The 107,981-nt window shown below is 38.7% G+C and overlaps 5 protein-coding genes and 1 pseudogene across 5 annotated transcripts; 3 read left to right on the forward strand and 3 right to left on the reverse strand.

Moving 5' to 3' along the window:
- Positions 1 to 32,290: 32,290 nt before the first annotated feature.
- On the reverse strand, positions 32,291 to 33,033 carry LOC144701481 (oleosin 18 kDa-like). The gene has a single exon (XM_078573292.1). The coding sequence runs from the start codon at positions 32,995 to 32,997 to the stop codon at positions 32,554 to 32,556; it is 444 nt and encodes a 147-aa protein (XP_078429418.1). The 5' UTR covers positions 32,998 to 33,033; the 3' UTR covers positions 32,291 to 32,553.
- A 2,920-nt stretch (positions 33,034 to 35,953) lies between these two features.
- LOC144700729 (anthranilate phosphoribosyltransferase) lies at positions 35,954 to 41,731 on the forward strand. Its single transcript, XM_078572213.1, has 10 exons — positions 35,954 to 36,373; positions 37,105 to 37,578; positions 39,407 to 39,564; positions 39,650 to 39,733; positions 39,806 to 39,858; positions 40,047 to 40,128; positions 40,220 to 40,327; positions 40,633 to 40,756; positions 41,155 to 41,240; positions 41,350 to 41,731. Exons 1-10 carry the CDS (start codon positions 35,974 to 35,976, stop codon positions 41,569 to 41,571), a joined length of 1,791 nt encoding a protein of 596 aa, XP_078428339.1. The 5' UTR covers positions 35,954 to 35,973; the 3' UTR covers positions 41,572 to 41,731.
- A 14,385-nt stretch (positions 41,732 to 56,116) lies between these two features.
- On the reverse strand, positions 56,117 to 57,321 carry LOC144701531 (25S ribosomal RNA; annotated as a pseudogene).
- A 2,733-nt stretch (positions 57,322 to 60,054) lies between these two features.
- LOC144700730 (uncharacterized) lies at positions 60,055 to 60,835 on the forward strand. The gene has a single exon (XM_078572214.1). It carries the CDS (start codon positions 60,158 to 60,160, stop codon positions 60,737 to 60,739), a length of 582 nt encoding a protein of 193 aa, XP_078428340.1. The 5' UTR covers positions 60,055 to 60,157; the 3' UTR covers positions 60,740 to 60,835.
- A 16,060-nt stretch (positions 60,836 to 76,895) lies between these two features.
- Positions 76,896 to 82,310, forward strand: LOC144700732 (proline-rich receptor-like protein kinase PERK15). Its single transcript, XM_078572216.1, has 9 exons — positions 76,896 to 77,133; positions 77,281 to 78,228; positions 78,706 to 79,146; positions 79,756 to 79,842; positions 79,911 to 79,981; positions 80,061 to 80,137; positions 80,494 to 80,641; positions 81,077 to 81,238; positions 81,942 to 82,310. The coding sequence occupies exons 2-9, from the start codon at positions 77,424 to 77,426 to the stop codon at positions 82,212 to 82,214; spliced, it is 2,064 nt and encodes a 687-aa protein (XP_078428342.1). The 5' UTR covers positions 76,896 to 77,133; positions 77,281 to 77,423; the 3' UTR covers positions 82,215 to 82,310.
- A 34-nt stretch (positions 82,311 to 82,344) lies between these two features.
- LOC144700731 (pentatricopeptide repeat-containing protein At1g71420-like) lies at positions 82,345 to 84,637 on the reverse strand. Its single transcript, XM_078572215.1, has 2 exons — positions 83,900 to 84,637; positions 82,345 to 83,836 (listed from the first exon to the last, which is right to left on the reverse strand). The coding sequence occupies exons 1-2, from the start codon at positions 84,571 to 84,573 to the stop codon at positions 82,381 to 82,383; spliced, it is 2,130 nt and encodes a 709-aa protein (XP_078428341.1). The 5' UTR covers positions 84,574 to 84,637; the 3' UTR covers positions 82,345 to 82,380.
- Between the last annotated feature and the right edge of the window lie 23,344 nt (positions 84,638 to 107,981).

The raw sequence follows: 107,981 nt of genomic DNA on the forward strand, positions 1-107,981 counted from the left end.
CATGAGTGCTTACCATAGGTCCTTATATTCCACCTGGACCACTATGACTTTATGACATAAGAAAGCCTCTTATCTTCTCTATTAATATTCTATAAGCACTCAGGGCAGCAAGAGACACTCAGGGCATCAAAACCTCATTCTCTTTCAATAAGCCTTTCAATGGAATGAGCAAATTCAAATATTTATTTATAAGGATAGGGGTCACATTTTATAGATCCAATCTAATGGATGGATAGAGGAGGGAAAGACAAAGTTTCCCTTCGTATTTCATCTTGATCAGCCTTCTCGATCGTTAGATATAAAATATTTCTCTCTCCTCATAACTGTTGATGTCACTTTGCATTTTTTCTCCTTAACCACTCTGAAAATCCTTTCAATATTTGGCCCTGATTTTTAGACCTCATCCTTGATTATATTTTCTTGTCACACTACACATTCATACACCATAAAAGACAAGTCAAATAACCAAAGTCATAAAATAAGTGTGTGGATGTGGCGATGCATCAGTTTGCCCCATGTCCATGGTCTTTTATCACTAACCATGTAGACACATATGTGCCACATGCATATATGACACTGCCATCTCTGTGACACGTATGCAGGCCCAAATGTTGCTCAATAAACATCACAAAAATGAATAACAAATAATTAGTTTAATCACCTCTTATCGGTCCACATGATGGAATTTATCACACAAAATAACCCCTCCTCTTATTTAGGCAACATTACTATCAGCTTTCATCTGATCTTGGAGAGGAGCAGTCATGGAGCTTATTTATCCCTTTGGCTTCTTCTCCACCTTTCCAAACCCTAGCCGCCAGAAGAGAGAGAGAGAGAGAGGATTCAACTAGTAAAAATGAATTACTTTGTTAACTGCGATTACACAGTATTTATAATGGGTTTACACTGACTTGGTCTTTCAGACCTGATACGATGAATCCGATATTGCCAGATCCCATAACGGTAATTATAAAATAATAAGCAGTTTAGGATTTTAGAGAGGAGAGATAATATAATGAAAGAGGGAAAATGGACGTCTGCTGATAGTTACCTCATCACTTAAAAAATAGAATTCTGGAAGTAACTGGTCATTATGGTATCATGATTGGCAATGCCATAATGGTGCTTTCTATGATGATTAGATGTGCTAATCTATGTGGAAAGCAATGATTCATCACCATTTGAGGAATTAAATCACGACACATGAGAGGGAAATTTGATTAAAATATAATACAGTAATTAATTCATTAAAAATCATATATCATCCAGAAAATAGAAACAATTTATATTTTGACTTGGAAAAATAGTATCATTAAGAATTTAATGTTTGGAAATTGGGGAAAATCATATTTTGACTCAAAAAATGTTTTCTTTCATATTATGACATCATAGAAATACCAGAAAATACATGAAACATCATACAATTCAAAATATCCTTCCGAAAATACATTTAATCATTTTAGATTTGATGGCATGTATTTCTAATCATTAAAATGTGATAAAAAATGTGCATATTGTAGTATTAGCCCGATATTTGATGTGTTACATGTCATGATTATTAACATGTCCTTTTTAATTTCTATACTGAATTTTTCCATTTCCTCCTCTTTTCTTCTTGCTTGAGGGTAGGGATGGGGAAAAAAATTTCATTTGTTCGCGAACAAGCGAATGAACACAAAGGAAAACAACCACGAACAGGGAAAATCTGACACAAACATGTTTGCAAACGGTTTGTGAACAGACGAACTAATCAAGAACAGGTGGGATTCCCAAGGAATTGTTTTACAATATAATAATAATCTTTCTCTCTCTTGTCCCTCTGGTCCTTCCCCTGATATCTCTCTCTCCCCATCCCCTCTCCTGTCTCCCGTGCCCCCCTCCCCTCGCCCCCCCCCCCTCTCCTGTCTCTTGTGGCCCCCTCCCCTCTCGCCCCCCTCTCCTGTCTCTCGTGCCCCCCTCCCCTCTCGCCCTCACCTCTCCCCTCCCTCCCTCTGTCTCTCACACTCTCCCCCCGGCCTCCTCTCCCTTGCGGCCGTGCCCCCCCCTCTCTCTCTCTAGTTATGCCCCCCCCTTCTCCTTGCCCCCCTCTCCCTCGCCCCCTCTCTCTCTCTCTCTCTCTCTCTCTCTCTCTCTCTCTCTCTTTATCTATCTATCTCTCTATAGCTCCACCCCCTCTCCCAGCCTGTAAACGAGTCGTCCAACTTGGCCTCTCTAGAAGCTATCAAACCCAACTAATTAGCTTCAACTCAAATCTCAGAAAATCTTGACTGATCACGTACCTTGCCCGATTATAAGGTTTCCCATCCAGACTGGATCTTGTACGGGAAACATTCAACGGCCAGGATTACTTTCTTAATCTAACCGTAGCAATGGCTATATATTTGTACTAATTTCACAACTATAAATAGTAGTGATCACTGTAAACAATATAAGAAAATATACAATACACATTCTCATTGCTCTTTTCCTCTCTTCTTCCCTTCTTCTACTCTGTTCTCTAGCTAGATCAATTTTCTACATGGTATCAGAGCCATGACAAGAACAACTTTCTCTGCTCAGACACTCTCTTCTACTTCAACAGCGCCTCCCCCAGCCTCAACAACAAGGTCTGCATGGCAAGCTTGGGACAAGTCCCAGCTGTGATTTTTGATGGATCTATGGTGTATACGAAGCTCAACAACGAGAACTATAAAACATGGAAGAGCGCAATGTTGCCTCTCCTCAATGATTATGATTTAATACCCTTCATAGAACAATTTCCTCCCCCAATTTCTATTTCAGATGATCAATGCAACAAAAGTGCCAATCTGGAGTACAAGAAATGGTCGAAGACCGATCAGCAGATATTGGGATTTCTTCACCAAGCCATCGTTACTCATATCAGAAAACCAAGGTCTACACGTGAAGCTTGGGAAAAACTGGAGAATGTCTTTGCTGGCTAGAACCAAATTCGTTTAATGGAGCTTCAATGGAAATATCACAATATGAAGAAAGGTTCCATGTGCATTGATGAATTTGTGAAGCACTTCAGATCAAATATTGAAGGTTTGGCGCTCGTTGGACAACCCATAAATGAATCCTCCAATGCATTGACTTTCTTTCTTGCATGAACTTGGTCCTACATACACTCGGTTCTCTGTAAGCATCAACACAAATCTTGTCCATTTAACCTTTGACGAGATCGTGACCAATCTCAAGACCCATGAAGCCTTCCTTATGTTTATGCAAGAGGAAGAGACTCTCTCTTTTCCTCGTATTGCACACGATGACCACGGTCCTCCAATGTCAGCATCATCTCGTCAGCTAACACTTCTCCAGAAGCCACCCTCGACTCAATTTCAATGACGAGACTCCAGTTACACTCGAGGCAGCTCTTTCCAATCTCGAGGACAAGGATGGGGTCGAAATCAACAATTCCAATCCCAATGCCAACTATGCTCTCAATTTGGGCACTCTGCACAGGAATGTCCCGAATTGTAGCAAAAGTATCCTACATGGAGATCTCAACATCGAGATTCGTCGTCTATTGGATTATCGATCTGAGAAGTGTGTCCTTGTGGGCTACAGTTCTCTTCACCTGGGTTATCGCTGCCTCTCACTCGTCTCAGGTAAGATTTTATTTCCAGCCATGTTATTTTTTATGAATATCTGTTTCCTTTTTCCACCATGAATTTGCACGCTCCTGCTCCCGGCCTTCTTTATTCATCCCCAAACTCATCTGTCTTTGTTACTCTACCCACCAACTCTCAATCTTCTCCCGGCCTTCTTGTCCACTGTCTGAGTTCCCCCTCCTTGGCCCTTCTACTTGTTCACTCAATCCCTACTCTTCCCCTTCCCTTGTGGTTGATGTTATGCCCTGTTCCACGCCTCTTTCCTCCTCGTACTCTGATATTTTACCCACCCTTGATCACACCCCGAACCTGGATTTCCTCTTCAAACTAAACCTCTTCATATTCTCTTTGCCTCCACTCACTTATGAATCGCGTTTTACCCCCTCCATCCCTTCGATCTCTCAACGCTTTAATTTCTCCTTGGTCAAATGCCCTTTTCCCCATGCTCTTGTGGCTCAACTCTGTCGTTCCATTGAGCCCACATCTTTTGCCGTTGCCCCTCAAAATCTTCACTGGCTTGCTGCTATGTCTGCTGAGTACCGTGCCTTGATGCTCAACTGCACATGGACGGTTGTCCCTTGAAATCCCAATTTCCATGTAATTGGTTGCAAATGGGTGTATCGACTGAAATATACCTTTACTGGCTCCATTGAGAAGTACAAAGCCCGCTTAGTTGCCATAGGCTACATCCAGCAAGAGGGCTTCGACTTCATTGATACGTTCAACCCCGTCATCAAAGCACACCATGATCCGTCTTCTGCTCTCCATTGCCATTGCCCTTATTTGCCGGATTCACCGATTAGATGTCTCTAACACCTTCCTACACGGGGACTTACATGAAAACATCTACATGGATTAGCCTCAAGGTTTCCACAGTTCAAGTCATCCAACTCATATATGTAAACTTTGAAAATCTATCCATCACCTTAAATAATCTCCCCGCGCTTGTTTTCAAAAACTCACTTCTTCGCTCTTGCATCTCGGCTTTCTTGGCTCCAAGACTGATACTTCCTTATTTTTTCAGCTTGAGCCTGTGCCTACTTTCATTCTGATTTATGTCGATGATATCTTACTTCTTTCCCCCAACACGTCTCCAATTGCAAAATTGGTTCGTCAGTTACATTCTGATGTTGCTCTCAAAGATTTAGGCCCTGCTCATCACTTCCTTGGAATCCAACTCACCCCCCATGCTCATGGGTATACTCTATCTCAATCCACTAACATTGCCTCTCAGCACGTTCTAACATGACAACTTGTACGGCCATGCCGGCTCCTTGTGCTCAATTATCCCTGTCTTCTTCATCCTCTCAATCCTCTCCATTTGTTGATGTCACTCTTTATCCCCAATTAGTTGGTGTGCATCAGTACCTCCTCTAACACTCCCCAATATTGTGTTTGCAGTCAATCAAGCATGGCAGAAAATGCATACTCCTACCACTGCTGACATGCATGCTCTTAAACCCTTGCTCCGTTACCTCAAGGGAAGCATCTCCTCCAGGTTAGTCTTTCACCAAAACTCTGATTTAACTCCCAATGCCTTCAGTGCCTTTCTTGTCTACCTTGGGAACAATCTTGTATCATGGAGCTCTAAAAAGCAACCTACAGTAGCGCACTCCAGAGCTGAAGCTGAGTATAAAGTCGTGACCCATTGCGCTGCCAAAGTGCTCTGGATTCAATCACTACTCAAGGAACTTCATCTTCTTCCACCGTCACCCCTTATTCTTTGGTGTGACAACCTTGGAGTTGCGTACGTGACAGAAAATTTGGTTTTTCACACTTGCACCAAGCACATCGAGATAGATTATCATTTTGTTCATGAGCAAGTCTTGAGCAAGAATCTCTCCATTAAATTTGTGCCCAGTGAAGATCAGCTGGCTAACACACTCACCAAGCCTCTTCCTAAAGCTCGCTTCACTTCATTGCTGACCAAGCTTAGCATCTCTGCTCTGCCCACGCCGTTGTGCCTGCCAGGGGGTGTAAACGAGTCATCCAACTCGGCATCTCCAGAAGCTATCAAACTCCACCAATTATCTCCAACTCAACTCTAAGAAAATCCCGACTGAACACGTACCTTGTCCGATAATAATGTTTCTCGTCCAAACTGGATCTCAAGAAACATTCAACGGTTGGGATTACTTTCTTAATCTTGCCGTTGCAATGACTATATATTTGTATGGATTTCACAACTATAAATAGTATTGATCACTGTAAACAATATAAGAAAATATACGATTAAAATTCTCTTTCCTTTTTCCTCTTCTTCTCTTTCTTCCTCTCTTTTTTCCATTCAGTACCTCCTCTAACACTCCCCAATATTGTGTTTGCAGTCAATCAAGCATGGCAGAAAATGCATACTCCTACCACTGCTGACATGCATGCTCTTAAACCCTTGCTCCGTTACCTCAAGGGAAGCATCTCCTCCAGGTTAGTCTTTCACCAAAACTCTGATTTAACTCCCAATGCCTTCAGTGCCTTTCTTGTCTACCTTGGGAACAATCTTGTATCATGGAGCTCTAAAAGCAACCTCTGAGCGCACTCCAGAGCTGAAGCTGAGTATAAAGTCGTGACCCATTGCGCTGCCAAAGTGCTCTGGATTCAATCACTACTCAAGGAACTTCATCTTCTTCCACCGTCACCCCTTATTCTTTGGTGTGACAACCTTGGAGTTATGTGACGTGACAGAAAATTTGGTTTTTCACACTTGCACCAAGCACATCGAGATAGATTATCATTTTGTTCATGAGCAAGTCTTGAGCAAGAATCTCTCCATTAAATTTGTGCCCAGTGAAGATCAGCTGGCTAACACACTCACCAAGCCTCTTCCTAAAGCTCGCTTCACTTCATTGCTGACCAAGCTTAGCATCTCTGCTCTGCCCACGCTGCAGTGCCTGCGGGGTGTAAACGAGTCATCCAACTCGGCATCTCCAGAAGCTATCAAACTCCACCAATTATCTCCAACTCAACTCTAAGAAAATCCCGACTGAACACGTACCTTGTCCGATAATAATGTTTCTCGTCCAAACTGGATCTCAAGAAACATTCAACGTTGGGATTACTTTCTTAATCTTGCCGTTGCAATGACTATATATTTGTATGGATTTCACAACTATAAATAGTATTGATCACTGTAAACAATATAAGAAAATATACGATTAAAATTCTCTTTCCTTTTTCCTCTCTTCTTCTTCTCTTTCCTCTCTTTTTCCATTCAGTACCTCCTCTAACACTCCCAATATTGTGTTTGCAGTCAATCAAGCATGGCAGAAAATGCATACTCCTACCACTGCTGACATGCATGCTCTTAAACCCTTGCTCCGTTACCTCAAGGGAAGCATCTCCTCCAGGTTAGTCTTTCACCAAAACTCTGATTTAACTCCCAATGCCTTCAGTGCCTTTCTTGTCTACCTTGGGAACAATCTTATATCATGCAGCTCTAAAAGCAACCTCTGATGGCGCACTCCAGAGCTGAAGCTGAGTATAAAGTCGTGACCCATTGCGCTGCCAAAGTGCTCTGGATTCAATCACTACTCAAGGAACTTCATCTTCTTCCACCGTCACCCCTTATTCTTTGGTGTGACAACCTTGGAGTTGCGACGTGACAGAAAATTTGGTTTTTCACACTCGCACCCAGCACATCGAGATAGATTATCATTTTGTTCATGAGCAAGTCTTGAGCAAGAATCTCTCCATTAAATTTGTGCCCAGTGAAGATCAGCTGGCTAACACACTCACCAAGCCCCTTCCTAAAGCTCGCTTCACTTCATTGCTGACCAAGCTTAGCATCTCTGCTCTGCCCACGCGTTGTGCCTGCCAGGGGTGTAAACGAGTCATCCAACTCGGCATCTCCAGAAGCTATCAAACTCCACCAATTATCTCCAACTCAACTCTAAGAAAATCCCGACTGAACACGTATCTTGTCCGATAATAATGTTTCTCGTCCAAACTGGATCTCAAGAAACATTCAACAGTTGGGATTACTTTCTTAATCTTGCCGTTGCAATGACTATATATTTGTATGGATTTCACAACTATAAATAGTATTGATCACTAAACAATATAAGAAAATATACGATTAAAATTCTCTTTCCTTTTTTCCTCTCTTCTTCTTCTCTTTCCTCTCTTTTTTCCATTCAGTACCTCCTCTAACACTCCCCAATATTGTGTTTGCAGTCAATCAAGCATGGCAGAAAATGCATACTCCTACCACTGCTGACATGCATGCTCTTAAACCCTTGCTCCGTTACCTCAAGGGAAGCATCTCCTCCAGGTTAGTCTTTCACCAAAACTCTGATTTAACTCCCAATGCCTTCAGTGCCTTTCTTGTCTACCTTGGGAACAATCTTGTATCATGGAGCTCTAAAAAGCAACCTACAGTAGCGCACTCCAGAGCTGAAGCTGAGTATAAAGTCGTGACCCATTGCGCTGCCAAAGTGCTCTGGATTCAATCACTACTCAAGGAACTTCATCTTCTTCCACCGTCACCCCTTATTCTTTGGTGTGACAACCTTGGAGTTGCGTACGTGACAGAAAATTTGGTTTTTCACACTTGCACCAAGCACATCGAGATAGATTATCATTTTGTTCATGAGCAAGTCTTGAGCAAGAATCTCTCCATTAAATTTGTGCCCAGTGAAGATCAGCTGGCTAACACACTCACCAAGCCTCTTCCTAAAGCTCGCTTCACTTCATTGCTGACCAAGCTTAGCATCTCTGCTCTGCCCACGCCGTTGTGCCTGCCAGGGGGTGTAAACGAGTCATCCAACTCGGCATCTCCAGAAGCTATCAAACTCCACCAATTATCTCCAACTCAACTCTAAGAAAATCCCGACTGAACACGTACCTTGTCCGATAATAATGTTTCTCGTCCAAACTGGATCTCAAGAAACATTCAACGGTTGGGATTACTTTCTTAATCTTGCCGTTGCAATGACTATATATTTGTATGGATTTCACAACTATAAATAGTATTGATCACTGTAAACAATATAAGAAAATATACGATTAAAATTCTCTTTCCTTTTTTCCTCTCTTCTTCTTCTCTTTCCTCTCTTTTTTCCATTCAGTACCTCCTCTAACACTCCCCAATATTGTGTTTGCAGTCAATCAAGCATGGCAGAAAATGCATACTCCTACCACTGCTGACATGCATGCTCTTAAACCCTTGCTCCGTTACCTCAAGGGAAGCATCTCCTCCAGGTTAGTCTTTCACCAAAACTCTGATTTAACTCCCAATGCCTTCAGTGCCTTTCTTGTCTACCTTGGGAACAATCTTGTATCATGGAGCTCTAAAAAGCAACCTACAGTAGCGCACTCCAGAGCTGAAGCTGAGTATAAAGTCGTGACCCATTGCGCTGCCAAAGTGCTCTGGATTCAATCACTACTCAAGGAACTTCATCTTCTTCCACCGTCACCCCTTATTCTTTGGTGTGACAACCTTGGAGTTGCGTACGTGACAGAAAATTTGGTTTTTCACACTTGCACCAAGCACATCGAGATAGATTATCATTTTGTTCATGAGCAAGTCTTGAGCAAGAATCTCTCCATTAAATTTGTGCCCAGTGAAGATCAGCTGGCTAACACACTCACCAAGCCTCTTCCTAAAGCTCGCTTCACTTCATTGCTGACCAAGCTTAGCATCTCTGCTCTGCCCACGCCGTTGTGCCTGCGGGGGTGTAAACGAGTCATCCAACTCGGCATCTCCAGAAGCTATCAAACTCCACCAATTATCTCCAACTCAACTCTAAGAAAATCCCGACTGAACACGTACCTTGTCCGATAATAATGTTTCTCGTCCAAACTGGATCTCAAGAAACATTCAACGTTGGGATTACTTTCTTAATCTTGCCGTTGCAATGACTATATATTTGTATGGATTTCACAACTATAAATAGTATTGATCACTGTAAACAATATAAGAAAATATACGATTAAAATTCTCTTTCCTTTTTCCTCTTCTTCTTCTCTTTCCTCTCTTTTTCCATTCAGTACCTCCTCTAACACTCCCCAATATTGTGTTTGCAGTCAATCAAGCATGGCAGAAAATGCATACTCCTACCACTGCTGACATGCATGCTCTTAAACCCTTGCTCCGTTACCTCAAGGGAAGCATCTCCTCCAGGTTAGTCTTTCACCAAAACTCTGATTTAACTCCCAATGCCTTCAGTGCCTTTCTTGTCTACCTTGGGAACAATCTTGTATCATGGAGCTCTAAAAGCAACCTACAGATGGCGCACTCCAGAGCTGAAGCTGAGTATAAAGTCGTGACCCATTGCGCTGCCAAAGTGCTCTGGATTCAATCACTACTCAAGGAACTTCATCTTCTTCCACACACCCCTTATTCTTTGGTGTGACAACCTTGGAGTTGCGTACGTGACAGAAAATTTGGTTTTTCACACTTGCACCAAGCACATCGAGATAGATTATCATTTTGTTCATGAGCAAGTCTTGAGCAAGAATCTCTCCATTAAATTTGTGCCCAGTGAAGATCAGCTGGCTAACACACTCACCAAGCCTCTTCCTAAAGCTCGCTTCACTTCATTGCTGACCAAGCTTAGCATCTCTGCTCTGCCCACGCCGTTGTGCCTGCCAGGGGGTGTAAACGAGTCATCCAACTCGGCATCTCCAGAAGCTATCAAACTCCACCAATTATCTCCAACTCAACTCTAAGAAAATCCCGACTGAACACGTACCTTGTCCGATAATAATGTTTCTCGTCCAAACTGGATCTCAAGAAACATTCAACGGTTGGGATTACTTTCTTAATCTTGCCGTTGCAATGACTATATATTTGTATGGATTTCACAACTATAAATAGTATTGATCACTGTAAACAATATAAGAAAATATACGATTAAAATTCTCTTTCCTTTTTTCCTCTCTTCTTCTTCTCTTTCCTCTCTTTTTTCCATTCAGTACCTCCTCTAACACTCCCCAATATTGTGTTTGCAGTCAATCAAGCATGGCAGAAAATGCATACTCCTACCACTGCTGACATGCATGCTCTTAAACCCTTGCTCCGTTACCTCAAGGGAAGCATCTCCTCCAGGTTAGTCTTTCACCAAAACTCTGATTTAACTCCCAATGCCTTCAGTGCCTTTCTTGTCTACCTTGGGAACAATCTTGTATCATGGAGCTCTAAAAAGCAACCTACAGTAGCGCACTCCAGAGCTGAAGCTGAGTATAAAGTCGTGACCCATTGCGCTGCCAAAGTGCTCTGGATTCAATCACTACTCAAGGAACTTCATCTTCTTCCACCACACCCTTATTCTTTGGTGTGACAACCTTGGAGTTGACGTGACAGAAAATTTGGTTTTTCACACTTGCACCAAGCACATCGAGATAGATTATCATTTTGTTCATGAGCAAGTCTTGAGCAAGAATCTCTCCATTAAATTTGTGCCCAGTGAAGATCAGCTGGCTAACACACTCACCAAGCCTCTTCCTAAAGCTCGCTTCACTTCATTGCTGACCAAGCTTAGCATCTCTGCTCTGCCCACGCCGTTGTGCCTGCCAGGGGGTGTAAACGAGTCATCCAACTCGGCATCTCCAGAAGCTATCAAACTCCACCAATTATCTCCAACTCAACTCTAAGAAAATCCCGACTGAACACGTACCTTGTCCGATAATAATGTTTCTCGTCCAAACTGGATCTCAAGAAACATTCAACGGTTGGGATTACTTTCTTAATCTTGCCGTGCAATGACTATATATTTGTATGGATTTCACAACTATAAATAGTATTGATCACTGTAAACAATATAAGAAAATATACGATTAAAATTCTCTTTCCTTTTTTCCTCTCTTCTTCTTCTCTTTCCTCTCTTTTTTCCATTCAGTACCTCCTCTAACACTCCCCAATATTGTGTTTGCAGTCAATCAAGCATGGCAGAAAATGCATACTCCTACCACTGCTGACATGCATGCTCTTAAACCCTTGCTCCGTTACCTCAAGGGAAGCATCTCCTCCAGGTTAGTCTTTCACCAAAACTCTGATTTAACTCCCAATGCCTTCAGTGCCTTTCTTGTCTACCTTGGGAACAATCTTGTATCATGGAGCTCTAAAAAGCAACCTACAGTAGCGCACTCCAGAGCTGAAGCTGAGTATAAAGTCGTGACCCATTGCGCTGCCAAAGTGCTCTGGATTCAATCACTACTCAAGGAACTTCATCTTCTTCCACCGTCACCCCTTATTCTTTGGTGTGACAACCTTGGAGTTGCGTACGTGACAGAAAATTTGGTTTTTCACACTTGCACCAAGCACATCGAGATAGATTATCATTTTGTTCATGAGCAAGTCTTGAGCAAGAATCTCTCCATTAAATTTGTGCCCAGTGAAGATCAGCTGGCTAACACACTCACCAAGCCTCTTCCTAAAGCTCGCTTCACTTCATTGCTGACCAAGCTTAGCATCTCTGCTCTGCCCACGCCGTTGTGCCTGCCAGGGGGTGTAAACGAGTCATCCAACTCGGCATCTCCAGAAGCTATCAAACTCCACCAATTATCTCCAACTCAACTCTAAGAAAATCCCGACTGAACACGTACCTTGTCCGATAATAATGTTTCTCGTCCAAACTGGATCTCAAGAAACATTCAACGGTTGGGATTACTTTCTTAATCTTGCCGTTGCAATGACTATATATTTGTATGGATTTCACAACTATAAATAGTATTGATCACTGTAAACAATATAAGAAAATATACGATTAAAATTCTCTTTCCTTTTTCCTCTCTTCTTCTTCTCTTTCCTCTCTTTTTCCATTCAGTACCTCCTCTAACACTCCCAATATTGTGTTTGCAGTCAATCAAGCATGGCAGAAAATGCATACTCCTACCACTGCTGACATGCATGCTCTTAAACCCTTGCTCTGCTACCTCAAGGGAAGCATCTCCTCCAGGTTAGTCTTTCACCAAAACTCTGATTTAACTCCCAATGCCTTCAGTGCCTTTCTTGTCTACCTTGGGAACAATCTTGTATCATGGAGCTCTAAAAGCAACCTACAGAGCGCACTCCAGAGCTGAAGCTGAGTATAAAGTCGTGACCCATTGCGCTGCCAAAGTGCTCTGGATTCAATCACTACTCAAGGAACTTCATCTTCTTCCACCGTCACCCCTTATTCTTTGGTGTGACAACCTTGGAGTTGCGTCGTGACAGAAAATTTGGTTTTTCACACTTGCACCAAGCACATCGAGATAGATTATCATTTTGTTCATGAGCAAGTCTTGAGCAAGAATCTCTCCATTAAATTTGTGCCCAGTGAAGATCAGCTGGCTAACACACTCACCAAGCCTCTTCCTAAAGCTCGCTTCACTTCATTGCTGACCAAGCTTAGCATCTCTGCTCTGCCCACGCCGTTGTGCCTGCCGGGGTGTAAACGAGTCATCCAACTCGGCATCTCCAGAAGCTATCAAACTCCACCAATTATCTCCAACTCAACTCTAAGAAAATCCCGACTGAACACGTACCTTGTCCGATAATAATGTTTCTCGTCCAAACTGGATCTCAAGAAACATTCAACGGTTGGGATTACTTTCTTAATCTTGCCGTTGCAATGACTATATATTTGTATGGATTTCACAACTATAAATAGTATTGATCACTGTAAACAATATAAGAAAATATACGATTAAAATTCTCTTTCCTTTTTTCCTCTCTTCTTCTTCTCTTTCCTCTCTTTTTTCCATTCAGTACCTCCTCTAACACTCCCCAATATTGTGTTTGCAGTCAATCAAGCATGGCAGAAAATGCATACTCCTACCACTGCTGACATGCATGCTCTTAAACCCTTGCTCCGTTACCTCAAGGGAAGCATCTCCTCCAGGTTAGTCTTTCACCAAAACTCTGATTTAACTCCCAATGCCTTCAGTGCCTTTCTTGTCTACCTTGGGAACAATCTTGTATCATGGAGCTCTAAAAAGCAACCTACAGTAGCGCACTCCAGAGCTGAAGCTGAGTATAAAGTCGTGACCCATTGCGCTGCCAAAGTGCTCTGGATTCAATCACTACTCAAGGAACTTCATCTTCTTCCACCGTCACCCCTTATTCTTTGGTGTGACAACCTTGGAGTTGCGTACGTGACAGAAAATTTGGTTTTTCACACTTGCACCAAGCACATCGAGATAGATTATCATTTTGTTCATGAGCAAGTCTTGAGCAAGAATCTCTCCATTAAATTTGTGCCCAGTGAAGATCAGCTGGCTAACACACTCACCAAGCCTCTTCCTAAAGCTCGCTTCACTTCATTGCTGACCAAGCTTAGCATCTCTGCTCTGCCCACGCCGTTGTGCCTGCCAGGGGGTGTAAACGAGTCATCCAACTCGGCATCTCCAGAAGCTATCAAACTCCACCAATTATCTCCAACTCAACTCTAAGAAAATCCCGACTGAACACGTACCTTGTCCGATAATAATGTTTCGCCCAAACTGGATCTCAAGAAACATTCAACGGTTGGGATTACTTTCTTAATCTTGCCTGCAATGACTATATATTTGTATGGATTTCACAACTATAAATAGTATTGATCACTGTAAACAATATAAGAAAATATACGATTAAAATTCTCTTTCCTTTTTTCCTCTCTTCTTCTTCTCTTTCCTCTCTTTTTTCCATTCAGTACCTCCTCTAACACTCCCCAATATTGTGTTTGCAGTCAATCAAGCATGGCAGAAAATGCATACTCCTACCACTGCTGACATGCATGCTCTTAAACCCTTGCTCCGTTACCTCAAGGGAAGCATCTCCTCCAGGTTAGTCTTTCACCAAAACTCTGATTTAACTCCCAATGCCTTCAGTGCCTTTCTTGTCTACCTTGGGAACAATCTTGTATCATGGAGCTCTAAAAAGCAACCTCAGAGCGCACCCCAGAGCTGAAGCTGAGTATAAAGTCGTGACCCATTGCGCTGCCAAAGTGCTCTGGATTCAATCACTACTCAAGGAACTTCATCTTCTTCCACCGTCACCCCTTATTCTTTGGTGTGACAACCTTGGAGTTGCGTACGTGACAGAAAATTTGGTTTTTCACACTTGCACCAAGCACATCGAGATAGATTATCATTTTGTTCATGAGCAAGTCTTGAGCAAGAATCTCTCCATTAAATTTGTGCCCAGTGAAGATCAGCTGGCTAACACACTCACCAAGCCTCTTCCTAAAGCTCGCTTCACTTCATTGCTGACCAAGCTTAGCATCTCTGCTCTGCCCACGCCGTTGTGCCTGCCAGGGTGTAAACGAGTCATCCAACTCGGCATCTCCAGAAGCTATCAAACTCCACCAATTATCTCCAACTCAACTCTAAGAAAATCCCGACTGAACACGCACCTTGTCCGATAATAATGTTTCTCGTCCAAACTGGATCTCAAGAAACATTCAACCGTTGTGATTACTTTCTTAATCTTGCCGTTGCAATGACTATATATTTGTATGGATTTCACAACTATAAATAGTATTGATCACTGTAAACAATATAAGAAAATATACGATTAAAATTCTCTTTCCTTTTTTCCTCTCTTCTTCTTCTCTTTCCTCTCTTTTTTCCATTCAGTACCTCCTCTAACACTCCCCAATATTGTGTTTGCAGTCAATCAAGCATGGCAGAAAATGCATACTCCTACCACTGCTGACATGCATGCTCTTAAACCCTTGCTCCGTTACCTCAAGGGAAGCATCTCCTCCAGGTTAGTCTTTCACCAAAACTCTGATTTAACTCCCAATGCCTTCAGTGCCTTTCTTGTCTACCTTGGGAACAATCTTGTATCATGGAGCTCTAAAAAGCAACCTACAGTAGCGCACTCCAGAGCTGAAGCTGAGTATAAAGTCGTGACCCATTGCGCTGCCAAAGTGCTCTGGATTCAATCACTACTCAAGGAACTTCATCTTCTTCCACCGTCACCCCTTATTCTTTGGTGTGACAACCTTGGAGTTGCGTGACAGAAAATTTGGTTTTTCACACTTGCACCAAGCACATCGAGATAGATTATCATTTTGTTCATGAGCAAGTCTTGAGCAAGAATCTCTCCATTAAATTTGTGCCCAGTGAAGATCAGCTGGCTAACACACTCACCAAGCCTCTTCCTAAAGCTCGCTTCACTTCATTGCTGACCAAGCTTAGCATCTCTGCTCTGCCCACGCCGTTGTGCCTGCCAGGGGGTGTAAACGAGTCATCCAACTCGGCATCTCCAGAAGCTATCAAACTCCACCAATTATCTCCAACTCAACTCTAAGAAAATCCCGACTGAACACGTACCTTGTCCGATAATAATGTTTCTCGTCCAAACTGGATCTCAAGAAACATTCAACGGTTGGGATTACTTTCTTAATCTTGCCGTTGCAATGACTATATATTTGTATGGATTTCACAACTATAAATAGTATTGATCACTGTAAACAATATAAGAAAATATACGATTAAAATTCTCTTTCCGTTTTTCCTCTCTTCTTCTTCTCTTTCCTCTCTTTTTTCCATTCAGTACCTCCTCTAACACTCCCCAATATTGTGTTTGCAGTCAATCAAGCATGGCAGAAAATGCATACTCCTACCACTGCTGACATGCATGCTCTTAAACCCTTGCTCCGTTACCTCAAGGGAAGCATCTCCTCCAGGTTAGTCTTTCACCAAAACTCTGATTTAACTCCCAATGCCTTCAGTGCCTTTCTTGTCTACCTTGGGAACAATCTTGTATCATGGAGCTCTAAAAAGCAACCTACAGTAGCGCACTCCAGAGCTGAAGCTGAGTATAAAGTCGTGACCCATTGCGCTGCCAAAGTGCTCTGGATTCAATCACTACTCAAGGAACTTCATCTTCTTCCACCGTCACCCTTATTCTTTGGTGTGACAACCTTGGAGTTGCGTACGTGACAGAAAATTTGGTTTTTCACACTTGCACCAAGCACATCGAGATAGATTATCATTTTGTTCATGAGCAAGTCTTGAGCAAGAATCTCTCCATTAAATTTGTGCCCAGTGAAGATCAGCTGGCTAACACACTCACCAAGCCTCTTCCTAAAGCTCGCTTCACTTCATTGCTGACCAAGCTTAGCATCTCTGCTCTGCCCACGCGTTGTGCCTGCCAGGGGTGTAAACGAGTCATCCAACTCGGCATCTCCAGAAGCTATCAAACTCCACCAATTATCTCCAACTCAACTCTAAGAAAATCCCGACTGAACACGCATCTTGTCCGATAATAATGTTTCTCGTCCAAACTGGATCTCAAGAAACATTCAACGGTTGGGATTACTTTCTTAATCTTGCCGTTGCAATGACTATATATTTGTATGGATTTCACAACTATAAATAGTATTGATCACTGTAAACAATATAAGAAAATATACGATTAAAATTCTCTTTCCTTTTTTCCTCTCTTCTTCTTCTCTTTCCTCTCTTTTTTCCATTCAGTACCTCCTCTAACACTCCCCAATATTGTGTTTGCAGTCAATCAAGCATGGCAGAAAATGCATACTCCTACCACTGCTGACATGCATGCTCTTAAACCCTTGCTCCGTTACCTCAAGGAAGCATCTCCTCCAGGTTAGTCTTTCACCAAAACTCTGATTTAACTCCCAATGCCTTCAGTGCCTTTCTTGTCTACCTTGGGAACAATCTTGTATCATGGAGCTCTAAAAAGCAACCTACAGTAGCGCACTCCAGAGCTGAAGCTGAGTATAAAGTCGTGACCCATTGCGCTGCCAAAGTGCTCTGGATTCAATCACTACTCAAGGAACTTCATCTTCTTCCACCGTCACCCCTTATTCTTTGGTGTGACAACCTTGGAGTTGCGTACGTGACAGAAAATTTGGTTTTTCACACTTGCACCAAGCACATCGAGATAGATTATCATTTTGTTCATGAGCAAGTCTTGAGCAAGAATCTCTCCATTAAATTTGTGCCCAGTGAAGATCAGCTGGCTAACACACTCACCAAGCCTCTTCCTAAAGCTCGCTTCACTTCATTGCTGACCAAGCTTAGCATCTCTGCTCTGCCCACGCTGTGCCTGCCAGGGTGTAAACGAGTCATCCAACTCGGCATCTCCAGAAGCTATCAAACTCCACCAATTATCTCCAACTCAACTCTAAGAAAATCCCGACTGAACACGCATCTTGTCCGATAATAATGTTTCTCGTCCAAACTGGATCTCAAGAAACATTCAACGGTTGGGATTACTTTCTTAATCTTGCCGTTGCAATGACTATATATTTGTATGGATTTCACAACTATAAATAGTATTGATCACTGTAAACAATATAAGAAAATATACGATTAAAATTCTCTTTCCTTTTTTCCTCTCTTCTTCTTCTCTTTTCTCTCTTTTTTCCATTCAGTACCTCCTCTAACACTCCCCACTATTGTGTTTGCAGTCACTCAAGCATGGCAGAAAATGCATACTCCTACCACTGCTGACATGCTCTTAAACCCTTGCTCCGTTACCTCAAGGGAAGCATCTCCTCCAGGTTAGTCTTTCACCAAAACTCTGATTTAACTCCCAATGCCTTCAGTGCCTTTCTTGTCTACCTTGGGAACAATCTTGTATCATGGAGCTCTAAAGAAACCTACAGTAGCGCACTCCAGAGCTGAAGCTGAGTATAAAGTCGTGACCCATTGCGCTGCCAAAGTGCTCTGGATTCAATCACTACTCAAGGAACTTCATCTTCTTCCACCGTCACCCCTTATTCTTTGGTGTGACAACCTTGGAGTTGCGTACGTGACAGAAAATTTGGTTTTTCACACTTGCACCAAGCACATCGAGATAGATTATCATTTTGTTCATGAGCAAGTCTTGAGCAAGAATCTCTCCATTAAATTTGTGCCCAGTGAAGATCAGCTGGCTAACACACTCACCAAGCCTCTTCCTAAAGCTCGCTTCACTTCATTGCTGACCAAGCTTAGCATCTCTGCTCTGCCCACGCCACAGCCTGCCAGGGGGTGTAAACGAGTCATCCAACTCGGCATCTCCAGAAGCTATCAAACTCCACCAATTATCTCCAACTCAACTCTAAGAAAATCCCGACTGAACACGTACCTTGTCCGATAATAATGTTTCTCGTCCAAACTGGATCTCAAGAAACATTCAACGGTTGGGATTACTTTCTTAATCTTGCCGTTGCAATGACTATATATTTGTATGGATTTCACAACTATAAATAGTATTGATCACTGTAAACAATATAAGAAAATATACGATTAAAATTCTCTTTCCTTTTTCCTCTCTTCTTCTTCTCTTTCCTCTCTTTTTCCATTCAGTACCTCCTCTAACACTCCCCAATATTGTGTTTGCAGTCAATCAAGCATGGCAGAAAATGCATACTCCTACCACTGCTGACATGCATGCTCTTAAACCCTTGCTCCACTACCTCAAGGGAAGCATCTCCTCCAGGTTAGTCTTTCACCAAAACTCTGATTTAACTCCCAATGCCTTCAGTGCCTTTCTTGTCTACCTTGGGAACAATCTTGTATCATGGAGCTCTAAAAGCAACCTACAGTAGCGCACTCCAGAGCTGAAGCTGAGTATAAAGTCGTGACCCATTGCGCTGCCAAAGTGCTCTGGATTCAATCACTACTCAAGGAACTTCATCTTCTTCCACCACACCCTTATTCTTTGGTGTGACAACCTTGGAGTTGCGTGACGTGACAGAAAATTTGGTTTTTCACACTTGCACCAAGCACATCGAGATAGATTATCATTTTGTTCATGAGCAAGTCTTGAGCAAGAATCTCTCCATTAAATTTGTGCCCAGTGAAGATCAGCTGGCTAACACACTCACCAAGCCTCTTCCTAAAGCTCGCTTCACTTCATTGCTGACCAAGCTTAGCATCTCTGCTCTGCCCACGCCGTTGTGCCTGCCAGGTGTAAACGAGTCATCCAACTCGGCATCTCCAGAAGCTATCAAACTCCACCAATTATCTCCAACTCAACTCTAAGAAAATCCCGACTGAACACGCATCTTGTCCGATAATAATGTTTCGCCCAAACTGGATCTCAAGAAACATTCAACGGTTGGGATTACTTTCTTAATCTTGCCGTTGCAATGACTATATATTTGTATGGATTTCACAACTATAAATAGTATTGATCACTGTAAACAATATAAGAAAATATACGATTAAAATTCTCTTTCCTTTTTCCTCTCTTCTTCTTCTCTTTCCTCTCTTTTTCCATTCAGTACCTCCTCTAACACTCCCAATATTGTGTTTGCAGTCAATCAAGCATGGCAGAAAATGCATACTCCTACCACTGCTGACATGCATGCTCTTAAACCCTTGCTCCGCTACCTCAAGGGAAGCATCTCCTCCAGGTTAGTCTTTCACCAAAACTCTGATTTAACTCCCAATGCCTTCAGTGCCTTTCTTGTCTACCTTGGGAACAATCTTGTATCATGGAGCTCTAAAAAGCAACCTCTGATAGCGCACTCCAGAGCTGAAGCTGAGTATAAAGTCGTGACCCATTGCGCTGCCAAAGTGCTCTGGATTCAATCACTACTCAAGGAACTTCATCTTCTTCCACCGTCACCCTTATTCTTTGGTGTGACAACCTTGGAGTTGCGTACGTGACAGAAAATTTGGTTTTTCACACTTGCACCAAGCACATCGAGATAGATTATCATTTTGTTCATGAGCAAGTCTTGAGCAAGAATCTCTCCATTAAATTTGTGCCCAGTGAAGATCAGCTGGCTAACACACTCACCAAGCCTCTTCCTAAAGCTCGCTTCACTTCATTGCTGACCAAGCTTAGCATCTCTGCTCTGCCCACGCCGTTGTGCCTGCCAGGGGGTGTAAACGAGTCATCCAACTCGGCATCTCCAGAAGCTATCAAACTCCACCAATTATCTCCAACTCAACTCTAAGAAAATCCCGACTGAACACGCACCTTGTCCGATAATAATGTTTCGTCCAAACTGGATCTCAAGAAACATTCAACGGTTGGGATTACTTTCTTAATCTTGCCGTTGCAATGACTATATATTTGTATGGATTTCACAACTATAAATAGTATTGATCACTGTAAACAATATAAGAAAATATACGATTAAAATTCTCTTTCCTTTTTCCTCTCTTCTTCTTCTCTTTCCTCTCTTTTTCCATTCAGTACCTCCTCTAACACTCCCCAATATTGTGTTTGCAGTCAATCAAGCATGGCAGAAAATGCATACTCCTACCACTGCTGACATGCATGCTCTTAAACCCTTGCTCTGCTACCTCAAGGGAAGCATCTCCTCCAGGTTAGTCTTTCACCAAAACTCTGATTTAACTCCCAATGCCTTCAGTGCCTTTCTTGTCTACCTTGGGAACAATCTTGTATCATGGAGCTCTAAAAGCAACCTACAGAGCGCACTCCAGAGCTGAAGCTGAGTATAAAGTCGTGACCCATTGCGCTGCCAAAGTGCTCTGGATTCAATCACTACTCAAGGAACTTCATCTTCTTCCACCACCCCTTATTCTTTGGTGTGACAACCTTGGAGTTGCGACGTGACAGAAAATTTGGTTTTTCACACTTGCACCAAGCACATCGAGATAGATTATCATTTTGTTCATGAGCAAGTCTTGAGCAAGAATCTCTCCATTAAATTTGTGCCCAGTGAAGATCAGCTGGCTAACACACTCACCAAGCCTCTTCCTAAAGCTCGCTTCACTTCATTGCTGACCAAGCTTAGCATCTCTGCTCTGCCCACGCCCGTTGTGCCTGCGGGGTGTAAACGAGTCATCCAACTCGGCATCTCCAGAAGCTATCAAACTCCACCAATTATCTCCAACTCAACTCTAAGAAAATCCCGACTGAACACGCACTTGTCCGATAATAATGTTTCTCGTCCAAACTGGATCTCAAGAAACATTCAACGGTTGGGATTACTTTCTTAATCTTGCCGTTGCAATGACTATATATTTGTATGGATTTCACAACTATAAATAGTATTGATCACTGTAAACAATATAAGAAAATATACGATTAAAATTCTCTTTCCTTTTTTCCTCTCTTCTTCTTCTCTTTCCTCTCTTTTTTCCATTCAGTACCTCCTCTAACACTCCCCAATATTGTGTTTGCAGTCAATCAAGCATGGCAGAAAATGCATACTCCTACCACTGCTGACATGCATGCTCTTAAACCCTTGCTCCGTTACCTCAAGGGAAGCATCTCCTCCAGGTTAGTCTTTCACCAAAACTCTGATTTAACTCCCAATGCCTTCAGTGCCTTTCTTGTCTACCTTGGGAACAATCTTGTATCATGGAGCTCTAAAAAGCAACCTCAGAGCGCACTCCAGAGCTGAAGCTGAGTATAAAGTCGTGACCCATTGCGCTGCCAAAGTGCTCTGGATTCAATCACTACTCAAGGAACTTCATCTTCTTCCACCGTCACCCTTATTCTTTGGTGTGACAACCTTGGAGTTGCGTACGTGACAGAAAATTTGGTTTTTCACACTTGCACCAAGCACATCGAGATAGATTATCATTTTGTTCATGAGCAAGTCTTGAGCAAGAATCTCTCCATTAAATTTGTGCCCAGTGAAGATCAGCTGGCTAACACACTCACCAAGCCTCTTCCTAAAGCTCGCTTCACTTCATTGCTGACCAAGCTTAGCATCTCTGCTCTGCCCACGCCGTTGTGCCTGCCAGGGGGTGTAAACGAGTCATCCAACTCGGCATCTCCAGAAGCTATCAAACTCCACCAATTATCTCCAACTCAACTCTAAGAAAATCCCGACTGAACACGCATTTTGTCCGATAATAATGTTTCTCGTCCAAACTGGATCTCAAGAAACATTCAACGGTTGGGATTACTTTCTTAATCTTGCCGTTGCAATGACTATATATTTGTATGGATTTCACAACTATAAATAGTATTGATCACTGTAAACAATATAAGAAAATATACGATTAAAATTCTCTTTCCTTTTTCCTCTCTTCTTCTTCTCTTTCCTCTCTTTTTTCCATTCAGTACCTCCTCTAACACTCCCCAATATTGTGTTTGCAGTCAATCAAGCATGGCAGAAAATGCATACTCCTACCACTGCTGACATGCATGCTCTTAAACCCTTGCTCCGTTACCTCAAGGGAAGCATCTCCTCCAGGTTAGTCTTTCACCAAAACTCTGATTTAACTCCCAATGCCTTCAGTGCCTTTCTTGTCTACCTTGGGAACAATCTTGTATCATGGAGCTCTAAAAGCAACCTCTGATAGCGCACTCCAGAGCTGAAGCTGAGTATAAAGTCGTGACCCATTGCGCTGCCAAAGTGCTCTGGATTCAATCACTACTCAAGGAACTTCATCTTCTTCCACCGTCACCCTTATTCTGTGGTGTGACAACCTTGGAGTTGCGTACGTGACAGAAAATTTGGTTTTTCACACTTGCACCAAGCACATCGAGATAGATTATCATTTTGTTCATGAGCAAGTCTTGAGCAAGAATCTCTCCATTAAATTTGTGCCCAGTGAAGATCAGCTGGCTAACACACTCACCAAGCCTCTTCCTAAAGCTCGCTTCACTTCATTGCTGACCAAGCTTAGCATCTCTGCTCTGCCCACGCCGTTGTGCCTGCCAGGGGGTGTAAACGAGTCATCCAACTCGGCATCTCCAGAAGCTATCAAACTCCACCAATTATCTCCAACTCAACTCTAAGAAAATCCCGACTGAACACGTACCTTGTCCGATAATAATGTTTCTCGTCCAAACTGGATCTCAAGAAACATTCAACGGTTGGGATTACTTTCTTAATCTTGCCGTTGCAATGACTATATATTTGTATGGATTTCACAACTATAAATAGTATTGATCACTGTAAACAATATAAGAAAATATACGATTAAAATTCTCTTTCCTTTTTTCCTCTCTTCTTCTCATCTTCTACTCTCTCTCTCTCCCCCCCCCCCCCCCCCCGCCCCCTCTCCCTGTTGTTGGAGGAGTTTTACTCAAACAAGCCACATCACTAAGAGACGACCAGTAGGACTTTTAATAAGATTAGACTAGTAATAAGTGAACACATACCCTATACTCATTAGAGAGATCTAGCGGTTAGGATTAAATATAGGAAAATATAGATGGATAGGACTATACATAGATAGGACAAAGATAGATGGTTAGGATTAAATATAGATAGGTAAAGATAGACAGTTAGGATCAAATATAGATAGGTAAAGATATGATCTAAAGTATCTGTGATATGTTGTTATAACGTACATGATTAAATGAAACAAACTTACCTATTTTAGTATCAGATTTAAAACTATAAATATGAACCTACATGTATTGATTTGATTTGCGGAATATAACGACCTAAGCTGCCTCATCTCTCGTCTTCTTATGTTTTATCCTTTTCTTCTTCCTCCATTCTTTCTTTGCTTCTTTCTTTCATGTATACAAAGCTTAGCAATCTCAACATGGTATCAGAGCTACCGTTCATCAGGGCTGAAGAAGCTTTTGTTGGAGGATCAACCTCGGCTTCGCCCGTTATTGGAAGATTTACTGTCACTATTGGACAAGTCCCAGTGAAATTTCTGTCAGAACCTCAATGCTAGTCAGGATCAATGATGATAACTATCAAGTTTGGAAGAGCTTGGCCATTCCAATTTTAAATGGGTATGATTTAATTACCTTTGTTCAAGATGACCTACCTCTTTTCTCTATATTAGATTCACAAGGTAATTCAGTGGACAATCCAGAATACAAACATTGGTGGAGGAAAGATCAAAAGGTGCTCGACTTCCTCCTCTCTACCCTGCCTGAATAAGTTGTTCCTTGTATTAGCAGAGCCAGAACCTCCAAAAAAGCTTGGAATTTACTTGAAAGCACGTTCGCTAGAAGAATTAAAGCTAGAGTAATGGATCTTCATTGAAAACTCCACACAATAACAAAAAGGTACAATGACTATAGATGAATATGGAAAACATTTTAGATTTGTTGTGGAGTCACTAGAGCCAGCTAGTGCCAAAACTGATGATGACACAAAGAACTATACGTTTCTTAGAGGATTGAGAACCGAATATAGTCAATTTTTTCTATGTGTTAATGCTAATCTTGATCATATGAAGTTTGAAGAAATTGTAACTAACCTCAAGTCACATGAAGTATATCTTGAATATCAAGACAAGTGAGCTCAAGTGGTTTTTCGTCGATGGTTAATAATAGCCAATTCCAAAAGAACTCTGCTCAAAATCAAGACTTACGAAGGGACAACTGCTACCCAAGAGGATCAAGTTACAATTGTGGAAGAGGAAGAGGCAGGAATAATAGTTTTCAACCCAGGTGCCAAATTTGTTCTCAATTTGGTCACAGAGCCTGAGAATGTCAAGAATTTACAAGAATGCAGAATGGGATCAAAACAAGTCATCAGCCTTCACCTCAAGAATACACTGTAAACCATTCTCAAAACAATTTGTGGTTCCCAGATAGTGGAGCTACCCACCATGTGACAGCTGACCCAAGCCTGATCTCAAACACAACCAACTATTGATAATCATATTCATTTATGAATAATAATATTGATCGAAACAAAATTTCATCAGGTGAAAGAAATAACACTCTTGAAGAGGAAGAAATTTTTAATATTTCAGATATTTCCAACGCACTTGATCATTCACCCGAGCCTGGAGTCCAAATCAGGTAAGGAAACTCAAAGATGTGTATCTTCAAGATGATACACATCAAAGAAGTCATCATTTATCACTCACATCTATAAGACATTCAATTCCCACATGTTTGTCTACAGTTTTGAGTGTTAGAAAACCATCTTCGTACACTGCAGCATCCAAAGATAGAAATTGGATGCAAGCAATGAAAACATAATTTAATGTATTGATTGAAAATAAAATGTGGGACTTAGTCCCTAGAAATCAAAATTTACAAGTTATAAGGCTGCAAACGGGTATACAAGCTAAAGTATAAATCCAATGGAAGTATAGATAGATACAAAGCTCGCTTAGTAGTAAAGGGTTTTAATCAACAAGAAGGCTTTGAATTTACAGAAACTTTTAATCCTGTAATTAACCATACTAAAATTCGATTATTATTTTCAATTGCCATTAGTAACTGTTGGAAGATTCATCAACTTGATGTGTCAAATGCTTTTCTACATGGACACTTAGAAGAAAAGATTTACATGGAGCAATCTCCAGGTTTCAAAAATTCTTCTCATCCTGATTTCGTTTGTTTACTTAAGAAATCAATATATGGTTTAAAAAAATCACCTCGAGCATGGTTTTTTAAATTGACTTCTTCATTACGAAATCTGGGGTTTGCTAGGTCAAAAACAGATACATCCTTATTTTTCAGATTAAGTGATACAAATCCAATTTTTATTTTAATATATGTTGATGACATCTTAATAATGTCTCCACAATCGAAAGATATACATGATGTTATTTATTAGTTACAGAAGCAATTTGCAATTCGTGATCTTCGACCTCCCAAATATTTTCTGGGCATAGAATTGCTACCTCATCCGAAAGGTTTTATTTTAACACAGTCATGATATCTGTTAACCATTCTTCAAAGAGAAAATATGGAAAATTCAAAATTACTGCCTACTCCTATTGCTTTATCCTCAACAAATACAACTGAAAATAAAGCGCTGGATGATACTTTGTACAAAAAAATTGTTGGTGCATTACAATATTTAACACTTACTAGGCCTGATGTAGCTTTCGCAGTGAATAAAGCATGTCAAAAAATGCACTCTCCTAGTTCAAAGGATTGGGTCTCTCTCAAGCATTTGATCCATTATCTGAAGGGAAGTATTTTACATGGTTTACTTATTCACAAAGATTCTAACACATTTATTAGTGCATATAGTGATTTTGATTGGGCAGGTGATCGAGAAGATAGAAGATCAACAGGAGGATATCTCATTTTCATTGGGAAAAATCTTGGTTAATGGAGTTCACAAAAATAATCCACGGTGGCCAGGTCCAACACAGAAGCAGAATATAAAGCACTCACAAATGTAACTGCTGAGATTCTTTGGATTCAATCACTACTCAAAGAAATTCAAGCACTACCCGAAGAAATACCAAAATTGTGGTGTGACAACTTAGGAGCCACATATCTAGCGGCAAATCCAGTATTTCACGCTCAAATGAAGCATATAGAAATCGACTATCACTTCGTCAGAGAACAAGTCACAGCCAAAGCTCTGAAGATTCAATTCATCTACAGCGAAAATCAAATTACGGGTACACTAACAAACCCTCTACCAAAATTTCATTTTTGTTTTCTCAGGGACAAGCTCAACGTCGTCACTGCCGATCATCTTGCAGGGGGTTGTCGAAGGAGGAGTTTTACTCGAACAAGTCACACCACTAAGAGATGATCAATAGGACTTTTAATAAGATTAGACTAGTAATAAGCGAACATGTAACCTATACTTGTTAGGGAGATCTAGCGGCTTGGATTAAATATAGTAAAAGATAGATGGATAGGATTACATATAGATAGGACAAAGATAGACGATTAGGATTAAATATAGATAGGTTTAAAATTGACGGTGAAGATACGATCTTAATACTTCCCTGCCACATCTCTCTCTCTCTCCGGCCCCCCTCTCTCCCCGGCCCCCTCTCTCTCTCTCTCTCTCTCTCTCTCTCTCTCTCTCTCTCTCTCTCTCTCTCTCTCTCAGCCCCCCTCTCCCCTGCCACCTCTTTCTCTATCTATCTCTCTCTCTCCGCTCCCCTCTCCCCTACCACCTCTCTCTCTCTCTCTCTCCGCCCCCCTCTTCCCTGCCACCTCTTTCTCTATCTATCTCTCTCTCCGCTCCCCTCTCCCCTGCCACCTCTCTCTATCTCTCTCCACTCCACTCTCTCCTCTCTCTCTCTCCACTCCTCTCTCTCTCTCTCTGATAATACAGTTTTTTGACAGTTCTTTGAAATGCGTAGTGTTCGCGAAAGGTTTGTGAACGAACATGAATGAACAGAACATGACCATAAACCTTGATTTTGACATATTTGTTCATTGTTGAGCAGCGTTTGTTCAACGCCGAACATAGAATTTCCCATCCCTAGTTGAGGGCTTCTTTACTTCAATTTTGAGCTCCTTTTTGGAGGATAGTTTTTGATGTTACTAAATAGATTCAGGTTGTGTCTCATCACCCCTCTATGTTCTCCTTTGAATCCTGAAACAAAAATATTCCAACCTAGCTTGATAGCCCACATAGTTAATGCTAAAATCTCATTAGGTTTTCTAGACTGTTCAAAATCATTCCATCTAATTCATGTAAAATTTGTACACACAAGGAACTTGGAAATAATCATCAGTAGTAAAAAGGCATTAATATTGATACAATAATATTAAAATGAAAGTAAGAAATATTTAGATAATTTAGTTCACAACATATTAGTTCATAAAGAAAGAAATGCTGAGAGACTCCATAATTAGATGTTTCGAATCATATAAGATGGATGGAATTATGAGAGCATTTATCATGATATCAATGTTCTCCTTGGATATTCTATGAAGAGGAAAATTTGGAATATTTTTTTAAACCTGAATAATCATCATAGCATAATGTCATTATTATTCAATCATCATTGCACTTGGCCTTTAACTTCGTGATAAGCACCACATGCAGATTAATGATCATAAGATATATGATACATTGAATGAGTTACAAATGGTGTGATTGGCTTGTGAGGCACATACTGCTTACACATTCATGCCACGCCACATTCACGTGCACTGAGGCACATACTACTCCCTGTACTTCCTTGTTTACTACCTCTCCACACACAAATTTTAGGACACATGCATGACACCTTCCTCTTAAATACTGCTGAATGTCTGGTACCATTAATTTTCCTATCTGATGTGCCAGATCAGATTCTGGTGCATGCCACCTTCACACTTGTTCATCACCACCCATTCTGCATTTTATGTAGGTTTGCTGTGAGGATGAACACTGATTACCACTCACACTCCTGATAGCATCCTCACTTAATACAGAACACCATACACTTGAGCAATGTCTTCCAGTTGTCCCATTGATGGTACCATGCCCCGGGGCACTGGCATCTAAGTAAAATTGATTCTCTCTTCCATTCTTGTTATAAATATCTACGTATATTATTTTTATAAATATCTATTCATACTAATAAATATATTTCAGATTTATATTTTTAATTACAATCCAATGTCATATTCTCAGTCTAATTACAATTTTTCCTATTACATAATAAATTAATGAATGTATTGAATAGAATTATATTATTACTTATGTAAGTATACCTTAAAATTAGACCCTCTTTCGCTGATCTTCAAGAAATTCTGCTCTCTCAGCACCTTATGTACCTAGAATTTTGATCCTTGGTATTATTCTCATTATTACATTAATATTTATATTTTATAAATTTAATTGCATCAAAATGATCATTCATGTTATCATGGCTGAAAGTCATTAAACTATTTAAGAGTGATTCATTGTATTTTTTGACATTGGATTCCAAAATGAAATAATTTTACAAGTCAGAATAGTTTTTTAGATGTATCCAAAAACTTTAAATACCAATATTTTTTAATATATTTTTTAAAAAATATTGGTATTTAAATATAATAAGCCATGTGTCACAATTGCATTCACAAAACTTTGGTCTGATGAAAGGCTACACCGGTCATGCAAAAGGTCTAATTATGGAATCATTCTGGATGTCTTCATATGTCAATGGTCCAACTAACTTCCCTTTTAAGATTCCAGAGACCTGTAATCAAAATGAGAAAAGTTGACAATTAAAGCTATAATAAATGACTAACAAAATGTGAGATGAGAAAAATATGGGTTAACATTGCAACAAATTCAATTTAAAAGCTGAATTGTATCTGTCTATTGTGGTTAAAGCACACATTTTGTATCTGCCTAAAGATACAAAATTTCACATGAATCACTATTTATTTATGGGATCTTCCTATGGCACATAATTTCAAGCTGATCTGAAGATGCTGATGGGGAGAGATGGAGAAATCAATCACTGAGATAACTCCAGCTTCCAAAGAGAAATATGATGATCTAAAACGTGCTTTGGATTGACATTTTTAGGGAAGATTTGTTGTTCTCCCCTCTAAAAAAAATGCACTGGAATCTACAAGGGGAGAATTAAACCTTTTGAAAAATACATTTCGGATTAACCTCCAACATAGTGGGCCAGAAGAAAATAAGGCATCCATGTATCATCATTTGTGTTTAAACTTTGGTTCATGTGAGTTGCTTCTTACTTTATTTTATTCTTACTTGTTTCATGCAAAACGCCAACTATGCAAATAATTTACAAGCCCTTGTTTTAATATTCCATTCAATGGTAGCATTATATTAGTTTTTTGTCACATAAAAATATCAAGAAAATAAGTACCTTTTGTTTTGGTACTCTCATCATCATTATTTTGCCAATCATCGCCTTCTTAGATCTAGAATATCTTGATCTTAGAGAGGATATTGTGATATTCTAGATCTCACTGCCTTCTGTATATATTCTTCTCACCAATTTCCTTGGTACTTTTCTCGTCCATTTCCGTCGTACTTCCACCTAAATAATTCTCATCTTTTACTGAAATTAAAGTACATCTTGATATAACTTTCTCTCTGTGCTTTAACACCTTAAAGAATAAATGTTTTACAGTGAGTAAGGCGAAATTTTTAAGTATTTTTGGCTAAGGATATTTTACAATGACATAATTTTATGCCTAAAATGGACATATCAACCTATACTTATCCTATACAAAGGGAGGGAAAAGAATTGGTTCAGAAATTTAATTACTCACAAAGAATTTTAGACCCCTAAATTAGTCTTATAACTTGCCCCTGAGATTTAGAGACAATTTATTTTCATATTTCAAGACCATATTGAAATTTTCCAAAACTTCGTGACTTAATTTTAATCCTATAAAAAAATTAATCACAATAATATAATTCAAACAATATTACTTTATCATACCGCCTCATAAATATACATTGTACATCCCATTATGACATAATAATTATTTTCTAATGCTGATGTCAATTGAAAAAGAGTTTTGGTAAATATATAAGTCAATGTTTATTGAAATGATATTTTTACATTGCACGTTCAAACAATTATTCATCATAGTTACACACGAAATATTGAAATGATATGATGAACTTTATTTTATAAATTAATAGCGTTAAATGGTATAAATGATCAGACAGTGGAAATTACATTGATACAAAATTACGTTAATAAAATAATGATTTGAATTGTGATATTTAATATACTGAGGATATTAAGTTGAAGAAATTAGAGGCCCTAAGAGAAGTTTGATTCATATAGGTGTGCCATTAGAAATGCCTAAGTTTTGCATGCTCATACAAGAGCACTCCTAGATCGAGTAAACCCATATATAATCAGTGTCTCACCCCCCAGAAAACCTATATAAACAGTTTCTCCATGGATTCCAAATTTTTACTCCCTAAAGAAAATAAAGGAAATAAACTCAAAAGGGTTTAAACTTGGAATGTTTGAAAAAAATAGAGTGAAAAATTATTAATTATTGAACTTATGATCAGGCTGAATAAATACTTACATTTTAAATGAATGCATAATTGTGATGAAAAATAATTCAATAGCTTCAATATGAATATCTACCATAAGTTACTCAGTTGTATTACCAATACCCACACTCAATCTGTCTATTTCCATTCTCATCTTTTTCAGGATCAAAATTTTCCTATCTTCCATAAATTCAAAAATATTTAGCCCCAGTTGTCTGTACAACAGTCATATGGGATTGTCAGGATAACAATTCTGTTTCCTTGGATTTCATTGCTTTGAAATATTATTGTAATCTGATAGTGGGTATCTAGGTAGATATTTGTGTGGATCATCTTGATGATCCTGAATATATTTCAAGGGCTATTTAAAAAAATCATTTCGTAGTTTTTTATTTGAGAAACATTATGTCCCCTGAAACATTTTAAGTTGTATTTTTATAAACGATTCCAAGATTACCATTAAGCTTAGATCTGGGTTTAGAATATTGTTGAATCCTTTCAATCATTCTTTTTACCTGTAATTCAGCTATTACCATTTACTTTCATGCAAGTTGTGATCATGAGTTCTCAAACAAACGTTCATCTTAGGGTGACAAAACATCTTTGCCAAAATTGCCCTCATATTTACGCAACAATTAAGATATAAATCTGGTGGATATATTATCATATTTATCCATGATCAATTATTCATATTTATGTATCATAAACCATAAATCTAACCATTATCCAAAGGGGGATATGTACGCATGTCCAGTATAACAATTTATTGAATGCTTAGCATGGGGGATCAGATATGATAAAAAGTAGTTTATCATACCACTTAAGTTAGAATCAAAATACACAATGCAGAACAAGATTCCCATCACAAACATTCTTTAAAAACTTTGCATTTCTTGTTCATGAAGAAAGAACACTCTTCTGTGCGAGCACAAAATATATTTGTATTATCATTCAATCAAGCTTGTAAAAACTTGCCTCAAACTTTCTTCTAAAAGTAACGTCATATACAAATCAACTAACAACCAGAAAAATACTACGAGTGATAGCTAATTACCCAAAATATATAATACCCAGAAAACCTCAAGAAAATGTCAATCTTCTCCGAAGTGGAAGATATTAATTTGTACTCCTATATCCCCATTACTAATGGCTCCAGCGGAGGATAATCTTTTTTCTTTTTGCCTTTTTTTATTTTTTACAACGAAATCCCACAAAAAATATTCCAACTGCTTTTTTTAAAGAAATTCTAAGAAAATCCCATTTGAGAATTCAGTACAAAGACGTAAAAACCTCATCCCAATCTCATACAGAAAAAAAACTCAGGAAAGAACAAAGAGAAAAAATTAAACATCGTAGGAGCAAAGATAAACAAAGCTAATCCCCCCATCAGACCATGCGCAAAACGCGCTTATTACGACTTAAACCGAAGATTAAGATAACACCCGAGATTATTAACACGCTAACCAGCGCCGCCGTCAGGTTCACGTCCTGGCGGCGCCGCCTTCCTGGGGGCGGCCCTGGAGCCGTTGGCCGGCCTCCTTGCCACGTGCCTCCACGTGTCCAGCCGCCTCCTGCACGCGCCGCTTGGCGTGCTCCACAAGCTCGGGAGCCCTCTCCTTGGCGCCACGTAGGCAGCTGACGAGCCACGTCAGCGAGGACAGCGCCGTCAGCGAGAAGGCCCCCGCCGCCAGAAACCCCATAACGGCTATTCCGATGACGGCGGCCGCCGGCACCAGCACGGGGCTGAAGATAAGAAAAAGCGGCGCCGCCGCCGCCAGCCCCGCCACCGTGGCAGCAAACGTCACCCCGGAGAGGCCCAGAAGCGTGCCGCCCACGGGCAGCAGCGCCGCCACCGCCGCCACGTGTCCCGCCGTCGGCCCCTTCCCCGCCTCTCCCACGTGCGAGAGCTGCTCCTGCGCCGCCATCTCTAGAGAGAGAGAGAGAGGGGGAGGATAGAGAGAGAGAGATGAGATGAGATGGGGAGAAGGGCTGGCGAGAGGTTTTAAGGAGGGGAGAAGGGGGACACGTGTGGAAATAGGGACACGTGGCAGTCGCAGCGTGTCGAATACCACTGCATGGACTACAGGTACTCCGCCACACTTGGACCGCATGTAAAATGTCGGTGACGGATGACGGACAACGGATGACGAGATGATGAGATGACGAGATGACTGATGACTGGTGACCTGTGACGGTTGACGGGTGATGGCTGACGGATGACCTATGACGGATGGCGAACAATGGAGGATGGAGACCGGAGGCCGGATGATGGATGACCAATGACCGATGATGGATGATCGATGATCGATGACAGATGAGGGATGACGGATGAGGGACGACGGATGAGGATGAGGGATGACGGATGACAGATGACCGATGACCGACGACAGATGACGGATGACCGATGACGAAGACGATGACCGATGATCAATGATGATGATGGATGATCGATGATGATGACGATGATGGATGATGATGATGGATGACGGAGGGACGGGACGGTAAGGCATAATGTATGGGTTGGGCTAATAAATTTTCTGGTTGACTTTGACCATTGGTGTCTGGCTTCTATCTCTGGGAAGTCTTTCAATGATTAAACCGTTGACGGAATGGAACGGGATGGGCTGGAAGGCACAAGGTCTTATGATGGGTCAGGGACGGAATGGAACTGACGAGTATCGTTCGTCCCTAAGTATTGATTATGTGTCTCGATTGGGCCAATAAACCTCCCGTCTAGACGCTGTATCCTTTAGGAAGCTCTACTATAATATCCAATTACCACGAATATGACACCTGATATGCGACCTGTAGAGAACAAGTGTGAGCTGCGGGCACTTGAGGACTGCTCCGGGACCTGCAGCTATATCACCATTGTATCTTTATGCTTTGAGCCATGGGTGTGGGCGAGTCAAGTCTGTGCATCATTATGATATTTATGCATCCCCTATGCTTATAAGCTCGTGCAAACACTTCATCGTAACATGTATATACTCGCCCCTAGGTGGCATCCAGGACACAAATGGATTGGTCAAAGAGCACAACCCCTAGGTTTGTCGTAGCCAGCACCATGTTTTTGCCATAAATAAATATCCCTGTTGACTTTGACCATTGGTGTCTTGCATCTGTATCTGGGAAGTCTTTAGATGATTTCAACCGATGACAGAATGAATGGGATTTGTTGGAAGGCACAAAGTCGTAAGAGGGAGGATTGATGACTTTACGTCATCGGTCACCAAACATTCATTATGTGTCCGGGTTGGGCTAATAAATTTTCTTGTTGACTTTGACCATTAGTGTATTGGTTCTATCTGTTTGGGTTCTTCCAACCATTCCTACCTGGTCGACTTTATACTAACTATAAATGAATAATATCATTCATATTGAGAGTAGGGTAAAAGTCAAATAACTAAATTATTTAAATTTTATTTCAATTAATACGTGGATATCAGAGAAATCCATATCATCATCCAACCCTTGAGACAAAGGCAGATGTCAATATTGGGACAAATAATGATATCAGATATCTAGATATCAGTACTTTATCATCTGATATTATTATTGTAAACACCAATATTGTGACAAATAAATAATATTATGACAAAATATGACGGGACAAGCTGGAAGACATAAAGTCTTTCGTTCGGTTTTCGATGAGGATGTATGACTGATGATGGAAAGGGGGTAGACAGAATGCATGGCATCGGTCCTCTAACGTTAATTATGTATCCCAACTGGACCAATAAATTTCCCAGTTGGCTTTTTTCGTTTGTGACTCACATTTGTCTCGTGTTCTCCAACAAGTTCAACCTGGTCAACTTAATTGAATATTAGTTACATATGTTAACACTAAATATTATTATAGTATTATTCATACAATGGAGAAAATAAAGGTCAAATAGCTTAATTATAGGTTTTATTTTCATACTTAGATAAATTACCTAAATTATTATTCAATTTATACATTGGATATCACAAAAACTGATAATGATATAGGATAATGGTACTGTAGCAACCAATATCAGATATTTACTTCCAATTTATGAGGCAAAGGGGACGCCAATAATCAGGAAAGATAATGATATTCAATAGTGGTACTTTTGCAACCGATATCCAACATCGTCATGCCATGTCTGGCACAACATCCGTCACAAAACCGGCATCAGGACGGGGTGAGCACGACCTCACTCTAATCAAGTTTTTGATAATTATTTTCTAATCATTAGTTTCTAAGAATTAGTTCAGTCTTGTGAATATAGTTCCTGATCGTCCCAGACGTGGACATGGACGATGGATGAAAACCGTCCCGTCCAGTCCTCCGGGAATGAATTTTCATCCCGTTCAGGAAAAAAACTGTCCCGTTCCTCGTCATGGACGAAAAAAAACCCGTTTTATAATTTTAATTTATCGATATAGATTTTTCTAATGGACATATGTACAATTATTTCTGAGAGTCATCAGTTTGCATGCGCGTAAAAATACAAGGACTTTGATGCAAATTGTTGTAGCGAGGCCACGTGGCTACATCTCAATCGTCAGATGTGAATCTGGCGATTTTTCGTCCAGATTCATCCGTCTATCATCCTAGTAGTCCGGACGGACGGTTTTTTCATCCCACGTGACGAAAACCGTTCCGTCCGGTGGTCCCCGGGACGAATTTTCATCCTGAATTTCGTCCAAACCCTTGGACGGGGCGAGTTTTCGTCCGGGACGAAAAATCGTCCCGTCCGCGTCCCTACACTATACTTGGTGACTTGTGAAAGCATAAAATGATTATTTTATGGACAGGACCAGAGGAGGATGGTTAGGTCACGTGGATAAATTATTTTAATTGATTATTTATTCGAATTCGGTATAAATATCCATCTTCAAAGTTGACGAAGAGGGGGGAAGAAGAAGAAGCTATGGCGACCGCGTGGCGGCAGAGTGGGAGCTCAGCCTCAATCAGAGTGAATTCTTCATGGTCTACGGGATCGAGATCGGCGCTTCCGCAGCGAATTTTGAGGTTTGGGAATCGAATCATGTTTCCTGGATCGAAACAAGAAGTTCGTCGCTGGAATCGGAAGGAGACAAGGGCGAAGACGATTTGTGCTTCGGTTGATTTGAAACTGATGGAGGATTTGGGAATTGGGGGTTTGGATCTCCGGAATCCTGCCTTGTCGTCGTCTCACCGCCCGTCGGGGATCCCTGTGCCGAACCAGACGGTGCTGGAGGCCCAGGCTAGGGTCTGTACTGGGCCGACTCAGACGAGACCGCTGAGCGAAGAACAGGCTTACAAAGTTTTCGCCACAATCCTCCGCTCAGGTAGAAATTCTCCTGGAGCTATTTATCTTAAATTTAACCCTTTCTCTCTCAATCATTTCGTTATTTTCGTTCGAATTTTTGTCTAAAACATTTCTTGTAATTTTAAATTAGGATGATTTAATGAGAAACAAAGAGGGGGTTGCTTTTAAAAAATGGAATTCTTTGAATTAATCAATCTCCTTAATTTTTTTCTTAAGAATTTTTATTGAATAAAAAAACTCATTTGTAATTTATATTTTATTAACTTCATCCTAGTTTTATCCATTGTTCTTTTCAGGCTTTCAATGTCACGGAATGTGTCTTCAGGAATTGATGCTAAACCGATGGCCTCTTTATAGTGTTCTTTCTTGTTCTCAGAACTCGATAAATATACATTTTTAAAATCAATTTTCCTCCTGTACTGTCTTTTTGTTGAAAATAATCGACATATAGCTTCTCCTTTCAACTCTGTAAGACTCAACAGCACGGCCGTAAGAAATTAAAAGACACGCATAATTTCCTACATTCAGGCAGGAAGAGAATTTCTCATAATATTTAAGTTCTATCATTGTTCTTAAACTTACCTTTTTTTTTACATCAGCAAGCTATTTGAACAGTTTTCCACTTGGGTTTTAAATCTTGATCTTACCGTATTCTAATTTTCCAATTGGGTTTTAAATCTTGATCTTACCGTATTCTAATTTTCCAATTGGGTTTAAAATCTTGATCTTACGGTATTCTAATTTTGGAAGCTAAGGGAGAACTGAAAGGCGAGGAAGTATCTCCGGCGCAGCTAGGAGCTTTCTTTGCTGCAATGGCGATTCGTGCCAATGCATTTCCTGAAGAAACTCAATGGAGCGAAGGAGAAGCACGGGCTATGAAAGAGTTCTGGCCGCAGTTTCTCAAAGTTCTACCTGCTGAAATTCTATTTATAGCAGACCCAGAAGGCACAATAATGGGAGGCACTTGGGCTGGTCCCCGATTCGTCGGCCGGAGCGCTGCTGAGATGAGATTGGTGGGTGCCCTTAGAGAGGTGCTGGCAGGTGGTCATTTGGGGTATGAGGAAGTTAAAGGTGTTTTAAGGGATGTTCTTCCCCTGGAGCCGGAAGATGGAAACTCAACTATCCGTGAAGCTCTCATTGCGGCTTTTCTGATTGGCCAACGGATGAATCGTGAGACAGACCGGGAATTGAAGGCCTATTGCCTTGCATTTGACGATGAACCAGGTGATGCATTCTATCTTGACTATTTCTTTGGTTGAGGATAGCGACGAGAGCGCTATTGTTATGATCATACATTTTGGTTGGAGATGTATGGTGAGTCATTAATGAGGCGATGACGATTTCGTTTCTAAATGATTCAGATGCATGACGATGACGATGATGAGGGGAAATTTTCATCATCATCGTCCTCTCATCATCACATTTCTTTTGGTTCCTGATGAATAACGTGATGGAATGAAAAGTTAATGAAGAACTTGTCAGTGGATGATTAGGACATAAGTTGATGTTGATAGAATTTGTAATTGTCTGCTCTTCATCGTTTTCGTCTTATATTTATGGTACACGAGGGTTGACGAGACCATGATGATCCTTAGTTTATGTCATTATCCTTATTTACTTATTTATTGATGATCTTTATTTTTATGACAACAAATAAGGACGGTTTTCATATTCCAGTCTTCATCATCAATGTCATTGTCATCTGTTTTTGATGCAAGATGGATGACAAGACGATGCTGAATTCAACATTGGATGATTCGGATGTATGTTGATCAGAATTCACTATCGTTCACTTTTCGTCATCATGGTCGTCCTCTTTGGTATAAGGTAAAGGATCAAACGACGATGACGAAATTGTCATTGGATGATTCAGAGGTACGGCGATGATGATGACAAATTGTCATCATCTCATCATCGCCTTATCATCATCATCGTCCTCTCTTCACCACCACTGTCATCATCGTCCATGTTTGGTACATGCAAACGATGAGATGATGATGAGGCAATGATGAGATAATGACGAGACCATGATGAGATGATGACAAGACTATGACAAATTTGTCATCAGATGATTCAGACGTATGATGATGATATTTTTTCATCGTCCACTCGTCATCATAATGGTCATCCATTTTGGTACGAGAAAAATGACAAGAGATGAGGACGAATTTGTCTTCAAATGATTTATATGTATGAAGACAATGATGACAATTTGTATGTGACGTCTCTAACGATCTTGATGAAGATTCAAGATCTTTATGAGATACACCAATTCAAATCCAAGAAACTTCCAAATGTGGCAATATCATTCTTGAAGAAATTCACCGACAATCTGTAGAATGTGTAGACTCAATACGGAAGGAGAGTAGTGTAGGAACTCCTTGGGAGAGATCTCATTGATGCTCCTCTGGTATCATGAGGGCTGGAGGATCTCCCTTCTCCCTTGGAGTCGGTGGTGCGATTTGAATTCAAGAAATCAGTTGGTCCTATCCCGCGCTGGTCTTATTGATATGATAGGCTGGACTTCAAGCCTTGCGTCTTGGTTAAGTCTTCACGTGCCAGCGTGGCGGCATGTCTGTCTGTAGGCCGGTTTCTCTTCCTCTTATGATAACATTCGAGGCAGAAAGTATCAGAATCACTGCTCGTCATCATCATTATGTTACGATCCCCTTGGAGATCTAACAAAAGCAAGAAATGGAACGAGGGGTAGAGAGGATAATAGGAGATATGGAAGAGGTAAGAGATATAAGAGATAAGAAGAGAGAACGATATGAGAAAACTCTCAAGAACCTCCGAATCGGGAGTTCTTGCCCTCATGAAAGCCGGATACAGCTACTCGTGCCAAGAAACCACAAGGTGATCTTTCATCAAAAGTCCATCTGATGACCTTACACGGGGGTATTTATAACCCTACGATTTCAAGAATCAGTTATCTCATCAGGACTCTAACAATAATTTGAGCTGTGATGCCAAAATTGGACGCCAAACGTTAACTATTTTCATCCATCAGCTTTGCATAACTTTTCTGATAGATTTCTGTCCTGGTCATCAGGATCTGCTCCTGTTGCTGATGTGAGATCCTTGACTCACTATGGTGAGCCTTATGATGGAAACACACGTTTCTTCAGGAGTACATTGTTTGTTGCTGCTGTGAGAGCTTGTTATGGAGAAGCTTGCCTGCTTCATGGTGTTGACTGGATGGCACCTAAAGTAATTTCCTATTAATTTTTGCGATAAGTGATTGTTTTCTTTTATCAAATTTCTCGCGGACGATTAATGTGTCTGTGTTCTTTAGGGGGGTGTAACGGAAGAACAAATGCTAAAATTCATGGGTGCAAATGTGCAGTTGACCCCGCTGCAAGCAAAAAAACTTCTCGAGGTTCATGGAATTTGGAAAATCATCTGGATGGATTTCTTGAACGTGGAAAATAATAATTTTCTCATTTTTTAGGACGAAAATGTTGGCTTGGCATATGTAAGTCTTCGCGAAGCATGCCCGCCTCTGTATGTGTTCTAATCCTCCTTTTGTGATTATCTATTTACACTAAATCAATAATGCAATAAATCTTTTACTTTGACCCATTAAACATAACTTTCATACAATCTGTTGGTGATAAATATTTAAAAAATATTTTTTTTTTAATTTGCATGGCATCCCAATAAATTTCCTCAAGAACGGACTGATTACGCAGATACTCGCTCATCAGCCTCCGAGAACACATCAAGAAACGTCCGCCATTGGCAAGTTCTGAGAAGGTCCAGCAAATAGTGAGGGTCAGTGCATTCAAACCTCTCTCGAACTGTCCGATCCAACTCTTAATCAATGGGCAAAGGTTCTCTGATCCTGACACGTAGAATCTATCAGGCTAAAGGCAGAGAATCCATTATTACTGGGTTCTACCATGAAGGCTATGCTGATCCTTTGCTGATGCTTATGAAAAGAAGAGGCGTCCACTCTGGTTTAGTTGTTAAGGTTGTTCCCTTAAAAAAACTCCACTTTTGTGAATACTTTAATTTGAGTTGAAGAGATTCTTTTTTCTGCAAACTAATTATTCTGTCCTTTGGCACGAGTAAAAGAGTGCCTTTCCAAAATTTATGATTTTTGAATACTTTTCCTGTAACTGATTATATTACTTCTCTGTTTAATGAATCTTTTATTTTGAACTAATTATATTGTTTTCCCGCTTGTGGAGTCGTCTCGGGGTCTGCATTTTCTGGGAAAATAATTATTTGCATTTACGGGATAAAATATTAGATCAGGCTTTGTTTCAAACGCAGGGCGAAGAAGGTGCTCTCTCAATGACAACAAAGGCGAGGTCGGAGAGCGCATCAAAGGGGCTTCCAGTGAACTTTTGTTCAGGCTTCCACCCCCATGATGATGAATCTGCGTCCGAAGTCGATGGTATGTGTCTGCTTTGATTTGATGATGATGATGATAATTTTGTTGTTATTATGACATTGTGATGATGATGATGACACGGATCAACAGTGCATCAAGACTAGCTATGAATGAGATGATAACAAAGATCATCATGGGGGGTTACATCGTCAGAGCATATCAATGCTTAAAAGAATTTTAATAAATTTTGTTTTAATTTATAGTCATCTTCATCACCATACTAAGGGTTTATCATAAGTGCATCAAGTTCTTCATGATTTTCATTTCTTAGGAAGATAATTTTTCGACAAAATTACGTTTTCTTAATTTCTTCCGAGATTAACGATGTTAATTAAATATTTCATTTGTATAGTCATTATGATCGTAATTTATTGTCATAATTTGATCATTTGTGTGTCAAGGAATATCACGTCAGAGTTTCAGCCTAGTTGTTGACGCTAGCGCCTACGGATTCGAACCCTCCGACACACCCAGAACTGATAGATCGGTCTGTTCTCTCTCTCTCTCTCTCTCCCCTTTGAGTATTTACTTTAAATTTTTGGCATATAAATCTCACTCATATCACTTTTTATTTTAAAATGAATATGGTTGTGTAGGTGGTTAGGAATATAGAGCTGGGGCTGGCGGCGCTGGGAGGGGAGAAAGGCCCGGCGTACGACCGAATTGTACTGAATGCAGCGATGGCTGATCATTTACTCGGCTGCCGTGGAGCCCATGACCCTGCGGCTGCCATCGCCCGTGCCAAAGAGGCAATAGACAGTGGCCGGGCTCTCCGGCGCCTCGTCTCCTACATTAAAACATCACACCAATGTGTGTAATGATTATTTGAAATATGAATGTTTTCCTCAAGAGATATTACTTTCAAAAAATCCAAAAAAAATCTTTCAGAATTTTTTCATTTTTCTTCTAAAAAAGAAAGAAAAGAAAACTTTATCTTCTTGTCAGTCCAATCAATACAATACTTGGAGTTTGACCTCATGGCGGTTTCCTCAATGTCCCCTATCTATTTGGGTTTTTTATTGCTGCAGTAGTGCGGCACTCGTGCTGGGCTCAAAACACCTATGGGCACCTGCCTTTGTGATGTTATACACTGCAATAAGGTGCCATCCATGCACACTCTTGATGGCGTCCACACACACTGGTTATCTTGCTTACAGTTCACAACAATGGCAGTTCTACATATGTGTTTGGTAGTGGGTGTGACCAACATTGTGATGCACATGCAACAGATATATGCATGCGCCCAATTCACACCAATGATGTTGGATGCACCACAAATAAAGCTGAGCATGCGAAAATACCTTGTGCACCCTACACTCAAAAATTGAACAACGACACCTGTTTTGGGCCTAGGTGATGACAATCTCAGACTCAATGCAGTCTTGTGCGAAGCATATGTTAACCAGGGGAGATGCTGAAGGGGGTTAGGGATACCCTTTTATTGTGCCGCATCCTCTAAAGATTGCACATATGGCATCAGAACTGGAGGGACAATGGAGTGCATCGTTGGCCAAAGACCCACATGTGTGCTTTGTGGCCAAGGCATCAACGTAGGGCTCATGGGCAGTGCAAGAGCAAAGTGGCAGAATCAACAAAGCTTAGCATGTTGTCAAAGGTTTATCATTGCATTGCCTATGATTAAGGTATTCTCCCAATCCTTAGCACAAAGATCAAGACTGGAGGCATGAGTTCCATTTTTGTATTGTGAGTATTATTGGCACCATATGTGTTAAGTTTTTTGTACTCTAAGGTTTACAGTTGGGGGGTTCTGGAGATTTACGTGTATGGGTGCCATCAAAGATTTACGTTGGCACCATATGTGTTAAGTTTGTAGTACTCTAAGGCTATAGTATCAATTTGTGCTTCTAAAAATTTGACACTTAACAAGATTAGTGGTCCCCAAACTATAAACCTTCCACCTAGAGAATGTACATCTGATATCCATCCGATATCCAGTATCGAACAACCGACATCCAATATCCGGAAAAAATGGGGACGGTTTCTGATACCGGTTATGGGATATCAAACGGATAAGGACTTTCATATGTAAAATGGATATCGGAACGGATATTGAACAGTTAAGGATGAAGCGGATCTCAGATACCGGATACTGGAAACCGATATCCGGAAAACGATATCCGGTATCAAGAGAAAAAATCAATACTGAACATGGTTTTAGATGATTCACGTTAACAACGCCCAAACCTTTTGTTTTCAGTATAATACTACCTTGTTTAAGATATATGCCTCAAACATTTTGTTTAATATTGAACTCCAAATCCTGTCGTCCCATATGGAAGAAAACAAAAATTTTGCGGTGTATAACTCAAACAAGGTTATAAGATAAACTTTTATATAATTAAGTATAAATTAAGTATTTTATCAAAATTTTTATTTTTTTCCATATGGGAGTTACGTAGAATCCTATGATCCCATATGGAAGAAAACAACATTTTAGAGGGGTATATATTAAACGTGGTAATAATACACTTAGAAAATTCTTTGCTTACCTGCTGGCAGACGATTGTCCTCACCAAACCATTGCACGGCAAACAAATTCAACAAATAAATGTATTTTTACAAAGATTCCATGTTGGATTTTGAAATCCGACATCTAACTTCAATATCCGATATCGTCATCCTTTTTGAGAGACGGAGGCGGATGACAATATCAAAACAAATAACAATCGAATATCGGTACTATAGCAACACATATCCGATATCGTGATCCAATATCCAGATATTGATAAAAATATTGGAATAATGATTTCTGATATCCAAGTCAGCACCCGGCCCAATACCATAATCCGATGTCGGTATTGAGACGAGCGAACACTAATTGCACTGCAATGGCCTTGGCACTTGCACAATTCATGGAGCCCCAAATATTGCACAACAAAAGTCTTATCTTCAAGCTCAATCTTGGCTCAATGTCCGATACAAACATGATATTATATATGATACGGACCATTTAAATTTTATTTTGAAAACCAATGTCTCTCACGCCCTACTTATCAGGACTCATTTTTGACCCAATGCAGAATTGTTGCTCCATCTACTCAAGTAGCAACAGTCATCCATATGTCTCAACTGCCACACCTCATAACATATTTCATTTCCACCAAATGTGCTCCATGTGGGTCTCCTGCTTTGTCACCCTATGAACAACACCAAAATGCTCTAATTAAAGATATTGTGCCTTCCCACACAATAGTTGCATCTGACCTGTGAAGGCATTGTTGTGCACAATGTCTAACATCTGTACCTCTAATGTCATTGCTTTGAACAAGGTTGGGCATCATTGTCCCATGTTGCAATTTGTGCATGCATGAACTCAACACATGCATGTGGGTCTTAAGTGGTCTGCCAAACTGACTAGGGTCCTCACACAAGCGATTTGAAGAAGATTTTTCCTAATCAAGTGTCTCAACAACTTTAGGGGGATTGTTCTCCACCTTAATAAAGTAGTAAGAGACCACTCTTATGAGATCAATCTCATGGCGTAAATTGTTCATGAAAGGAAATTCCCCTCTTCCTACGAAAGAGATGTGATATTGTTGAATTCCCAAAGGTACTTGATAATATTTTCAGGCGAATCCCTCAGTAACCAATCCCTCTTTCAATGGCCTCCAATCTCTCTTTTAAGGCTCCATTATCCACCATTATCTAACCTTCCAAGTACAAATGAGTGAATGGTTTCAATACATCCCACACACTTGGATTTGGTTCTCCATCCTTAGAGATTTTCAATTTCTAGCTGCTTGTGGCATTAAACGAGTTAGTCTTCATTTTCTCTATTTTTGGAAACTTCTCATGTCATCCACAATCAACCAAAGTCAGCCGTATGGAATTAACCATCTTGCACCTAGTCTTATATTTTTTTATCAAATAATAAACATAAAAATTATCATCTAGGTGATGTGTTGGCCTTGGACCAAGATAAAGATAAATTTGGTCGAGTGGGACTCCCGGGTGATGTGACCCTATTCTGTATAAGTTTTGAGTCTACTTGAGTGTTGTGGAGGTGACCAATTGTAATTTGGAGGCCCCCAGATAAATGAATGTCAACCAGTAGAAGAGAACATGTAATAATCAAATTAGATTTGGTCTTTTAAAAAAAATAAAAATAAACTAATTAAGAACACTACCAGGCAAATATACAAGTGCCCTCCCCAAAGTGGACCCCATATAAATATAGTCCCTTGCAGCTGATTTTGCATGTCTACATCAAAGAGAGATAAGGAGAAAAAAGCTAGACAAAGGAACTCCAAAAAAGGACAATGAAGAAAATGATAAATGCTTCCATTACGAGACAAAGGGTAATTTCAACATGATTCCAAAGAAGTATCTCAAAGGTATATTTGAAAATAAGCATGCTGATGTTCCAAGTATTTATATGATGTTTAATTACTTGCCTAGTAGATATTCTGAATCGTGCTTACTGGATATTAGGGACAGAGTATCAAATTGAATCACATCATCCAAATGTGATTGAAAGATTTGATCGAACAAAACTCAATTCTATGTGAATGAATTAATGGTTTGACCAATCAATAAGTTGGTTCAAGTTTGATCAAGATATTTGATTGATTTGACTTAATTACTCACCTTCTATTAAGTTATGTACGAAAGTTTATTTTTAATCATAAAATATTGTTATGATTGGAGATGCTTAAAAGATATAAAATTTAAATTGTAAAATGGATGTTTTCAAAATAAATCTGATATCAATAACCCACATGATATGTCCAACCTAACTGACATGACCTAGGTGACTGACATCGCCGACCTGACTAATCAAACTGATGGAGAGAACGTGACCGATATCATTGAGCTGACTGACCATACTTACAAAGACAGTGTGACTGTTGCCACTAAGATGACTGACTGTGACAACATGACCGAGGTCACGGACCTTATTGAGCAAACCAACCAGACCAATTTCAATGACTTATATGATGGGTTCATCCGAAATTGACGTGACCAACTTTAGTGGCCGACTAACTAAACTAACTGAGATGATATGACTGAGGTCACAAACCTGTGTCAGTTGACCAAGATCACCACCTGTATTAGGGGTTTGATTGAATGGACTTGACCAATATCACTTACCCGTATGACGAAATCAACAAAACAGACATGACCGGTCTTAGTAACCCATGGGAGGGGTCCTATGTGGCCAATGGATCCCTAGAAGCCAATTTCACATTAATATAATACAGAGCTGTGACATACACGATACTATTTCACTAAATCATAAAAAAATAATTTACTCTTCAGCCATTAGGTTGATAGCAGCCTCAAGCAAAACACATGATTCTTCTTTCAAGCTCTTACTGTAGTTCTCCAAGAAGAAAAGTTATCGCTCCAAATGGGCGTCCATCAATGTCATTACACTGACAACTGCAATAAATATCAACATCATTGTCCTAACGATGAGTCTATGGCCTTTGCAACTGGCTTCAAAAATTTGACTAACACATTCAACACATCTCATTAATCCTTATTAATGTGTAGGTTTAACGAGTTCCAAAATGTCATGTTGGAAAACTTTCTCTTTCCACCAATGCTTCTAGCATGTGCGTGATGGAATTCCATCTGGTAAGTGTGTCAAGGGGTAGTCTTCCGCAGTAAGGAATGCCAAGAGTTGTTGTCATCTCCCGATGTCTTGTGGCTTTTGAAATCGACCCTCAAATCACAGTTATCAACTCATTGACTTGTGAAATGGCCTGTCTGATAGAGAAGAACAAGATGTTTGTGCCAATTGAGTCCATTGTTGAATCACCATCATGTGTCATCACAAGATCATCACCCTCTAGTGATGCTTGTTCTCGAATGAAAAGTTTTGATCATCCGGTTTGGACTTCTACATTATTGTTTCGGATGAAACATGACGGGCAGGAGTGAAAACGTTACATATATCCACCATAGTGTTTAACAAGATTATTGTTCCACAACGCATAGTTTGTTAGTTGTACTTTCACTGACTTGTGATATGAAAAAACAAAATGTAGGAACCAATATGTTGGATACAGATTAATCCAATATGTACCAATAAATTCTTCACCAACCAACATGACAATACCACTTATTTTCTTCATAGAATGTCTATTCAATAATTCCCAAACGGACAACACCTAGGTTAGTAGCATCCATTCAGCATCAATCCAATGCTTCTTGTTACATAGTAGTTCAATATTGTTCTTTTTTGTCCAGTCATGTACCGCCAGAGAGACATATCAATGTTGGTGAGTTTTTGGGTGAATTGCATTTTGATTTCAGTAAAAGAAGCATCAAATGCCTCTTTTGTTAGTTTGGTTTTTGGAATATGCATCTTAATATGTGCCCAAAGTTAAGACCATTGGATAATTCTATTCCTATGGGAGATCCTCATTGCATATGAGCCATCCAAACTCCATTTGAGTAGCTTTTGGGGTGATCACTATCCTTTGGGAGTCCTTCTCAGCATGGCCCATAACGTATTAGGCTAGATTCTGATTTCTTGTTATTCTTTATCTCCCATGGAATTCATCAAGTAGAACATTGTGAATTTTCTTTAGACTTCTCTAGAAGAAATTTGTGCCGCTCTGATTTTTCCTATTGACAACAGCCTTGCTCCAGGGGATATGTTTGTGCATTAGTTACAAAATACTGTTTAGATTAAGTCTTCATAAAATTTTAGAATACTTTAGACTTCATAAAGCCTACTTACTGTTGTCGAGTCCTAAACTACTGAATATATCGTGTTGCCTGCTTCGCCAACTCTTTTGTTACACGTATTGTAAACATCATGATGCAAACACCTGGGTATGAGATTTTGGATGTCTCCTTGCCCTAATAGACAGTTCACGAGTCCACATGTGTCACTGAAGGAGACGATGGATTCCGTCGCATCGACTAAGTACAGAAAAAGAACCTTCTGTAAGAAAAATTCATATGGCATGATATGATGCATTAATACTATTTCCCGTCAATTTTGTAAGACATTTATGATTTACCCAAGTCAAAATTTCCTCAAATAGTCATTTACATGGAATTATCGTTGACACAATCTTAATCTATCAAGTAATAAAATTTAATTTTTAATATCAAAATATGAACACAACATAGGGGGTTAAAGGAGGGTGAAAAATCAGAGGGAGAGAGAGGGAGACCAAGAAGATAGAGAGAAAGAGACAAAGTGACAGAGACAAACAGAGAGAAATAAAGAGAGATAAAGAGGCCCAGATAGTGAAAGACACAGCCCTAGAGGGTGAGATGAGAGACAGAGGCATAGAGAGAGGGAGGGAGAGACAAAGAGGCAGTGAGAGAGAGTGAGAAAGAAACAGTGAGAGAAAGTGACAAAGAGGCAGTGAGAGAGAGAGAAAGAGACAATGAGGCAGTGTGTGAGAGAGATAAAGAGACAATGAGGCAGTGTGTGAGATAGTGAGAGAGAGAGAGAAAGAGACAGAGCGTGACAGAGAGGTAGAAAGAGATAGTGAGGGAGAGATACAAAGAGACAGTGAGCGAGAGAGAAAGGAAACAAAGGGAGAAATTTGGGGAGGGGTGATGTACGATGGATAAATATAGAGAGGAGGGAGAGAAAGAAGCTCCAGAGATGCATAGAGAGATAGTGAGAGTGTGGAGAGAAATGAGAAAGATAGAAAGGGTGGAGAGAGGAAAAGGGACGGAGAAATTTTTAGAGGGGGAAGAAAGATGGAAGGGATGAGATAAAACATTAAAGGAATATTGATGCACGAGTGTTGTTTTCATTAAAGGAGTGCCTTTCTATTAACTTTTGTATGAATTATTTGGGAGAAAGAACATACATATTGGGAATACTTGTCGATACAATTATATCAAGTAGGTCGTTTGATTCATGCAGATTGAGATAAAACATTAATGATTCATTCAACATATTAAAACTAAAAGAATTTTAATGACAATTCTAAACCAATGATTGGATCAGCTTGGTACAAATCAGATCCACAATTTCTCTTTTCCTCAAATGTGGCATCTTAGTTGTTCATGTTTCCAGCATCTAGACATATCCACACACTGTCCAGCACATAGAATCTCCTCATCTTGGTCATTACACCATTCTGATCAAATTAGAATTTGAAAGGAGCCAAAGGAAGAAGGGAGAAGAATGGTGGGGACCTGAAAAATTCTTTCATAGTGAAATTTTTTCAGAGCATTCTCTTACTTCTACGTGCTGGGAATTTTTGATTGACACTCCTAATCTTTAAATACATCTTCTAGCGTCCAAAAGCCCATTTCCATGTGAACCTCTATGAATTGGTATTAGACTAGTTAATGGCTCTAGTGGTACAATAAACTTTATTGGCCATCCAAATTATTGTCATTATTATCATATAGATTAATTGATCACACATCAATTAAACCCATTTGATAAGTTGAGTTTTCTAAACGTGATGTACCAAGAGACATCTCATGCTCTAAATGGTACAAAAGATTATATTGACTCACTCATGATACTTTCATATCAATTGGTTACTATATACACGTAGTCCTTCACCTAATTTGTCATCATACGATAATTTAAAGGTATGGTTAACTATCAGACCAGAAGTGTGCATCCAAATAAATCATAATGTGTTGAAAAGTCATGAGAGAAATCTTCTGTGATATTCCCCTCCATCTGGGAAAGGAATCCATCAGATTCCCTTGATTATTTACTAATACACAGGGCAATATTGACAAAAGTACAAAATACAGTAGCCAAAATACGTGTTGATTGAGTGGTCATTCTGCACATGGCAGGTAATTATTAAAATACAATGGTCCATGCACATTATATTTTTGGTATCTCAGGTCAAAGAAAAACTTATACATCAGTGACATGAGTTAACCTAATTGATATTATGGTATAATAATTTTCATGGATGGCTATGGGATTTGTCACACACAACATATGGGTCGGACTAGATAGCTCTATTCTGTCCAAATATTTTGGTGTCCCTCTTGAGTATCCTTTGACTAGGAATCTTTAGAATACATGCTTCAAAACTAGTCATCTTTGTGTATTATGATATCATCATAATTCTAAAAGTCAGGTCATTTATTTGTGAACTTCATCATAATCATCACAGATGCATTAAAATGAAGATGGAAATCGGTATAGAATATGTGATTGGCTGGTCCGCCACATATATTTCTGTTACAAGTTCTAGGATTATCACAGTCCTTGTACATGAACACCATTTTCAAGAGGTTTACAATGGAGATGCAGTCTAATTATCTGAGGATTCACCATAGTCTTCTGAAGCCAGATAAATAATGGAGAAAATATCATATGCTTAAATTATGGGATCCAACATTTACATAATGCTATTTACTAACCTGATTTTGCATTTAGTCTAAGTGTTACAAGTATATTTCAGGGAGACCCAAGAGAGGAACACTAGATAACAGTAAAATGTATCCTTAAAGCTTGAGGACTAATCATTTATTTCTAATTTATGGAGTAGAGGAGCTAAAACTTCAGGGTTACACTAACTTAGGTTTCTAGTTAGACCCAGATGATAGGAAATTGACATGTGGATTCTTAAAAAGAGGCCCATTATCTTGGAAGAGTTCTAAGCAGAGCACTAAAGTAGACTAGACACCAAAGGTGAATGTATAACAACATCCAACGCTGTTAAGGAATATTACGGTTGAGAAAATCCATCTCTGAATGTGGCGTTGTTTCTATGATCTTAGAATCTGTACATTTGTTGCGCCTGAACAATGGTCACTAGCATATGCAGAAGAGTGCCTTTATCATCAGAAGTACAATCACATTCTAATGCACTCTCACTTGATTAGAAAGGTTGATAGACATTTAGAAGCAGTCAAGGAAATCATGCTTTTTTATAATGTTTGGGCTCATTGAAATCAAAGTTAATTCATTATTACTTTCATGTGATGTTTATAATGAAGGGCTTCATTACATGCAATGCCTAAAGTGACCCACTTCTGGTCCCACATAATTGTCGTTGTCCTTGCACAACACCATGAATAGGTGATCAAATGTCATCAGCTCTAACAAAAGTTTGATTCTCTCTATTATTTTCTTTAAATAAAAAAATTCCATAAAATAAGGAAAAAATATTCACCATTTCTTAATTTTTCAAAATTTTAAATAAGATAAATTAAATTAGATTTCGGAAAAATATCTTTACTGATATCAATAACTTATCTCCATCTTGAATCAATCATTTCATGAAGCATACTAAGTCGGGAAATATAAGTTTTGGCATGAACTTATTTACTAAAAATGACTAATTGAACCATAAAATTATGTTCATCAATAATGCCAAAATTTTATAAGTTTTTAAGTATTAGATTCAGATTAAGATGATAAATTTGAAAAAAAACATAAGCATCATGACTTAATGTATAGTAAAGGAAGGTTCTGCACTAGTAGTATGGAAGTAGAAATAAAAAGCTTATAGTGGGAGGTTGGTGGAGTTATATGGTCATGAAGCAAATCACACTTTCATGTCAAATTTAAGTACATTGAATAAATCTTTTTCATCATTACTATTCGATGATTTAGTAAATTCATGCAATGACTTAGTGATTTATGATGAAGTCATAATATTGTTTTACTAGACCCTAAATATATACTCAGCATATTCTTATTGAATGAAATATCAGAAGTAATAGCATTATCTGATCTTACTTATATGATAGGTATGGCTGATCCTGTGGGCAGACAATGTCACAGTTGATTCTAAATATATAGTCTAAACATTCCTATTTATATCGAATGGATTCAATAGTGTAGGACACTAAAGAACAAATGGTGGGTTCTCTTTGATGAAATAATTCACTGAATTGATACGTCTGAATGTCTGAATGATATTATAACTAAACATGAATCAAGTTAAAGTGTTCTACAGTGTATACATGGTTTTTTGACATGAGACATCAAACACATCATATCCATGGATACATATGTTTTGACTACAACTTATGAGCCCCCAATTCACAGGATTCGACCTAATCTTAGCTTGGATGTAGCAAGAAGTACTTCTAGGTGATTGAGTAGCTAAAATGTGACATGCCACCCTTGGTATTGGAGGAGATTGAATTAATGAAGAATTCCTAGAGAAGGTTGTGGAGATTTTGGAGAATACATTATGCAATGATCCAATTTACTAATGAGTACTAATTGGAATGACAAATTAGCATTGGCCGTCTCACACAAATAAGATATTTCATATATATGTAATAAATGATGGTAAAGGTTTCATGAAAGAGTTTAGTTACTAATTTATACCTTATATGTCATGAGGTATAGCTGGGGAACCCATGGCCCATATACTTAACATGTTGATTTGGTTAAATGAATCCTTTATTAATTAGTCTATTTGCCAAGATATTTCATTAGTATACCTTCCCAAAAGGTAATATTGGGAAATTTAAGTTGTAAACTGGGTTGATGTGTTGGCTAGAATTTCACACACAAAAGGTCTATGTGCTTTGTCTAGAAGTAATAAGGACTTTTTTGAAAAGTCCTATTTAAGTATACATAGAGGCGCAACTAACAAGCCACAAATTAAGGTCAGAAATTGATGGGGGACCATGTAACTTCGAAGACCTTGTCGACCTGTTCGTCATGCGAACGCACATGCGCGATACCCAGCCTTCAGAGTACCCGGTCTCGTCAATGGCCCATAAAGGTTTGACGTTATCTTTCCTTGCATTTCCTTGTTTTGTAGGCCATGTATGTCGGCCACTTATTTGTTTGTTTTTGTTTATTCGCACGTGTCTGGACCGCTGTACGACTACACATTGCGCTTGTGTTAGCGCATGTGTGGGCGTATTCGTGTGCCTCTCTCTCTCCTATTAGGGGGCCCTAATAACTTTTAATTGGGCCTTTTTATCCTTTATTTGTAAGGGGGAAGGCCCATATTTTTCCCTTATAAAAAGTGGGCCCGCCCATAAGAAGAGAAGAGAAGAAGATTGAAAAAATGTGATTTCCAGCAATTTTTCCTGAGTTTTTAATGTTTTTTTAGTTTTTGTCATATTTACAAAACTACCACTGCGAAGTTAGGAGAGAGAAAGAAAACCCTAGAGTTCGCCGAAAACCGCCGCCGTAGCCGTCTTCACCAGAGTTCCGCCCACCACTCTTAAGGCTGCCCGCCGCATTGCGCCCACAGTGGCCGTCCAGAGGCCACCGCCTTGGTGGCCGATCTCAGGCCAGCCACCCCTACAGCTGATCGAGGCCACCGCGGCCCGCGGCCGTCCAAAAGCCACCGCCCGCCACCACCCAGAGTTCGCCACCACCGCCGACCATAGGCTGCTGCCCCACAACAGACTTAAGGCTGCCCTCCCAAAGGCCGCCCCTTGAGCGTTCTGCCACCACTCTCTCAGTCGTCTCCTGCCAACCCTACGGTTGCCACGGTTTCCCTTTGGACGCCCTCGCTGCCTTCCCCGTGGCCGTGCCTAGGTTGCCCACGTAGCCGCCCTTCGGTCGCCTCCTTCAGTCGCCTCCTTCAGCCGCCTCGCGGCCGCCCTTGAAGTTGCTTCTTCGGCCACCCCTCTGCTGCCCTGTTGCTCTCTTTCCACTGTTGCCGAAGAAGACATCTCCCGAGCCTACCGTTCCTGGTACGCTTCTCGATTCCCCTTTGGCGTTATATTATTACTTTCAGTGCCTCCGAATGTTTAGGATTCACGTTCTGAGGAGGCGGATTTCTTTCGGTACGTCCTTGGTTGAGACCTTCAAAGGCGTGAGAGCTCACACCGTCGGCTTTCAACCCAACGTCTGGATCATCGGGAGCCCAGTGGCATTCCCAGGTCTTGCTTGCCGTAGCCTAGTGGATGTTGGTGTATGTCGACGCCGAATTTATACTTCTCATCGATTTTATGGCCGCACTATCATTAACATGACATCATCATTACTCGCCTCCGCTATATGATATGATTGCACTTGCCCACCGTTTGGTGTAACACCAGCCGTTCGATCCTGAACCCGAGCGTGTTACATCATAAATGTTGCTTATAGATTTTAGTTTGTGCTACAATATTTAAAAATTTCTTTACAAGCATAGGAACAAGGTCTGAAGCCATAGAGAACAAGTAATGAATAAGTGATTTTTAAATTTAATTTTGATTGAAATGAAATATAATTTAATGAAATCAGACCAATGGAAAGTAATTCAAAATATTTGTAGAGAGGTGAGAAGTTATGAATCTTTATTAACCTAATTTATTCAAAATTTATATTATAATTTGAAAATTTATTAAATAGATTTATGATTAAAAATATGTATTAATTGGAATTAAAATACCATAGCCAACACTTTTAGACCATTGAGTGAGGGTCTACTGTGATGTATGTCAGTGGACTAGAATGGATGAAATATGTATTTCACTAACTGCAACATAGATGATGGCAGATACACTCTGACGAGTGACGAAGAGGGGCACGCAATGAAAATTTCATCACTATCTGTGTGATAGAGATAGAAGCCAATATGGACTGATGAGAAAAAGAGTTGAAGGTGGAATGCATGATTGTGAAAACATAGGCTATTGATGAAGATAACCTTAGAAGAAGAACAAAGACATGTGGTAGAAAAATTCAAGTGGTGCTTTCTCTTCATGAGTCTTGATTTTGAATGTGATACCTCCAATTATTTGCTCTTGAAAGCAAGAATAGACTCAAACGAGATTTTGAATGAGCCAATCACTCTTTAAATTGTAATTAAGAACAAAATACAATGGTACATTTTTATGAAGATGGGAGGTTCTATTTATAGATCCAAGATGGCGAATGGATAGAGTAGGTAAATATGGTTTGCCCTCACCATTTCAGCCCAAACACTTTTTTGATCCTTATATATCATCATTTGAATTTGTAGCAATCCAAGCCATGTGGTTTCCCTCTCCTCCATTTTATATGGCAGATTTCCAGTGTGGCAGCCTATTCTAGGAGTCTAAAATTCCAAATTTTCATTAAATAAATTTATAATTATTTTTTATTACTTATAAATTATATTTTGTGAATTTAAGATTTGAAATTTCTATAAACTACCATAAAGGCCATAAAAATCAGAAGATCATTCTCATATTATGATAATCCCTGAAAAATATTTAAAACAACATAAGAAATTAATGTCCAAAATTAGGTAAAAATACCATAAATATAGATAATCATATATCCATCCTAAAAGTTCAATAAATCATTTGAAACTTTCATAACATGCACTAATGATCATTTCAATGAAAATATGCACATAATATGCATGAAATTACCACTCAGAATAGCATGATATTTATGATTATCTGGCATCCATTTTCGTGCCCAAGTAAGTCAGACTGAAGCAGCCCTCTTTTCTTCTTTTATTCTCAATACTCTCACTCTGATGATGAGACTTGATGGTGAGTAGACCTACTAGATATTTAAGAAAATCTGTAGAAGCATAAGAGGGGATCCATTGTTGTATCGACCTTGTGGATACATTTAAAGGCTAGACACCTGAATTTCTTGAACACAATGTTTTACCGATAAATTCAAGTGTGGAATTAGTTCCCTACAAGTTGGTGTCATCATACATGGTTTTATAAATCAATATGAATTTTTTTTATATGTGCTGCATGAAACTTGATTTCAAGTGATCCATTAAAGCCCTAGTGCCCAACAAAAATTAGCTCCATCATATTAGATACCCAAGAAATAACTAAATATATGTTAGATGTGTCTAACTAAAAAATGGTGCTATAAGTGGCTAATTACAAATAGCCCAAATTTCAATCTTGAACTACTTTCTTGCATTTATTGTGGACATTTGAGACTAGAGTCAAGCTCAACAGGGTCTTCTTTCCCCGCTGATTCCGCCAAGCCCGTTCCCTTGGCTGTGGTTTCCCCGGATAGTAGACAGGGGAAAGTGGGAATCTCGTTAATCCATTCATGCGCCTCACTAATTAGATGACGAGGCATTTGGCTACCTTAAGAGAGTCATAGTTACTCCCGCCGTTTACCCGCGCTTGGTTGAATCTCTTCACTTTGACATTCAGAGCACTGGGCAGAAATCACATTGCGTGAGCATCCGCAGGGACCGTCGCAATGCTTTGTTTTAATTAAACAGTCAGATTCCCCTTGTCCGTACCAGTTCTGAGCCGACTGTTCGACGCACAGGGAAGGCCCCCGCTCCGGCCGCCCGCCGCGCCCGAAGCGCGGCGGCGCTGCGACGGAGGCCGCTCGGCCCATCCCCGGCCGGCGCGGCGACCGCTCGCCGTGCGAGCAGCTCGAGCAGTCCGCCGGCAGCCGACGGGTTCGGGACCGGGACCCCGGACCCAGTCCTCGAGCCAATCCTTCTCCAGAGGTTACGGATCCATTTTGCCGACTTCCCTTGCCTACATTCTTCCGTTGGCCAGAGGCTGTTCACCTCGGAGACCTGATGCGGTTATGAGTATGACTGGGCGTGGCGGCACTCGGTCCTCCGGATTTTCAAGGGCGCGAAGCGCGCGGATGCGCGCGGCGTGCAGCGCTCTTCCGGCGCTGGACCCTACCTCGGCGGAGCCGTTTCCAGGGTGGGCGGGCGTTAAACAGAAAAGATAACTCTTCCGGGGCCCCGCCGGCGTCTCCGGACTCCCGACGCCGCCATCAGCCGCCACGTCCGGTTCGGGAATTTTAACCCGATCCCCTTTGGCGCATGCGCGTATCACGCTGTCTGTCGGGCTTCCCGACCCTTAGGATCGACTAATCCATGTGCAAGTGCGTTCACATGGAACCTTTCCCCTCTTCGGCCTTCAAAGTTCTCATTTGAATATTTGCTACTACCACCGAGATCTGCACCGACGGCCGCTCTGCCCGGGCTCGTGTCCCAAGCTTCACGGCGGCCGCCGTGCCCTCCTACTCATCGGGGCCTGCCCGTCGCCCCGACAGCCGGGTGTGGGTCGCACGCTTCAGCGCCATCCATTTTCGGGGCTAGTCGATTCGGCAGGTGAGTTGTTACACACTCCTTAGCGAATTTCGACTTCCATGACCACCGTCCTGCTGTCTTAATCAACCAACACCCTTTGTGGGTTCTGGGTTAGCGCGCAGTTGGGCACCGTAACCCAGCTTCCGGTTCATCCCACATCGCCAGTTCTGCTTACCAAAAATGGCCCACTTGGAGCTCTCGATTCCGCGGCGCGGCTCACCGGAGCAGCTGCGCCGGTCCTACCTATTTAAAGTTTGAGAATAGGTCGAGGGCGTTGCGCCCCCGAGGCCTCTAATCATTGGCTTTACCCGATAGAACTCGAGCCCGAGCTCCAGCTATCCTGAGGGAAACTTCGGAGGGAACCAGCTACTAGATGGTTCGATTAGTCTTTCGCCCCTATACCCACGTCAGACGAACAATTTGCACGTCAGTATCGCCTCCACCAGAGTTTCCTCTGGCTTCGCCCCGCTCAGGCATAGTTCACCATCTTTCGGGTCCGGACGTCCGTGCTCCACTCGAACCCTTCTCAGAAGATCGGGGTCGGCCGGCGGTGCACCCCTTCCCCGAAGATCGGGGATCCCACCGGTCAGTTTCCTTGCGCCTACTGGGTTTCCGCGCCCGTCGACTTGCATGCACGTCGGACTCCTCGGTCCGTGTTTCAAGACGGGTCGGATGGGGAGCCCGCCGGCCGTCGCCTGGAGCGCACAGTGCCCCGAAGGGCACGCCGTGGGCGCGCGCTGCGTCCCCCGGTCGCCGCCGACGCCATCTCCGCGGGCGAACGATTCGCCCGGGCTTACTTATAATTGTAATTTTACATGGCCCCCAAATCCCTAGATGATATTTTTATCATTGGAATATGACTACTTCACAATAAATTCAAGTTTCTTGAATTTATTGTGAAGTATACAGGACAGGGACAAGGTGATGTTGTTGAGAAGGCTAATTTTCAGTAAGGGAGGCAGTGAAAGGAGACAGGACAGGGACCATCAAGGGAGATGGTTCCAATAAGATTGCCCAGAAAATGTATGATATGGTCCATAGAGGTATGGAAGAGAGAACAAATAACAGAACCATGAGGAGGATTTTCTACCAAATTATTAACATAATAATTGAGTAGAGAAAAATCAATTGACTTGCAATAAACTAATCCTAAGGGAAAAAAATTGACAGGATATTAAGTGAGTTACAATTTTTACTAGTGCAGGATAGTGCAAGAACGAACCTAGCGACCGACAAGTTTATGGAGTGGAAAATTGTAGGTTTAGTGGACATCTAATTCGTGATGGCATGTGGCATGCGCACACATGTTGATAAATATTATGATGGGTGTGTGAAGGGCACGCGGCTGGCATAAGGTGCCATGTGTTGTGTGCGGAAAATTAACTCTAGTGTACGGAGGGCAGGGATGAGTAGTGACACTATGTTAGACATGCAACTTCAGGGGCAACCAGGACTAATAAGACATGATGAGCTCATTTCATTAGATCACCAAGCATTTCATAAAATTGATCATAAGACATTTCATAAAATTTGGAAGAAAACTGAAGATGTCAGAAAAGGATCAATCTCATGGTTGAGAAAAAGTAATGAAATTTGATAATAGAGGAAATCAGGATATTTCTAGGTTTGTGGTATGGATGGGGGTGGACCTGGTTTTCAGTTGGCACTTTCAAGGATGAGGGATGTGCTGTCGGTTTCATGTCCTATAGACAACCCACTCCAATTTTTGTATACATCATAACTACTCTTCATGTATTTACCATCTTCATGCAAATCTAATCCCTTATCTACAGCTTAGACTTGAACATACTTCATATCTATTACTAAAGACTCTCTAAACAACTATTACTAAAAGTTTGATTAAATCAAGGAAATTATTTCAAATGATAATGTTTATAATTGAACTGTAAAAACTAATATGTACCTACCTAAATTGTCCATTGATGGTTTATATAGTCTTCTCTAAATGTTAAAAAATATGTTAACAGGTTGAAGTATTCAGAATAGCAACTCTAGAAAAAATTCGAATATTCGGAATAGCCAAGACCAAATTTTACTGTTGTTTTGGAAGAGCACATGTGATGGTAGTAATTATACTCTTTCAGTGTCAGAATGAATGCCTTGCTTGTTATTGTCAAGAAATTGCATGATATTTCAAATATATTTCTGTTATTATTTTATGAATTTGCCATGAATTTTCTTGTTTGAGTAAGACACAATATGCTTTTCCACTAAATTGATAAATTTCTTTGTAATATATGATTATTTTCCCTATTGGAGACAACATTGCAAGATAGATTATCACAGAAGATAGTCGTATTTAGTGTTGATGTCATGGTTTTTTTCTCTTGAACTTGTACATATTTATCAGCTCTTTTCTTTATGTGACATGATTAAATGCCATTATAAATTTCGAATTTTTTAATGTTTTTTATGTTTTACACCTCCTATTTTAGAATGATCTAAAATAGGTATTAAAAATGTTTTTTTATATAAAAATAATATCAATGCTTGTATTCACCATCAAAAAGTATTAAATTATATTCTTATACTAATGTGATATCCACACAAACTGCTCAGAAATATGTTTTCTTCATACAGAGGATAATGGAATGAGGTTTCTTCAAGTACAAGAATTGTATCACTGTCTGACTTTAAGATGGCCTTATATCCTATCATCTTGTACAGATGCCGTACGGAGATGATAAGAGTAAGGCCTAGAAATATTTATTTTTAGAACACGATATTGTTGACTGTGAATGAAGTTAAAAAAAAATCTTTAGGATCGGACACCTCAAGTCCGTATAGGTCACTGCTGACGTTTTCTTGCACTCTCTTCACCTCAATCTATTATTCTTTTACATCTAATTGTCAATGAAGTTATGAGCAATGACGCAATTCATAACCATATTTTATTTTACTGTGGCCAAATACAGATCACCAAATGGACTGAGACTTTCTATCAATCTCACTCCCCCTTCATCTCTTTCTTGATTTGACAGAAAGATATGGCCTTCTGAATACCGACAAAACTTGAAGAAAACTATGGGGGGATGAGTGTGTGCTTCGTCAACAATCTAACAAGGAAGCTTCCTTCTCTGGGACATGCCCCACTCGTATAAATAAATTAAAAAAACACTTGGGTACACATAATATTCAATATAGAAGCTTCTCTACCCATAATATATAAGTCATCCTTCACGTCACCTTCTCCCCATGAGCTGTCTTTTTTACCCAAGAGAAGGCCCAAAAACCTCCTATTCCTTTGACCTTCTAGTAGCCGGCAATTCTATATAACATCAATAAAAAAAACACTTGGGTACACATAATATATAATATAGAAGCTTCTCTCGCCATAATATATCAGTCATGAGCTATCTTACTTGCCAAAGAAGAAGGCCCAAAACCTCCCAATCCTTTGACCTTCTAGTAGCCTGCCTTTCTATATAACACCAGAAGAGGAGACCAAGTCCTTAGCACCGCTACAATGGCAGAAGACATGCCGAGCTTCAGACTATTGGCAAAGACGGAGGCTTTCGATCGGACGGCGGAGGAGCAGCGATCAGACCGCACCAACGGCGACGATGATTTCGAGTTCTGCTCTGTATCCAGCAACTCCTTCGAGGGGTTCAAGCAGGCGTGTTCTTCAACGGAGCAGGATCAGCCGTCGGATGTATCCGATGGCGGAATCCATGAAGATCCGACGGCGGGGAGGGCGTCTTCTGATTTGCATGGCGTGCCGTCTGATACGTACTGCGAGTACCCTCCGCCGAGGCTACGTAAGAAGAGCCGGTCGACGGGTACGTGCTCTATGAAGTGGGGTTTGAGCAGCCTTGTTCACTGCCGTAGCCATAGCCAAGGCAAGGAGAAGCTCGGCCTTCTCTCTAGCTCTGGCGACATGGAGAAGATCAAGAATCATACAAAGAAAAACTCAAAGATTAGATCTTCTGAGCTTGATTTGGGCACTGCCCATCGGATCTTTTACGCGGATAGAGCCCGGAATGTTGATGAACGGCGGAGATCGTTCCTTCCCTACAGGCAAGATCTTCTCTCCATCTTCGCCAGTTGAGCTCTCGGTGGTCATGATTTTAAGTCGTTTTCTGTAGAGGGAATGTACATCTTTGGGCTGCCGTTTCGAATGAAGAAATTTCTGATTATTGATTGATTGGATGATGGTCGTGTTGGTTTGTGGTGTGGGTTGGTTTGAAGTCGTAGGTTGCTTTATTTGTGACTTAAATCTGAGTGGGCAGTTTTATGATGTCGAAATTTGGGGGATTATAAATAATTGGTTTGTGATTTCATTGAATATTAGATTTCCAATTAGAAGGTACTTTTTCGGAAAAAAGTTGATATTAGAATCGTTTTGTTTAATTATCTTCAAAATAAATTTCGGATATTCTGCGAGAGAGAAGAGAGAAGAGAGAGAGAGACTGACGGAAGAAAGAAAGAGATTGAGGGTGGGAGATAGAGAGAGAGGGTACAGATAAAGAGAGGGAGGGAGACACAGACAGACAGAGAGAGAGAGAGAGAGAGAGAGAGAGAGGGAGAGACAGACAGAGAGAGAGTGAGAGAGAAAGAGAGAGAGGGAGACAGACAGAGAGAGAGTGAGAGAGGGGAGAGGAGAAACAGAGAGAGAATGAGGGAGGGAGAAAGAGAGAGGTAGAAAGAGAGAGAGGACAGATAGAGAGAGAGCGAGAGGGAGACACAGACAGAGATAGAAAGAGAGGGAGGAAGGGAGAGGGAGAGGTGGAGAGAGAGTGAGGGAGAGGGGGAGAGATGGATAGACACAAAGAAAGAGAGGGAGAGAGAGACAGAGACGCAGAGAGAGAGAGACAGAGAGAGAGGAGAGATAGAGACATAGAGAGAGAGAGAGAGACTGAGCGAGAGAAAGAGAAAAAGAGAGAAAGAGAGAGACTAAGCGAGAGAACGAGAAAAAGAGAGAGAGAGAGAGGCGACAGGGAGGCAGAGGAAGAAGACCTATAGAGAGAGAGAAAGAGAGGCTCACCGTAGAAAATGTGGGCTAGGAATGAGACGACTATCCCCGTAGCCGCCATCCACTCTAACGGAAAGTCATCCAGAAACCTTGAAGTAAATGGAAAAATGTGGTCAGCTTTAATCGTGGTGTTTCTTCTCTCTCTCCCATTTGACTTTTTTCATATCTCGAACGGCCAGAAGAGAGAGAGAGAGAGAGAGAGAGAGGAGACGGACAGGAGGGGAGAGAAAGATATGAGAGAAAGAGAGGGAGAGATGATTCGATGGAGAGATTGACAGATAGATGGATATTTAAGATAGATGAATGGGATTGATAGATTTCGTCTTCATCCGATTGTCTTGCAAGACTAGATATCAAGAGTGGATTGATGGATAGCTTCTTTTTCCGATTGTCTTGCAAGAGTGGATTGATGGATAGCTTCGTTGTCTGATTCTCTTGCAAGAGTGGATTGATGGATAGTTTCTTTATCTGATGATAGTGCAAGAGTGGATTCATGGATAGCTTCTTTACTGATTGTCTTGCAAGAGTGGATTGATGGATAGCTTATTTATCCAATTATATCGCAAGAGTGGATTTAGGGATAGCTTCTTTATCTGATGATCTTGCAAGAGAGGATTGATGGATAGGTTCTGTATCCGTTTGTCTTGCAAGAGCGGATATCAAGAGTGGATTGATGGATAACTTCTAAGTTAAGTCTACTGCAGTGGGAGCAGTCTGGGATGGATGACCTCCAGTGAAGTCCATCATCTTGGATGGAGGGTCCAGACGCCTAAATATGTTAACACATGTCAAATGAACACCCAGAAAAAAAATACACATGGTGAAGGAATCCCTCGAGAGGCTCAAGATTTTCTGGTTTTGGGGTGGGGTAATCCTAGATGGACATGGTTTGACCTGGAAAAATAAATGGTTCACGTTGCACAGTGCTCCTCTGGCTGGGTTTAAAAATGACCACTAAAAATGTTGGACCACATGACGCAGTGCGATAAAATAGAACCGGTAAAACTTGTCACAAGGAGGTCAAGTGCTCAGAATCAACACCATAACAACCATTTAATAAGGAGACAGATGAAACATCAACAAGGACAGAAAGCTACTCAAAGATAAAGACAGATCGATTGGGGAGCCTCATCCGCTATGGTGTAAGCATATGCTCAGTACTAGACTTGCCACCAAGGAGCATATTCTAAGCATGACATTCTAAGGGATGGGATTTTAAAAAAGGATACATGTACATATAAAGAGGCAGATAACTAGATTTACAGATTGATATATATATATATATATTAATTAGATTTATATATATACTGAGAGAGATAGAGGGAGATAAATATAAACGTAGAGAGAGGGAGAGTATTATAAATTGGGAGATGGAGAGAATTATAGATATTTAGAAAGAGGAGGTATGTAGAGATGTAAATATCCCAGATTGACAATTATTATTATATAATCTCAGACTCCGTTTAATTTTTTGTATTTTGTATTTAGGTGTGCACAAGGATATTTTCAAATGTTTTATGTCAGAATTTTTAGCTGAAAAGAATCGTAAACATATTAGAGATCAATGTGCAGCAAAAAAGCATAATACAAGAGTCGATTGAAAGTTTTTGAATAGCCTGAAAAGTAGAAAGCTCAAGAAAATGGAAATGCAGGACTGTAATCAATATACAAACTTTATACAATATTTGGTCATAATTGGTCATAGTCAAGTTAAAAAGTCACACATTTAACCTTGATGTCTCAAGAAACTTCTGATTATTTGTCAGACGTTTACTCAAATTTCACCATGGTGGAGTATATGGATTAAGGTTAGGTATATCTCTCAATATTTGACCAACTCATGAACTCCTAAGACCTGTTGAAAAAGAATTATGTATACTTGCAACAAAACTTAGAATTATGCTTTAGACCAACATATTTTTCACAAGGTCTTATCTTCTCATAGTTTCTAACCAAACAAAGAGAGAATTATATCACCAAATCACGACCCACACAGCCCAACAAATGCACATGTATCAATGTGGACATATAAGGTTAGAGGTGACTTACAAGATAGTCAGATTGATGGCAAAATAAAATGTAATCAACATATTATATAACTATCTAAACTATAAAGTTGCATATTAATGTTTGGGATTAAATGTAGAAAAGGCACAAAAATATAGCAGTTAGAATTTAATGTTAACACATAACGCTAGAAGATGGGATTGAACATAGCATTTAGAAGTGTAATTTTATTCTATCAAATTGTAAATAAATAAATATAAATATTTTGTACAAAACAATTACTTAACACGTATGACCTGCAAGCCAATCACGCATATGTTTGTTTGAGTTCATTTCAATGTTTCCTTGTTTACCCATCAAATTGATCAAAACCATGTAGTGCCGCACACCCATGTACCCTTATTTCACACAGAGAGGGTAGACTAATTATACTTTTTCCACGTGGTGGTTTGTACGAATAAAAATGGGAGATTTGGTGCAAAGTAAATATGTAATCATTGTTTAGCTAGCGTAATAATATTTTTAATTTTTTTACACATTTATAACCAGAATCAGATCATATTCTCACATTCTAGGAACATGATTGACATGAATGAACAGAAATATTGTAAAGGAAGATTTAAAATAAAATTCTTGTAATAGATCTGTGAAGCCCACGGCTCCAAGCACAATAATATAGATTGAGTTTGTGATTTCTCGGTTCCCGAAGTGAGACCTGTTGAGTTGCTCAGGTGTGTAGCTTCTAGGTGTATCTCCATGATCCCAAGACAGTTAATTTACTATTTATCTCAATGATCCCCATTATCTATCCAAAGTAGTTGTAATGTTATTCGAATTGCATCACGAGTATACAGGAACCACAAGGATAAGTGAAAAGAAGGATGGACAACTAAAGGTTTTGGCCTGGGTAAACTGCATTCAGGGCCTTCTATTATTTCTACTGAATAAGAATTTTTTCATGAGACTCCTAAACTTTAAGTATCTCTATCGACACCCAAAAAACCATTTATGTGTGGCGCTCTTGGATAATGTATCATTATATATTACTATATAGATTAACTAGTCATTAATTGATTTAACCCAATCGTTGTGCTGAATTTCCAGCCTGTGGAATTCCAAGTTAAACCTTGTTTTCTAGAAGAAACTAAGGGTATGTTCAAAAATCAAAACCTAAACAATCATCCATATTACTAATGGTCAACATTGAAAAATCATTGAATAAATCTTCTTTGATATTTCACTTCCTTAATATGCCTCCTTGAGGGTAGACAATCTCCTTTTGACCAATCAATTATTTTTGTAAACTTATTCATACACCTGAGCTAAGGTAATTTAGAATTCCATGAATAGGAATTCATATGTCATAGTCAAAGCAATACTGCACATCCATGATACAATTTTGATGTCTCAGGTTTGAGAATATTTACAAAAATGTGACATGAATCAATATGATTGACAGTTTAGTATAATAAAATTCAGGGATTCATTCATCTCAATTCACTGAATCTCTTTCCCCAAAGGCGACCCACTATCTATCATTAGTTTATTCACACTAATGTCTACCAAATCTTCCATACCTATCATGTGATTGAAACTAGATACTTCTATTATATTCATATATTATGTATATATCTAGACTGAATGTTTGAAAAGCCTAGTGATATTGGTAGTAGGTAGGGTTTGCCCAACCGATATCCGTCTGTCATCCGATATCGGACAACCGATATTCGAAAAAAAATCGGACGGTGCCGGATATCGGATATCGGACGATATCCGTCTCTGAGGGGTAGACATATATTGGTACCGGATACCGTATGTATAGGGACGCGACGGATACCAGATACAGGATATCGGTTTTTGATATCCGGATATCGGAACCGGTATCCGGATATCGGAACCAGTATCGACAGTAAAAATACAATTTTTATATCAATGTTTGACTTACGTACATTAGCATCACATGGTTTCAATCTATTTTAAATCTCAGTTAATATATAGAGTGTAAATTTTTTATTTTCTTCCATGTGGGATAACAGGATTCGAAGTGTAATGTACACTCAGAATCCCATTATCCCACACGGAAGAAATTAGAAACCTTTCTCGGTATATATTAAATGAGTCCGACTATACTTTAAATGGTAAAATGTTATTTTAATATATACTCGTCATATTTAATGGACATCATATATGTTTATTATTTAATACGTCGTCCCCAATAAATAGAAGTAAAAAGTTCTATTTTCTTCCATATGGGATAAAGGGATTCGGATTTTAACACCAAACCCGAATCCTGTTATCCCATATGGAAGAAATTAAAAATATTTGGCTGTATATATTAAATGAGATGTGTAAACAATAAAAAACCTCACTTACTACTCTCTTGCCCACATTAATCGCTGAAAACCTCACTTACTTTCTATGTGGATATCGAAAACCGATATCCACACCCGATATTCGATGTCGTTAGCCTCCCCCCTGAGACGCAGACAGATGCCGACATCGAGACAGATATCGATATCGGATATCGGCACTGTAGTAACCGATATCCGATATCTGGGTATCAAAAAGAACGGATACTGGAAATTGCCTTTCCGGTATCCGATACAGCATCCTTCCCGATACCGGCATCTGGTACCGGTATCGGGATGGGCGAACACTAGTAGTAGGATATCATCGTAATTCACTTACTCATTACATGTATTTATGGAATTTATTATAAGAATCACACATGCATTGTATAAATGAACATTGAACGATATATGGAATGTGTCATTGCCTTTCCAGTCACATATGTTTCCATCAGAAAAATATGATGGAAATCTGAATTGATTAACTTTTCAATTGAAAATATTAAATGTTTATAAATAAATAAATGGTTCTAAAAATATTTTTAGCAGTCTTAGATTTTATATGATTTTTTATTTATTTTACAGAAATATCATTGTACAGTTAATATATTTTAATGAAATATTAAAAATTAACCAATTTGTCATGCCAAAAATATTTGGAAAAATGACAACGAACAACTCTAATTGAGCACAGAGTTGGGGGCCCAAGATTTTAGAGCGGGAGAGGAATTTCAGACTTATCCAAAGTTTGGACAATTAGAGAAATAATTCTTAGAAATGAATGGGTGTCATCAAGATAGGGAAAAGAATTCTAAAAAATCCGTTAGAGAAAAATACAGTGATAGATTTTAAAGGAATTTGGATGATTTTTTAATAAAATTTTACGTAGAGGTTTTAAGGATTGGAAATAATTTTATAATAACATAGAGTCCAAAGATAAATAGAGAAAATAGAAGCAAAGAGAGTATATATGGATAGATAGAGGGTAAATTTTGTGACAAAATCGGATTTCTGGATCTCCATGTATTACATTTTTAATCAACGATGATCTGATCCATCAGATCTTCTTTATATCTTTCCCATGCAGCCACCAGTTTGATCAGGTTCTGTTATGTAATACGTTTGTGCCTTCATCCTCATTTCGTTCGTCATTCAAAGATCTGTTTCCATGTGTCCTTGACACTATAAAAGATACATATTCATAGCAAAACGTTAATCAGGTTTACTGTGCTTATTTCAGCACCATAATGGCATCATGTTCAAACAAATTTAATTTCACCACACTAAGGGATTTCACAGTAAACTGTGAAGCATTTATTTTTAAACAAATATTGGATTTTTTTGATTCAGCCATATGTCCTGACACGAATATATATAGATTTATTTAGATATATTTAGATATATTTAGATATATAAAAAATTAAGGTATTTATGGTAAATTACAGTGCCCTGAATACTCCATGTGTGAACCAAATGAATTGGACCACATGCCCTGAAAAAATAAAAAAAACATATTAATACATGCTGCAGTTATCACATAAAACTGCAAAAAACAATTTCATTCAATCATGTGTACACAAACCTACATTGCATTAGTATCTAAAAAAGATATTTTCATCATCACATATATCATTGTGAGGTTAAAATCATATGATTACTGCATTCATCACCTCACCATGATTTTTTCATCTTGATTCCATATTGATACTTTTACATATGATTGATGTGTCCTATCATTGGTAAAAAATAGGAGAAAGCAAAAGTGACACATGGCAAAACCCCATTAAACCATGATAAAATACTTATAAGATATTAAATCAGCTTTAAATTATAAATTTCAGCTTTTAAAATTAATTTTTCAATGTCCAAAGTCATAAACATTTTCAAACTAAAAAAATACTATTTTCTTTGTACTTATCATTAATAAAAATAATAAAGATATAGAACAATACCGAAAAATATATTATGTAACTTGTAAAGTAAAGTTTGAATGAATATTAGGTAAAAATAAAAAATATATATAAAAATACCGAAAAATTGATGTATCATACTTTAGATTAGTTTACTCAATCTTTACCTTGATCATACATGCCGATATGGTCTCCCATACGTCATGTCATAGTATTCTACTTCCTGGATCCTCACTCACTGACTTCCAGTCTATAAATAGGATCCAAATGTGTCAACCTTGTAATATATGTTTCATACCATCATTTTACTACTGAGATTGACCAAGGATCAATGTATACTCGCTCATAATTACGAGTCATCAATAACTCTGTCAATTGTGAGATCAAGCTTATTTTGTCTCTCCATTTCCTTAGCTTCAACATGGTTTCTCTTAGATGGTGAAAATTATCCTTTATATCATATCAATTATAATTTTAATCCATGATAATAACTCATAAAATTGAAATTATTTTGGTCCTGAAATTTCCATTTTAAATTTTAAATCGGCCCTGAAATTGTTCTGTTAATAAATATCTGTTATTAATATAAAAAACTGAAATTAGAATTTAAGAATCTTCAGGTAATAGTTTAGGATAAAATAGTAGCATATTCCATACTTACGTTTTAAATCGAATTATACAATTTCTTATCACAAATTGGAGTTGTGTTATGATATCAGACAAATGTATTTAATTTTAATAAAAAATTGATCTTCAACATTATCTCTTGATGTACGAGTTTCCTATTTCCTAAATTAAAACTCTTTATTTTCATAAATGAAATAATTATTTTCTCAAATAGTACTTTGTAACTCTAAATCCTATTCGCAATTCAACTTTTTCATTGATCATAAGATATCGAATAACTTAGCTCTATAAACTGAAGAGTAATTGATTTGAAAAAATCTCATTTATTGGCGTGGATGGATATCGTGTGGTTGTCAAACAATTTTATATTCTATAACATGTTTTAAGTTTACTGAAATAAATATGTATAAATTATTATTAATGTGTGATATTTATAATTAAGTCTCTGAATCCGTGAGGTCATAATCTAAACATTTCTTGTTGATGGATATTTGGGAAGGACATTGAACTATCCAGAAACAATAATACTATCTGATCCTAGTAATGTGATTAATATGGCTGATCCCATGATCATTAGTGTAAAAATGCTAAAGATAGATAGTGGGTGCCCATTAGGGAAAGATTTCACTGAATGGTATTATACCTATATGTCAATCAGGTTGATTCATGTCATTACCATATAAGTGGTTCTTAGAGTTGAGACACCAAAGACATATTTTGAATGGAAAACTATATTTTGATTGCGACTTGTGAGTCCCAAATCATGGTATTCAGATAAGTCTTAGCCCAGTTAGAGAAATAAGAAAACAAAAGTGATTGAGTTATAGAGATGGGATCATTTTCCCTCTGTATATGAGGAGATTGATTCAATGAAAGAGATGCCTTAAATCCCTAGCCATTGTCATGCAGATGTTGGAGAATATATTATCCAACAATCCATGTTACATATCAGCACTAACACCAATGACGGACTAGGGTTTGTTAGTTAAATATACACAAACTCATTTGGGAGTCTCACATGGATGAATTCATATATGTATATGTATATATATACAAATATATGTGTTGAAATCTATGATGATAAATGTTTCATGATGGATTTTATTTAATACCTTGTAACTTGTGAAGCATAAGGTATAGCTGGGAGCCCTTGCGCTAGAAACATAACATGTTCATTATGTTAAATGGATCATTGATTAATTAATATATTGATAAAGCTAATTAATAAGTTTTGCCAATATATATTGGGGCATCAAAGTTATTAACTGTATAGATATATGGTCCTAGAGGGTCATACGCATAAGATCTATAGACATGGGCTAATAGAAGTTAGTTATAATAGTTTGCATAAAAAGTTATAAATTGATTATACATTCATTTCCATATTTTGTTTCACAGAATTTTAATTCAGGAAGTCTATAAATTCACAAGAAGTTAACAAACATTACATTGACAAAAATAGATTGAGGAATCCATAATTTATTTTATTCATTTTTTATACTTATAAAAGGAGAGTAAAATATTTGTTTTGAAAAATATTCCAGATTGTTCATGATTGGTCATCTCAAACTTGTGTGCTGTTTACACTAAATGAAACAAAAAAAAATCTTGATTCTGATACATTGAGATTTATCGTTGAATACTAGTGACATAAGATTGTACACTGGTATTTCAATGTGAATATATTGTGACTCGTTCATCATTTGAATTATTATTATTTTTATTGAGACAAATCATAGTCGAATTTGTTTCTAGAGGTCAAGAGAAATCAATAAATTGAGATAGTGAAACTGATATTGAGTGTAAGAAACAAAAGATAGTGTAGTATTGAAGAATACTTTACCTATATTGAATGCTTCAGTTTATTTATGAATTACTACATCAAAGGAAATATAATAACTATTATTACAATACAATTGATACATTATTTTGTGATCAATTTACATAACGCGTTATATTTGGAAAATATTTCGTATTTATTTAGCTGGTGACACGAAACTAGTGTAGTGGTTGATTAAAGAGAAGTGTGCTTAATTCGTTAAAAATCGGGAAGCAGCTCGTGAAAAACTAGGAAGTGGCTCATTGTTAATGACGGGGCGACTTGTAAAGACTTAGGACCTGACTTCGCAGAGTCACATTGTTGACATGGAAAAGTCAATTGTTACAGATCTTACTTCTCTCCTCTACCCATCTTTATTGCTTTCCTTATCACTCTCTCTCCCCCAATTCTCTCTCTATCTCTGTATATTTATCTATTTATCCGTCTCTCTATGTCTATCTATCTATCTATCTATCTATCTATCTATGTCTATCTATCTATCTATCTATGTCTATCTATCTAATCTATCTATCTATCTATGTCTATCTATCTATCTATCTATCTATCTTTCTATCTATCTATCTATCTATCTTTCTTTCTTTCTTTCTTTCTATCTATCTATCTATCTATCTTTCTTTCTTTCTATCTATCTATCTATCTATCTATCTATATATCTATCTATCTATCTATCTATGTCTATCTATCTATGTCTATCTATTTATCTATCTATCTATCTTTCTAGCTATCTATCTATCTATCTTTCTATCTTTCTATCTATCTATCTCTATCTATATATCTATCTATCTTTTTTTTTATATAAACAAATTTCCATTGATATGAACTTGATAGTACATTGATTTGCATAGCCTAGTTGGCCGGAATATCATTGATGTGAGCATTCTTTTATGTATGAATATCGATTGGAGCATGTTTCTCTCTTTGCCCCTCCTCTTTTGATGCCTTGCAGATTTTTCCCCCTTTTTTCAAACCCGTCATCGCTTCAATGCTTTGGCCAGTTTTGTTTCTTCCACTATTTGTCACATTATCTTTCTTCCTCAGCTGCTTGAGATTCTTTTCGGTTGAAAGCCGTTTCTGCCCCCAACTTTTCTTTTTGGATGCTTCTTCGTTTTGATTTTTGTTCTTCCTCCCTTTCTTTGTCGTGTCTTGATTGTGGCAGTCAAGATTGTTCATAAGATCTTGAGACCTGCTTTCTTGCCTCACCTTCTGCCTGTCCAATCTTTGTCTTGCTGGATGACAGTGTCACTGGAGCATGTTGGCAAAACTTCTTCAGCAGGCGATTCTTATTGTGATTCCTTATATGAAAGTTCCTGCATTTGATTAAGAAAGTTTTTTAGCTCATTCAATATATGCAAGGAAAAAATAGAATTCATTAAATCACAATATGAGAAGGATGCTGACACATGTATTGTGTAATTGAAATTATGATAGGTTATGAGGAGTAGAGTTATGAGAAAATAGTCAAGCATTAGATCCAGTTTAGTTCTAATATGAAAATATAAAGGTTGACGTCCCCCAACTATACCTGTGATTTCCATACTCCTTCAATATCGAACCAAGACACAACTGAAGACTAGACATAACCACTATGGAAAAAAACTGGGACTCGCAATTCATATGACACAACATGGATTGTACCTGTTTACTGCCTAGAGTATACTCCTGTTCCCCCAAAGCCAGTTCCAGAGACAATTGAATTTGATGAGGGTTAGCGTCAACCATTTTTAAGGGGAAAAAGGATGTACTAATGAGAAAAGAGCTTGAACAAATTTGGATTTATATGGCTTGAAGGTGTTGCCCTTTGTGCTTGAGAATTGATCCACAAAATTTTGATGTAAGAGATCTTCTTTTTTCCTATTGTGTTTATATTTCAAGTTATGTTGTGTTGCTCCTTGGGCTTCTGATTCATCTTTGCCAATATCCTTTTGCTTGCTCGTTTAGCTTTGTCGTCTGTTATCCAATGACTTTTCCTTTACCCCCAAATCTGGCGTATTGGTTCCCCGGATCGCCTTCAACTGCACTGATCAAAGACTCCATGGAAACAAGCTTACACTATAACCAATAGACGATACAAAAACGGTGTATCAGATTTGAATAACAAGGCAGATTATTCTATAGTACTTATGAGAAGGCCCAATTGATCTCAATTCATCTCGTTGGGATATTTGATCAACAGCGTTAGTAGGGAGACGTCGCATATGTGGATTTTCAAAACTTATTCATGAATATAAAAAGATTGCATATAGATAAAAATAATTGCATAAGTGTCATGCATCTGGGAAAAATAAAAGACCCTGTCATGAAACGTGTGCACCTTGGTATGCTAAGTTATTGTGAGCCACCAATGGTTGACATGTATCAATGCGTATAGGTTTGTGCCACCATTCTCCTTTAACTATGTCGGGCCAGAGGGAAGACATTTTGTACGCTTGACGCAGTGGATCCCCATCTATTCCAGACGATAGTTGTGTCTTGCTGAAAGAGATAAGTCTGCTAACCTGCAAAAAAACTATTTTTCCTCTAGACAAATAGCACGATTAGATAAGGCATCAACAATTGATTTTCCTCTTGGCATCTAAAGTTTTTTTTTTTGTTTTTTAAAGGAAATTTAGTGGTATGAATGTGAAAGTAAAATGTTTTAAAAACATGCCCTCTTGACTTGTACATGATGGATATGAGCACCTTGTTGTTAAATTGTGCACTTTGTGCTTCCATTAATCTGAAACTTTGCCTTCTCCCTCTCCTTGTTCTATATAACCTCTTCATGTGGCCCTGACTTCCCTTAATTGAATTACAATCTTGTCCTTTTTTTTCCTTCTTATCGGTAACTGCATATCTTTTATGTTGCCTTTGCGTCCTTACCCATCTCGCTCTCTTTGTATTGGAATCACCTTAGGAGCTGGGTTTCACCTCTTTGTCCCTCTTGGGTGCCAGTTCTTATTCCGTCATATGTGATGAATTCTATTCCCTTGTATGTCAACTTTCTTTTACCAGTAGCACCATTTACTCCATACAACAAAAGCATATTGACATGATAACTTTGGTCTTCATCCCTTTATTCAGCTCTACTCTATGTCCTTTCAAGGTGTGATATCCCTTTTATCCTGCATCATAAATCTAACGAGTGTTGCTATTAAATATAGCTGCTATAATTTCAGAACTTCCTCTAACCCAAATATGGCGTGTCATTGTGTGGAATGGTTTTTATTTGTTTTATGTATGGCATTCCTAATTTGTCCATGAGATAAATCCCCCTACATAGATTCGGTAGAGAATGCAAAGAAGAGAAAATAATCTTATCTCTGATATGTAATCCATGATTGGCTAGTCCATCAGCTAATGCATTTCCCTCCCTGAATATATGCTCCATTCGCTTAATTAGGGGAAAAAAACTAGCATCTTATTCCATCTGCGCTGAAGATTTCCCACATTACACCTTTTGCTAGCAATTATTTTCTGTAAGCTTTGTGAGTCAGTTTTAACAATAACTGGATGTATATTCATTTGGTGGCACAATTTCAGACCATCAAGCAGAGCTCTAAATTCCGCTTCCATATTTGTTCCTATTTGGTAGTTTTTAGAGAAACCACCTATTAAATTTCCACCGTAGTCACGGATTACTCCCCCTCCCGCAGATCTACCAGGGTTGCCTCGTGATGCCCCATCAATATTAAGTTTGAAAGAACCCTGCGGAGGAGGGCACCACTTCACTATTATTATCTGTCTATGATAGGCTAATTCTCCAATATTTACTCCCCAGTTACATAGTGCTTCTTGATCTTGTTGACACGAAATTCTTTTAGGCCTGGCAATAAGATCCATTTGGTGTATGGCTTTCCTAAACCTTCGCGTGAAATGCAGTGGTGAAGTGAGGGGATTCGACCACTTTTTCTCATTTCGTTGTTTCCATATTTCCCACTGTAGGAACATAAATGAGCCTCTCATCAAAATCTATGCCTTCCTTTCCATCGTTCTTTTTTTCCAGAAAAAAAGTAACCAACCCCCAAATATTTTAGTTGACTTTTCTGGAAGTCTCCACATTAATAGAAACCAACTCCAAATCTTGTGAGCTAGTTCACTATTGTAGAATAGGTGTAATCTGTTCTCTTCATTTGGATGATTTGAGCAGCATATACATTTGGATGCCTGCTGAATCCCAATATGTTGAAAATTAGTATCCAAAGGAAGCTTATTATGTAGCAGCTTCCAACAGAAGATGCTAACTTTGGGAGGAATGGTTTGATCCCTAATACCTTTGAAAAAAATTGATTCTTTTTGCTTTTCGCGAACAAACTGCCATGCTGTCTTAACAGTGAAGCCACCACTCGGGTGTAGAGTCCAGCTTGGTACATCTTCCGTATCAGTAATTTTGATTTTTTGACCTCGTATGGCCTCTATAATATCAATAGAGCAACCCATATGCCTCATTCTCTCTTCCCACTCCTCTATGAGAAAATCTGTCACCCGCGTCATCTGGTTTTCTATGTAAATTCCTTCTTTGTGGGCCAAACATCCAACACCCGTCCAATTCGTGTACCAAGCATTGATGTGGCCTCTTCCAACCCTCCACAAGATTACTGGTGTCATCTTTTGCCATGCTTGAACAATTTTCCTAACTCTAAGTGGTAGATTTCACTGTATCCTTAGTTGGTCCATCATACCAAATTTATGTGTAAGTAATCTGCTCCATTGTGACTCTTTGGTGATATAATTCCAAGCCATTTTCATTCGCATCACACTCATTATATCTTCTAATTTCCGAATTCCCAATCCTTTCTCACTTTTAGGCATACATATTGTTTGCCATCTAACCCAATGATGTTTCTGTTCACCATTACTTCCTGACCAAAAAAAATCTGACATGATTTTGGACATAATGTTTACGATTTTTTTTGGAACATCATAAACTGATAAAGTATGAATAGGAATACTATTAAGCACATGGTTAATGAGTATGAGTTTCCCTCCTGTAGAGAGAAACTTACCTTTCCATCCATCAAGCTTGTTTCTGACTTTGTTGATGAGGGTCTCAAAGTATTTTATTTTAGCTTGCCCTTTATAGATAGGACAACCCAGGTATTGAAAAGGCAATTCTCCTGATGTAGAACCCGTAATGGTCTCAAGTTGCATCATTTTTCTTTCGCTAGTCTTGGCTCCAATATATATGGCACTTTTAGTCTTATTAATCTTCTGGCCTGATAAACATTCAAATTGTTTTAACAATTTCATCATGTTCCTCATAGAATTTGTCCCACCATTGAGAAAAATAATCGTATCGTCGGCAAAAAGACTATGTGTTATCAACGGGCATCCTCTTTTCACATGATAGTTTTTAATGCTTCCATTAGATACCCACTTTCTTATATTCCTACTTAGCACTTCTTGCCCCAGTATGAATAAACTTGCTGATATCGGATCACCTTGTCTCAACCCTCATGTTGCTTGGAAAAAAGGTGTGGAATTGCCATCTACTATTACAGAGAAATGATTATTCATGATCCATGCCTTGATTAGTTGAATCCATTGGGTGCTGAATCCAAATTGTTCTAGAACTTGTAATAAAAAAGACCATTCTACTTGATCATATGCCTTTGCCATATCTAGCTTGATTATATAGCATTTTGACCTCTAATATTGTGATCCAATGGTATCATGTATAGACCTACCTTTTACAAAACCATATTGCTCATCGGATATTAACTTTGGTAACAATTGACTCAATCTGTTAGAGATAATTTTGGTTATGATTTTATAAATCGTGTTACATAGACTGATAGGTCTCATATCTGAGAATTCCTTTGGCATCTGAGTTTTTGATATTAGGGATATGAAAGTACTTTTCCATGCTTTTGGCATTGTACTTTGCTGAAAGAATTCTTGAATTGCCGCTAGCACATCTATTTTGACAATATCCCAACATGTGGTGAAGAAACGAGGTGTGAAACCATCAGGACCAGGAGCACTATCTTGCTTCATATTTTTTAGTACATTCTCTATTTCAGCTATTTCTGGTACTTTGCATAAAAAAACATTATCTTCAACAGAAATGACAGGAGTGATAACCTGCATCAATTCTTGACTGGTGTGAACCGATTGTGAAGTGAGCATAGATTTAAAATATGACATAGCCTAGTCTTTTAGCACAAGTCCTTGTTCTATCTATCTATCTATCTATCTATCTATCTATCTATGTCTATCTATCTATCTATCTTTCTATCTATCTATCTATCTATCTATCTATGTCTATCTATCTATCTATCTATCTTTCTATCTATCTATCATTCTCTCCGTACACCCAGTTATCAATCACTCCCTATACCCCACTGATCACTCTTTCCCTATCATATCTTTTTCACTTGATCCAATAAATAAATAAAAAAATTCTTTTGATTTTCCATCATCAGCCACCGGTATGACGGATGACGTATTTGAACGAAACGGATGACGAACCGTCATCCTATAAATACCCGCAGCGGGAAAGATAGATGATCCAAGATCAGAGAATCATCACGATCGTATTGATCGTCTCTAGCTTCAGCATCCGCGGCGGAAGATCAAATTCTTCAAATGGAGATTCAAAATCTTAACGCGCAGTCGCAGAATCGCGAAATTCGAGTTCAACCGCTTCCCCATCGCGCCAGGACGAGAAAATTCTGTCGAAAACAGCTTCATTTTGCTTCGATCCGCTACACTGATCTTCGTCGATCATCTCCGAACTCAGAATGAGCAGCACAACGATCGGTACAACTCCCTTATTCTTCACCTTTCTCTGGATTGCAAATTGAATTTCGTTTCTCTCCCCGAAGATTGAGGCGAGTAATGCTTGGCTATCTTCGGTTTTCTTGTCCTCCTATTTTTGGGAAACCCTAACCGATCATCTCTCTTCAGGAAAAGCTAGAGATCGAGCGGCTTCCCCGGCGGATATCAGAGATCGTTCTGTAAGAGTTCTCCGTCCTCTTTCTCTTCCTCCCCCAAAATCACCCGATTGAATCTGCAATCAAAAACTGATGATCGTGTTCTTCCTCTGAACAATGTCTGAGTCGGCGGACGCTCCAGCCGGTGATCTTGGTACAGGAAACTCAATTCTGCCATTTCTTCCTCTCCCCAAGTCCCAAGACGAGCCCTCTGCGAAGCCTCCTTCCTCCTCTCCCCCATCGCCACCGTCCCCAACACCGCCTTCGCCGCCATCACCCGTGTCGTCGTCGTCGCCGCCACCACCAGCTACAGAAACTGAACAACCCCCCCTTCCCAGTCCAACCCCGCCTGCTCCTCAAGACCCTCCTCCTTCCTCCTCCCCACCACCATCTCTGCCCACCCCTTCTCCTCCCAAGCAACCTCCCTCGTCTTCGTCGTCGCCGTCTTTGCCGACGTCGTCGTCGTCGCCGCCGCCGCCGCCGCCCTCTCCTCCTGTCTCAGAACCCAATGATCAGACCAAACCAACTCCACCGCCGCAAGACCAGTCTCCGGCGCCTCCGCCGCCTGCGGCGACGACGTCGTTGACCCCCCCTCCGTCAACTCCTCTGCCTTCTGTTGACCCCTCCGTGTCCCCTACGTTGACTCCCTCAGAGCCTGATCCTGTTAAGCCCAGTGTGCCTAAGCTCCAGCTATCTCCCCCTTCCTTGCGACAGACTCCGTCTTCTTCGTCTTCGTCATCTTATTCTCGCCAGACGAAGGTGGGATCAGACGGAATTGCGAGTGGGGCTGTCGTCGCCGTCACTGTCACCGGAGTTCTAGTGGCCGCCTTTGTCGTTTTCTTACTCTTTCTACGCAGGAAGAGGAAAAAGGAGGGGCAGATGAAACAGTATAGAACCCCCCATAGCTTCACGGTGCAATCAGGTCTCACCCACTCTAAATCTCTTCTCCCAGATATCGTGTGATCCTCATTTTAATCGGCATTGGGGTCCACCACGTTCTAAGGCATTGTGATTGATTGCTTTTAAGATCGTGATCAAACCTGATGGTTAACGACTACGCATCCTAGGGGCTGAATTTTAAGTGTATATGTATTAAAAAATGTATTCATATCAATATTCGGAATTAGTTTAATGTTGTTTTCTCTTCTCTCTTCAATTCGGTCTGCAGATATTTTAGGTCAAATCCCATGATTTTTTATTGACGAAATCTTCCTATTACGAGATTTAGCCAAGCAATTGGATTGCGTAGATCTATTGGAAGCAACAATCAGATCACAAACATTTCTCACGACTAGATCAGATTGAGTGAAGGGTTCATCTTCAGAGGGATCAGGTTGATGGGTCCCTGTGAATTTGAATTGCAATTCCTTAGAATTTTTGTTCTTTTTTTGGCTTGCAGAGTCGTATTACAGGCAGACAAACCAGACTGGTAGCTCTGAACGTTCAGGGTCTTTCTACCCATCGACGGGAAGCTACAGAGGCTACGCCACGACACACAGCGGCCAGGCTGACTCAACTGGGATTGGAGGATCCAAGCTATGGTTCACCTACGAGGAGATAGCCGATATGACTCATGGGTTCTCAAGGGAGAATCTTCTTGGAGAGGGGGGCTTTGGGTGCGTTTATAAAGGCTGGCTTGAGGATGGGAGAGTGGTGGCAGTGAAGCAGCTCAAGGCAGGGAGTGGGCAGGGAGAGCGGGAGTTCAAGGCTGAGGTGGAGATCATCAGCAGGGTTCATCATCGCCATCTAGTGTCCCTTGTGGGGTACTGCATCTCGGATAATCATCGCTCACTCGTCTATGAATTCGTCCCCAACAACACCCTAGAGCATCATTTGCATGGTAAGCCGCTGCAGAGTCCATGCTTTTAGAATTTTCTAATTTTTTGGGTTGATAAACTGGAAATCTTCTCAAAGAATCTTGATGAAACGTAGGTCTTCTTGTAATATATATTCATGTAAAAGAATATTAAGGTGTTGTAAAGATCAACCTTGATCGATTGGATCGATCAGGATATGAACATTATTTCAGTATATATTTTGCTCTTTCTCTCTCAAGCACATGATTGATCATGATCCATGAATTAGGATTTTTGAGATAAGGTTATGTCCATCAGCTCTGCATTTAAGAAATTACTTAGCTGGGATTTATCATACTTGTCATAATAAATCGCAGATTGGACCAATCCGCTTGTTGATTTTATGGGCCGATCCAAGCAAACATGCCATTCTTATAGGGATTCGATGATTGTGATGAACTGATTGAATCCAAACAACTGACTCATCCTGGTTTTGATCCAGCCAATCGGGCGATAGATTCGTCAGATCTGACCATAGTCAAGGCCATTTTTATTCTGATTGATTCATTAAATTAAATATTTGAAATCGCTGCCGCAAAATTAATGAGCTGCTGTAAAGTCTAATTTTAATTTATTGTGGCCCAATGATGCAGCAAGAGGACTGCCGGTAATGGACTGGGGGAAAAGGGTGAAAATCGCCATTGGATCTGCCAGGGGTCTGGCTTATCTCCACGAGGACTGTACGTGGCATTAGTTTTTGTTTGATCATTTAGATTATTTGTCTTCTCATTTATATTTCTGGGTTCAGGTCATCCGCGGATTATCCATCGGGATATCAAGTCAGCCAACATCCTCATAGACAATTTCTTTGAGGCCCAGGCATGTTGATCTAGAAAAATCTGATATTCCATTAACTTAACAGTTAGATTAACAATTTTCAGGTTAATACTTTTTTCAGGTTGCTGATTTTGGGCTGGCAAAGCCATCCAATGACGCGCATACTCATGTATCAACTCGCATCATGGGTACATTCGGGTGTGTTTCTAAAGACTCCAGTTTAGCTATTTCTGGTCTCACCTCGTTCTTGGGAACAGTGATCAGATCAAATTGGATTGCAGTTTAACCAGTAAATGAGAAAAATCCTTCAATCAAGAAATCAAGGAAGAGGAGACAATATGTCGATCGGCTATTCTGATCGATTTAACAGCCCTGGTCAGCCCATAAGATTGTTAATATGAGCCAGATTGTGGACCAAATCCTTTGATGGCCTTGGCCAATCGAGGACTGGATATGATCATTCGAGTCCATGATTGCACAAATCATTCAATCAATCAGATTGAATCTCACGCCCCTACTTTGTTCTTTGGATGATTGGTTAACATGTTCCGCAGGTACATGGCACCAGAGTATGCGTCAAGTGGCAAGCTAACAGACCGATCCGACGTGTTCTCGTTTGGAGTGGTGCTTCTAGAGCTTATAACAGGCCGCAAGCCTGTTGACCCTTCTCAACCTCTGGGAGATGAGAGTTTAGTGGAATGGGTATAGTCTCTGGCGCTCATTCTGAGCTATCTTAATTTTTTATCATTTTTTTCTAACATATCTTGATTCTTTATTATCATTTTATGAAATAACTTTAATGCTTATTTTATCATTATATTCTAAAATCTCTTCATTATTTTTGTATCACTTTTTTCTCAAATACTTTCATTACTTATTTTTATGGGGTTTTTCTAAAATAGTTTCACTATTTATTTTGAATTATTTTCTACTGGAATATCTTTATTGTTATCACAGTTTTCTGAAATACCTTAATTATTTATTTATTATCACTTTTTATGAAAAAGCTCAATAATAATGTCTTCATTATTTATTATTTTTTACTTTTCTCTGAAATATAGTTGTTATTTTTTGTTTTGCAGATTATGTTTATTATTTATTTTTATCATTTTTTTTCTAATCTCATCTTCTTTCCAGGCTCGACCACGGCTAATACATGCTCTTGAGACCGGAAACTTCGAAGAGCTGTCAGATCCAAGGCTGGAGGGCAACTACGCCAAGGAAGAGATGTTCAGGATGGTGGAAGTTGCTGCTGCCTGCGTCCGTCATTCTGCACCCAAACGTCCTCGCATGGTCCAGGTGCATTTCTCTTCCTAAAAGAAACCTCTTTCTGAAAAGAAACCTCTTTAAATGCAATAAGGGCCCATTACGAGTCAGAAAAAAATAGTTCTTACAAATGTACTTTATTTCTCTCTCTATCAGTTTAAATATTTGATTTCTGCTAGTAAAGATCCATACCGAGAGAGAGATAAATATTATTTTTCTTTGCAAAGTAATTAAGACCCAGTGAGAGTGGGGAAAAAGAGTATTTTCCTCTATTGTGTTTTTTCTCTGAATAATTACTGCTATGTACTAAAGATACATCATGATTGAGGAACGAACAATCTTTTCTTTGTTCCCTCTGTCTATTTAAACAATATGAGAGAAAAGAGAGATTTGTTCTTTCTTCGGTCTCTCTCCCTATGTATGCATAATTTAGTTACTACGTAGTAAAGACCCATTACGAATGAGAGAAGGAGAAGCTTTCTTTTTTTACTCTCTCAATCTGACTAACTTAATTACTAATAAGTACTAAAACCCCATTGATAATAAGAAAAATGAGAGTTTGATTCTTTCTTTCGTTAGCTCTCTCTCTCTCCCTCTTCGTCTGAATAATTGTAGTGAAGACACATTATTAGCGGTAAAAAAATCACTTCTTTCCTTTGGCTCTCTCTCGCTACATATGTTTATAAATAGATTTATCTCTATTTAACCCTCTCATGCTCTCTCTATCCTGCTGCAGGTGCTGCGGGCGCTGGACAATGAAGGGGACATACCCGATCTGACAAACGGCGTCAAATTTGGGCAGAGCACAGTGTTTGATTCCAGACAGCAGTCAGCCAACATGCAGCAGTTTCGACGAACGCTCTTCGGCAGCAGCAGCGACTTCAGCTCCGACTACTACGGCCACTCCGGCGAGTACGACCGACGCAGTTCCGGCCAATTCAGCGGCGAGTATGCCAATCAGAACGCAGACAGAAACCGCCCCTTCAATGGCTGCGGCTACAACCCTTGATTCATCCTTTCCCTCAAGGTACACCTGTCCCATTTCCCCTCAATTTTTAATCCATTGTACTGGTTCAATTTTCAATCCCATTGAGTTCATACTCAACTTTCCTCCACCAAAATACTTGAGAAGTATAAACTTGAAGAGGAGCAATAAAAGCTGGGGAATTGAAAATTCACCAAAAGTCATTACAGCTGCAGAACCCATCCTTGAAGTGGTGAAAACGGTTGGAATCCCTCACAATGACCTCCTTATTCATGCACTTTGTCACCAGCTTGATGAACCGATGGCAATCCACACAAATCCTAATGTTTTTCATGATTCTGATGGAATCCTGGGAAGGGGAGGCATTCATAAGACCATAAACCAGAGCCAGTTTCTCACTGTGCCAATACAGCTGCTCCTCCTTTTGCCCTTGCTCAATCTCATGCAGCACTAATCTCGTCTCCGGATCGTACCCAATTGCCTTTACCTTCACCAAGAGGAGTCTCAGTTCTGCCATTATGGCTTTAATCTCCGGGTGGCGGTGGCCGCCGACTGCAAACTCATGCACCCTGTTCCCTATCTCTATCCAACTCAGTCCTGCCACCTTCTTCACCCCCAATTCCTTCATTCCCTTCCAGTAAGGGGCAGCTTCAGCAAAGCTCCCTTGCTCTGAATACATGCTGGAGATGATAACATATCCCGCCGACCGCTCTGGCGCCACGGCCACCAGTCTTTGAGCTGCCCTCTCCGCCATTGTCAAGTCCCCATACTTTCTGCATGCTCCCAGGAGCCCACTCCAGACCACAGCGTCGGGCTCCATGGGCATCCGCTCCACCAGCTCCTCCGCCTCGACGAGGCGGCCGGCACGGCCGAGCACGTCCACCATGCAGGCATAATGGTCCAATTCTGGTTCCACCCCATGCTCCCCGGCCATCGTGTCGAAGACGGCCTTCCCGTCTTCGACCAGTCCGCTGTGGCTGCACGCCGAGAGCAGCCCTACAAACGTGGCCGAGTCCGGCGCCACGTCCATCGCGGCGAAGGCCTTCAGCGCCGCCTGCCCCCTGCCGTGGAGACTGTAAGCCTTGATCATGGTGTTCCAGGAGACCAAATCCCTGGCCGGCATTTCTCCGAACAGCTTCTCCGCCGAGCCGACGCTGCCACAGCGGGCATAGGCATGGACGAGGGAGTTGCCGAGGACAATGTCGCCGGCGAGGCCCGATCTCATGGCGAGGCCATGGAGAGCCGAGGGATGGCGGTCAGCAGACGAGCTCGCGCACGCCTTCGCCATGGCCGAGAAGGTGTATCTGTCCGGCGACAGCCCCTCCCTCCGAAGACCGGCAAAAAGCATCGCCGCCTGGTGGTGGCCGGGCTTTCGGCTCTGGCTACCGCCGTCGTCCCCGGCGACGGCGGCGATGATGCTCGTCCAGGAGACCAAGTCCCTGCTCCTGGCCTCCGAGAAGAGCTCGTAGAGCTCTTCCGGCTCGCCGCCGATGAGCGAGCAAGCCTTGAGGAGGGCAGTTGCCACCTTGGCCTCGGAGATCAGCCCAGTCTTCGTCGCCACGGCCTGGACTGCGTGGCACTGGACCGCCGCCGAGCACGACGACGCAACCACAATCAAAGTGCAGCAATCGCAGGGCACTCCTTCCCTGGAGACAAACAAGTCAGAATTCTATGAAATTATCATCTCAGCAATGCATGTAAGTCACTACCTGAGCATCATGGCGAAGAGCGAGAGGGCCTGGCGACCTTCGGCGCCGGAGATGATCGAATTCCAAGTGATGGAGTTCCTCTGTGGCATGGCGACGAAGACGGACCAGGCCTCATCTTCGGAGTAGGCGGCGACGAGGGCGTTGCCGACGGCGACGCAGGCCGAGAGGCCGGTCTTGCAGGCGAGGGCATGGGCCTGGGAGACGAAGAGTCTGTCGCCATCGCCGGCGGAGGCGGCGATGGCGGCGGAGACGGCGTACTCGTTGGGGATGTGAGTCCGGAGCATGGCGGTAAAGAGACGGCGGCAGTCGTGGCGGCGGTTGGCGTGGGCGAGGCCGGTGAGGAGGGCGGTCCAAGAGACGAGGTTTCTGTGGGGCATTTCGTCGAACAGTTGCTGCGCGAGGTCGAGGCGCTGGCACTTGCAGTACATGTTGAGGATGTGATTGGCGAGGAAGACGGAGGAAGAAGAAGAATTCGAAGAAGAGGAAGAAGAAGAAGAAGAAGAGAGGATTTGGGCGTGGAGAGCTCGGCCGAGGGCGAGGAGGCGGTGGGAAGCGCAGCCGCGGAGGAGCTCGGCGTAGACTGGGATCGTAGGCGGAGATCGGACGGTGGATAGGGCTTCTGCGATGCGGCCGGACTCGCACAGCCGTCGGATCCTCGCGGCGGCGCCTTCCATCGCCGCCGCCGCCGCCGCCGCCGCCGCATGAATTGAAGGCCCGACCGGAGATGAAAGTGGAGAGAGTTGGTTTTTATTTTTTAAAATATCGTTTTTTGGGCTTTGAAATATTTTTTAGGAATTTAAAAATCGGAGGAAGGTTTGTTTTCAGCGTTGCTTATTTTTTGTTAAACGTAGTATTTTTGTTGATATTCATTTTTCAAGAGGTTATGTTTTCTACTCAAAAGGATGGCATTATCAGCAAGATTGCGAATAGGTGAGTTGAATAAATAGAGAATAAGAAGAAATATCATGGCTAATATGAAGTTCCTATTTTGTAGATTGTTTTCGTTTTTTTGGGCTTATTTGGGCTTATAAATATTTTTTAGGAATTGGAAAATCGGAGTAAGGTTTGTTTTCAACGATACTTATTTTTTGTTTTACGTAGTATTTTGTTGATACTCGTTTTTCAAGAGGTAATATTTTCCACTCAAAAGGATGGCATCAGTAGGACTGAAAACAAGTGAGTTGAATAAAATAGAAAATGAGAAGAAATATCATGGGTAATATAAAGTTCCTAACCACTACTACTGGAGCTTTAAATTTCAAAGATTCAGTCCTAGTTTTGATTGTTAGAGCAACGATGAAAACCTAAGGAAGAAATATAAAAAGTCATACAATTAAAATCCCTGTGAACAGTAAAATTAACCGGTCTGATCGAAGTTACCTGTACAGTGGGGCTTGAAGAGGTGATGGATCGATGGCAGTGTCGATTACCTTCATATTCAAGCCAATGTCAATGAGCTATGTTCTTTCTGCATGCAGGTGGCGAAGCTCTTGTTTTGTAGGGGATTGTGACTAGTGTTCAGCCATCCGATATCTTGATATCAGACAACCAATATCCAAAATCAGGCAGTTTCAGGTACCGGATATCAGATATTGGACTAATATTGAATTGCCACCAGATATTGGATATCGAGATGGATATTGTAATCGTCAAGATGTGGTGGATATCAGTTATATTGGACTACAATATCTGACTATCAGTTTATTTCTCTCGTGATATGTTGCCCCATGTGGAAGAAAATAAAAAACACAGCTTGTATAAATTCTTTGCCAAAACAGATGGCTCACCTCTAAGATGTTGAAAGCCTTGAGCCCCACTGTGCATTGTCCAACAGGAATTCAACTCCAGGTTGGAAATTTGATGCCACCTGTAGATCTTGACTTGATTATTGACTTGCCTGATTATTTCAAATTATTTTAATACTATAATTTAAAGTCTTAGGTGTAATACCAAAAATTTATCGATATTTTTTTGAATTATTTATGATACAATAATATTTATTAAACTACATTATTTATTTTACTTTACATCTGTTATATATATAGACCATCCAGACTAGTTATCCTTGTCCACATAATGTGAAGAAGCCAAAAATATGTTATATATGTATATGTCTTGTTCCCTAGTGATTGATAATTATCAAGTGAATGAATTAATTCCACATGTAGTATTAATCAAAAAATAATTATTAATAATTATCAAGCAAATAAATTAATTATATGCATTGGTATTTATTAAAAAGTGATAATTGATAAGTTTCAAGTGAATGGATTAATTATGAGTTAGTATTCAGTAAAAAAATTCTTCTCGATAATTTTCAAGTGAATTGATTAATTATACGCATTAGTATTTATTAAAAACTAATGACTACTAATTATCAAGTAAATGGATTAATCATTTGTGTTAGTATTTAATAGAAACTAGTGATTGATAATTATCAAGTGCATGGACTAATTATATGTGCAAGTATTTTTAAAAAACTAATGATTATTAGTTATTAAGTGAATGAATTAATTCCAAATGCCTTGAGCAGAAGTTGCTCCTTAAGTTAGTCTTCATACCCAATTGGTTAATTCACTCGTTTGTATTTAATTTCACCCAATTGATTCATTCACTTTATACTAATGGTTGATAATTGATAAGTCCAAATTAAGGGGTTTTATGTCATTGTTTTGATTTAGACTTTACCAAAAATATTTATTAAAATTTTCCACTGAAATACTATAATTAATATAGGGAAAGTAAGGGGTCGATCCACAGAGAGGCAGAAAATTAATTTCAGAACTTTTTCTCAAGCTTGGGGTGAAGACAATGATTTTAAAAGTGAAAAGTACAATTCCTGGAATTTTTCTATATTTTTTGGTAATTAATATAATTTCCTATGATTTAAATTAAAGGCACAATACACAGAAAAAGACAAAATAATATTTTTACACTAATTTTCCTATTTTGTATAAAAAACTTAAATCAAAAATAAATATTTTTAGAATTTTCTGGAATTTAATTTACACAAAAAACCACTATAAATATTAAAACGAGAGTTATAGACATTTCAGAAATTTTTTAGATGTTGAATTGATTATATTAGTTTCATGGATTTTTCCTCATTTTTTAAAATTTTTAAAGGCAGAAATTAATTTTCTTTCTGATTTTTACTGATTTTGTTATAATTTTTAAATACTAAAAATATGCTATTTACCTACTCCGGCGATCGCCGGCGGCGATCGGCGGCGGAGCGGCGGCGTTGGCGGCGGCGGAGTGGCGGCGTTGGCGGCGGCAGGCCAGATGGACCGGCGGGCCTGGTGTGGCCCGTATTGGGCTGGCCTTAGTGGGTCAGCCCACTAAGGTTAGCCCAATTTTGCTAAGTGAAAGCCAAATGGGCTTAAGCCCTATTAGGCTTAACCCAACGGTCAGGACTTAGCCGATTTGGGTAAGTCCTGCACATGGCTACCCTGTGCCCTACGGTCATGTGCACTGCCCGCGCGTGGAACACCGTGCAGAGGGCTGTCCCTGCCGCACGGGCACCGCACGGCACCGCACGGTGGCAGTTAGAGGACAGGAAATTTGATTTTTGAAAGGACAAACATGATATTTTAATGCAATTTTTTTGGAATTCAAAGTAGAGAATGCTAGAGGATCTAGATAAAGATAGGGATATATTTTAGTGGGAGAAATAAACGTGTTTAGAGCGATAAAATATCAAAATGAGAGGATGGAGAGAGAAAATGAAGAGATAGAGAGAGAAAATGAAGAGATGATGGAGAGAGAGTTTGAGAGGGAATTTGAAGGTGTAAATGAAGGAGTTTTTTGAAGAAAAATTTAAGGGATGAACTATGGATATGGATGAATGTCTAGTGAGATAAAGAACCAATTATAGAGGGAGAAAATGCCAGAATGAGGAGGTAGAGAGAGAAAATGAAGAGAGATTGTAGATGGAGTTTGAGATAGAATTTGAAAGTGCAAGTGAAGAATATTTTTTATGAAATTTTTAGGGGAGTAACTAGGGATATGGTTAAAGTTCTAGAGAGGGGTAAAACCTATTCTAATGAGAGAAAATTTAGAAAATGAGTATTTTGAGTGGGAAAGTGATGGATTTTAAGGGTAGATGGATGGGAAATGATGGAGAAAGTAGAAATTTAAGATCCTAAAACCTCAATGCAAGTTTACTGAGCCTTCAATGCTTCCTCTCAAGTATGGATCCTCATATTTTTCCAGGATCAGGCATTTTTGAATGCAAACAAGAGATGAGATTAAGAGAAAACTTCAATAAACTTATATTAAGCAGGTTGAACAACCTGGGTTCTGAAAAATGCCTTGTCCTTCTGGCCAGAAACTTGCTAGAGCACGTCCAGAATGAGGGGAAATGATGGAGAAAAAGTCTATTTATACATTAGGAGAATTACTAAAATACCTTTTGGGCATTTTCTATTATCTTTACTTGCCATTTTGCCTCTTTTTCTCCATTGGTTGGGAGCATCCCCTTGTAATCTTTAGCTTCTTTATTTATAAGGCTTTTGAGAGTCCAGTGGACAGGTCAGATAGTGGGCCATCTTCCTCAGATTTCTCTTTTGAAGGTCCACAACTCCACTTGATCCTTTCAAGTCTCTTTGTAGAATCACTAAGCTCACAGAAATTCCCCAACTCTTTAAGAGTTACAATCTTCTCATTCCTGTAAGTTTCTACACATGTGAAACTGTGTAAGACTCATCAGTACTAAAATTTCTTGATTTCAAAGAAGTCAAGGATTTTGGACAAAAATAACCATAATGTGCAAAAAGCAGAATTTATAGCTAGTGCATAAATATTTAGTTAACTATAGTGATAACATGATAAATTCTAAATTAATAATACCAAAAACATCTAAAATCTATGAAAATATGCATGCTTTTATCATATTATCAATAATTATAAAATGAATGGATTATTCTATGTGTTACTATTTATGAAAAGTCTTCTACAAAAGTAATTCCTAATAAATGTGTTCATCCGAGTCTCGTAATATTATGTGTGGTTTTTAGGCTGTAAAAAGAGGAGTTTAAATTGTTATCATACTCATGAATTTTGAAATTTTTGTTGTTTCAAAATTAAATACTCGTTTCATAATCCTCATGCCAACTACTACGCCCTCCACCATTGATGTTCTTTTCTTGATGAATTTAAAATGATCACATGTTTGTACTGAATTGGTCATCACCTGCATAGTCAAGGACGCCGAAGAAAATGTGATGGATATTAAAAAAATGCAATACATGGCAAGGCGCGATAGGGATTCAAAACTTGACATGTTGAAAGAACTCCATCCTCGTCATCCTTACGATTGGAAACTACATTAAAGTCATTTTAGTACTGATTATAGTCCATAGAGAGCTAAAACTTCACTATGATGAGTGTTTCAATACTTAGTAGTAATAAGTGTGCTCTCTTGTACCCAACAACAGATTTCCCAAAGAGAACACTCATTTCACAGGAGTACTCATTGCATAAACATATATTAATTCTCATGTAAATAAGGCAAGTAAGGGAAATAATTTTTCTCTTGTGTTGGCCCACCAAGAGAGTGGCGTAAAAACTCCTTTCATCAGGTAGGACTTCTATCAGATATGCATTGATCTCACTCATAACTGACCTCACAAAATTCGGGGACAGGGGACTTTTTGCATAGTGCTCTGTTACCAAGAGTCCAACATTCTTGCTTCACAGTTATCAGCTTCAATAGAAAAAACCATCACATGCGCTGATGAGTCATGTGACAAGAGAGATTGTCTACAGATGATTATTGTATTTTTGACCATATCACTAAGCATGGACCCTTCACGGAATGGGTCTATTGATTCTCCTTCATTGGGCCATAACAGGACTGCATATTGCACCAACTTTCATTGCAACACCATGCATACAAGGACCATGGTGGAGCAATTTCCTTCATCCAAATGTCTCACGAAAGAGAAAAATGTTCCCTCTTTGATATGTTTGACTACATCATCTATATGATGTTAGAGACCTTTGATGTTGAAAATCAGATCGCTTATGGATGGAGTCTCTATGTGATTAACATGATCAGTAGGGACACAACATTGCTCAGCAATGCATCAGAACTCTTTCATCAACTCCCTCCCATCCTTCAAGACTTCATCAATCACATCGATTTTTTTCCATAGCAGCAGATAGCATAGCATATGTATTGTTCTAATGTGTCAGGCAGTCCAATATGACTATGTTGTTATCCGTAACATTGGGGTCATCTTCATGCACATTAGCGTACTCCTCCCGTTGTTGGACAAACCTTTGAATGCCATGCTCTAATGTCTGCACCTTCAAAACTGGATCTCTCAAACATAATTAATTTCATCATCCTTCATTATCATCAAGTGTTAATAATATATTTCCATGAAAGTTCTTCCCAATGTTGCCAAACAGATCAACTGTCCTCACATTGCCTTCCTCAAGCACTATTGCATGGGTGGAAGGAATGAGAAAGTTTTTAATTGTCACCTAGAAGACAAGGTTTAATATGTGGGGGGACATAGGATATGTCGCTTGGCAGTAAACACCGGGGTTGATGATAAGATCCTCTTCTTCACATATATTGCTAGCAGCCTCTTTTTGCCAGACGCATTATGAGTGGTCACAACATAGACCTGCATAGACAAATCTTGACTACAAAATCTTAGGTCTAACTTAGATTGTTGATTTTTTTATTTTGACTGTGGGAGGTAGTCTAAACTCATCTAGAGGCTGGAAAATGATAGGTAACATATTATCTCCATCATGTTCAGCAACAAGCTCTCAAAAGGGGAGTAATCACTCTTGGTACACCTATTTTTCTTCCACCCAAAGAACGGTAATATCTAAAATCCATGTATTCCAACTGGGTGGACATTCTTCCACAACTTCTTCAACACTTCTTTCATGCGGCTGTGCGTTTGGATCGTCCTTTATTTACTTTGTCTCTTCCGGGGTATGGCCCTTCAAATGTCATTGACAAAGTACCCCTCCATGTGGTTTCTACCCATAGCCTAGGTTACGGATGGATGCTGCTTATCAATAATGCCCTTCAGCTTGTCATGACATGAAATATGAAAATGCTTGGAAATTGTTTAAAATATATTAGTGTTCATGTCATGTTGCCACTTCATTGATTTCTTAATTTTTATGTGGGTTCTTATTGTGTCTTAATTGGCATTTTTGGTACCCATCACCAATAAGTGTGAAGTAGTCTACAATGATCAATCTGTTTGACCGTGGATGAATTTGGGCACATCAGATGTTTTGGTGTGTGCATCCTAATAATCTTAGGTCTCTTCTCCATAAGTGACTTGGGGCAGGACTTATAACCATATGTGCTCATAATTGTGAACATATACAAATACCAATGATCTTGGGTTTGATGATGATGATTTGCCTGAATAGTCATGTGCATAAATAATTTTTCCATATTTGACAGCTATAAGAAAATATAAAAATAGCAATATAATCAATTAAAAATTGTAAAAACAAGAAGAACTTAATACAACCTTTCAGAAAACCTAACTAATGATAGATTAAAGTAGCCACACTGATTATAGTAAATAAAGGCACACAATAAATTACAGTAATTAACAAAAAACAATAATGGGAATATGACACATAATAAGTTACAATAGTTTGCCGAGAACATGATAGCCAAAAAAAATGATAAATTACAGTAATCAAGAATAGGAAAGAGATTACGAGGGGGAACATAATGAATAATAAGCAGATGAAGAAAGAGAAAATAGGAAGAGTAAGAAGAAGTATGTGAAGAAGAATATGAAGGAGAAGTAGGAGACGAAGAGGAAGAGGAAGATGATAAATAAGAAGAATAACAACAAGAGTAAGAAGACGAATAGGAAGAAGGAGAATAAGAGGAATAATGAGAAGAAAAAAAAAGACATGGAAGGAGAAGTGAGAATAAGAGAAAGAAGAAGAAGGACAAGGAGCAGGAGAAGAAAAATAAGAGATTGAAGAAGAAAACCAAGAAACAGAAGCAGGAGAAGAAGAAGAAGAAGAAGAAGATAAAGAGGGAGGAGAAGAATAAGAGTAAGAAGAGGAAGGAGAGAGAAGAAGGACAATAAGAAGAAGATGAATGAGAGAAAGAAGACGAGCACAAAGGACAAGTATGAGGATGAGGAGAAGAAAAAGAGAAATATGACAAAAAAATAAAAAAAAAGGACGAAAAAAGTAAAGAGAGTGACAATCACAAATAACATACTATTTTTACTATTGATATTATGTATTTTATGTGTGTATTCTCATTAAAATGATCATAAATTCTTGTTATTAAATGAATTGTTACATTTTAATAATGAATTTCTAAATTTTATTGATTTTATGTTGTTTTAACATATTTTTCACATTAATTTCAGGAATAAAATAATTTTATTAAGTCAGAGAATATATATTGATAGATTTGTATATTTGGGGGTTTATTATTTTCTGATTCTTCTGGTTTTTCTTTTTTATATATATAATTTTAGGATGATAAATTCATAAATAAAATATTTTTTATACGTCAAAAATATATATTTTATTTATCTAAATATTTTTTGTGTCTTTTTTTTCCACCTCTTTCTAGAATTTAGTGGGGCATTTTAAATTTCCCAAATGGATCAAAGGAGAGAGAAATTAAGATGGCTCAGATTTATCTTAATTCAAATAATAACATCTACAGATTTTAAAGGATTTTGAGCCTGAATATTGAGGGTAGTTTTGTCTTCACCTCATATATCCATCTATTCCTCTTAGATCTATAAATAGGCCCCCAGTGATGGGTAAAAGGCACATGTTGTGTTATGTTGCTAGTTATGATTAGTAGAGTGATTTGCTCATTCAAAATCTCATTTGGGTCCATTATTGCAATAGGATTGAGTCAAATTATTGTGTTAATTGTAATGCAAGTGTAAAATTTACTTGCCTAGATCAAATAAAATTTTACTTATATAAATTCACTGAAATATGTATAGTGGTGAGTGAGGTGTCTCCACAGACACTAGCCTTTAGAGATAGATCTAATTCTAGGGTTAGGATTATGAAGAATAAATTGATAGTGAGGTTAATAAAATAGTAGAATAAAAGAAATGATAAAATGATAAAAACAAATATAGATAATTAGTAGAAAGGAGTAATCAGGGTGTGGAGGAAACTAGGATGATATTTCTTATATGTAAGATATCTATAACAGAAGTATTACTTATATTGAAATTATGATTAATATTTTCTATAAATTTTAGAGGTAATGAGTAAGTTGGATGGAAAATAATATAGTATTATAAAAAGGGAAGAGAATACCATAGGTAGTGGAATAAACATATTAGTAAATATAATATTCTTAGTATGGATATTTTTTATGGTTAGGTTATATGTACGATATGTTAGATAGATAAATATATATAGTAGTTAAAGGAATATTAGGATTTAAGGAGATTGTGAATTAGGGTATTTTCTCTTTAATTAGATATAAGAAGAAGGATGGAGTAAAAAATGAAAAATAATAAGATAGATAGGCGAGGGAAATTAATAAATTGTATCTGGATTAAGGAAATGAAATAATATTACATATATAATAGGATTTGAGTTCTACGTAGATAAGGAGAAAGTCGAATTTAATTTTAGGAGGATTTAAGAAATCTGATAGAGTGAATAATAGAAGATAGTAGGGAAATAATAGAAGGGTTTAAGGGTTAACTGCATACTTAATTTGAAGGCTATGGATGTAGATTGGTTATACATATTTATATATTTAATGATTAAATTTTGGTATTATTTTAGTGTAAACTTTGGGGAAAAGAAGCAAAAAAAGTAAATTCATGGTAGGCATTTGATGAAATTCCTCAAAGAGGCTGTTCTATGAAACACAGATAAAAATCCAACCATGGTGTTCATTCAATCTGAATTCAAGAATCTAGGATTGATAAACAAGTAGGAATCTAATATGGAAATGCAGAAGATGCCATGAATCACCCTGATTTAGGCAAGGTGGGAATTGGGGCGCGGGTCACCACTCCCTAGCTCTAGTGTGAGTCTCTGCCGCCTTCCTTTGTGCTGGCATGAATTTAAGAGATCATGATGTATTTTTGGCACTATTCTGAGTTAGCTGCACCATGGTAGAGCTGCCATAGAGTCCAGATCAGCATGCTGAACCCAGTACAGGTTTCCCACTGACATTGTGATGATCCATCAGAAGATGGGTCCTAGCAGTCATAATAGACTCTTTTAAGGGTAGGGGAGGGCCTTTAATGTATGTAGACCATGTGTTTGATGGTCCTTTGGCTCTCCCTCCTTGCTGGTGGTCCTTGGGCTCCGACACCTAACTCTGTTGTCCAACCTATAGAGGTGATGAATAGGGGTCAAGATGTACGAATCTACCGCAGGCCATGTAATCTCCTTAATAGATGGCCTAACACCTACTGAAATTAAATAAAAGTTGTGGTCTTCTATTAAGAGGTGCACCCATATGCCACGTTAGCACCATCCACTAAAGCTTGCCCTTTCATCCTAATGCTTCTTGAATCGTCTGTAGTGGGCATCCCATCCTCATCAGCATACGCGACCAATCAGAACCTGCAGCATAAAAAATGGTAAGTATCTTATTTAATCTGATCATTCCTTCTGCTTTAAGAAGATTCAAGGCTGAAATTATATTGCTATAGGAAAGTCAGCCTGTTATGATGCTGGCATAAAGTCGGGTCACTGCAAAGCCTGGTCATCTTTTATGACATCTTAACTTAATGTCGCGATGCACTGGACCATGATCCATCTATTTACTTGTTAGCCCAGCCCATGCAAAACTGAAAGAAAATTGATAGACACATATCTCATTTCGCATAAATTAATAAATGTGGCTGCTATCTAAATGTTGTGTCTAGATGAAAATCAAGTTTACTTACTAATCTTCCCTGCACACACTAGGGTTGTGCACCATCTAATACTAGGCCTACTATTAATTCAATTTACATGGGATATTTGTGGATGTTGCCCTGATACTGCCTTGGGTGGTTGCCTTCGCCTACATCTGTACTACTACTTGTGTCCTAGCCAGCTTGAGCGCTCTACATTTGCTGGCCTATGGCTGGCTTTAGTGCTGCGATGCCTCCCTAGATGCAGATACAAGCCAATTATTTTATCCTCCTATCTTCCTTTTATATTTAAATTTAAAGTCCCACCTACAAAATATAAAAAATATACTCAATGATGTAACACGACGCACCGGGATCGAACGGCTCGTGTTACGCCACAAGGAGAGGAGGGCGGATCAGCAGAGCGACATCGCTGGGCAGTCGCATCAGTTACAGTGACGGGTTGAGCCTCGACTACGGCTCGCTATAGGCAACAAAGATAGGCGTCGGCAGCGCAGAGCGGCGGCTGTAAATCCTGCAGCGACATGTACTTTGCGGCGGTGAACTAGTGGCGGCATGTCATCCGGTGATCGTCTCCCTTGAAGCTTATCTAGGAGACTATAGCGGCAGGCATAGGACAGTGTAAAGGCACAGTGGCATAGGGCGGCTGCATCTAGGTACTATCGGACGTTGGCGATGACGATGTTTGGCTTCGCTTCTAGGGCTGTAAGCTAACTACTGGCAGACGGAAGTAGGCATTGGAGGCGGAGGCGTTTCATCCAACGGCGGCATGTACTTTGCAGCAGTAAAGTGGCAGCGGCGGGTTGTCCGGAAATTGCTCTCCTCGAAACTACTCTAAAAGACACTACGCACACGTGTGGCACGTGTAGTCACGACAGCAGGCTCGGAGCCGAGCGCGGTGGCGAGGACAACGGTGGCACAGCTTGGCGCAATGATGGGCTCGGAGGCGAGCGGGGTAGCGAGGAGGCCGGCGCAACTAGGTGCGGTGATGGGTTCGGTGGCGAGCGCTGTGATGAGGATGGCTGAAGTGCAGCTGGGCGCGGTGACGGGCTCGAAGGTGAGCGTAGTGACGAGAACGACCGAGGCGTAGTTAGGTGCGGTGACGGGCTTAGAGGCGAGCGCGGTGGCTCAGACAGGGGCGACGCATATAGGCGCGGCGATGTCTTAGAGGCGAGCGCGGTGACGAGGACGACAGCAGCGCAGGTAGGCACTGCGATGGCTCGGTGACACGACGAGGTGATAAGGCTGGCGGCAGCAGCTGTAGCTGCTACACGACTGCGCGATTGTGTGGCGACGGCTGCGCAGCTGCGTGGCTGCCTAGTTGCATGGCTGAGCGGCTGTGTGGCTGCATGGTTGCAGTTGCACGTCTGCGTGGATGCACGACTGCACGGCTGCACGGCCTCACAGCCTCACAGCTGCATGGCTGCTTGGCTACGCGGGTGTGCGGCTGCGTGGACGATGATTGCGGCCGCTATGGGTGGCTGCAGCTGCAGCTGGCGCTCCGGCGGCTACGGCGGCTTCGACGGCTGTGGGCGCTCCAGCAGCTACGGCCCCTATGGCGGCTGTGGCCTGCTCCGTTAGCTGCGGCTGCTCTAACGGTTGCGGCCTACTCCAGGCAGCCACTATGAGCGGATGAGGCCGCTCTGGAGGCTACGACCACTACGGGCGGCTGCGATTGCTGCGGTGGCTGCGGGCGACTGCGGCCGCTCTGGCCGCTGTGATCGCTGTAGCGACTACGGCCTACTCTGGCAGCCGCGACCGCGGCGGGCGGCTGCAGTCGCTGCAGATGGTGGCGGCCACCATGGGTGGCTACAACTGCTCCTTGTGGCTGCGGCCGTGGAGCGCGCAGCGGTTGCGCACAAGCCCGATGGTGCGTGATGAACCCACAGACGGCGCCGGCATTGGCGGCGGCAGAGACGGCGACATCGGCCATGTCGGCGACGGCGCTCCGACGAAGTCACGATGGATGCCCTAATTTTCTATCCAGGAGTGGCAATTGTGTAATTCTTTCAAACTCTAAAACTATAAAAAAAGACCTAAAAATAACCCAGAAAATACTAATGGACTACATTTTCAGTTCAATTCTTTTCGCATGGCTCTCCTTCCTACAATGGACGCCCCTCCCCTCTTATAGGGGAATATGGGCCGTCCCCATTAGAAAAAAGAGAAGAAGGCCCAAAAGTTTAATAGAGGGGGGCCAATTTAAGGAAAAAAGTACAGATACACGCCAAGCGTGCGGAAAAAACATAGAAGATATGTCTTGAGGCTGAATGGTCACCCATCACTCAAGAGAAGAAAAAACATGCTCTACATATTACAATCATAATATTGCATTACAGGGGATGTAAATCATGTAAAAATCATAAATGTATAAATTTCTTATTACATGAGATGAATATAAAATTAATGATCTCAAATTAGCTTTAAAAGATATACAAGAACAAAGGATTGAAGGAGTGATGTTCAGATCAAGATGCGACGGTGAGGTCAGTGTAATCTTCCTCTTTTTTTGACTCACACTTTGTTCTTTTTCCAAGTTTATCATCACAAGTATCCTAGGTTTTCATCATCCAACTCCAACACTCGACGGTGCATTCCTGCCTCATTTTTGTTGCCGTCAGCTATGATAAATCGATATCACATACCCCCACTCCACTGATCTCCATCACATATTTGCCACCATCTCCATTATGTTCATCTACTCCACTCATGCCACCGCAATCAACCATCACCTAAGACTCCCAAAGCACCGACTAAGGTATTTTAATTAGAACTAATTGTTATTTCTAATTATAAATTTTAATAAATCTTCAAGATGACCCTATAAAATTTGAATAAATTACGTTAAATATAATTAATATTTTTTACCTTACCATAATTCTTTTTAATTAGTTTCAATAGTTTGATTTCATTAAATTAGATTCAATCCTTCAAATAAAAATAAAAGACCTCAAAATTAAAAAAATGAAAGTTAAATTTTACTTAATACTTGGTCCTTGTGGATTCAACCCTTACTCTATGCTTGTAAGGAAAACTATAAATTATTTTATAAATCAGATGCCTTAATCGACGGGGTTAACCCTGATTTCTGGTTCATCAATTGGCACCTCTATTGGGGAGCAAGTGCGATTGAGTTAGTGAATTTTATTTTCTCATTAGTCTTTCTCGTATCTTTGATTGTAGAAAAACACTAAAAAACGAGGATCCCAGAGGTATACCTACTCACTTTATCCCATTATTATTTTATCCATTAGGCATTGTATGCATATTGAATCCATGCTTATCACGAATTTGTAAGAATTTTTAATCAAGATATCACTGGATTGAAGCTTGATATATTATATTAAAATGTAACATATTTTGTGTATGAATTTGTAAGATAACTATTCCAGAGAATAAAAATTATGTTCCTTATGGGAGGTCATCCAAATTATATTATTTATTATTAGTTACTTAATTTATATATATTTATTTTATCTGATGATTATTTAGCATATTGATGTTTTTTTCATATTACTTGGCATTTCAGCTGAAAGATGTACTCATCTCTATGCCATGGGATAATGAACGTTCCACCTATTTAAGCATCATTATGATCATAAAAAATCACATTTGTATCATTCCATCGAATCTAATATGATTACTCAACGATAATTACATGAACTAGGCTTGAAGGTGAATCATAGTGATTTTCACAATGTGAAATGTATCATTATTTTAATTATTTTTATTAGAATTATAACTCATGATGTATTATAGTAACTGTAAAATAGCATCAGACACAAGTTTATTCATTTGATCAAATCATTATATTCCTGATTGTGTGAAGTCGGTTAAGGATGTCAAAAATATTCATTTTACTAAAGTTTCAAAAAACATGTCAAGGGACCACTTAATATCTATACAAAACCGAATTCATATACATAGTGATAGTGAATGGCAGGAACTTTCTTCGATTCACAATATAAAATTACATTTATGACCTTTCGTCTAAATAACTTTCAAGTATTAATTTCTTATTCCTGGGTGATTGTAAAATTAGAAGCTCATAGCAAGAAAATACTCATATAAAAAATGTGAGTAAAATGTGAAATATGGGACATAAAAGTTCACAGAAGGGAAATGTAATTTTCTGTAAAATTGAAAATTTTATAATATATAGAAACCAAATTAGAAAATATTGGGCCGTACTCATCACTATCATTACGCATATATTCTCAACTCCTTCGCAGGAAAGCAAGTCAGAAATATATATTGTATGCTCAAGGTATGCATAATTTTTGTATATAGGGATATTTTAATGATTATAGTTATAACTGAGATAAAGATAAAATTCATTTGATATCATAGAAAATTTTGATGAACACAATTCTTTAATATCATAGAAAATATAGAATTTTTTTCATAATCATAGGGTTTTATGATGATGCAGAAATTAGGGTAGAAATATCATTTTAAGGCTTTTGATTTATTTTAAAATATTTATAATTTTAATTACAAACACATGAAGAGAAAGGGTTGAATCTACAAGGACAAAGTAATAAATACATGAATTAAATTATTTTATTTTGTTTTGTAAGATTTGTATGTTTATTTTAGGATTTAAACCTAATTTAATAAAATAAAATTATAAAAATTAATTAAAAAGAAATCTAGGAAGCATATAAAATATTTATTACTTTTAACCTAATTTATCTACATATAAAACACTTATTGATGCTAATTAACCAAATTAAATACCTTATCTGGCATTTTGGAAGTGGCTGGCAATGGTTGATATTCTGGCATGAATGGATTGGAGCAGATGAACAAAATACTACTGTTGGATGCGATAGAGATGGTGGTTCATTTGTGCTAGCGACTAAAGAAGTGAGGGAAAGTGTCTCAGATTGTTTCTGGTGACAGAGATGAGGCAGGTCTGTCCCTTTGAGTGGCAGAGTTTGAAATAGATGTGTGGAATGGTGAAAACCTACGATATTGGTGATAATAACCTAGGGAAAAGGACAAAGATGTGACTTGGAGATCATACTAACCTCATCGTCATGTGCTCATTGCGTTGAGTAGTGCTTTCTATTCATGTTTCTTGATCTGAGTGTCGCCCCTTTAATACTTCACTCTTCAAAATGTAAGAAGATGCCCAAATGAGATTTTGAATGAGAAAACGACTCTAAATTTGGAGTAATATGATTCATCTAATGTCTCTCTCTTCCTATTTCCTCTCTCATTTTATCTACATGGTGGATTGCCAGCATTGCGTTAAATTCTATAAAGACAAGGAAAATTAAACAATTCAATAAATTATTTAAATAAATACAGTTTTATATCTTATTACTTATAAATTTATTTTATTTATGAATTTAAGATACCAAATTGAAAAAAACATAAGATCCAGAAAAACTAGAGTTTCATTCTTACAATATAAAACACCCCTTTTTTAAGTAAATCAAAAAATATTTTTAATGACTATTAAAAAAAAATTCTATACGAAAGTGAATTCAGAAATTCAGTTAAATACCATACGGTATAGAAAAATATGCACTTCCTTCTAAAAATGTACAAAAAATTTTAAGGCTTAAAAACATCCATTTATGATCTAGTTATTAAAAATAAACACAAAAAATGTGAAATTATTATCAAAATAGGAATGCTATTAGTTATTATGAGTTAATACTGAAAAAAAATGATATTCTATCTTAATAAAAAATAATAAGAAAATTGCAATGTTGTGGAAATCAAATATAACTATGGATATAGTTGCATGTTGACCTGAATGCATACATACCATTGATAGGGATCTAGAAATGGGTTATGTTAGTGAAATGATAATATATTTTTATTATAGTACTCATAATTAACACTTATTTAGTGCTTAATTGGAAGATATCTTTAATTTATCCTTTATTTTTTATGTATGAATTATCTTAATTTTACTATATAATTATGGCTGAAGATGCTCAGCATCATTCAATTCAAGAAGCTTAATTTGTAGTGATTATTTTTAGATGTTTACACCTGAATGACTTAGATAGTTTTTATGATTTTATGATTTTCAAGTAGGATGACAAATGGAATGGGACTAAGGAGCCAAGAATGGTTGCTAAACTGCAATGTTAAATGCCACTTAAAAAGAATATTTAAGGTAATTCTCTTGGTTTCTTATCAGATAATAATTCTGGATTTTTCAGTCCAGTGTCGTATTCCCTCCCACTTATTTTTACTCGTTATGATGCACTGTGTAAGATAGGATGATGGCCTGTCAAAAGCACAAAGATAAAATAGAAAGGAAACAGAGAGTAAAAGTAGGAGTAAAGAATTCCAGAAAACATGGTTTAAATGCAGATAAATGTAGGTTTTGACAATAAAACTTCAATTCTTAAAATTTTAATTTTGTGAGTAAAAGTTCATTTCTCAACTCAAATTTTTTGTTATTCTTCAATGATCCAAAATACACTGATAAATTCAAAGTCTAAGCAATCCCTCTCCTTATTATTGTTGGTATATTTTTAATACTTTTTTGGTAAAATATTATGATAATCAAATATACATTATAATTTATGAGAAGAATCACTCTTCCTTGAGATGTAGGCTATAATGTGAGGTCCGATTCCCCTATGAATTTATAAATTTTTTAAAAATGATACCATTAGATAATAGTAATTTCAATTTATCTAATTATACATATTTTATCATTAAGATTTTTATTTTATAACCATTTATTTTCTCTAATATATTTTTTCTAGATACTATATCTCAAACAAATTATGTCAAATTTTGTATGGCATTCGTCATGATTTTTCAAAGATACATATCATTTCTTGGGATACATTTGATTTTGAGTAATAATTCTAAAATATTCTCTGATAATAAATTTCCCCTGGGTTTTGATAGTGTGTTTCTTTGATTTCTCATTTGACCATTCAGTTCCTATCTGGAAGTGATATCCTTATTAATTCCGTTCATCAGATATATTTAGAATTGATGTATTATACATTACGTCATGTGGTAAATTTCTCTGTATCATTTTTCTCATAATACTTTTCTATGTGATCATAAAAAATACTTTGATTTCTTTAAATTTCGAGTATTTTACCTGACAGGATTCATGTCTTCTTCTTTTAGACTTTTAGACACTTTAGCCCCTCGAATTTTCTTAGGACTGGTTTAAATTAATGTTCGATTTTGAGATATAATATATTCAAAAAATTCCTAAATTTTTTTAGGATCTAAACTTTATTTCAAAAGACTCTAGAATAATCCTAAATTATCTGATTTTAATGAAAATAAGCTATAATATACCATCTAACTTCCCTGATTAAGAGTTTATTTGGTAAATAACATGAAATATTTATATCTTCGATCTGTATATGTTATAGTTTATATTCGGTGGAATAAATTTGGACATTTAAGTGATTTTGTTGTATTCATCTCCACAATCCCATAACTTAGGGCTGATACTGTTGAATGATCACCTTATATTAAAATTTATCTATTTTTTATTTCAAATTATCCTCAATTATCACCACTAACCATCCTGATATTGACATCAACCTCACTTGAATTATTATTTATCATTTCTTAGACCTTGAAATATGTGGCTTCATTAGATACTTGAAAATAAAAAATAAAAAATAAAATAAACAATAGAATATGGAACACAATAAAATAAACAATATAAGTTACTCATTATCCTCAATGATCACTTCTAACCATCTTGATCTTGGCATCAACCTCACTTTGAACTATTACTTTTCATTTCTAGAAACCTTGAAATATGTGGCTTCATAATCCTCAATGATCACTTATAACCATCTTGATCTTGATATCAACCTCAATTTAAACAATTATCATATTTGATTATGGAACAGAACAAAATAGAGAATAGAAGTTACTCGTTAGTACCGAGCAGGAGACTGTCCCAAACTTGTACAAATAATGTCCTGTCTTATTCTTATTTCACACATATTCTATTATAGTTTATTTATATTAAATAAAACTAAATTTAAAAAATGAAAACATTAAATCTTCCTCTATCATAGGTCACTTTTGGGTTTTGTGGCCATGACTGATGATTAAAAAAACTTCATGTAGTGGAATAAAAAAAAGAATTAGACCCTTGAAATCAACATGAATACTGTTGATGGTCAAGTCCCTTTTTCTTGAACTAACATGAGACACACAAAAGCCAGTCCTATAGATGTACTCATAGGGTCCTTATCATGTAAAATGTCGTGATCATATACTCAATAAGTGTTCCCACCAATCTGGGATAATCATTGTATTGTTCTAGTCACAGTGGGAAGCAAGGATTCCCTAAGAGAGAAAAATTAGGAGTTTTGAGAGAAATACTCGCATGTTCTAGAAGTTATTTTGAGAGAAATACCCGCATGTTCTAGAAGGTATCTCTTCAGTTCTAAGAATAAGGCATTTGTGTGGGGTAATGGGCCTTGAAGGTCACATGCATATGTTCATTGGAAGTCAGAATATATACCTAAGTTGTAGGCTCTTCTGACACGTGATTGCCATGATACCAAAGGTATTCGTAAAGGTAAAAATGAATTCCTCAACTCTTTAGTGGAAAATTTTATGTCATCCATTTGACACTACAAGAATGACTTAGGGTTCGACCAACAGTCGAACCCTAATTAGTCATCCTCTTTTATACTGATGCATTGAGGAAACCATTATAAAACTCAAATTTTGATATCTCCTCGTCCTTATCTAAGGACTTTATTTTATTTTCTTCCTTGAGTCAGTCTCCTATTACAATGCAGATTTATAATCCCGCCTTATCCTCTTCATCATCTTGGTGGACTTTTCACATTTAAGAGAAGTCTTTTTAGAGCCCTATGATTAGGAACTTTTAGTTCATGGTGAAAACACAGATGTCCATCAAGAAGATAGCCTTGTTGTCTTAGGTCTAAGGACCCCTAACACAACAATGAATTGAAATAGAAGAAAATTAGGCATATGAGCATATGATCCATTTAGTGAACTCCTCTAAATAGAACTCACCATATTTCCTAAGCATTTCCACATTGATGGTTAAAGACAAGTTATATTCATCATAAGAGCAAGAGTAGAGAGTGATATTCTACCTGGATATCTTGTTATCCCTTTAGAGTATCCAATGAACAGGGATACTCTAAAGATAAGTAATCACTATATTATGCTAACATCATAATTCACTTATCATTGCACATATGATTTGAGTTCAATATGAGGAATCAAATGTTCATAGTAATAAATGTGATTTATTTTAATGAATTATGAATGAGAAGTGGACTGTGGGTTGGGCTGTTATGTAGTATATAATTCCATTCCCACCCATCAAAAAAAGACTGTAGTTAATGATACTTGAATATATAATAAAGAATTATATCCTACAGTTATGATGAGTATAACATCACATATACTCCCTGAAACAATATGAATTTTGGGCATTAGAAGGTTTTTTTTGAAATTTTTCATTCAGAATAGTATTTAAATGTATAGATATTTATTAAGGTCCTTTAATAAATTTCCAAGATACGGAGAATACAAGAGCTAAACTAAATGGTGAGACTATGAATAAGCTGTGTTGATATGTCACAAATGGCTTAACTTCTGTTTATGCCTTCATCCAGGGAACGAGATTTGGTATAACCAGGAAATTATAATATAGTTAATATTGTATTAGAAAATTTTAAAACTATATTCATTATTTATAAAAATACTTATTATTTATAAATCAAATTTAAAAAGAATATTAAGTAAAATATTAAATTTGAGAGTGATATAAGAAACTAATGACCTTATATGCACATGAACTAAGTACAGTATATAGTTTTAGTATATCGCATAATAAATGAATAAAAGAGTGAGACGATGAAACTGATAACGAAAGAAAATCATTTAATAGATGAGTTAAAGCTGGTGATGCACGAATTTGGAAATGTTAAAATGAGCGGTTTTAAGGAGGTGTTATATGCTATAAGATTTCTCAATGTAAATGCATTGGCTCTCCATATCATTAATAATTACATGTATAGTTATGTATCTTTTTAAGTTTTCTTATTAATGATTTTTTTGGTTTATAGGTTTTTTAGGTTTTCTGATTTAAGTAGTTCCCAAAAAGGACAATGGTATTATTTTAATTATCGTCTCATGTGATGGACTCTAATTCTATATTTTCTCTTTATTTATAACTTTTTGACTTTACACTTTAATGTTTTATAAGTTTATTTATTGGTTTGATTTTTCTCCTTATATTATTTTAATCTTCATTCGTGTTTTTAACTTCCAAATGCTCCTTGTATTTTCTCATGAGGCATTGTATTCAGGATTTACATTTATAAATTTATTCCTTTTCCACAACGTAACTTTGAACATATATTATCAACTTTCACTTGGGACCAGATACATACTATGCCGTTACAATTAACAACATGCTAGAATATATCACATCAAATCGTGCTAGGTCTTCACTATTCAAATTTTACTGTGATAAATAATTCAAAGTCATGTATTTTTTTATCCAATTCAGGTTTGTCAGAAAATGGTATTTTTTTTCATTTTTCATGTCCACCCCAAATGTTATTCCTTGTCATCAGCATATATGATATCATATGATGATGATGCCAAATTTATCCTTATTGGTTGATCAAGAGGGAAATGCATATGAAAAATATTGAAAACTGGATGATGATAAAGAATCACGTGATTGGAGTCATCACTTGTTCCATAACAAGATAGTGTGTATTCCAAAAATTTTATGGAAGTGATGAATCAGCATCATTCACTACTTAATCTTCATTCGTGACAACAAAAATAAGGCTGAAAGAGGGTGAGAAATTCATCACCAACATCATCGCCATTAGGGTTGTATGAGTCATTTCCATCAACAATTCCAAATCCTAATCCACTTTTGAATCCTTAACACTCGTAGTCCGTTTGTGTGATAGACACTATCTTGCATCTATCTGTTGTACTGGAAGGTACCAAGATAGTGTGTACCAGAAATCAATAGGCTCAGAGAATTACTTTATACTACATCTTATGTGATGATTTATAATACATCTCAATTCAATTGAGTAACACCAAGTACAAAAAAGTATTCTGTAGATGAGAAAGTAAGAGGTCAATAGGAGAGGAGAGTTAATTTTTTACTCTAGCCCCAAATATTTTTCAGAGAAAAAATTCTCCTTCTTTGAAAGATTTAACAATAAGATCTCTAAAAAATGTATACAAGTTATATAACCTTTTTAATCATTAAATGAAAAATAAACAATGGCTAAAAAGTAACTATGTTCACTGGAAACTAAAATTCACATTTACATATAGTAAATGGTGATAATCATCATTATTTCAAGAGAGATTCCAGTCTTCAACTTCTCCATGAATCACCATAATGCTCAGAGTTGAATATTCAAGTTTTAATAGTAAATTTTTGTATTTTTACCTATCTTTAATTTAAGGACCGTAATTCTCACTCACTAACGCAGACATCAATAGCGCGCTTGCCTTTCATTTTAATTTTATGAAATTTAATTAATTAACCTTAGTAAGTTTTCTTGATAATTAAGGAGGTGAATCTCAATTATTTTCAAATACAATGTTCAAATGCTTTCCACTATGTACAAAATTCTCATTTTGATCCCTATTCAGATATAAATTCAAGTATACGATCCTCTTTCTTAATGTATTTTCATTCACCTAATTTAGTATATTTCAACCCACATCCAAACTATCCCTACATATCATACAAGATGACTAAAGTTTTTCATGAAAGTTATCACCTAATTCTCATACTCTTTTGGTTAAAACTGTATATATTCTTCTATTTACTTTTTTTAAAAGTATAGCTCCTCTAAGCTTCAATCGAAGTTTGATATAAAAACATTAAAATCTACTTGAAGAAAACATCCCTCAAGACATTAAACATAGTAGCATACTTTTCATGAAATGATTTTTAATTATTGGAGATACAAGTGTTCTTCCTCATGTTCCTCACCTACATTAATAATTAATGTATCATTATCAATGCCTTAATCTGTTTATCTGTAACATAGATGACATGCCTTATTGAATGATACTGTGATTGAGTTTCTTCTTATCAACATTGATGTCTAACATTTTCATACTCACGTAGGCCATTATCTAGACAACTAATACCCCATGTCAAGTATTCCACATGACACATCAGATAAATCTGCTAAGCTCTAACACATCTTATGTTTGTGAATTGCTTGTTTTTTAATTTATTATCATAGTTGGGGGACTTGACCTATTTAATATAAGGGTAAATATTTTGTCAATGGAATCTCACTTTAATGACTTTAAAATAGGAGAGGAGCATAATCCTGTTCTCCCAGAACTCGATAAAGTTTTACTTCAGCTCGTAAGGGATAAATATTGATACATAATCACCAAATGATCCATTACTTGTCTCCACTAACATGATAATAGATGACATTTTTAATCATCAAAATGAATATTCGTAAACAAAAGCTAATGTGTATCTCAAGTTTGATGTCAAACTTTTCGTGTTCATAGTTTCTCATTCATCAAATTTATCATGTTGAAAATTCTCTAGGCTCAGATGATCCAACTTGATAAAATATGCTCAATCCAGAAAGACTAGATCACTAGTTTTCTTCTCACTTTCTACAATAATAATAACATCACTTTCTTCACTTATAATGTATGTTAACAGGAGGAATCTACAATCATTCAAAAATAAGTGAAATAAAACTCTACTATTTTAAGAGAACTTCACATGAAGAAACTATCCTCTTTGAAACTTTTACCAAACAAAACTCTAATTTCTAAAGAGAACTGATCTTGAGAAGACCCCAAGAGAAGAACCCACCCTCTTAAAAATTTTAACCAACCCAAACTCTAATATTTTAAAAGAAAATTTCTTGAGAAGAACCCACCCTCTATTAAAGACCACACCTTCAAATTTTAATAAAAAAAAACTCTGATTTGTTAAGAGAACTGACGTTGAGAAGAACCCAAGAAAAGAACCCACCCTCTTAAAACATTTGACCAACCCAAAGTCAAACTTTTTGAAAGAAAATTTCTTAAGAAGAACCCACCCTCTATTAAAGACTACACCTTCAGATTTTAACAAAAAGAAACTATGATTTGTTAAGAGAACTGATGTTGAGAAGAACCCAAGAAAAGAACCCAAGAAAAGAACCCACCCCCTTAAATAATTTAACCGACCG

The sequence above is a fragment of the Wolffia australiana genome, chromosome 3, assembly GCF_029677425.1.
Source record: "Wolffia australiana isolate 7733 chromosome 3, ASM2967742v1".
In the NCBI taxonomy this organism is placed as follows: Eukaryota; Viridiplantae; Streptophyta; class Magnoliopsida; order Alismatales; family Araceae; genus Wolffia; species Wolffia australiana.

What these genes read in the sequence shown, in the direction of transcription:
- LOC144701481 (XM_078573292.1), bottom strand. Translation starts at nt 32,997, where the DNA reads ATGGCGGCGCAGGAGCAGCTCTCGCACGTGGGAGAGGCGGGGAAGGGG.
- LOC144700729 (XM_078572213.1), top strand. Translation starts at nt 35,974, where the DNA reads ATGGCGACCGCGTGGCGGCAGAGTGGGAGCTCAGCCTCAATCAGAGTG. An exon ending in AAGCAAAAAAACTTCTCGAG is followed by an intron (nt 39,734 to 39,805) that starts GTTCATGGAATT and finishes CTCATTTTTTAG; the next exon opens with GACGAAAATGTTGGCTTGGC. An exon ending in CGCGAAGCATGCCCGCCTCT is followed by an intron (nt 39,859 to 40,046) that starts GTATGTGTTCTA and finishes CTGATTACGCAG; the next exon opens with ATACTCGCTCATCAGCCTCC.
- LOC144700730 (XM_078572214.1), top strand. Translation starts at nt 60,158, where the DNA reads ATGGCAGAAGACATGCCGAGCTTCAGACTATTGGCAAAGACGGAGGCT.
- LOC144700732 (XM_078572216.1), top strand. Translation starts at nt 77,424, where the DNA reads ATGTCTGAGTCGGCGGACGCTCCAGCCGGTGATCTTGGTACAGGAAAC. An exon ending in TAGCTTCACGGTGCAATCAG is followed by an intron (nt 78,229 to 78,705) that starts GTCTCACCCACT and finishes TTTGGCTTGCAG; the next exon opens with AGTCGTATTACAGGCAGACA. An exon ending in AACGTCCTCGCATGGTCCAG is followed by an intron (nt 81,239 to 81,941) that starts GTGCATTTCTCT and finishes ATCCTGCTGCAG; the next exon opens with GTGCTGCGGGCGCTGGACAA.
- LOC144700731 (XM_078572215.1), bottom strand. Translation starts at nt 84,573, where the DNA reads ATGGAAGGCGCCGCCGCGAGGATCCGACGGCTGTGCGAGTCCGGCCGC. An exon ending in CTCTTCGCCATGATGCTCAG is followed by an intron (nt 83,837 to 83,899) that starts GTAGTGACTTAC and finishes GTTTGTCTCCAG; the next exon opens with GGAAGGAGTGCCCTGCGATT.